Here is a 144,179-nt window from a genome sequence, read left to right as displayed (position 1 = left end):
AACAAAACGAGGACGACATCAGACTTACACGATAGGACACCCCCTTAAGACTCTATGACATAGCCAAGTACCTCGGTGTCTTTCTGGACAGACACTTTAAATGGAAGACCAACCTGACGTACTTCCTGAACAAAACCCGAGTATGACAGAACCTAATCCGCTAGATACAAAGTCGCATCCATGGCTGCAGCACACAAACTGCAGCACACACGTACAACACCTTAGTACGACCGGAACTGGAGTACGCAGCAGCCCCCACCCCCCAGCCCCTCCTGGGAGGCATGCGTGCCCAAAAAACTAGCAGAATATAAAGTATAGAGAGGAGACTCCCGCGCAGCATTGCTAAACTCCCCTACATCACACCAAGCAATGCCAAGGTACAGCCACTCCAAACCAGAATGGTCAAGCTACGAGCACGACACCGCAGACAAACATTTAACAAAAGGCCTGATGTGGAAGAACTCATCTCCACCAACCTCAGGATCCGACGAAAACTCAAATTCAACTACATCACCCCTTCCAGCACAATGGCCCAAAACACTGCCAAATCTTACCCAGACCTGACCCCATCTTGGAACCACTCATAGCTAACACCACAACCAAATTCACCTAGACGAGAGAACGGATAATGGTGCTCAAACTAGCCCCAAGTAACTGAACATTGTAAATAGTAATTAAGACTCTGTCACTCCTCATCCACTAGGCATAAGCTTACCCCACCCTACTCTCCTCCTTTTTTCTCTCATCTCTCCATACTATAATTTAACATATTATTTATAATGTAACATTATTGTATTGGAATCATAATAAATATATATTATGTTAAAAGGAACAATACGTTTAATTAACATTATGGAATTATGATTACGGAAAACTTATATTGGAAGGAACAATATCAGTGTAGCCATAAAAGAATGTATAACACAAATCGAAGTATCAAAATGAAAGACACAATTGTAATAGCAAAATGAAATATGGGCTGAATTGCTTGAAAAATAAATAAGCGTAATAAAAATAAACTGTAAAATCCTACGGCTGGAAAGGGTATACAGCAAGCCCTAGAAAAGCCTGCCCTCCATTAGACGAGGGAGTGAGAAAAAAAGGTACAAAAAGCCTGCCAATAGTACTGGTTCGAACAAAAAATCGGTTTGCGAGGCCCCACATGGGTGTGAACAAAGAGGAACTCCTCATTTCCACATGCTACCGTGAACACGCTCTGCTTGGGTGAGTCGAACTATTTGGTATAGTAATAAGGAGCAGCAGAAATCAGAATAGCGATAAATTTTAAATTTGGGAACGACCTAGCACACGAAGGAATTCCCGTACGTCCTAAGCTGATCAGTGCGTCATGGATGAAGTAAGAGTAATATATGCAATTGCTGTGGCAGAGCAGTAGAACAGAATCGAGGAATTTGTAGGAATGTGTTACGGAAGAATGCTGGAAATTGACTGATAAAAAATAAGGAGGTCCACCGGAGAATCAGTGATACAGGAATATTTGCTAAATACTGATTAAAAGGAGGACAGGATGATAGGACATGTTTTAAAACATCAGCGAACAACTTTCGTGATAATGGACTGAAGCTTAGAGGGCAAAAATGTGCGCTGGCAGAGAATTCAGTTGGCAACTGCTGTCTCGGCTCAGCGCAACTACCTCATAAAGGCGAGGTCGTAGGTTTGAGTGTCCCTTCAGGTTTAAGTGTTGGTTTTGTTTGTGATACGTCAGGTGGTATCAGTAACAGCAGTAGCAAGTTGCCCTTTTATATTTAGCTGTACAAATGACTCTGGGTTTGGATTACGTGTCATCTAAGATTTTTTTAATGAGTTGACTGTATGGGTATAGAGTGAAAGGGTATTAAAATTATTTTGCACGCTATGTGTATTTTTTTCATTAATTTTAAGCATCTTCAAAACATGCAGAAAAACGTTACGAAATGTGTTCTCCTCCTGTACAATAAATTATCATCTTCAGTTTGACAATGGAACATCCAGAAAGTTTACTTATTAACTGCATCATAAACTGTGAAGAATATGGATGTGTAAGAAAAATGCTTAGGGAAAAACGGAAATCCTTGGAAGAAAACCTGCACTCGAAGGAAACTGAGCTACCGTTATGCTACCAACACCCGATGTATCATGTAGGAATCATGGGAATAAGACGAGAGAATCAGGCACGAACAGAAGTAAATATACGGTCATTATATCCTAGCTCACTACGAGGAAAGACATTTATAGTATCAATACAACGTACACTCCGCCAGTGACTTGCGGTATATATATGTAAACCAGCGGAAAACTTCTACCTTTAAAGCACAAAAAAGGTGATTATGTTAGTGTTTCAGTTTCACAGAAGTAATGCAAAACTCATTTTACGCCTCAGACCAAATATTACGTACACAAATGTTTTGCATGTGCTTCAGAACTACAATGTCGGGTATCCAGAACCCTTCTAATGATAACAGGGTCACTTTGCAAAATATTCAACATTTTTCTCCACGCTCCGTCACTTTATGAACTAGGTTTCCACCTGACAGTCGACTTTGTGTATTTTAAATGTAAAACCATTGTAGCTCGGAAATAGATAAAGACGTCAAGAAAATTTTCAAGTTCTTTATTGATCGGGATCTTGGGAATGTAACGCTAAGATACTTGCTTTGCATAGCCGTCTTTCAATCCGGGGCTACATTTTGGTACGCAGATATTCCATTTTTGGAATGTTTCTCAGTAACGGACAAATATTATTGAGAAGGATGACACTTTTAGGTAAACGCCTAGAGGATATACCGTGAAAATTTGAGAAATTTGCTGCGGTTAGTTGTCTAGATATCCGCTGCTGACGGTGAAAAAATAGGGAGGGACACTATTTGCAGATTTTCTCAGGAACAGCCCACGAACTAATGGCGCTTCCATAGACCCTTTAAGGCACGCCGTAGATCACATCTAACGCAAAAAGAATCAACCGATATGCTCCAGTTTTCTAAACAGGAAGAAGTGTTTAATATTCATACTTTGACCCTGTATTGTAGGATAGTAACACTAAGATGATCCTTCTGTTGGGTATACAAATAGTTGCTAACCCGAGGGCTAACTTGGTCCCACCTTTCTATAACAGATACAACCCGAGGTATGAGTCCCAGAAAAATCCCGTTTTTGCGCCCAGCGTTTTGGAATATATTGGTAGTGCATGCTGTCGCATGGGTGCCGATATACACTACTGGCCATTAAAATTGCTACACCAAGAAGAAATGCAGATGATAAACGGATATTCATTGGACAAATATATTATACTAGAACTGACACGTGATTACATTTTCATGCAATCTGGGTGCATAGATCCTGAGAAATCAGTACCCAGAACAACCACCTCTGGCCGTAATAACGGCCTTGATACGCCTGGGCAATGAGTCAAACAGAGCTTGGATGGCGTGTACAGGTACAGCTGCCCATTCAGCTTCAACACGATACCACAGTTCATCAAAAGTAGCGCCTGGCTTATTGTGACGAGCCAGTTGCTCGGCCACCATTGACCAGACGTTTTCAGTTGGTGAGAGACCTGGAGAATGTGCTGGCCAGGGCAGCAGTCGAACATTTTCTGTATCCAGAAAGGCCCGTAAAGGGCCCGCAAAATGCGGTCGCGCATTAACCTGGTGAAATGTAGGGTTTCGCAGGGATCGAATGAAGGGCAGAGCCACGGGTCGTAACACATCTGAAATGTAGCGTCCACTGTTCAAAGTGCCGTCAATGAGAACAAGAGGTGACCGAGAAGTATAACCAATGGCATCCCATACCATCACGCCGGGTGATATGCCAGTATGGCGATGACGAATACACGCCTCCAATGTGCGTTCACCACGATGTCGCCAAACACGGATGCGACCATCATGATGCTGTAAACAGAACCTGGATTCATCCGAAAAAATGACGTTTTGCCATTCGTGCACCCAGGTTCGCCGTTGAGCACACCATCGCAGGCGCTCCTATCTGTGATGCAGCGTCAAGGGTAACCGCACCCATGGTCTCCGAGCTGATAGTCCATGCTGATGCGAAAGTCGTCGAACTGTTCGTGCAGATGGTTGTTGTCTTGCAAACGTCCCCATCTGTTGACTCAGGGATCGAGAAGTGGCTCTACGAACCGTTACAGCCATGCGGATAAGATGCCTGTCATCTCGACCGCTAGTGATACGAGGCCGTTGGGATCCAGCACGGCGTTCCGTATTACCCTCCTGAACCCACCGATTCCATATTCCGCTAACAGTCCAAGGCGAGCAGCAATGTCGCGATACGATAAACCGCAATCGCGATAGGCTACATTCCGACCTTTATAAAAGTCGGAAACGTGGTGGTACGCATTTGTCCTCCTTACACGAGGCATCACAGCAACGTTTCACCAGGCAACGCCGGTCAACTGCTGTTTGTGTATGAGAAATCGGTTGGAAACTTTCTTCGTGTCACCACGTTGCAGGTGTCGCCACCGGCGCCAACCTTGTGTGAATGCTCTGAAAAGCTAATCGTTTGGATATCACAGCATCTTCTTCCTGTCGGTTAAATTTCGCCTCTGTAGCACGTCGTCTTCGTGGTGTAGCAATTTTAGTGGCCGGTAGTGTAGCCGGCCGGAGTAGCCCAGCGGTTCTAGGCGCAACAGTCTGGAACCGAGCGACTGCTGCGGTCGCAGGTTCGAATCCCGCCTCGGGCATGGATGTTTGTGATGTCCTTAGGTTAGTTAGGTTTACGTAGTTCTAAGTTCTAGGAGACTGATGACCTCAGCAGTTAAGTCCCATAGTGCTCAGAGCCATTTGAACCAGTAGTGTAGAATGCGTTTCGTCTCATTTTGCACCTTAACTTCTTATTAATTTCGTTTTCTCTCTTCCTATATTGTATCAGCTCGTAATCTGTACCACTATCATAAAATTCGTACGTCTTGGACTATGCCATGTTTAGTGAAATACTTGCTTCTTACAGCCATATCGTCTGCTATAAGTTCTGTGCGTCGAGGAACAGACTGAAGGCAACGTCGAGTTTCTGTAGTTTTCATCTAAGAAACAAGGAAATTTTAGACACTGGCAGGTAGCAGGCATTGACTGAAATCAACGGGAAAAGTCGAACATTTGTGGGGGACCTGTATTCGAATCCGGGACCCCTGCTCACTAGTCAGACGCTCAGACCACTAAGCCATAGGGCCACAGTGGTCATTACAACTACACGGACTACTCTAGCAGGCCTCCGTTTAAATGATTCAAATTGCTCTGAGCAATATGGGACTTAACATCTGAGGTCATCAGTCCCCCACGCTTAGAACTACTTAAACCTAACCAACCTAAGGACGTCACACACGTCCATGCTCGAGGCAGGATTCGAACCTGCAACCGTGGCAGCAGCTCGGTTCAGGACTGAAGCGCCTAGAACTGCTCGGCCACAGCGGCTGGCGCCTCCCGTCAGACCCAAATTCTCAATCTATCCACACACTACTAACGTAGTGCCTCTCGCCCACTATCCTTATTACTCGCCGAATTGCGTCGATTCCCGTAAGTGTTCGAAACTGGTGCGCATCTACACTGAAGGGATGATGACCGAAAGAACAAACAGCAATTTGATCCAGCAGCTATTACGAATTAAGAAACAAAGGAATTTCAGACATTGGCTGTTGCTTCTTAAATCACAATGGCTGCTGGATCTAAATGGTGTCCGTTCTTTCGGGCGGACTTTCGGACTTGTCGTCTTCAGACTTTTCATCTAACTTATTGCGTGAATGGAGAGGAGAATTACTGTTATGAGATAGGTAGCAAAATAATGTTCTATTTATGGGTGAATATAAATGAAATAATCTTGGTTTTCAATAATGAATCTGTATCGATGTGGTTCGTTTCTACAAAACAGGAAAAGAAAGGTTGGCAGCCACGCTCCAGACAAGACGTCTGAGTTGTTGAGCATAATTTATTTAGATTGTAATTAATCATTAAATACGTGTGTTATTGAATCTTTAAGCTTTTGTTTGCGTAATGGTCCACATAACTCGAAAAGATGGTAAGGTCCAGTCGTAGGGTTCCAATCGTTTTTCTTTATGTTTTAGTTTCGAAAATCCAGTTAATTGTTCTGTTTTTCTTTCCAACAATTTTAGTAGAGCATGTCCATTCATTATTAAGCTCATATTTTCACATTGTTACGTAAACCTGAAGTTGTTTGCTTTAGAGACTTTCGCACTAGTAGTTCGTTTACGTACAGTTTTGTGTACATTGAAGTTACATTAAAAGTTACATTCTCGTAAATAACGAAAATTAGTGTAGTGTAAAGTGTATTAAGAGATTTAATTCTATTTTTAAGCGTGTAATCTCTGTTGTAATGCGTGATAAGTGCGGATATTGCCGCGGGGTAGTCAAAGATCGAATGGCGTTTGTAGACTGTGTAGTGGTGAACCTAATGGGGAAATGATCGAGGTTTCCCTTGGAACTGTAGGCTCTATAAAAAGAACAGCTGAGCAGGAGGGGAAGATTTGTGTCCTACAGGCTAATTTAGAAGAAACCAAATTTCAGACAGCTAGGCTGCAACAAGGGGGGGGGGGGGGCGGGTTGGGAACTGGGTAAACGTAACAGGCAATGGGCGAAAGGGGAAGAGCTCTTCAACTTCGTTTACGTTTGTGCTTACAGTATCAGGTGTTACCTGAAGTTGGAGGACAAGAGCCTCATCCAGCTGCAGGTCATAGCAGGGTGCAGCAAAGGAAGGAAAGAGCCTTGTTCAAATGTGTGTGAATTCCTAAGGGACCAAACTGCTGAGGTCATCGGTCCCTCATGCAAAGGAAAGAGTCTTGCTGATAGGCAGTAGCCATAGGAGGGGTGTAGTTCAGATGGTACAAGACAAATCAGGAACGGGGTACCAAGTCACAAGTATCATGAAGCCAAGTGATAGCCCTAGCCAGGTGTCAAGGACAAAGGGAATTTGTACAAAGGTTTTGGCAAGAAGGATCAGGTGACTGTAGGTGCTGAACCAGGGAACTGCCTCGCTAAGGACTGTAATCACATCATTAGGGGTGATCTGGATGAAGTAGGAGTAGGAACTACATACACAAACGTAATATTTTGCAGGTCTTGCAGCGCCATGACAAGCCTGAGTTAAAAGTGCTGTGAGCCGTGTGAACACTGAGTTGATCGGGCTACTGCCGATTGAAATGACATCTCACATCGTTGTACTTACCGTTGCTTCAATTGTCAGATTGTGATATACTAGATGTGGCCTACACCTGAATAGGAGAGGGAGAGAGAGGGGTTGGCTGAGCTTCTTGCATGTAATACATGGAGCTCCACCAGTACACAAAGCAAGATCCCTGTGTTAGGTTAGAATCAAGTTTCAGGCACTCTGTTTTGAAAGAAGTCAAAATAACAGAAGAGCACCACAAAATGCTTAAGAATGGACGGAAAAGTAAGGTTAGTTTATTGCATCAGAGTATTAGAGGACTGAGTAATAAAGCAGGAGAGCTTATTGTCTGTTTGGAAAATTCAGAGAACTTTGAAGAGATAGGCATCCTGTTCCTATCTGAGAACCACGTAACCACAAGGTTAGATAAGTTACTCGTAAAAGATTACACTTCAGCAGCTTACTCGCGCAGAACTAATGTTTGAAAAGGAGGAGATTTTATATACGAGGGGTGTTCAGTAAGTAATGCAACATATATTTTATCTCTCGGCCAATTTCGGTTGAAAAAACGCCGAATCTGCTGTGGGACATCGTGGAATATTCCCGCTTCAGCCCTTGTAGTTTCATGAAGCTCCTGTAGACGGCGGCACTACGGCACTGTACGCAGCTCAAAATGGCGTTCCAAGCACAGAGCAAAAAAAAAAAAAAAAAAAAGCAACTGCAGAATGTCCACGGAGACCTGGCAGTGATCAAAAACTCGGTGAGTCGTTGGGCAAAGCGTCTATAATTAAAGCAACAAGGTCGCACAAACCGGTCCGATCTTGCACGTATTGGCGGTCGCACAAGCTGTGACTCATGCTACCCGTATGTTGGACTTCAGCGTGTTCGTCACCACAACGAACTTCTCCAACGCAAGGTCTCGCACAAGTCTGCACACTCAAGAGGAGCTCACAAAACTTCATCCGACTGTTCTTCCTCGTTCACGAAGCGGTACATGGATGATGGGGATGTTACTGAGTCAGCTCCGACGTCCACAAGTAGAGTGGTGCCATGTGGGCACACAGGTGCTCCCAGTAAGATGGTTTAAGGCAGTCGCATTTGATTGGAAATTATGTTTAAAGCCCAAAGGGTGCTGGACAGTATGGTATACTGAATAAAACCAACCCACTTTCAGGGAAAAAAAGTGTGTTACATTATTTACTGGACGCCCCTCATATATTAAAATAGAACACAAGTTGGAAAACATTGAGACAAGTAGATTTTGTACTAATTAGTACATAGTGGTGTATACTTGTGAATTAATACCGAAAAATAATTCTCTGCATACAGATCGCCACTGAGAAATTTTGAACTGTTTTGTGAGAAATATTGTTTCCTTACTGTCCCATCTGTCAGACAGAAGCTAACAGACAATAGTCTGTGGTGACTTCGTGCAGATTTTCTAAGGGATTCTGGTAGGATAAAATGATTTGGAAACCTTATTTGGATCCTTCAACTTGATCTTAGTAATTAACTTTCCAACACAGGTGACTAAAGAGAGTAGGACACCAACTGATGTTTCCTTTGGTGAAGCTCACTGTAAGAAAATAACTGTTTACCCAGTAATAAATGCTCTCTCTGATCATGATGCACTGTTAGTTACAATAAATAACATAGTGCCTTACAATATGAATACCCCACAGCTGCATTCACTCACTATAATTAATGTATCCAGGATAAATATTTTTAAGAATAGTTTATAAGAGATGACCTGGGATGATGTATATAATGAACCACATGCTAATATAATAAATTCATACCCTTATTTCAAAATAGTTTTCTATCGAAGCTAATCTGAAACGACATTAAACAGACATATGAAGAAACATGTATCGCTAGAAGGATAAAAATATCTTGTGAAAGGAAAAAGGAAATGCATCTTTTGGCAAGAACAATAAGAGATCTTGCGGTAGTTACACACTATAAAAACTACTCAAAATTAATAAGAAAGGATATTTAAAAAATCAATAACATGCACATAACGTGAGATCAGTAATTCCGACAACAGACTTTAGGCCACAAGGATGTAGTGAAACGAGAGATGGGACAACCAGCCACATAAGAGGTTAACATCACTATTCAACTGAATGGAGGGGCTATAATTGATGAGCCAGAGATAGCAAATGTATTTAATAAACCTTTCTTAAATATGGTACAAAACATGGCGACAAACAGACCAAGAGAAAAATCACAGCAGTAGGTTGAAAATGTACCTCATAACCAGCTTCTCCTTCCAAATTTAAGAGAATTATACAATCTCTGAAAAAATAAAAGTTCATCTGATTTTGATGTTGTTTCCAATACACTTCTAAAGATTTGTTCCCATATAATAAGCCCCTGTCTTATCTGACATATGTAATGTATCACTAACTCAAGACATTTTTCCAGAGAGACTGAAATATGCTGTTGTTAAACCCCCTTTTTAATCAATATTATAAGGGAGACGTCAATAACTACCAACTCCGCAAGCCACCCAACGGTGTGTGGGAGAGGGCACTTTACGTGCCACTGTCATTGCCTCCCTTTGCTGTTCCAGTCGCGTATGGTTCACGGGAAGAACGACTGCCGGAAAGCCTCCGTGCGTGCTCGAATCTCTCTAATTTTACAGTCGTGGCCCCCTCGGGAGGTTTAAGTAGGGGGAAGCAATATATTCGATACCTCATCCAGAAACGCACCCTCTCGAAACCTGGCGAGCAAGCTACACCGCGATGCAGAGCGCCTCTCTTGCAGAGTCTGCCACTTGGGTTTGCTAAACATCTCGGTAACGCTATCACGCTTACCTACTAACCCTGTGACGAAACGCGCCGCTCTTCTTTGGATCTTCTCTATCTCCTCCGTCAACCCGATCTGGTACGGATCCCACACTGATGAGTAATACTCAAGTATAGGTCTCAACCTGGCACTCGCCTTACCAACAATTAATTTTATAGGATCATTCCACTTCAAATCGTTCCGTACGCATATACCCAGATATTTTACAGAAGTAACTGCTACCGTTGTTTGTTCCTCTATCATATAATCATATAATAAAGGATCCTTCTTTCTATGTATTCGCAATACATTACATTTGTAACTTGACCAGTTTACTTCTAATTTTACATTGTATTCTAACAAACAGTACGGGAATGTAGGCTACATATTTCAATACGAGTAAAATAGCACCGGTTGCTATTACCTGTGAGCTATAAGAAATGGCAAACAATGTTCTTAAAAATACCGTTGATTGTTTTTCTGCGAATGGTTTCACCCTCAATTTTAAAAAGACACAACACATTCAGTTCTGCACATCTATGGGTATTACATCAATGACAAGCGTGACAAATGGTGAGGAAATAAACAGATTGGAAAGTTCATAATTTTTACGTGTCCATATTCATGAGAATCTAAACTGAAAAAAAGAAAACGTTTTGGAACTCCTAAAACAATTTATTTCAACCACATTTGCATTGCAAATCTTGCGGAGAGACAAATCAGTAAGCTGACATACGCTGCATATTTTCATTCAATAATGTTACATGGAATAATGTTCTGTGGTAATTCATCTTTAAGAAAGAAAGTCTTCGTTGCTCAGAAACTTGCTGGAAAAATAATATATGATGTTCACACACGAACATCTTGCAAACATCTGTTTAAGAAATTGGCCATTCCGACTACTTCTTCGTAGTATATTTAATCCCTCATGACGTTTATAGCAAATAAGCACTACAGCTCAAAAAAAAAACAATGATGTATGTAATAATAATACCAGAAAGAAAAATGGCGTTCATTACTCCACATTACACTCATAATTAGCACAAAGAGGGATGCATAAAGCTGCAACAAAAATTTTTGATCACCCGGTGATATAAAATGTGTTACAGACAACGAAGTAAATTTGAAAACAACCTGAAAAAGTTTCTACTTGAAAATTCTTATTCTGTAGAAGAATTTCTGTTGTTGTAGAGTATAAAAGATGGTGGGTAGGAGTTATTAACTCTCATTTGGATATACAAAAAATAAAAATAGAAACCCCTTATAAATGTTTAGCGTGTAGCCATACATACAAATTAATTTGCGATGTGAATGTAAAATTACTTGCTCCACAGCATTACCATTTATCGTACAAATTGATCCATGGAACATGAAACTAACTGAAATTAAAACTACTCAAAACCTGCAAACACTGATGTAAGAAATAAAATGTGGTACATTACTTTAAACGTATTTTAGGACGTTCTTTTAACCTCAGAGACATAAATTATAATGGTGGTACAATTTATGCACATAGTGATACATATTATAAAACCAGATTCCTAAATTTCTATCACTTTCACACGTTTATGTAGTAATTGTAGCTTTGTTTATTTTTCTTATAATTTCCATTCTTAGAATCAGACACCAAGAACAACACACCGCAGTTGTCGATGTCATTGATTAACTAATTTGGTGACTTACTTTCTAGCCTATAATAAATAAAACATCAAAAGTGGTAGAATTTAGGCAACTCTCCCCTAGCTTCCATAATTTCTGCTGTCTTTGGGCAGCGGCGATTGTACATCTAACATGTTTAGAGAATATGAATGAGACACTGTAATATAAAAGTCATCACACGTTGCAGTTTTTCCGGTGCCTCAACTCGTTGGACATTACCGTGGATCGTCCACAACATATGCGCTGAGTAACTGCCCTCTCCAACCGATCCGCACTTACAGCGATACATATGCGCACAAATTAAAGAATGACTTCATTAAACCAGCAGCAGCTGCTTTCATTAACATTTACTCATAGACGTTTCGGTCAAGCGACATGTTCAGGTCACACACGAATATCACATAACGTTTAAAGAATGTCCTTTGGCATCAGATATATTGTTGTATGTCATTGGGGCATCAGTCACATAAGACAGATGCGTCTGTTATTTCATGCATTTTCCAGAGGTCAGTAACCGCTACAATGGACAGTCCACTACAGTGATAAACCAAAATGATGCTATAAACTGACCGACTGACAGTTTATGATACGACTTTGAACAGACAGATTCTACAATTAGAAACAGTAGCGTAATTGACGCCAAGAAGCCTTCCTTAAACTAGATGTAGCATTAATACGTGACCTGAAGAGTGGCTTGACCGAAACTGTCTGCCAGTAAATATTCATTACAGCAGCCTTTTGTGGCTCCGTGATGCTGTTCCGTAAAGACACTGAAGGTGTGCGGGCCTATTCACAGAAAATGTTTTCAGCAGCCTACTGTTTGCGCTATTCTATGGCAGCCATGGTGATCGGCGACGCGACGTACCTTACGTGTGTCTCGCGGAACCCGCCCGGAGGAACTGTCTGAACACTTGCGGCGGCGGCGATGGCGGCTGCTGCTGCAGTAACACCGACAGCCAAGGCCGACACGGCTGCCGTCCTCGACCTGTGATCGGACCGTCGCGAACTGCCCCACTGCCTCAAGTTCGCCAAACTCGCTACCGCCGTCAACATCCCATGCCCCACCTTCTGTACGATCTCATCTGCTCTGTTCTCCGTACTCAAACCAAGTTCCACAACTGATCCAGCAAGTGGCACGTTGACGATCTGTACTTTCCCTCAACCACTGTAGATTAACTGGGGCTGTGTTTGAACACGACTCGAACTGTTGGAACAGTTTATATCACAGTTCGGGAAATATCGCGTTCTGTTCGACCTTTCCAATGGCCCGTGGTTTAGCAACCGTTGTTGGTGCTTTTTCCACGACCTATCTTAGCGTTTTTAATGCAATATGGATTTTAATAATAAAAATAACTGAAACACGGACCAAAATATCTTCTAGGGTGTAGGTCACATGCAACAACAACAGCTATTAAATAAAGATGGTATTGCAAAGAAAAAAAAATGGTTCTGAGCACTACGGGACTTAACATCTGTGGTCATCAGTCCCTTAGAACTTAGAACTACTTAAACCTAACTAACCTAAGGACATCACACACATCCATGCCCGAGGCAGGATTCGAACCTGCGACCGTAGCGGTCACGCGGTTCCAGACTGAAGCACCTAGAACCACACGGCCACACCGGCCGGCTTGCAAAGAAAGAAACATTGATTAAACTTTACAAAGTAATATCGTTACCTTCGCTACTGCATAGTCTCGAATGTTGGAGCCTAACATCTGATCCGTTTCGACCAATCGAATCATCAGAAATGAAATTCCTCCTCTATGTTGCGGGATTTTCATTGTTGGGTCATGAAATGAATACCGACGTTAGACAAGAAATAAATGCTGAAGATATTATAAATATAATTGAAAACGCCGATTGAACTGGAAAGATCATGTGCAATGTATGTCTAATCATAGAACAACTAAAGCGACGGTACAACATAACGCAATCGGCAAGAGGAACGTCGGACGTCCATTCGTCGCTTATACGCTTGGTGTGAACAATTCTGAAGCAGAACAGGCCAAAAGTCCTAATCCTTGAAGACGATGATAATGATGATGATACTGCACTCGTGATTAAGTCTAATTCTCGCGTTTTCACTTATCCGACGATCTAGTAACATCTATGGTGTAATTTAGTCCTGAGATAGCAATTAGATCCAGTTTATCACGATGTATTTGGTTAGTTAGAAAGTTAATTCTTGATTAAATTTCTTTTGTATTTCATCTGTATGTTGACATCTTGTTTCCAAACTGATTATAATCTAGTAACTTATTCCAATACTGAAGCAGGGATTGAAATGCTATTTTCCAATCCACTTTGTAAATTATTATTCTCTCACAACAAAATAAAAAATTCTAATGGGTTCAGCAATGTAATTTTTCGCCGTTGCCTGTTACCTTTATCTTAAAACTGGCATAAATGTTTGTATATTCATGCATACCAATGCTGTATAAGAACTCTCATCGCAAATTTGTTCAAAACAATGTGAGTTCGCGCGATGGCAATATTTAATACTATTTCCTTATGAGTTTCACGACATGGTCAGATTTTATGTAAAGCCTTAACTTATTGTGACTAGTTCGTAGTTTCTCGCAAATCCCTTTCCCTCGTACCGCCCGAGTCAAATGCCAAGTGATTGTTCGAACAGGCTCGATACTTAACGAGAGCTGTGGCGTATCAGGGAATCTGTAGCTCCGTCCATTTATCCCCAGGTTGTAGTCTTCAATGTCAGCAGTTACCCCAGTGTTGATGCGGTAGAAAAATCATATTAAAAAGAGTGGCAGTGTTCGAAATACCGTTGGTATAAACATCCTGTGAATACATGGCGTAACTCCACAAACCAGTTTATTATCTCTTATGGTTACAGAATATCATGACTTTTGTCGAATGTTCGCGAACATTTAACACGTTCCGTCCAGTAACTTTCAGACAGTCCAAGGCTCGCTCTGAGAGAAGAAGTAACAAGTTAGAATATAGGACAGGTAGTGCGTACGTACATCTACCCGCCACTTTTTTTTTAGGTACTTGTCTTCAGATTGGTTTGAACCGGCCCATCACAAATTCCCGTCCCGCGCTAACCTCTTCATTCCAGAGTAGCACTTGAATCCTACATCTTAATTTATTTGTTGGATGTATTCCAATGTCCGTTTTCCCCTACAGCTTTTAGCCTCTACTGCTTCCTCTAGTACTATGGAAGTTATTCCCCGATGTCTTAAAATGTATCACATCATCCTATCCTGTCTGTTCGTCACTGTTTTCTATATCCTCCTTTCTTCCCCGATTCTGCGGAGATCCTCCACATTCCTTATGAGTCTACTTTATTTTCACGATTCTCCTTTGGTTCGCCGCTACCGCTTCGATTCTCTTCTGTTCCAATTTCCCCACTGTCCATGATTCGCAGCCACACAATGCTGTTCTTCAACGTGGGTTCTCAGAAATTTATTCATCAGATTAAGACTTTTGTTTGATACTAGTCGACTTGTCTTTTTATGTTAACCTTCATCGGTTATTTTGCTTCCAAGGAAGCATTATTCGCCGGCCGCTGTGGCCAAGCGGTGCTAGGCGCTTCAGTACGGAACCGCGCTGCTGCTACGGTCGCAGGTTCGAATCCTGCCTCAGGCATGGATGCGTGTGATGTCCTTAGGTTAGGTTTAAGTAGTTCTAAGTCTAGGGGACTGATAACCTCAGTGCCATGTTTTAGCACTATTCCTTAACATCGTGTGCTTCGTCATTATCAATTTTGATGTTAAACTTCTCGCAATTTTCATTTCTGCTGCTTCTCATTACTTTTCTCTTTTTCCGGTTTACTATCAATACATTGTCTGCGCTTATTAGACTGTTCATTCCATTCAACAAATCTTATAATTCTTCTTCACATTCACTCAGAGCAGCAACGACATCAGCGAAATTTATTCTTGCAGCATTTCACGACAAATTTTAATCCCACTCTTGAACCCAGCTAATTCTCCATTTCCCAGCAAGGCGGTAGCGATGAAAATCCACAACTTTTCTACAATCGTTACAGCACCAAGCATATTACCTTTGAGTATACGCTTCGGTGATGTGATGGTTTACCAAATAAGTGTTCAAATGGCTCTGAGCACTATGGGACTCAACTGCTGAGGTCATTAGTCCCCTAGAACTTAGAACTAGTTAAACCTAACTAACCTAAGGACATCACAAACATCCATGCCCGAGGCAGGATTCGAACCTGCGACCGTAGCGGTCTTGCGGTTCCAGACTGCAGCGCCTTTAACCGCACGGCCACTTCGGCCGGCCCAAATAAGTGTCTTTTGTGAGCAGATTGGACGCCCAGACAGCATCAGTCACAGATGCAGAATTAAAATTTGGGATCTAAAACGTGTGAAAACTCTTTGTAGATGTTGTAATCTTCAGCCCGAAAGTTGGTTTGATGCTCTCTCCACGCCAGTCTATTTTCTGCAAGCGTCTTAATCTCTGCATTACTAATGCAGCCAACGTCCTATCTACGAGTATTTATACAGTGATTTTGGTAGGACACGGAGAAGTGTAGGTAGTACCAAAACGTGTTACAAAAAATTTGGATGAGTGACTCTCAAAATATACGACATGCGTTATGCATTCAATTAATTACTTGCACATTACTGGCTGTAGATCCAATATTACCGAGTGACAGATTCTTGTCGCTACAGACAGTGGTTGTCTCTAACGTTATTTAAACTATGTGTAAAATACAAAACGTTTGCACGTGTCTTTGCTGCGGCGGTGCTACACGGCGACCGCGTAATCACCAGGAGGAAAGTTTCCCACTCGTCAGGTGGGATAACACCTCGCAGGTCGACCGTAACCTTCAGCGTGCAAACACATTAAGAGGTGTCAACCTCCGCGGCGGCACCACTGACCAGTGATGGCTGACATACTGATATGGATGCACATTTCAGTTTCGACACCAGTGTTTTCCTGTTCTGCGGGCGGATTTTTTTCTGATGCATAGGCATCTTTTCAATTTAATTTTGCGGGTTATTAACTTCTCAAACGTATTTTCCTAGGCATGTCATATCTTTGAGGTGGATTCCAAAGTAAACAGAAGTGTATTCCAAATTACGAGCAGGGATATTTTCATTTCTAATAGTCATGAGTTGAAAACAGGTTAGGCGTACAGACTTCTTTTGTTGTTTAAGTTTTATTTGTCATGAGCGTTTGTTGCTACTTGAATTATTCTTCTTTTTTCTTCGATTTCGGCCTCTATGGACCACATGAAGTAACTTCCTACTTATGTTGTCGTCTTTCCTGATTTTCCATCTTCCCCGTATTTCTTGATTCTCCACTGAGTTAGTCTTTTCCTTCACCTGTCCATACACTGATGCGTTTTCCGACCCTTTCCTGAAAACTCCCGAACTTCACAATATTATTTCGAAAAGTTAGTCCGCTTAGGATTTGTGCTTTCGTAACGGCGATTTCTGAAAAAACTTTTTTTTCACTTCCATGAACCAGCTGATGCTCATTTTGAGATTTTTGTCGTAACAGCCAAGTGCCTTTTTAAAAGACTTTTTGGGTTATTAGATCAATGCAACGAAATTCGCCTTTTAGCCCAGCCAACGAAGATAAAAAAATGTCGAATCGTGGGAAGAAACAGCGAATTTATTTTGCCTACTCACGTCACACAAATGGTCAAGAAGTACAGGAGAGATGTAGTGTGTCTGCAAAACAAAAAGCGAGGAGCCCTTCTTGTGGAGGAAGTTGTCTTTCCCGAAATAACGCTTCAGCTACCGTAAAAAATCACTAAGATGTCATAAGCGTTTTGTGGGCTAGTATTATTAGAAACTCGTATCTCTATTTCATGCAATCTCAATTCAATTCATGGAAAATAATTACCTCTCCGCATTTCTGCCCACTTTTGCCAGTGATTCAGAAGACGCATTGCGAAGATTTGGTATAACTTTAAGAAACACCCTATAGTTGCTTCTTGTGACGTAGTGGGGTAGAGTGGGGAATCACCTATTCCCTCTTCAGTTTGCAGACCTATACAGGAGGGAATCACATGCCCACAACCCGGTGACTTACCTTCTCACACGCTTCTACCTTCAACCCCTGTCTCTCCACCCTGATATGCTACCAGAACACAATTTATCCCTTAATACCGCTCTACTACACTTAAACGTGTTACCTGCATTTTACATTTGTTCGTAACTCACTTCATTTGAAGGTAAACATCAATTTTACACCATTTAAAAAGTATTTTTAATAATCTGTGGTTTTCCCATTCCCTGCGAGGAGGAAATTATTAGTCCCAGAGAAAAAATTAGTAGGACATTTTTTGCAGTAAACTTAATGTAGTTTAATTTTGTACTGGGAAAAATTTTCACTTTTCCAGTTATTCAAGAGAAACATAATGTAGCGATCTTTGAGAGCACCACGCTCACATCCCATCGGTGGGGATTTTTTAGTTTGTTGTTCATGATAAGCTCCGGTACCACTGTACAAAAATTTGTTACTACACAATTTTACTCCTAATTTCCCTCAGTTCACTGGACTATTTTCCTGAGAACATCACGTAGCTTTTCAGTCTAGGAGTATATTTCTTCGTTACTACTTATTGCCAACTTTTCTTGGATCGAGTTTCATGACAGTGTTGTATCAGTGAATTTTTGTTTTCAGTGAGACAGAATTTTTTATTGGAAACGTCCTTCGTTAATTGATAAGTCACTTCCACTTTACGGGCTGTCTTTTATTTATTTATTTATTTATTGCTTCTTTATCTGCACTGCCCGGATGTATTATTTTCCCTAAGTATATAAATCTATCCATTTTACTGGTTGTACCATATCTCCTAATTAGGGATTTTAGAGCATCATCATTGCTCGTTACAAATTCTATTATTCTCGAAAGAAACTCGTAATCCAGTCTCTTCCGCCATCTCTTTCAAAAGGTTGGTTTGTTCAAATGCTGTATCGATGTTTGCGGAAAATATTGCTAAATCGACTGCAAAGGGTAGCCAGTTGCTTGACATTCGACATTTTACAACTCAGTTCGATCTCCTAGATTCCTTTTTATTGAAGGTTAAGATACCATTCTCTTATTATATTTTCCAAAATGCAGTTGAAGAGCAATGACATCACCTTACACCTGTTTTTATTTCAAATGGTTTCTAAATTACATCGTCAGTTACCAGCTGTTCTCTTAAATAGACATTCCTCTGGAAGAAGCCTCCGCCCATTTTAGTTGCTGTTCTCTTTGTCTTTGTGTGACCGTTCGTCTATTCTGTAATGTTGGAATTCTTTATGTAACGCCTCACTTGTTTTTTACTGTTCTCTGTGTGCGTGGGTTTGGCTGGAGGAGTGTGTGTGTGTTGGGGGGGGGGGGGGGGGCAGAGGGCTCAGTACGGGATGAGACAGATACGTTTGAGATCGGAATCGTGTGATATTTCTTAATTGTGAAAACAGCTTCCTGGCAGAACAAAAGCTCGTTTTCAGCTAACTTAATTAGAGACGAAATATAAGTCTATTTAAAGAAGGAGTGGAGCAAAAAGATGGTGAGGGAATTTGCTGTTTTGGGACGGTCGGACGTGAATCAGAACCAGGCTGTTTGTGAATGGTTGAAATGGGTCAAATGGGTCTGAGCACTATGGCACTTAACATCTGAGGTCATCAATCCTCTAGACCTTAGAACTACTTAAACCTAACTAACCTAAGGACATCACACACTTCCATGCCCGAGGCAGGATTCGAACCAGGGACCCCAGCAGTCACGCGGACTGAAGTGCCTAGAGCCACGGCGGCCGGCTGTTTTGAATGATTTCCCACTCCGTCAATCTTGCAACTTCAAAACTTCCCAGAAGTAGTTGTTAGTAACACTTATATAATTGGAACAGAAACCAATGGGAGGGTTTGAGATGTAAATGTAAATCGGTTTTCGGACTTTAAGTATAGTCTAGAAACATGTCATAATAGCTGTATGTGGCCGATCTCAAGTCATTTAGCGCCTGTGTTGACCTCCAGGAGAAAAGTGGTCTACCTTGACTTGACGTATGTGTCGGCTCCAAACATTAGCTTGATACTGTCGGATTTTTTTTTTTAATTTTTAATTCCTGTTGCTGAGTTCGTTCAGCAGTTATGTATATAGCGGACCAGTAAGTTGTTGGATTTCCAATATTTTTGTGCACTCAGAGTCATACCGTGTGAGGTGGTGCAGCGGTTAGCACACTGGACTCATATTCGCCAGGGCAATGGTTCAAATCCACGTCCGATCATCCTGATTTAGATTTACTGCAATTGCTCTAATTGTTTCAGGAAACTGCTGGATGGTCCCCTTTGAAAGGGTACGGCCGATTTACTTCTCTATACTCGAAATAATCCGAGCTTGTGTTCTGTCTCAGATGACACAAGTTGGAGGGACATTAAGCCCTAATTTTCCTGACTTCTTCTTTTTTGTATTCAAAATTATGAGACGCACTATAGTAAAATAGAGACGGAAGAAGTGCTTCTCAACTATCGGTGTTTGTGTAACGATTACAAATATCGTTGAATACGTATTAAAAAAATGAAAACTCTTCGTTTGTCTCATATTTCGATTTTATTGTATGAAAACCAAATTGTAGTACCATTTTAACACCATGGTACTTTGTAAACGAGCTTTCTATTACATCAATCTGTTAATATGTAGTGGTCCTTACACTTATCGTTATAATACACTAATGCTCATAAATTAAGGATAATTGCAGAATGTGGTGCCACATAACGTGGCACTACACAAAACTGGCGCTTATAGCATAGGCACATAGCGAACACTAACACGACACAGATCTGTAAGTCCACGGTATTGGTGATAAGTTGAGAAACCCGTCCCGAAACAGATGTCCTACAAAACGCCTCTGTTTCCTGCGCACGTACCCCGACTTCAGTATGGGATATGATCACCATGCACCTGTACACAGGCCGCAAAACGGGTTGACATACTCTGGATCAGGTGATCAAGCAGCTGCTGGGGTATAGCCTCCCATTCTTGCGCCAGTGCCTGTCGGGGCTCCTGAAGTGTCGTAGGGGTTTGAAGACGTGCAGCGATACGTCAACCGAGAGCATCCAACACGTGCTCGATGGGGTTTAGGTCTGGAGAACAGGCAGGCCACTCCATTCGCCTGATATCTTCTGTTCTACGGTACTCCTCAACGATGGTAGTTCGGTGGGGCCGTGCGTTATCATCCATCAGGAGGAAGGTGGGACCCACTGCACCCCTGAAAAGGCGGACATACTGGTGCAAAATGACGTCCCGATACACCTGACCTGTTACAGTTCCCCTGTCAAAGACATGCAGGGGTGTACGTGCACCAGTCATAATCCCACCCCACACCATCAGACCACGACCTCCATACAGGTCCCTTTCAAGGACATTATGGGGTTGGTATCTGGTTCCTAGTTCACGCCAGATGAAAACCCGGCGAGAATTACTGTTTAGACTATACCTGGACTGGTCCATAAACATAACCTGGGATGGCTGATGGCTCTGAGCACTATGGGACTTAACATCTATGGTCATCAGTCCCCTAGACTATACCTGGACTCGTCCGTAAACATAACCTGGGATGGCTGATGGCTCTGAGCACTATGGGACTTAACATCTATGGTCATCAGTCCCCTAGAACTTAGAACTACTGAAACCTAACTACCCCAAGGACATCACACAACACCCAGTCATCACGAGGCAGAGAAACATAACCTGGGGCCACTGTTCCAATGATCATGTACTGTGTTCTTGACACCAGGCTTTACGAGCTCTCCTCTGTCCAGGAGTCAGTGGAATGCATCTTGCAGGTCTCTGGGCCAATAAACCATGTCTGTTAATTTGTCTGTAGACTGTGCGTCTGGAGACAACTGTTCCAGTGGCTGCGGTAAGGTCACGAGCAAGGCTACCTGCAGTACTCCGTGGCCGTCTGCAGGCACTGACGATGAGATATCGGTCTTCTTGTGATGTAGTACACTGTGGACGTCCCGTACTGCAGCGCCTGGACACGTTTCCTGTCTGCTGGAATCATTTCCATAATCGTGAGACACACTTTGTGGCACACGGAGGGCCCATGCTACGACCTGATGTGTTTGACCAGCCTCCAGTCGCCCTAGTATTCTACCCCTCATAACTTCATCAATATGTGTTCTTTGAGCCATTTTCAACCCACAGTTTCTATTAGCACGTCTGAAAGCGTCTTCACGCTTACCCGCTGCACCGTACACTGACATGCACCAACACACCTCTGCGTATGAGGACTGCTGCCAGCGCCACCGTACGACGACCGCAGGTCAAATGCACCGCTTGGTCATACCCCGAGGTGATTTAAACCCGCAAACCACCAACCAGAGCATTTTTTCACCATGTATCAGCATTATCCTTAATTTATTAGTTTCAGCTCAGTTCTTATCTTGATGTGTATAATTACCATAAAAATTATTTTAATCATTGTTGCGTTTGATCTTCAGCAATTGTTAGGCTGTCTCTATTGGATGCTAATGATACTTTGTCATTATTACCGCAATTTTATTCACATGTCGTCCACTCGTGGATTGCTGTAGGTATCGATATAGCGTGTCTGTGACAACTCTGGGCGTCTTATTAGTATACTTCTTTGATGTACAGCAGCCATTTGGGTTACCAAACGCCAACGGCGTCTCCTCTAATACGTATCAGTACCACTAGGGGTATTATATGACAGTTATATATCCATCTTCTAATATCTTTTCCCTTAGAACTTCGTTTGCTTTACATTTAGCACGATGTAACATCGATGTTTTGTAGTTTTGATATATGTATCTGCTATTAAGACAAAGATGGCGTATTTTTATTAACATTAGACTGTCTGTCAATATTTATTATTTACTAACTATACGCCGTCTTATGGTAACATCGTACACAAGCTGGTTTAGTTTCCTAGCTACCCATATTGCTAGGAAACTAGCAAAGTTCTTTAAATATATCAACTATTTATTCATAGTTACCATGGTCACAGTCGGCGACCTCATATTCATCTCCCTTATTTCCTAGCTACCATTTTGGTCAGGATGGCAACAGCGTCTACTCTAGTATTTACTAGTATAGCTAGAAGGTACTGTGTAATACATACACATCCATCTTTTAATATCTTTTTGCTTTTTTTAGTACTTGGTCTGTCATTGTAATGAAATGCCAGTACCTAAAGACATTCTGCTTATATCTACTATTTAACAGCTATACATCGCCACCACGTGATAACGATGTTTTTCAGTTTTCCAGCAGCCTGTCTCATGGGTCTTCCACGTAAAGGTGCTGAAACTCATCGACTCGTACCGTTACCACGACTACAGTCGGCGTCACTATGTGTACTTCTGTGATTTCTTAGCTGCTATCTTGGTGTCTACATTACTGTGACAACGGCGTCACTTCGAGTACATACTAGAGCGTTTTGCTTAGCAGTTACCCGGCGATACTTATAGTTTTTATATTTTTCATCACTTAAGGCAGTTAATTGTTTTTGGTTGTCACGTTATGCCAGCACGTACATAAAAAACAAATATTTCTGTTTTGTTCTTTTGGTTATCGACTTGAAATCAATATGAACGACGTCTTTGTAATTCGCACCATTGCCACTAGGTCCCACTTTATCTTCTCTCAGGCTGTAAGCTCACTTATTTTAACATAAAAGAGGCTAAGTGTCTGATGATAAGTAGCTATTATCTCTTATGTATCCGCATTTACGCTAATTTCTTTAGTAAATTTCAGATAACGTCGATATCTCACATTTTTGAGGCATTTACCATTGGAAGTGGCTGACGTAATCCGTTTTCGGAGCGAAATTTGCTCACAATTTAACCCTTAGCCCTGCAGCCATCGCCGCGCGGGGTAGCCGCGCGGTCTCAGGCGCCTCGTCACGGTCCGTGCAGCTCCCTCCATCAGAGGTTCGAGTCCTCCCTCGGGCATGGGTGGGTTTATTGTCCATAGCGTAAGTTAGTGTAAGTTAGATTAAGTAGTGTATAGGCTTAGGGACCGATGACGTCAGCAGTTTGGTCCCATAAGACCTTACCACAAATTTCCAAAGTTTCTGCAGCCATCATCATCAGTTAACGATCGTGCTGCCGCGTGATCATCCGAGATACTTTCCTCTGCCGCCATACTCATGAAACTTTCTGTAACTCTGCTGTTCTTGTTCTCACAGTGCTCATTTTCTGAAGATGACTTCAACATGAAGTTGAAATCGATCATTAATAACATATTATTGCGATGTCTTAACCCGATATAAAAGAAAACTTGGGCAAGGCACTGATAGTTAAAAGGAGAAATGCGATCATGTTTGCGTTGTAAGTAGGCTGTTTATGTTTTCTTATTGGCAACGTTACGTAGCGCTCTGTATGAAAATCACTGGCTGTGCTGTGTGCAGTCTGTGGCTAGTTTGCATTGTTGTCTGTCATTGTAGTGTTGGGCAGCGGCAGCTGGATGTGAACAGCGCGTAGCGTTGCGCAGTTGGAGGTGAGCCGCCAGCAGTGGTGGATGTGGGGAGAGAAATGGCGGAGTTTTGAAATTTGTGAGACTGGATGTCATGAACTGCTATATATATTATGACTATTAAGGTAAATACATCATTTGTTCTCTATCAAAATCTTTCATTTGCTAACTATGCCTATCAGTAGTTAGTGCCTTCCGTAGTTTGAATCTTTTATTTAGCTGGCAGTAGTGGCGCTCGCTGTATTGCAGTAGTTCGAGTAACCAAGATGTTTGTGAGGTAAGCGATTTGTGACACGCATAGGTTAATGTTAGTCAGGGCCATTTTTTTTAGGGATTTTTGAAAGTCAGATTGAGTTGCGCTAAAAATATTGTGTGTCAGTTTAAGCACAGTCATGTATATTTGTTCAAAGGGGACGTTTCATATGTCGACCCTTAGCCGAGGATACCTCACTGGAATCTTCTGATTTTTTTTCCTTGTAGTTTGTGTAATTAGTGTAGCTATTGTTTCTTGCTAGCGCGTAATTGTAGAGAGAATATCCTTTGTAGTTGCGTTTAGTTGTGGCATGCATGTAGATTTGCAACAAGTATTTCGCAGCTGCGCTTGCAATTAACTAGATATTATTTTCAGTGCTATGTTAATGTGTTCTCTTATTTTTGCTCTTCAAATTGTGTTTTTCTGTGTTATCGCGTGAAATATTGTGACAATAATTGCGTGTGAAAAACGTAATACTAGGCTCCAAAGTAAACTGAGAAATGACAGTGAAGACGAAAGCAGTGTGTTGGCGCCACCATGTAATGAATTAACTAATATTCAAAGTAGTAATTTGGTAACTCTGCATAGGGAAATGGAGCGGGCGTCAAATAATGGTGTAGACAGTGAAACAGGTAGCGAACAGGGTAGCATTATCGATCGATCGGTCGGCAACAGCTCGCCTCAGGAATCGGGAATGACAGAACACAATATTGCAAATACTGTAGACCCAGGTTTTGGGTTCTCACCGTTTTCTCAAATGAGTCCAGACACATTTTCCGCCTGTCAAAATGTGAAAGTTGCCGGTGCAAATTCACTGCCGAAAAGCACTGAGGAACATATTTCAGACACCAGTGCATTGTTATTACAATTAATGCAACAAATGGGACAAAAGCTTCAAAAGTTAGACACAATGGAAAAAAAATCAGAGACAAACACAGCAAAAGCTTCAAAAGTTAGACATAATGGAACAAAATCTTCAAAAGTTAGACACAATGGAACTAAATCTTCAAAAGTTAGACACAATGGAACAACACAAGAGACAAACACAGCAACAGTTAGACGCAATGGAACAAAATCTTCACACCACACTTTAACAAACACGTGAAGATTTAACTACTGAGTTACATAAAATCGAATCGAAATGTCAAAAAGTCTGTAACGACCTATTTTTTCGTGGCATGAAAATGCATTACAGAATCACGAAGCAGCCATAAAAGAACTGCAAACTATTGTTCATGAAAATCATGAGACCTTGCAAGCTAAAATGGACTCAGTTGCATCTACCGATTCGGTTACGCAACTTGCAAAAACTCAGGAAAACTTAAAGGACACAGTAGATAGACACATGGAGGAAATAAGTTCATTATCAGAGAAAGTAGTTGAACTTTCTGATCAGCTAAATAATTTATCTACGAAGGTAGATGATAATCTGAATGACACAAAATCAGTAGTCTTTAATGACACGAAAGAGTGCGAACAAATTAGGAAATTCAAACAAAATCAGAATCAAATTAATACGCAACACCAAAGAGAAATCCGGGAAGTACAAGATCAGCTGACACAGGTAATACAAGAATTACGTATTTCAGAGGCCACTCGCGCTCCAATACGGGAAGAGGGGCATAGAAATACGGAACAGCCACAAAATAATAACTCAGGGCACTTCGGAAATTATGAACGAAATTGGCAAGGTACATCGATTTTGAAATGGAACCGCCGAAACGACGTAACAATGACCGACATGCGACTCGCCGACATGATGATTTTGACCATAAGCTGTTCATTACTACACGTAAATTCAAAACATTTAAGAATTCTGGCAACGACATTCATCCACAAGCATGGCTCCATCAATTCGCTCATCGTTTTCCTCCCAACTGGTCATTAGAGCACAGATTAGAATTTATGTGTGGTTATTTAGAGAATGAACCACCTGTAAGAATGCGATCGGTCATTCACGATTGCCACAGTGAAGGAGAATTTTACCATGCCTTCCTCTTAGCATATTGGTCTCAAGCTACACAAGACCGAGTAAAACATAGCATCATAATGATGAAACATTTCGAACAATCTGATTTTTCCAGTCTTGTGAAATATTTTGAAGACATGTTGTACAAGAATCAGTACCTGTCAAACCCATACAGCCCCTCAGAACTTATCCGCATTTGCTTAATCAAATTACCTGAACCTTTACGACATATTATTTTGGCAGGACGTTGCAAAGACGACGTTGAAGCTTTTCAGGGACTCTTACAAGAATTAGAAATTGACACTGATAATCGCGGAACGCGAAAACAGGAACACAAGAATTACAGGTCACATCCGTCGCACTTCTGCGATGAAAGAAATAATAACTGGACACGACAAGGCTATTCTCACAACACAAATCGTGACCAAAACAGACACCACCCGTATGACAACCGTTGGCAGAGTAGTAATAATTACAGGGAAAGATCACCTCTCCGCGGTAGTGACTATCACAGAGACAATCAGAGAAAAAGACAATTTGGGAACCAAAATAATTATTATCAAGGGCGACACAATAACTTTAGACGCAACGGTCCAGCGCACAGTTACGATTCAGGGAGAAAATCTCCACCACGTGACAGACAAGAAAGAAACTATGGAATCTACCGACATGACGACAGACGATATTATCGTAACGACAGAGTTGAATAGCATCAGAACTGGCGGGATTTAAACAGAGCAGGGCCCTCTCGACAAGGTGAATTTGTAGAAGTTAGGTCTCCAAATCCCAATAACGACGCGCGCCAACAAAGACACAATAGGCAATGACTCATACCGCTGGCAGCCACAAAACGTACTAATGAAACTGACGACGCAGCGGCCGTAGCTAGTAATTACGTAAAATTGGAAGACATTAGGGACATCTTACTCCAGGAGCACGATGTAAAACATAACAACATTGCATATCATGTGATTCACATTACAGTAAATGACTTAAAATTTACGGCAGTACTTGACTCTGGCAGTCCCGTTTCAGTAATTAGTGAAACAGCCTTTAGCAAATGCAACAAATCGAACGATTGTCCCACACTTCCGTTACGTAAGGTTAAATTACAAGGTGCAATCTTTGAAAAAAGTGTAGATGTATGCCAACAAACCAACTTAGAATTCTTTTGTCAAAGCCACAGCTTCTCTATGAACTTTCTCATTGTTCCATTATTGTCGACGGAAATTATATTGGGAGTAGACTTTTTGAATGAATACAAAGCAATCTTAAACTTTCACGATGCTGAAATAAGTTTAGAGAAAGAAAGTAAGTCAATTGCTTTGAAATTTGAAGATTGGCTCTCAAACCATGACGAGGAAATTAACCGGCTTTACCTTCTGCTAGACAACAGTTCGGAATTTTCGACGAAACTTGACTCTAATAATCACTCTGCAAGTACTGACAGGGATGATATCGACGACATATTTGACACTGATGAGTTAATTCAGAGTAAAATTCAAACAATTGAGAATTGTAATGACACTGATAGGCAAGACCTTTTTGAGATTTTACAAGCACATTCCACAGTTTTTACTCACAAAACAGGAACAATCAAGGGATTTCAATACCAATTTCGTGTTCGTGAGTATACTAAATTTTGTGTTAGACCATATGTAATTCCAGCACATTATAGGGACCGTGTTAGAACAGAAATACAATCTATGCTTGACGAGGCCATTATTGAGCCTGGAATAAGCTCATACAACAATCCATTACATGTTGTTGAGAAGAAAAATGGATCGATCAGACTTGTCTTAGATTCGAGACAAATCACTACTATCATCATTCCTGAAACAGACAGGCCGCAAACGATGGAAGAACTTCTTCAAAATTTTAATGGTGTAAAAGTGTTGTCTTCTGCTGATCTCAGATCCAGCTTTTATCAGATCGAACTTCATCCAGAATGTAGAAAATACACAGCTTTCCTTTGTTTCGGCGTTTGTTATCAGTTCCGGAAACTACCTTTTGGTTTGAACATTTCTTCGGCAGCATTCATTCGCGGGTTAAATTCCATATTACCTGAGTTCTTAAAACGTCACATCACTTTATATGTGGACGATATTCTGATAGCAGAAGCCTCATGGGAACAACACAATCGCATCCTCAACAGCGTGTTACATATTTTTGCAGAATCTGGAATTACAGTTAACTTGGAAAAGTCTGAATTTGGTAGGAGAAAGGTGAAGTTTTTGGGACATATTATTTCTTCTGAAGGTATCCAACCGGAACCTGAAAAGTTAGAAGCAGTAAGAGCCATTCCAGTTCCATCCACAAAAAAACAAGTCCGCAGTTTTCTAGGTCTTGTAAATTTTTACCGTTGTTTTCTGAATATGCAAATTCTAGTTACACCAAAACTTTGTTCTCTCACTGGAAAAAATATATTTGGAACTGGGACGAATAAGCACAGTTGGAATTCAATTCTTTGAAAGAATCGCTACTTAACGCGCCAATACTAGCTCATCCAGATCTGTCACAAGATTTCTGCCTTAGCAAGGATTCTTCTAAAGTCGGTCTTGGTGCCCATGTATTTCAAGAAGCCATAGAAAATGACACTACTGTTCAGAAAACCATTGCTTTTGCTAGCCGAGTGCTTTCCGTTACTGAATTAGAAGCTTTAGCTATCGTTTGGGCATTTAACAAATTCCGTTTCTTTCTTTCTGGTAAGCACGTAAAAGTATATAGTGATCATCGTGCATTATGTCTTCAAAATTAAATCATGACAGGTTAAAACGTTGGGCATTGTTTCTGCAAGAATTCCGCTTCACAATAGTCTACATTCCCGGCAAGGAGAACATTGTTGTGGACGCACTGTCACGCGCACACGGCTGGGCTTGAGAAAAGTAACACAGAAGGCAAATTTCAGTATTCTTTACATTCTGAAAGTCGCCTTTGAAAACTTCATCACCACATCTTTAAAGGACATTGCTCATGAACAAGATAAAGATCCGATTTGGAAAGACATCAAGAGCAAATGACATGAAAAGACACACGCACAGATTCGGCATTATTTCCTGGTTAGAAACAACATACTCTTCAAACGCTGCACTGTTGATGACAAGCTATGGGTACTTTGCATTCCAGACGATTTTGTTAATAAGCTCATTTGGTAAATTCATTTCAGCTACGCACATTTTGGTCCACGAAAATGTTATCATATTCTTCGAACCACTTGTTATTTTAACAATATGGAAAAGAGAATTCGAAGAGTCTTGTCTATTTGTAAACTTTGTCAAAAGGCGAAACCATCTACTGTCTCACATCATGCTCTGTTGTTTCCTATTATTCCTTCTAAATTAAAAGAATTTGCTGGTGTTGATCTCTTGGGACCGCTTGTCAGAACATTTAATGGATTTTCGTACGTTCTAGTCGCTGTTGAACTTACTTCAAAATTTGTTTCTTTCACTCCGTTACGTAAAGCCACTGGACGGTCTGTATCCAAAGTCTTTGTTAAAAATTTCTTACGTGAAGTTGGACACGTTAGTAAAGTCATTTCTGATAACGGACTGCAATTCAGATCTGCTGTTTGGTCATGCATGCTTCGGAATCATAAAATCAAACCTGTTTTTATTTCATTGTACTCACCACATTGTAACCCTTCTGAACGGATTATGAAAGAAATCAATAAGCTTTGCAGACTTTATTGTCACAGAAAGCATCAGCATTGGGACAGATATTTACACTTATTTCAAAATGTGCTGAATGAAATGCCTCACGACTCCACTGCTTTACCACCTACTCTTGTACTAAAGAATGAAGAACCACCGAACAGAATCAGAGAGCTTGTACCTTTCCCGAATACACGTAAACTTCGACACAAAGACATAATTGATTTGGCTATTATAAATATAAAATCTGCAGCAGACAAAAGGAGAAAACTACACGGTAAAGCAAATGCAGAGAAATTATATATTGATCAGAAAGTTCTCATTAAAGCTCATTCATTGTCACATAAGAAGAAACATTTGAGTCACAAATTCTTTCTATTTTACAATGGACCTTACAGAATCCGACGTATACCACATGATAATTGCGTTGAAGTTGAAACTCTGTGTACTAGGGAGAGTAAAGGTTTACACACATTTCAGATGTAAAACCGTTTATTGAAAAAATAATCTGCTTTTTAACTTTGTCTTTGCCATAAAACTTTTCACTTCACATTTCTAGTATGCTTTGTCAGACTTAAGAAACTTTTAACATGCAACAATGTTTGAAGTTAAATATCCAGTCTAGAACCTGTGGAACATTTTTAAACAGAAATTACGAATGCATTGTTATAGTGAACAGCCGACGCAGTGTTGTATTTGTACATTCTTGCTTGTTAGTTGCACGATTACGTAACGATTATCAGGCTTACATACTTAGGACATATACTGGTACTGCTAATGAGATTTTAATGCAACATTTTGGTTTACTTGAAAATACATTCTGGATTTAAAGTACTTTCTGTGAGAAACCAGATGACGCAGTGGTTAGTTTATGTGACAACTACATGGTTTTATCACGACGCTACTAATGAGTGACAATTTACAATGTTGTTTTTGCGGTGTATCTGTTTTATATCTGCACAGTTTTTCTGTATTATTCTGGAAAGTGAAACATGTTTTAGTAGTAACTTTTGTGGTATAGCTACAATGAGACTGCCTTTTCCGTAGCAGAACAATACATTACAGCACAGTACTTTCTTCATCACGCCAATAAGCGTAATAACTAAGATATCTATACGCAAAGCATTTCACTTTCGTTTATGATGAGGTAAGTACATTGACTTCAGCAGAACTTTGCTCACAGAGGACGATAACTACGACAGTTCCACAGAATTATCTTACAGCAAGATGCACATTTAGCATTACAGGACACTTATGTGAGTGATTAATTTTATACTTAAAACATTTATTTTTAAAGATTTTTGAATTACAAAGAAGGTTTTCCGTGATACATTTCATTCCCTTGCTGTAATCTGTAACACCTGAGGGTATAATTAAATTAATCCACAGGGGGGGTACACGCTTACTTTGTGTACCATGTGTTTGGCAAGCACAAGGAGCCCTAGCTAATATGGTATTTGCTTATACAACTTTACACATTGGTACCATTTTTCTCTAACACACAAATTACACAGCTATCTGATCATTTAACTGAGAGATAAACTTTTTTTACTACATCAGTGACACATGTTTACGCAATTACACAGTTGGGTAACTTCACACTTATGTAATTGTACTTTGTCTGTACTTTGAGAACTGTTCATATTTTTTCAGCACCATTGTGATACTATGAGAGCTTTGAATGATGTATTTGGTATGAGATCATGATTTTTAATGTATGTTTGAGGTAGATGACACTATTGAAATGAGCAGAGAATTTTCTTTTAGGTTTTGAAATTATTGGAGGAAGCTACGACAATTTTGAGAGTTGACTGAGGTGTTATGATGTTATTATTACGATGACTATGTGTATTATGCTGTTGCGGTATGTTTATGATCAATAAGCTGATGCTATATGAGTTATTTGAGTATGCTACGTATCTGTTATGATGAAATATTGAAGAAGTGTCGACGAATAAGGTAAGGAATAATGAGTAGTGGTTAGGGACTCTGGTTTGTGAAAAAGGTTTTTGGAAACCAAGAATCGTACTTTAAGAGTTATGAAATGTATGTAAATGCGTGAATGTATTACAATGCCGACGAAAATTTTTTGGACTCTGTTATATCAATAGGATTTTGTTTCTACAGATTTGTAACGCAAATTCTTGACCTGTGAAATATTTTTATATGAGACTGTCACTGTAGTGTATACTGGTGTCGTAAATATTTCGGTAAGAAAGCCAAGTGACCTTGACGTAATGCGTCTTGAGCAGCCAGCTGTGTCAGACGCCTGGAGAAAAAAGCCATTAGTGTGTGTCTTTCAGAGGCACAGGTAGAGAAGAAAAAAAAAGAGGCCATTATCCACGCTATTGACATTCCTTTGTAGAAAGCATCGCAAATACGACACGCTCAAACTTGAAAACGTATGATTATACTGTGGAGCTCTTAATTTATGATATTTACTAAAATGCCTAATGAAACGATGAGAAACATTTCACGGCTATTGTCTTGCTAGTTGAGAGAAATGCCATATGGCTTGCTTTATGTATTTATTTACTCATTTTGTTTAATATCTAGTTTCTAGCTGCACTGCAGCATTGGTTAAAATAGAATTTTATAGATGTACTAATATAAACGTTTTCTGTCTACAGATCCAGTAAATACTAATTTTGTAATACACTTCGCAAAAAATGAGGGAGCACAAAGACATTTCCCTTCACAGGAACTGCATACATAATTTACTTTTGTAGTACTTGGTAATTTTTATGGTAGAATAAGTTGTGGTGCACCACTTTAATTACATAGGCATTAAGATGTGATTATACATTTCCCTTATCTGCATTGTTGCCTTTAGTGTACTATTTTTACTGCTTGAGCTATGTCATGTTTAGATATAAGTTATTGCATTTGCTGCTGCTGTTTGCCAAGCATAATGTTACTGAATTTGACTTTGTATTACGCCGTTAAGCCAGTTTTACTATGGATTTATTTTTCTTGTTTGCTGCACAGTGCCTTATATTAGTTGTAATATTGCAATTGCTTTGCCAATTTGAATTTTTTTGTCATTGCTGTTTGTGTTAATTGTTTTGTGCGGCTGCATTGCCTCGTCCCTTAGTTTAGCATCTGAGCTCAGTAGATTTAAGTTAGCTTAAGATGGGGTAGGCTATATAAGAGAACGAGTTGTGATGAATTGGAAGAAATACATTGAAAAGCTATAAGAAATGGGTTTGGCCAAAAAAGTATTTTTGAAAGAGGATATGAACAAAAAAAGTAGGGTTTCAGGACAACAGGTTTAGGTAGGATTTTCTTGGAACTAAATGATGAGGTAAGATAATGGAAAATAAATAATGAGGTAAGAAATGTGTGAACATATACATACAGAAAGCATGCTTAGATAGAATTTTTTTGGTGGAAACAAATGTTGAAATAACAGGAAAGATATATAGAATGAAGTTTTGGTGTGGACTGCAGTACTAAATGTCACACTGAAAATAAACCCTGTCCTGTATTTTTGTGTTATTACACTATGTGAATTTGTGTTTTACCTGCCTGTATGTGTTTAGCTAATAAGATTTATGTTGTAGAATTTTTCTGATAATATGTTATTTACTTTGAAAAGATGTTTAGACATTATTTATTCTGTTTTGTTGCTCATATGTGAAGGTGATGTTTCAAAAGTTATTCTGATCTTTTATGTATGTCCTTATGTCATAATTCCTGTAACACTGATATATATGTTATTTCGATTCTTTTGTAAAGCCCGTATTACTACAAATGTTATCTGTATTGTTATGCTCTTTAATGATGTATTTTGTACCTTTGTAATTGTATTCTTATGTTATAAAATTGTAATTGACACCAGTTCATCAAATTAAGTAACTTGTAAGTTCCATTTCACTGCACACGTTTCTGTTGGTCATAGTATAAGAACAATATGTGAGAAGTAGTGACTGTTAGTGTTTGCACATGTGTTCATAATTCAGTAAGGGACTGGATAACAGCATTGCTGGTTCTGAGGACAATTCCAAAAACTTTGTGAGTGCACAAGTGGTGGTTGATGGACTTGCTATATTCTCCGCAAGATTCTTTGATGGTGATTGTGCACCTGCACAGTCGCAACAGATGGCTTCTGGCCGTCTCTTCAAGGACTACAGTGGGTCTGCACCTTTGATGACCCACCAGTACCATTATTTCTACAAGGACTGCAGTGGGTCTGCACCTTTCATGACCCACCAATACCATTATTTCTACAAAGACTGCAGTGGGTCTGCACCTCTGGTGGCCCACCAATACCATACTCTCTACCAGGACTACAGTGGGTCTGCTCTGTGATGACCTACCTACCAATATTCTTCAAAATGTTGAATGATCTGCTGTTGGTTTGCTCTGTTGTGGCCCATTACCTGTCAGCATGTCAAGAGTCAGCACTGTCTTTCCGTTGGAAGGACAACACTACTTCTTCAAGACTGCATGGAAATCCACTACTTCCTTGTGCATTGTCTTTTACTGCTCAGACTTTGAGAAAAGAAACGGCAGTTTTACTGTGATGAATGATCAGGACTGTCTTTATGGACTGTGAGAAAATTTTAGCTTTTGACCAACATTGTATTAATAAGTGTGTGCATTTGATATCTTTCTTACTGTAATTATGAAAAAATTTTTCAAATCTGTATTGGCCAGTGCCCAAAACAATTTGTAAAATTTTTTGTGGGGAGCATGGGTGCTATGTAAGTAGGCTGTTTATGTTTTCTTATTGGCAACGTTACGTAGCGCTCTGTATGAAAATCACTGGCTGCGCTGTGTGGAGTCTGTGGCTAGTTTGCATTGTTGTCTGCCATTGTAGTATTGGGCAGCGGCAGCTGGATGTGAACAGCGCGTAGCGTTTCGCAGTTGGAGGTGAGCCACCAGCAGTGGTGGATGTGGGGAGAGAAATGGCGGAGTTTTGAAATTTGTAAGACTGGATGTCATGAACTGCTATATATATTATGACTATTAAGGTAAATGATGGTCGAAGTAGAGAGGATATAAAATGTAGGCTGGCAATGGCAAGGAAAGCGTTTCTGAAGAAGAGAAATTTGTTAACATCCAGTATTGATTTAAGTGTCAGGAAGTCATTTATGAAAGTATTCGTATGGAGTGTAGCCATGTATGGAAGTGAAACATGGACGATAAATAGTTTGGACAAGAAGAGAATAGAAGCTTTCGAAATGTGGTGCTACAGAAGAATGCTGAAGATTAGATGGGTAGATCACATCACTAATGAGGAAGTATTGAATAGGATTGGGGAGAAGAGAAGTTTGTGGCACAACTTGACCAGAAGAAGGGATCGGTTGGTAGGACATGTTCTGAGGCATCAAGGGATCACCAATTTAGTATTGGAGGGCAGCGTGGAGGGTAAAAATCGTAGGGGGAGACCAAGAGATGAATACACTAAGCAGATTCAGAAGGATGTAGGTTGCAGTAGGTACTGGGAGATGAAAAAGCTTGCACAGGATAGAGTAGCATGGAGAGCTGCATCAAACCAGTCTCAGGACTGAAGACCACAACAACAACAACAAGGTAAATACATCATTTGTTCTCTATCAAAATCTTTCATTTACTAACTATGCCTATCAGTAGTTAGTGCCTTCCGTAGTTTGAATCTTTTATTTAGCTGGCAGTAGTGGCGCTCGCTGTATTGCAGTAGTTCGAGTAACCTAGATTTTTGTGAGGTAAGCGATTTGTGAAACGCATAGGTTAATGTTAGTCAGGGCCATTTTTTTTGTAGCGATTTTTGAAAGTCGGTTTGCGTTGCGCTAAAAATATTGTGTGTTAGTTTAAGCACAGTCATGTATATTTGTTCAAAGGGGACGTTTCAGCGTGCCCAACACCACACTGAGCCATCACACCAGATGTTGGTCTCTTATGACGACGGCAAACGCAGCGTGGTAACCTCACTTTTCCTCAGAGCCTCCACCATGCACCATGATGTTAAATGTCAAACCAGGACACATACGGAAAGATGACATAGTTGCCTCTCCTGTGTCCAGAATTTTCGTTGGGCGCAACACTGTCTTCACACTTCTCTCTTTCCCCGTGTCAAGGGAAGTGGTAACACTTGTAGTCGGTGTGCTGATAGTCTGCGGTGCTCCATACATTATCGCTCACCGAGCGAAGTGGCGCAAGTATTAGTACACTGAAGTAGCTTTCGGGAGTCCGCCGGTTTAAGCCCGAGTCCGGCCATCCTGATTTAGGTTTTTCGCGATGTCCGTAAATCACTTCAGGCAAATGCGGGTGTTGTTCCTTTGCAAAGGCATGGCGACTTCCTTCCCCTTCCTTCCCTAATCTGATGGGACCGATGGCCTCTCCAAAATCAATCAACTATTGTCTTACTGTGCATGTGGACACACGTCTTTCTTAAACAAGCCCATTTCCTGGTAAGGCAGGGGAGACAGGAGATAATTGTTAGAATTTTGTCAATATTTTCTGTACAGTAAGGTTTTAGGGGTATTTTTATGCAAAATCCATATATATTATAAAAATGGCTCAATGTGTGCGAGTGTATAGTGGTATGTTGCACATCTCCTCCTAAACCACTAGACTTATTTCAAACAAACTTGGTACATGTATCCCTAACCATCAGACAACAGTACTTGTGAGGGTAAGAACTACCTACCTATCATAATTCAGGAGATACCGTATCATAAACAATGAGATGCGTGAAAATTGCTGCATACTATATAACGTTTAAATTTATTACTCGTTGATACTATCTTCGCAACAGGTATTGCAGACAGTATCCACATATGCCACTCAACGCATCTACTAAAGTACATCATAGTACTACACATATTTCAGGAGATGTGACGTCATAAACACTGAGACGCTTGAAAAACTGCCGCATTGTACATGACTTTTAAATTTACTACTTCCTTGCTGCTAACTCAATTCGCAACATATATCACAGGCAGTACCCATATATGCATCTGAGCGTTGCCATTGCAGGATTTTCTACACAATGTGTCCCCTCGCTTATGTCCCACAAATGTTCGATGGTGTTCATATCGGGCCACCTGGGTCGCTAAACCATTCACTCAAATTTTCCAGAATGTTCTTCAGACCAGTCGCGAACAATTGTGGCCCGGTGATAGGACGCATTGCCAGCCATAAAATTACTGCATTGTTTGGGAACATGAATCCGTGAATGGCTGCAAATGGTCCACAAGTAGCGGAACATAACCATTTCCATCAGAGGACCCAGTCCATTCCATGTAAACACGATCCACACCATTTTGAAGCTACCATCAGTTTGCACAGTGCCTTCTTGACAACTTGAGTCCATGGTTTCTTAGGGTCTACGCCACACTCGAATCCTACCACCAGCTCTCACCAGCTGAAATCGGAAATCATCTGACCAGGCCACGGTTTTCCAGTCGTCTAGGGTCGAACCGATGCTGTCATGAGCCCAGGAGAGGCGCTGCAGGCGATTTCGTGCTGTTGTCTAAGACACTCGTGTCGGTCGTCTCCTGCCATAGCCCAATAACGCCAAAGTTCGCCATACCGTCTTAATGGATACGTTCGTCGTACGTTCTACGTTGATTTCTGCGGTTTTTTTCATGCAGTGTTGGTTATCTGTTAGAGCTGACAAGTCTAACCAAACGCCGCTGTTCTCGGTCGTTAAGTGAAGTCCATCGGCCACTGCGTCGTCCTTGGTGAGAGGTAATGCCTGATATCTGGTACTCTCAACATGCTCTCGACTCTGTGGATCTCTGAATATTGAATTCCCTAACGATATCCCAAATGAAATGTCCGATGCATCCAGCTCCAGCCACCATTCCGCGTTCAAAGTCTGTTAACTTCCGTCGTGCGACCATGATCACATCGGAAACCTTTCACATGAATTACCTGACAACAAATGACAGTTTCGCCAATGAACTGCCTTTTTAACCTTGTGGATGCGATACTATCGCTATCTGTATAAGTGCATATCGTTATCCCAAGTCTTGTCACCTCAGTGTTTATCATTGTATGAGACACAGTTCAAGAAATGTGACGTCATGTACGCTGAGAAGCGTGAAAAAAATGCCGCATCATAGGTAAGCTTTTAATACATTTATTCTTTACTACTAGGAAATTCCTAGAGTCGAGTCATCTGGCAGCGCTTGTGACAGCTTTGAAATTCAAAGCGCAAATGGCTGCAGGCAAAAAGAGTAGGCATTGTCATAGAGACATTTAGAAAATTGCAATGTACACACGTGAAGCAGCTGGACATATACATTTCTGTACATTATGCATATTTCTTTGTACGACTACTTCGTAATTTCAAAGATGTTTTCACGAATACATGGAAATGAAATTTATTCTATCTTAAACTACAAATACTGTTCATTTTTTTGTTTTCATTTCAGATAGAAAACTAGCAAACTGAATGTGTGGGAAATGCTGGGTTTCTTACTTAGTACCTTATAATGTAGCACTATTACAGATTCAATGTGGATTTCTAACTTTATATTCAGCTAGTGTAAATATAATTGACTTGACGTTATTTACAGTCACACAAATTGTAATAATTTAATAATTTACCACATAAGGGGCTATGTTGTTACACAAATAGTGGGCTACAACGCATTGATCAAAAATGCTATAAATTTGTAATACTTATTGTTGCTTTTCTGTTACAAGTAATTTCTTATCAATATTATACAAAAGTTTTCTAATTTTACAAATTACTGGTAATCTGACATTCTCAAGAATCCCTCGTCTGATACACGTATTTCTACTTCTTATCAGAAATGCAGTTTCAATAATCATGAGCTTAACTCTGCATGTAGTACACCGAAACCGCGCCCTCCTTCTGTGTTAGTGCGCTCCCTCCTACTTTGTCTTCCCTCTTCATCTCCTGCCCCACCCGTATCCTGCCTCTCGGTGCGCCCCGTGCCCCCCCTTTCTCCTCTTCCTCCCCCCGTCGCCCCCCCCCCCCCACCGTCTACACTTTCCTCCCCTCTTTTTCCCTCCTCTCAGGCCTCCCGTCCCTCAGCAGGTTCCTACCAGCAGTTTTCATTCTAGTGCGTCGTTTCCACTGGTTTTTTAAGTGTCTCTCGCTCTGTGTGTTTTTATATTGTGGCAGACTTAACTTTTGTGTGACTTCAGTGTATTTTAAGTGCCCCAAAAATAGCCAGCTGTGTTCTTTTAATTTTATGTCGACTTTTTTAAATGCCCCCCCCCCCCCCCCCCCCAGTGAATGCTCCTGTGTTAGTGTATATTTTAACTTACATTCTCTGTATACTCTGGCTTTTCATCCCCTTTTTAGCCCTTTTTATGTACGAGTTCCTTTTTTTATATTTTTTGCAAAGCCACTCGACTGAAGGCCGGCAGACTGTGCTGCTGCCAGCTCTCTCCTGAGGAAAAAAGCCTGGCGTCAGTTCTCAGCGGGATTCATCAGAAGAAGAAGCATTCTCCTGAATATGGTGAAGAGTTGGATCGCTGAATATCGAATCGAGTTGATTTTAGGATCCGGCAGCAAACCAGAAGAGACTTTCAATACTTATTACGCTGGGAAATCCTATGAAGTCACTCCAAACAGAGTGTTTTCAGAAGCTTTACTTTATTTACACGGTGAGTTTCAGTATCTCATTAGGAGCCCTGCAGCTTAAAAACAACGAGTATACGTGTATACATGTAGCGTGTGCCAAGGTATACCATAAGTTGACATTACAGAAAATGAAGCCTAATAATAACAGTTCTTAAAACCTATAAAATGCAACATCCAGCTTCATTCGTTTGTGTGTCCGATTTATCATATTGTCTATTTATTTACTTTCAATGTTAGGAATGTTCTGTATTATGTAGAAATATTTAGTTTCGATGGTAACTAGTACGTGTAGATATTCTGCATTGTTGTGATTTGTGTGCACAGGTACTCCTCTTACTGCTGCACGTTGGATTTTGTAGTATTTTAAGGACTTTTATTATTACGCTTCCTTCTCTATACTGTCAGTTAGTGGTATACCTGGATATGCCCTGCATGTATATTGGTTGTTTTTAACATGCAGAAGCCATGGTCGGACATTTTAGCCAAATCCCTCAACTCCCCGGACCCAAATACCGATTCTATGCACTGAAGAAGGGGAGGCTACAGTAGCTGCTAAAAATGTCTTTCGCCCTGCAGGACGTCGGACATGAAGCGTTGCCATTTGTGTTAAAAGTAAGTAAAGTAGTCGTCAATCTTAAGATTGTTTTTAACACGACAGTGCTTTATTAGGCAAGGTCCTGTCGGATGTGGTATGCCAATGCCTTCCTCCGACCTCTGAATTGACTTACCCAGCCAGTTGCAGAACGGACCTACAGTTGTACGTGGATTCAGAACCGTGGTGTTACTCGGCAACAGACACTGACAGATGTGCAAGAAGTGATAAGTGGCAGAAAAATATCCCGTCGTTGACTGGGGATCGAACCCAAGACCTTTAGATTTGAAGTCTGGTACTTCACCATTGTTTCTTTAAATCAGTTTTATTTATTATTCGGTATAGCTTACATAATTCTTACACATTCTGTATAACTTACATAAGTACTATCTAACATAAAGGATATTGACATTACCATTGTTGTTAATAAAATTTATTCTTAAGATAATGAGTAGAAAATTACCAAATTATTCTCTGTACGAGGGGCGTTCAAAAGGTAATGCAACACTTTTCGTTGTCCGATAAATTTGGTCTAAAAATGCCAAATTTGCTGTGGGAAATCGTGAATATTCCCGCTTCAATCGTTATAGTTTTATGAAACTCCGATAGGTGGCAGCTCTATACCTAGCCTTCAAAACTGCGTCTGTTACGGAGGCGCGTTCCTAGCAGAGAGCTGTCATTAAGTTTCTTTTGGTGGAAGAAATGTAAATGTCGTGTGACTAGGTCCTCCCGTCGGGTAGACCGTTCGCCGGGTGCAAGTCTTTCGATTTGACGCTACTTCGGCGACTTGCGCGTCGAAGGGGATGAAATGATGATGATTAGGAAAACACAACACCCAGTCCCTGAGAGGAGGAAATCTCCGACCAGCCGGGAATCGAACCTGGGCCCTTAGGATTGACAGTCTGCCACGTTGACCACTCAGCTACAGGGAGCGAATCTTTTGGCGAAAAAGCAGTGCATCGCAGATATTCATAGGCGCTTGCAGAATGTCTATGGAAACCTGGCAGTGAACAAAAGCACGGTGAGTCGTTGGACGAGATCATCACCGCGTAAGTCTTGCAAACCTGTCTGATCTCTCGCTTGCCGGCCGGCCACACACAGCTGTAACTCCTACAATGTTGGAACGTGAGGCCACTCTCACTCAGGGTGATCGATGGTTCACTATCAAACACACCGCTGCTCAACTGGAGGTCTCCGTTGGTAGTGCGACACACTCGTCCACCAGTTGGGGTACACAAAGGTGTGTTCCCGGGACTTAGACCTTTCGGCTTCCATCTGTTTGGCCCCTTCAAGATGCACTTCGCGGGAAGCAGTACGTGGATGATGCGGAGGTCATTGATACAGCAAGACGTTGGCTCCCACGTCGGATAGTAGAGTAGTACCATGTGGGCATACAGGTCTTCTCAGGAAGCTGGGGTAAGGCCGTCGCACTGAACAGAGAGTACGCTGAAAAATAGTGTTTTATAACCAAAGATTAGGAAACGATGTGGAGTATTGGAATCCTGAATAAAGGCTACCTGCTTTCAGGAAAAAAAGTGTTGTCTTACTTATGGAACACTCCTCGTAGTTTCTGATCTGTTGAAATTCATGTTGCTCTCACGTTAGGTACGCCCACAGGTCCTGTTCACTCTTTTCTTCATTTGCCAATATGAATTTGTCACCGTGCCGCACAATCTACCAACGCAGAGGTATTTGGTCATCGATAGCTTCAATGTTTGTGCAGAGCTCACCGTCAGTTAAAGTTTGTTCGTGTCAGTACATGGCCTTCAAAACAAAGATGAACTGTAACAAGAACAATACTCGGTGAAAGAAATTTGATAAATTGTCACAGGATTGAAACTTCCTGACAGATTAAAACTGTGTACCGGGCCGAGACTCGAACTCGGAATCTTTGCCCTTCGCGGACAAGCAAAGCTGTGAGGACGGGCCGTGAGTTGTGCTTGGGTAGCTCAGACGGCGCCAGCACAGTAGCTCAGCGTGTTCGGTCAGAGAGCTGCCTGGCCTCTGTAATAAAAAAAACTGAGTGAAGGTGTCAACAACGAACTTAAACGGATGTTATCTGACGTCCGCTCCGACCACATACAACGAACAATTACGAACAAAATAGGAAAAAAACGAGACAGAGAGAGATGGTACAGCACTTGCCCGCGAAAGGCAAAGCTCCCGTGTTCGAGTCTCGGTGCGGAACACAGTTTTAATCCGCCAGGAAGTTTCACATCAGCGCACACTCCGCTGCAGAGTGAATATTTTATTCTGTCACAGAATTCATCGTGTGAGACTACGTCACAAATCTCCTTAGTCTGGCAGAATTTAGAGTACAGCAATAGGCATTACGAAAACACTTGTACCTCTAAACGGAGACAGAAAATAAAGGAGACATATCTACTCATTTTTCCACTGCCTGTTCAGTAAATAACAGTACCCCTGAGTCTTCCCAGTGAATATGCCTCGCGCCGTACGTGAGCAAATGTTCGCGGTCTCCACCAGTTTTCAAGTGATACCGGCTCCTGGATCGCGTCCAGTTGTCACACAGGTAACACTGGCCAAAACGCCTTGGCGTGGTTCCTCCCCGCCGGAGCCGCCTGCGCTGACAAGTGAAGCGATATGGCCTCGGTGCTCGTTCGCAGGTGTACGAGAAAAACATGCAAGCCGCGGCCGTGACCGATTTTCCGTGCAAAGCATGCGAACTAGATTCCTGTCTGTGCCTCTCGCGCTCTGCGCCTTGTGGGGAGCCGGGGACCATTCGTCATCGCGCTACTTCACAGTACACAAACTTATCAGAAAATATTGTTAAGTATTACATTTTTTGCTAAGTACTGTGTTATATCACATCGACTGGTATTAAATACACAACTGGCCATTAAAATTGCTACACCAAGAAGAAATGCAGATGATACTAGAACTGACATGTGATTACATTTTCACACAATAATGGGTGTATAGATCCTGAGAAATCAGTACCCACAACAACCACCTCTGGCAGTAATAACGGCCTTGATACGCCTGGGCATTGAGTCAAACAGAGCTTGGATGCCGTGTACAGTTACAGCTGCCCATGCAGCTTCAACACGATACCACAGTTCATCAAGAGTAGTGACTGGCGCATTGTGATGAGCCAGTTGCTCGGCCACCATTGACCAGACGTTTTTAATTGGTAAGAGATCTGGAGAATGTGCTGGCCAGGGCAGCAATCAAACATTTTTTGTATCCAGAAAGGCCCATACAGGACCTGCAACATGCGGTCGTGCATTATCCTGCTGAAATTTAGGGTTTCGCAGGGATCGAATGAAGGGTAGAGCCACGGGTCGTAACACACCGATTCCATATTCTGCTAACAGTCATTGGATCTCGACCAACGCGAGCAGCAATGTCGCGATACGACAAACCGCAATCGTGATAGGCTACAATCCGACCTTTATCGAAGTCGGAAACGTGATGGTACGCATTTCTCCTCCTTACACGAGGCATCACAACTACGTTTCTCCAGGCAACGCCGGTCAACTGCTGTTTGTGTATGAGAAATCGGTTGGAAACTTCCCTCATGTCAGCACGCTGTACGTGTCGCCACCGGCGCCAACCTTGTGTGAATGCTCTGAAAAGCTAATAATTTGCATATCACAGCAACTTCTTCCTATTGGTTAAATTTCACGTCTGTAGCACGTCACCTTCGTGGTGTAGGAATGTTAATGGCCAGAACTGCAGAAAACAGCCTGTCTGTGGGTGCAACGACCGAATTAAATGTGAATGCTAGCGAAACAGTATGACGGTCACTCTGTGTTGCGGACCAGAGTTATTTTCACCTTGGAGCGGGAGTAATTACTCTGTGCAACACTAGTTACTCTTTGCTGCCGTGCGACTCTGGATTATGATAAGCGGTGGAGTGAGGGAGACAAATGTAAAAACTATTGTTGTGGTTCAGCCACCTTTCTTTTTTGTGAATATAAGGACCGGCATTGTAAACGATAGCCAGAAGTAAAACTAGATGTAAAGAGAAATGTAAGTAAAACGCTGTAGTTAAAATGGAAAGTATATTCAGCAGCAGTTCAAACTACGAGCTATGTTTGGTGAACATTATTTTGATTAACACCTGAAGCTTATACAGGATTTTCCCGTAAGAGCGTACAAAAATGTAACAGGACATACAGAATGCTCCAGTGAAGAATTTGAGGTAGGGAATCTGGGGTCGGAGATGCCAGCTTAAGGAGATACGGAAGTAAACTTGTTTACGTCTTTATCTAACATTACTGTTTTCCAACTTATTCACAACTAACAGGCCTACTAATTTACTCATATTGTGCTATTTATTTACATTTACAATTTTTATTTCCTGCAAGGATGCAAGGAGGAAGAGCCTGATTACTAGGAAGTCTAGCTGGCCGTCTGAATGGCCACTTGTTCTTGAGGTTCGTGCAAAGAGTTCTACCTGAGTTGTTGGAGAACGTACGCTTGGCTGTTTGTGGGTAAATATGGATACGACATGACGGTGCACGGCCTCACTTCAGTGTGGATGTCCGCAACCATCTCAGGGCTGTATTTCCTGCTCGCTGGATCGGAAGGGAAGGTCCTGTTCCATGCCTTGTGAGTCACCTGACATGAATCCCCTTGATTATTTCCTATGGGGATATCTGCAGTCGCTTGTATATGAGACCCCAATGGATACGAAGATTAGTTGCCAAAATTGTAGCTGCCTGTGATGTGGTTCGAAATACATCATGGATATTTGTCAGAGTGCGTCAGAAACTTGTTCACCGATGTCATTCTTGCATTGAGGTTGATGGCCGTCAGTTTCAGAACATTTTGTAAGACACAGTACAAATGGTAAGTTCATTGTATCAGTGATGGTATTAGCAGTTAGCTGTAAGTAATGTAAATAGAAAAGTGCACAATAATGTGATTTTATACCTATTGTCTCCTTAAGCTGTCTTCTCCAACCCCAGGTTCATTGTTTCAAACTGTTCAGTGGAGTGCGCTCTATGTCCTGTTAAATTTTTACACGCTCTTACGGAAAAACCCTGTACCTTCAGAGTTTGGGCTTTTGCATGACTGAAGCGGATGTGAATTGAGTATAAGGATACGAACTTTCAAACTTTACACGTTCAATCACTTGTTAAAGGAACTTTCGACGATAAGAAGATAATGTGTACTTTACTTGGAGAAATCTGGTCCCTTGTACCAACAGGCATCGGAAAACTATTATTTCAATGAAATAGTATCAGAGTAGTTTATGACTGACTGCATATTTCAAGTTTCAGCGGAAGAACCTCCGATGCCGTGAACGAGATATCGCCGTGCAGAATATGCCGACGATTATACAGACCTTCAAAAATTTAAAGCAAGAACGTTTCTGTCTACCGATTCTTTACTTACTTTCATTGAAAAAGTATCAAATAGAAAATCAACAACAGTTATAGAAAGAACTTGAACCATGTTTATCATAAGAAATTCGAAGACTAATATAGACAGTTTTCGTAGGCTCCTTCTCTTCTGCAACGACTGGAAAAAGACAAGGTTAAATTCAAGTGCAAAGCTTAAATTCAGTCGCGGATTCGTTAATGCTTTTCTCTCATTAATTTTCACATTTGGTGCAGGTATTTAAGTACAACATTTTAGGAGCAAAAGAAAATTAAAGAGATTTGTTCAATTTGTCTCGTTTCGTATCATCAAAAATATATTAGAAGTGGCTTCCTTTAGTCAGAACCATAGATTTCCCAAGATAAGATAGAATAGAGTTTCAAATGGTTAAAAAGAATATTGTATTTTTCAATGCAATTTAGTTTTTTATTGTAGTATGTTAATTCATTACTGGTAAATTATGTTTCATGTGCACAAATTTTGGACCGAAAGAACGAGTGTTGTGCCCAGTGGTCCATGACAAATGAATTTCAGTGGCGGCGATCAAAGACAAGGCGGCCACACAAAAATTTTATTAAAGTGTGCAGTCTGTAGGCCAGTTGTACGTAGACATTCAACAGAAGCATAAAGTAGATCCTTTAACTAATTATTTGTGGCACTGCTATTTCATGTTGTAGTACTGATATGTCATGCAAACAAAATTGGAAATGAATGACAAGCTATTGACGAAGCAGAATTGAGCGAATTCTACTCCTGCCACTAGTCAAGCTGCAGCAGATCCACTAGCTGATATTTAATAGCAACTATCGCTGATATCAACCAAAGTTAATGATATGGCTGCTAATCAAGAAAACACGACCACCTTGCAAGATTTTTTTATAAATATCGGGACCAATTTCAGAAGTAGTTAAAAGTCATGAAGAGTTATGTAGGGAGCTAAATGAACTTGAAATATTGCAAGAGAGTTCCTCTCACGAGTTAAAAAAAGTGAACCAATGGATAACAGACGTTAATTTTAGACAGCAGGGTGTAGAATCCACCAAGGAAATATCAATGAGACTATAAACCATTTATCTAAGGGTAGTGAAAAGCTAATAGAACAAAAGTTTAACAAGCACAAACACAATTCGTCGTCTGAAATCGACGAGAGTGTTAATACGAAGGAGAAGCAATGCAGGAAAATTTCGTCAGTATTAATTCTTTTGTTGACTAAATATCTATCACTTATTTGGAACAACTTGATGGATGTCTTAATTATTGTTAACTACAATCAAATTTACGGATGATACACGTCTTATTTTTTCGCATTTGCAGAACTTATTTGATGTTGAGTATCACCCTGTGAAACACAAAATATGTTTCCGCTGCGGCTCTAAGATATATTTCGGTTCATACCTCTCGTATCTATTGTGGGTCTCTGTATTCGAAAGGAAAAGCCTGTGTTGTTAGCTCTTTCTGATGCTTCTTACCTTAATGCATTTCTTAATTGTATTAGTTTGCGCAGCTATGTCCATCGCAGCTAACCTACGTAACACTTGTTCGCCTAGACCGCTTTCGACTGCATCTTGGCCTTCCGACAGCGTTGCAACATGCTCGGCAGGCTGAACTTGGCCTCATCTGTAGGGTCTGCAAACTGAGGATTGAAATGTGTCATTATATCTTTAATCGGAAACAACCTGCAGAACCGAACACAAAGAAGATGGTGAGAAAGCTAAACGCATGAAGAAGAGAAAATTTGTGTGTATAAAGGTTCGGTCAACTTAGAAGCAAGAGCGGTAACATTAAGAATGCAACGGGAATTCCACTGTCAAATGCAGAGCAGAGGGTGGATAGTTGTAAAGAGTATATTGAAAGCCTCTGTGAAGCGGAGGACTTGTCCGATGACTGAGGGAAGAAGAAACCGGAGTCGACAGAGAAGAGACAGGAGTTCGAGTGTTAGAAACAGAATCAGAAAGAGGTTTGGACGTCTTAAGATGAAATAAAACACAAGGGATATATAACATTCCACTAGAATCCCTAAAATCATTGGGGCTGACTTTCGGAAAAACATCATCCACACAGTTCCGAAGACTGCAAGAGCCGACAAGCGCTAGAATTATCACACAATCAGCGTAACAGCTCGTGCATCCAAGTTGCTGGCAAGAATAATACACTGAAGAATGGGAAACAAAACTGAGGATCTATAAGAAGACGACCAGTTTGGCTTTAGAAAAGATAAAGGCACCAGAGAGGCAATTCTAATGCTGTGGTTGATAATGGAAGCAAGACAAAAAAAATCAAGACACGTTCAGTGGATTCGTGGAGATGGTAAAACCATCCGACCGTCTAAAACAGTGCAAGATGTTCGAAATTCTGAGAAAAATAGAGGTAAGCTATAGGGAAAATCGGGTGCTATCCAATATGTACAAGAACCGAGAGGGGACAACAAGAATGGAAGACCAGATCGAAGTGCTCGATTTAAAAAGTGTTTAAGGGAATGGTGTAGTCTTTCACACCTATTGTTCGATCTACACATCGAAGAAGCAATTATGAAAATAAAAGAAAGGTTCAAGAGTGGGATTAAAATTCAAGGTGAAATGATGTCAATGGTAAAATACGCTGATGACATTGCTGTCCTCAGTTAAAGTGAAGAAGCATTACATGGCCTGCCAAATGGAATGAACAGTCAGATGAGTATAGAATATGGATTGAAAGTAAATCGAAGAAAGACTAATGAGAAGTAGCAAATACGAGGAGAACGAGAAACTTAACATGAGAACTGGGGATCACGAAGTAGACGAAATTAAGGAATTATGCTACCTTGGAAACAAAATAACCCGTTACAGAAGGACCAAAAAAAAGAAAGCCACTGTAATGGACGCTGCGACTTTTCGAGCCCTGGTTCCTAGGGAGCAGCGGTGATCATCTTCACTAATTTCTAATACATTTCTTGTTCTTCTTGTCACCAAATTACATCAACTGACACATTACCATTAATTTTTGTAAGAAAAGTAAATCATTTGTCAGTACAATCATTTACTGTAAGAATAATGAAATCAAGAATACCCAAACCAGTAGATTTGACAGCAGACAGGATTCTTACAAATCTGAAACATGGGCATAACAAACTAATTTCTCTAATTTCTATTGGAAAATAGTATGAGCAAAAACCAGTCATAACAGCATTGATCAGGATTCGAGGCAGCCTGTGGATGAATGTAAAAGTTGGTCGAAGAAAAGAGGGAAATAAATCAAACTGTCCAACAGTAATTGACCGCTACAGTAAAATTATGGGTGGGATAGACCTGAGTGACTGTAAAATGTGTATTTGCAGGATCTGCACCAGAACCAGAAAATGGATTGTAAAAATTAGTTTTCACTTCACAAATCTCGCAATTGCAAATAGTTGGGTTGAGTTAAGGATTGACTGATTTAAGAATAATGCCCAAAAACGACTATTCTGTAGTATATTGATTTCAAACTAAGAACTCTAGAGCATTCGATAAGATGCCTAGAGAAACAACATTCTGAAGAAGAAGGCGAGTCCTCAACTGCTAAAAAGATCACTCATGCTCACTTGCTGTCCACATTTGTCAGAAACGACTGAGTTGAAAAATAACGTGAAGTGTAAGAACACTGGGTCCATGGAGAGGACCAAAATTAAGTGCTAAGGATGTTTTCATTTCCTCTAACAATATAAAACAACTATTTCATTGTGCATTATCAGAAATAAAACTGTCACAATTTAAGTACTTTTTTAAATATTTTAGTAAGTCTCTAATACAAGTGACATCTCCCAAATACGGCTGTATTATATAAAGCAAACTAGAAACAAACTACTAGTACTTTTATCTTTACATCTTTTCTTTCTTTCTTACGCTTACTTATGTGTCACTCAGACTTGATGTCCATTGTAATGGACACTCCTGAAGATCATATTTTTTTAATTCCGAAATTTTTGTGAATTTCCTTTCACTATCTTTTGTCTAACAGGTACATAATATCTGTTTCAAATAATCTAATGAAAATTGCCGCTAGGTCTCAGGAGGATAATGTCCCTTCAATTTCTTTTTTAATGTCTTCAGTCATGATTTTAGATTTTGTGAATGAAAAGTGTATATTGTTGTAATGCATTGTTCTTGGGTAAAATAACACTGGAATACCGAAATTAAAAAAATTGGTGTACCTCATAAAAGTTTTAGAACATGTTCAAAGTTAATACCATTTATATTAGAAACTACTGAAAATATGTGCAATATGCAGAAAATTTAATATTAAAGACCTAAAAGTTATGAAAACAACGTCGCTGGAATGTGAAAATATAAGGACTTGTGGAATGTACTCCGACTGCTACATCGAAAACAGTACCTCGCTATATTGTGATGAAATACGATCACTTATTCGATAGCGTAGTGTCTATTAGTATAGTACAGCAGGGTCTAAACGCATTCTGGTCCAAAATTACTAAAAACAAACAGATATTACCTTTATTTTCCGATGACGTGCTGACACTGCGATGAACACCTTTTTTTAAGCATGTAGTGCAATCTTATGGGAACATTCAGGCACCTAAAACAAATGATGCACTGAAAGTACATGATGTGCAGAGCACCTCACAATTAGGCACAGCAGGTTTGGTTATTCTCTGTGTTATAAAAAATAAAATTTCGATGTAGTATATGTGCTACATGGGGACTGGTGAGGATAAACGAAACCGAAATATTCATACAACTGTTATGCGAGGTTCAGAGCAACCAATGTTATTAACCTTAAAATGCTGCTGCTCTATTCCTAACACGACGAGTACGAATGTAATTTCTAGTTGACGGCGAGAGAAAGTGGTCTAAGGCACTGCAATTGCTTCAGTAGGCACTTTTCTCTCATTTTAACCGTGTGTTCGGTAAAAGTTGTTAGGGAACTAACGTTTATCGTCTTAATTTCTCTTCCCCTGGATTGATTTCTCTATTCGTCTGATAATAGCATGTTATTGTACTTCATTTTAGTATATCATGCCAAAATCTATTCTTTTTTTTCGTAATTGTCGATCAATACTGTTTCACTACTGCTGATTTGCACACCTTGCATCCTTTTAATTCGGCATGAATATTGTTCTGGATCTCAAAAGGCAGAAGAGCCATGTTACTTCCCTTCTCCACTGTTTTATTTATCGGGGTCAGGGATATTCAGCTGCCTCGAGATGACTGGGTGTTTGTGTTGTCCTCATCGTTTCATCATCAGCCATGAAAGTGGCGAGATTGGACTGAGCAAAAGGTTGGGAATTTGTACGGGCGCTGATAACCGCGCAGTTGAGCGCCCCACAAATCAAACATCATCATCATCACGTTTTACTTGTTCTGTATAACTGTACGTATATGTACTACTGTGACATTTTATGGTGCAACAGACATGCTTCTACTGGCCTCACCGATGCTGTTGGCCTTTCCGTGCATCGTTAGCAATACGAACGGATGAAGGTAATGATGCTGATGGCACACTAACCACAAGACTGTGGGGAAGTCGCGAAACCAGACTCTCGAAGCGTTTGAGATTTGGTATTATATAAGGTTGCTGAAAATTAAAAATTTGGTGAGAAAATAATGGATGAGAATCACTAATAAGGAGAGAGAATAGGACGATAGAACATTTTTAAATAATCAAGTGATATGTGGAGTCGTAGAGAGAAAAAGCCAGTTTGACAATATAGAGAAGGGAAAATAAACAACGATTTGTGATCGACGTTGGGTGTATTAGCAACTCTTAAACGAAGAGACTGACCAAAAATAAAAATAAAAACCATAGGAGATTTCGTTATTTCGTTAAGAAACAATGAGCAAGTTGTAGTCGATGCAACTTTCATCCATTTTTATGTCTTTCTGTGGTATTTTCTTTTTAGTTTCATTTGTCTAGTAGCTGCAATAATGGGCGAAAACCAAAATTTTAAACTATCAAGTTACGACAGTTGTTTGGTAAAGAAGAAAACTGCTGTCAAGCGATTTGGGGTTGACATGCTTCTACTGGCTGAACTTGAAATATCTAAAAAAGTTTCGCATTTTGAATATGTTACAAGATCAATGTCAGCTACAGGAAAACGAGCAATGCTGTGTATAACTGAATTATTAGGCGATGGAGAAAATATTAGATTAGGAAATGAAACACTAAAAATAGCCTATGAGCTTTGTTATTTCGGCAGCAGAATAACAGGTGATGGTAGACGTATAGGACGTATAAAATTCAGACTGCTATAGCAAGAATCTCGTTTCTTTAAAACAGAAATTTGCTGACATCGAATAAATAAGTGTTATAAACATTTTCTGAAGGTATTTGCTTGGACTGTAGCATTATATTTAGATGTATATAGAAGCAAAACATAGGCGATAGACAGTTCTGACAACAAGAGAATATGTTTTGAAATGTGGTCTTATAGCAGAAGTACGCTGCACTTAGATTAGTAGATCAATAGATCAATTCACTACCGAAAAGGTACTGCATCAAGTACTGGATGAGGGAAATTTATGAACCAACCTGTCGAAAAAAAAGGGCGTGTGGGATCAATTCGTAGGAAGAGTCAAGCAGTTGTCAAATTGGTAAAAAGTACGGCGTTTAAAACTGTAGATGGATACCAGCGCTTGACTACAGTACGTAGTTTCATATGGATGTGAGCTGTAGTGGTGCAGAGATGGAGGGACTTGGACGGGATAGATTGGCGTGAAGAGTTGCTTCAAACCAGCCTGCGGAGTGAGGACCGCAACAAAGTTTCTGCGTAGCGCAGTCACAGAACCCATGTCACCTGTGGGCAATTCACGATGTACAGCCACCCATACATTAAATGCTTGTCTGCTCTTGGGCTGCATATATTAGAGCCTTAGCAGAACTAAACCTACTGTTTAAAATAGCATCCGGACAAGCGTTCCACTCGATGTAGCTGCGATACACAATGTCGTCTCAAATGCAAGCTATCTCCATTGACAGAGAAATGATTAGCACCTACATTAACATTATAAATAAAATTAACAAATACTCGGTGCCCAACAGGCCACACCTGACCACCAACAAATCCAGATACCTCAAGCGGTAAGTGCGTCTATTAGGGTATGAACACGACGGTTCAGCTTTTATCTCAGGTGTTCCTTTGAAACAGTATGTCCTTTGTGTCAACACTCGATTGAGGATATATAGTGATCCGTCAGTCCCGCATCTGTCCATCAGAGAGAGCGGGCACTCCAACTATAACTAATAAAGTTGGCATAAATTAAGGCGTAAAATGCTCGAAGAAAACTGATCTATGTTAAAACAGCTATAGTCGCTTCTTTTTAGTTATATTTTTGTAGCGTAAGCGGTTCTGAAGACACAATAATTTACACACGGTATTAGTCTACTTGCTAATAAAATAGTTTTGGTTCTTTGAAGATCGGGTTTTTGTTCATCAGTCCTTGTGGTTCCGATGCCCTTGTTCAGATGACAGCGTTAGCAGCGTCGATGAAGTAGTGAGTTACGTATGGCATCATTCATTGCGTGAAGTAAATAACATAGACCGTTTAAAGAACAGTTTTCTTGAATTCGTCGCTATAATTTCTCAGACACTAAGTGTAAAAATGGCTCTGAGCACTATTGGACTTAACATCTGAGGTCATCAGTCCCCTAGAACTTAGAACTAATTATACCTAACTAACCTAAGGACATCACACACATCCATGCCCGAGGCTGGATTCGAACCTGCGGCCGTAGCGGTCGCGCGGTTCCAGACTGGAGCGCCTAGAACCGCTCGGCCATATCGGCCGGCCACTAAGTGTAAAATTAAATTATTTGACTACTACGCCTTCATCACTATCACCAATACCGAGACTATTAAGTGCATCCCATTTGTCTTGATCACCGGAAGCTTCCAGGGAGACATTAACAAGTCTAGCAGCCTTTCCTCTAACTTTTTAAATAACACTCAGTATTTTTTTACTTAATAATACACTTCCCCTCCTCAACACCTGATTAAAAGTGTACCCAGTATTCACGTAAACATGGCAGTAGGAAAGCACAGTAAATCTCTGTATCAGATCCAGCAGTGCCATAAAGGGCTCTCCGCTGCTTCCACTTCCCTCCTCTTCTTCCCAACCTTCCCCTCCTCTAAGCAAGGCTCCTTTCTAGGAAACAGCTCAGTAAGAGAGTTTGTAAGCCAACACACAAATATTCAGATATCTCAATCACGACACAGTATTTTATCGACATAAAAACTTTAACAGCCAGTCAGTATGTACTTGCAGACTATGTTTTCCTACTCGCGACATTATTAAAAGCCTAACAGCAAATTTACTATGACTCCCCTGCACTAACACAAAGAGCGGGTGTGCCTGGGTTGTAAATTGTCCAATTTATGGAGTTGCCAGTAAACAAATGGAAAAAAAAACAAAAAAAGTGCTCGCTGGTCATTCAGTGAACTGTTCTCAGTTGTAGGTCTATGTAAGTAAAATGTACATAAACGAAGAGAAGGAAGAAATGCACGTTAGGAGTGCAGGAACTGCAGTAAAATTATTTACTATATGGTTTTATGTAGTACATAACTATAGCAGTTTTAAACGATATATTGTTTACAGTAAAGGAAGTCCTTGATTAAAAACTGCTTGCTCATAAATTTTCTTTTATTTTGGTTGAAGGTGGGCGTAATGATACTCAAACAGAGGAACTCTGCAGGGAGCGATATCCTAACAATTACCCACCCTCCTGACGGTTGTTACCTCCTCTTGTTGCGCCACTTCAGGCAACGGAAAGTTTCAACAAGAAACAATGCAGTCGTGGTAGAACTTACACTGACGAAACAACCGAAAATAGTGTCCCCGCTTCCATTGCAGTGAATCTCCACATGAACACGGGGCGGCTTTAATAGGAGATTGGCATTCCTAAACCTAGTGTACATCACATTCTAACACGTCACCAGATACATCATTAGCAATTACACTTACACCAGGAATTGCATGTGAATGATTTCCGGAATCGTGTACAGTTCTGTCAGTGAACACAGCAGAAAATCCCCACCAACCACAGCGTCTTCGATGCGGTTTGAAACACCAGCTCTACATAACACTTCCTTCTCAACCGGTTTCAGTTTTAGCAGTCATCATCACGGAGGGCTGTAAAATAAAGATACAGAAAAACATATATAGTATATATAGACAGGCTATTAAAATAAGGAAACACGTGTATGACGAAAAATCATCTGGAAAGTACTTAAAAAGCTGTACATCCATGGAACAAAAATACATTAAATTCAAACAGAATACAACTGCTCAATAAAAAAGTACATAAGCTCAATATCCTTCAAAACACTATCTACCATAAGAATACGGTAGTGTGTAGTATTTGACTCTTAGCTATTAACAACTAGTAACTTCAGACTTACAGAGGCATATATTACAGACTAACTGTCAAAGACAACATTGTCGAAGATTACAAAAACATTTGCATCTTTCAAAATATTGTCTCTGACGTTTCGTTCGTAATATATGCCTCTGTAAGCCTGAACCTACCATTTGTCAGCAGCTAAGAATCAAGTACTACACACTACTGTATTCTTATGGCACATAGAGATTTGAAGCTTATTGAGCGTATGTATATTTTTTGGAGCAAGTTCCATACTAGACACCCAGCTGTGTTCTGTTTGAATTTAATGTATTTTTGTTTAATTGGTGTACTGGTTTGTAAGTAATCCAGATGATTTCGTCAAACATGTGTTTCCTTATTTTAAAACCTTCTCCATGTAACTACGAATTTTTTTCTGTTTTTTTTTTTTTTTTTTTTTTTTTTTTTTTTTTTTTTTTTTATAACCCTGCGTGATGGTCACTGCTAAAACTGAAACCTGTTAGGATAAACGTGTATATGTATATCTGGCGGTTCAAAATTCGTTTCTTGAAATACTTGACAGCCTAAACCGTTATCTACAAAATGCTTTAATACTTCGATATTCTTTTTCAGAGAAATGTTCCTTCTCAAAGAACAGGCAGGTAAATACACAGATTGTGCATTATGCTCCTCGAAAACTCACGATGTCTTAGACTGGTGGAGCATCAGCGTCAATAAGGAGTTGATGTTTGGTGTGGGATGCTTGGTACTACAATTATCAACCCTAATTTCATCACCGAGCGAGGTGGCGCAGTGGTTAGCGCACTGGACTCGCATTCGGGAGGACGACGATTCAATCCCGCGTCAAGCCATCCTGATTTAGATTTTCCGCGATTTCCCTAAATCGCTCCAGGCAAATTCCGGGATGGTTCCGTTGAAAGGGCACGGCAGACTTCCTCCCCCATCCTTCCCTAATCCGATGAGACCGATGACATCGCTGTCTGGTCTCCCCCCTCAAACAACTCATCCACCCTTATTTCATCAATTATAAGCTAAACGACAGGGATATGCCAACTTTCTCATGCGAACTCTTCCTCGTCTCCTGGATGAAGTGACGCTAAGAACCAGAATGCTTATGTGGCACTACCATGGTGGATGTCCATCACATAACGCCTCATGTGCACATCGCGCTCTGAACTGAAGGTGGAGAAACACTGGACTAGCCTGCTCCGTCACCTGAATTAACCTCTCTGGATTTTTTTCTTTTAGAATATTTAAAATACGATGTCTGTCACGATATTTCAACAAACAGCTAAACAGAACATGCAGGAAGGTATCGTGCTTGCTTGTAATTCACTTCAGCAGGTAACCTTAGAAGCAGTGATTAACGCCTTCAACCAATGCATCAACCGGTATATCAATGTCCGTGGACATCGGTCTGAGTACCATTGATTGTATTATCTAGTTTTTGGCCCACAATTGACTGTAATATTATTAGGATTAAAAATACCAGTAACTGTGTCCCACTGTTACATAGAAATTTGAAATCAGGTCTATCGATGCCTAAAGTGTTCCTCTGTAACGGTGCAAAAGCGTCAATTTTGCATTGATTCTAATGCCATTTTGACGGTGTCGTCGAATCCATTTCAATACGTCATCTTCTACTTTTGGCCAGTTTGCATTCAGTCCTCGATCTGCACATTTAGTCTTCCTCTTTTTTTCAGTTGTTCTTTGCTAGCCCGCAAATCGCGAATGGTTTTTTTCTCATGGTGGAGGACCGAAGTGCCGTTCATGTGCTCTGTTTCCTTGTTCTTCTCCGTATGCTATTACTTTCAATTTATAGACCACATCATACGAATAGATTTGGTTTTTTTCCATTACGGAACTAGCTACTAACAAAAATTTTGCACTGTTGCCAATAACACAAATTACTTTCAATTCAAGTTCTTGGCGCTATAGGCTGCAATGACGCATCATTGGCTAGACAGCGTTCTGGTGTTGTGATGGCAGAGCGGAGAGTTTACTTTCAGAGGACGTCATGTTTCCAGGTAGAGAAGGAATTAGCATATTTCATCACAGTGTAAGAGGTATTAGAGATAAAGTTAGTGAGCTGCTTATAGATGTTGACTCTAAAATTATTGGTATGTCGGAGCACCACTTAAATAATTTGACAATTCAGAGGCTTGCTTTAGCAGGATACAGATTAGCTGACTGTTTTTCAAGAAGTTCCCTGTGGGGAGGGGGAGTGGCTATGTACGTAAAAACCAATATTCCATTTGAGTCCATAGACTTCTCACGGCACTGCGCTGAACAGATATCTGAATGTTGTGCAGAGGCAGTCGAATATAGTGAAACTAAACTTCTAATTGTTGTTGTTTATAGATCCCCTAACTCTGACTTCAGAGAATTTCTGCTAAAGCTAGAGAGTGTTCTTGATTTACTTTGTAGAAGTACTAGAAATTAGTTACATGTGATGAAGTCAGTATAAATTTTGCATATGATGGTGCAAGAAAGAGGACGTTCGTAGATCTCCTAAATTCATATGACTTGATGCAGACTGTATTTTTTTCTAAGTAGGGTGCAGGGGTACAGCAGCACAGCCATAGACAATATGTTTATTCTTTCTTCATTACTAGTTGCACAATCTGTTAGTAAAAGGGTGAATGGCTTTCAGACCATGATGCATATATTTTAACACTAAAAGGCTTTCGTAGTCAAACAAATGTCACATATAATTCAAACTATGTAGGAAGTTAATCCAACAGCAATAGAGAGTTTTTTAAACCTTGTCAAGGAACAAGAGTGGCAGGTTGTTTATAGTGCTGATAACATACGCTTTCCTTAACACATTTCTCATGCTCCTTGAGAGTTGCTTTCCATTAGAAAGTTCTAAACGGGTTACTAACAGTAATATGCAGCGCGGCTGGCTGACTAGTGGGATAAGGATATCATGTAGAACAAAACGGGAATTACATCAAATGTTAGAAGTAGTCACAATCAAGCTACAGTAGCCCATTACAAACAGTATTGTGAGATGCTTAGAAATTTTATTAGAAAAGCAAAGAGTACGTGGCATGCAAATAGAATAGATAATTCACAGGATACAATTAAAACCATGTGGTCAATTGTGAAGGAAGTGTTTGGTCAGCAGCAAAAGGTCTACGATATAAAGTCAGTTCGTAGTAAAAATATTTCTGTTACTGATAAATCAGATATATGTACAGTATTTAAAAATCATTTTCTGAGAAATGCTGGTGAATTAAATAAAAATTTAGTTTCTACAGGGAATCATTTAATTTTCTTGGCAAATGCGTTTCCAAGATTGATGTCTGAAATATTCCTCTGTGATTCCGACAAGGGAGAGATTGAGTCAATAATTAAATCACTGAAAACTAACGACTCTCATGGTTATGATGGAGTGCCTACCAGAATATTAAAGTACTGTGGCATATTTGAAATTTTTCCTTAAAGAGTGGTCAGTTTCCTGAACGATTAAAGTACTCAGTAGTAAAGCCGCTTTATAAAAACGGATAAACGGATAATGTAGAGACTTTTAGACCTATTTCTATGCCATCAGTGTTTGCTAAAGTTATTGACAAATCTATGTATGTAATGATAATTGATCATTTTATATCACGTGATTTGCTATCAAATGTACAGTTCCGCTTTAAAAGTCGTTTAAAAACTGAAAATGATATATTCTCTTTACTCTGTGAGATTCTAGATGCGTTAAACAAAATGTTTCGAACACTGGACATATTTTTTGATTTAACTAAGGGATTTGATTGTATTGTGTGGTGTCACCGCCAGACACTACACTTGCTAGGTGGTAGCTTTTAAATCGGCCGCGGTCCAGTAGTAAAGTCGGACCCGCGTGTCGCCACTGTCAGTGATCGCAGACCGAGCGCCACCACACGGAAGGTCTAGAGAGACGTACTGGCACTCGCCCCAGTTGTACAGCCGACTTTGCTAGCGACGCCACACTGACAAATACGCTCTCATTAGCCGAGACGATAGTTAGCATAGCCTTCAGCTAAGTCATTTGCTACGACCTAGCAAGGCGCCGTTATCCTTTGTTATATTGCTATTACACTTCTGTATCATCAAGAGCGATGCTCTACAATTATGGGTTAAAGTTAAGTATTCCAGAAGCTACGTACTTTTCTATATAGCATTCATTACGTATCCTGTTTCAGACCTCACGCCAGCCTGCGTGAGTTTAAGCACGTGCCTTTCGGCTTCCTCTCATTGTGTCTAGGCTGTCTTGTCTAGACACAACATATTGATCACAAAATATTGCTGCAGACGTTGGACCATTACAGAATGCAAGGAGTAGCTCACAATTGGTTCACCTCTTACTTTAGCAACAGACAGCAAAAGGACATTATTCACAAAGTTGAGAATGGCTGTGATGTCGGGTGTGAGTTCGGTATGGTCAAGTGAGGGGGAGTGCTCCAGGGATCAGTGTTGGGGCCACTCCTGTTCCTTATTTATATAAATGATAAGCCCTCTAGTATTACGGGTAACTCTAAAATATTTCTATTTGTTGATGACACTAACTGGGTAGTAAAGGATGATGTGTGCAGCATTGGCTCAGTTTCAAATAGTGCAGTTCATGACATAAGTTCATGGCTTGCAGAAAATAAACATAGCTAAATCGCAGAAAGACTCAGTTTTTAAAGTTTCTTACACACAGTTCAACAAAACTTGTCGTTTTGATTTCACAGAACGGGCATATGATTAATGAAAAATGAACATTTCAAATTTCTAGGTGTTAAGGTAGGTAGTAAGCTGTCGTGGAAAGCCCATGTTCGGAATCTTGTTCAAACACTTAATGCTGCCATTTTTATTATTCGAACGGTACCTGAAGTGAGTGATCGTTCGGCACGAAAATTAGTCTACGTTTGCTTATTTTCATTCGCTTACGTAGTATGGTATTATATTTTGGGGTAACTCTTCCCATTCTGAAAGGATATTTTTAGCCCAGAAACGGACGGTTCAGGCAATAAGTGGTGTTACTCCCCGAACGTCTTTTGGACCCCCGTTCACGAGTCTGGGTATTTTGACATTGGTCTCTCAATATATATATTCCTTATTGTCATTTCTCATTAACAATATTAGCTTATTCCCAAGAATAAGTAGGTCTCACTGAGCCAACACTTGGCAGAAAACAAAGCTGCATTTGGATCAGACTTCCTTAAATCTTGTGCTGAAAAGTGTGCAGTATACTGCTGCATCCATTTTCAATAAGCTACCACTCGAATTCAAAAATCTTAGCAGTAATCCACGCGCTTTCAAATCGAAACTGAAGAGTTTCCTCATGGGTCACTCCTTCCATTCTGTCGAGGAATTCCTTGAAAAATTAAGTTGATTCTTGTTGTATTGTTGATTGACTTTACTTAAACTTATTAATTGACTTTTTTCGGGTTCATAAACATTTTATTTCTATCTGTCATTACTTTTATGTTGTAAATTCATGTACTGACACGTTCCATGACCTTGGAGATTTGCTCCTCAATTTCGTCCTACGGAACTTGACGTGTAAATAAATAAATAAAAACGTTAGCAAGCTTGTGAATCCCTGCAAGTCAGGTTCACCACTTCGGTGCACTGGTGCTGCCAGTTGAATCCAGTGCTGCCAGAAAGAAGTAGGTTTCCCACGACATTGAATATACGAGCATTTTTCGTTAAAAAAAAAAAGGCCACAGGATATTATTATATTAATTTCGAGTATAAGACGCACCTGAATTTTTCAGGCAATTTTTCGAAGGAAAAAGTGCATCTTATAGTCAGTAAAATACGGTATGGTATTGTATAAGGAAACAACGACATCAGATTGCGAGACAAGGAAAGAAAATAAAGTTGTCCAACAGTTGAAAAGTACTGTAATTATTATAACAGCATATTTGGCACAGTCATATAAAACACCAAATTTCTGTCTATTTCGTGAAGACAGATTTTGAAATATGTTGCTTTCAGTACAGGTAGGAGTTTATACATTTTTACATCACACAACTCTGCTCTGTGTGTCGAAATCACTCATGCCAAGAAAGACGACCGGAATTACCGGAAAATTTACCGCCTATAAAAAAAATATAAATTACACTTCCTACATCGGAGTCTGCGTGAGACTCGGTCAGTAGCACTACGTCACGTGTCCAAACAAACCAGCGTTCGGCTGCGTCCATCACCGCAGTCACCGGCCGCGCTGCCGCCGCCGCCGACGACGACTGCTCGCCCCCCGCCTGCTGTTCTCGTTGGTGTAGATGTAGGGGCTCTCCTGCGTGGGGCACAAGAAGCGCGAGAACGTCTCCTGCCACTCTACAGACTTGTTGCCCACAGGCTCCATCAGGTTGTTCCACAGGGCGTTTGCAGCTGCCAACACAATCAAGAAACTTTACAGTTTGGGGTGACAGTGAACTAAAACGTAGTCCGTAGCCGTTGAATCTGCTGTTTAATAGGAGTACATCCATTAAGTAAGTGAAGTGACTCGCCCCTCCCCCTTGGTGAGATTTGGTGACACGTGGTGGGAGCCCCCACCCCCAACCCCACCCCCACCCCCATCCTGAAGTTAGGTTTACCCGGTAGTCGGGTAGAATACATAAAAATGATTTTTTTGAACACTGATGAAATCACTTTAGTAAACCCACCTTTTATTTATTATGTGTATTGAACTATGTTTTTAACACATAATTAAAAACATTATTTTAAACACGCCAGTCTTGAATAGTATTGGGACAGACAGACAGGCTGAAACAGACGGACAAAAACGCTCCCGAAAATAGTATTAACTGGTTCGATAACTAACATTTTACTGGTATATAATATATTCACTAAACGTCGCTGAATCTTTATATAGTTCGCAGATGGAAAACAATATTGTTTGTACCTTCCTTTGAACTGCACCATTACGTAGCTATGCAATCCCTTGAGTTATATCATCACTAAGAGAATACTTGTCGGTGAACTTCGGCTTATCTTCCTCCCACCAACGATTAAATTCTTGCTCAGACGTATGTTTCAACTCGTCGTCATACTTACGGATTTAAAACATTTGATACAAATTCATGTTGAACACAGTAACATCTGTTTCATATGCGTTACAGATTATCACGACTGACTCACTGAATAATGCTCAGTGATTTTAACCAGTGCGACAGAGAACTCCCTGAATGAAATCTGACACTTGCGTGGCACTTATTTCAAATCGAGGAATTCCGGCCATGCACATATGCAACGCATTCAGTTTATTTCACAGAATCCATAAAGATTGCTGAGTACTTTAATATTGTCTACACTCAGCATTACTTATGCAAAGTGAAATGTTGTCCATTTTAATAATGTATATTCTCTCAGTTAACAAGTTGACGTGAGATTTTCATTGCCTCTTTTAAATGAGATTAGGTGAGATTTGCCGGATCCCGCACGTCACCATTCACATTTTGAGGTCACATAATTAATGGACGTCGCCTAAGGAGCCAATTTTTTTGGTCCTGAGTCTGTTATATTACAGCTTGGCTGAGAGACTTCTTTCACTACACAGTGTCCTTTGTCATTGTTTTGGCCCTATATGTGTAGTTGCCGTAATTTGCTCTCGTACCCTACGTTTTTAATTACGGCACTTCTGACGCTTTCCACGTTCATCTTATGGTGTATACTTGCGAGTTTAGTCAGTCTATCATCACCTTTTAAGAAGTTACGTAGTTAATCAGTTAACTGCTTGATCCTGGGACATCGTAAGATTCTCTCTGGTATTGTGAAGTGGGAAGTTCTGAGTAAAAACCTGTTCCTCCTTTCTCCCCATCGTATACTATGTATTAACAGCACTTTACAAAAACATGTTTTGCATTAAGTACGGAGTATCACCTAAAGATGCACCTACAATGGTGTTAAACCGGTTGTTTTGCCGAACCAAAGAACCTCTATACAGCTGATCTGGCCTTGAAGAGTTTTCATTCATTAAAAAAAATTACCTTGGAGATTTTTCTGGTATTTCTTTACAGTAACAACTAGAGAAATATTAAAGAACTTCATTCATCACGTATGACTGCTGGATTAGTTATCAGTCCGAAGACAAGGTCGTTGTAGCTCTCCATGCCACTGCATACAAAAACTTCAAGACCGGCGAAGTGTTACAGAAGTTGGAAATTTACTAATGACCTCAGCGCGAGATACTCTTGCTAGTTACAACAAAAGTCTGTCTCGAAAGCTATCAGAAAATCCGAAGACATTTCTGTAGTATGTAAAGTACCACCAGTAACATAGCTCAAGCAGGCTGAATATCAAATTGCGAATATCGTCATACATTCTGACAAATATTAGAGACAATTTAGATACAGAATATCGTGCCACTTGGAGGGTATACAGTCACGTTTCTGGATCAGATGGGGTGCGTTAATAATAATATGTGTGTGTGTGTGTGTGTGTGTGTGTGTGTGTGTGTGTGTGTGTGTGTGTATGTGTGTGTAAGCGAGTGAGTGTTATATTTTTGACATAAATTGCAGACGTGGAAAAACTCTTTAGGTAGCCATTGCTCCGATTGAAAAATGTTGCAGCTTTCCATGAAAGTGGAATTTGACCTCAACAAGGCCAACAATCGAAACTAATAAATAGCTACATCAGAGAGTCAGTAATTTCGAATTTATTTTTATAATGTAAAATAAAATGCATTAACCTCATCTTCACAAAATTGTTGCTCGGTGAGATAACGCTTTACTAAGACGCTTTTAAAAATGTCAGGTGATTTTAATTTGATCTGCGGCAGGTGCGTAATGACTTCAAATTTCCTGGCAGATTAAAATCATGAAGCCTCCAACCTGGGACCTTCACCTTTCTTGGGTAAGTGCTCTACCGACTGAGGTATCCAAGCACGACTCACAGCTTCATGTCTTCCAATACTTCTCCTACCTTCGAAGCTTCACAGAAATTTTCCTGCATACCTTGCATTAGCTTCCGGAATAAATTTTCAGTGTGCAGCAGTTTGTGCGCTGATTTCAAACCTATTAGCTGATTAAAACTGTGTGCTGGACTGGGATTCGAAGCTGGGACCTTTGCCTTTTGAAGAAAAGAGTTCTACCAGCAGAGCTATTAAAAAGCATGACTCGCGACCCGTCCTCACCGCTTTACTTCCGCCAGTATCTCATCTTCTATCATCAAGACTTCACAGAAGTTCTCCTGCATACCTTGCAGTGCTAACACTAAGGGAAGAAGGAATATTTCCAAGACTTTGTTTCGCAAAAACCTAAAAGATTGCTTCCAGAAAGAATCTTCATTTTGTAGCAGTGTGCACACTTCCTGGCAGATTAAACCTGTGTGCCGGCCCTGTAGTTCGAAATAGAACCTTCGCCTTGCACAGGCAAGAGCTCTATGGACTGAGCTACCACTGCAAGGACATTACCCCCCCCCCCCCCCTTTGCAGCGGAGTGTATGCTGATTTGACACTTCCTGAGAGCTTAATACTATATGCCGGACCGTGACTGGAACTCAGAAAGGCGAAGGTCTACAGTCATGTTTTAGGCATCTGCTGAAATATGTTAATAACATTTCACGTTTGACATAAATGGGATGATGATGATGTTTGATTTGTGAGGCGCTCAACTGCTCGGTCATCAGCGCTCGTACAAAGTCCCATTGTTTACACAGTCCATTTTTTTCACAATCCAGTCTAGTCACTGACACAAATGATGATGATGATAAAATGAGGACAACACAAACACCCAGTCCCCGGACAGATAAAATCCCCAACCCGGCCGGGAATCGATTCCGGGACCCCGTGATCCAGAGGCAGCAACGTCAGACACTAGAGCACGAGCTGCGCACTGACATAAATGTGCTTTCTCTTGCTGAAGTATTTTTGACATATGTCTTACACATGTAAATGTTGTCAGTTACACATTTTACGTATTTTGTTTACAACTTTAACTATTATCATTGTAATACATTACTTTCTTATTGTGTATTGTTAACTTGCTGATATGCATACGAATATTCTCATTTTGGCCTAGGACGTATTAGGATGTAATGTCAGCCCCGTTTTAGCATGTGACTTTAGCAGAGCACATGTGTTTCATACAGTAACAGGTCAGATTAGATGTGCAAATACTGCAAGCTACACCCATTGTGTATTTTGCCAGATATTTCAGACCTGAAAACAATATCGTGACACACGGCGTTAACATTGCGCTGCTGAATTATTTTTTGCATAGATTTTAGACGTGAGATTTCTTTAATTTATGCTGTTCACATGTTTTAGACATGGAAATAAATTGTGTGTGGGGGTGTGTGTGTTGTTGATGGTTTCCTTTAGACGGGGAATTTCTTTAATTTATGCTGTTCATATTTTTTAGACATGGAAATAAATTGTGTGTGTGTGTGTGTGTGTGTGTGTGTCTGTGTGTGTGTGTGTGTGTGTGTGTGTGTGTGTGTGTTTGTGTGTTTGTGTGTGTGTGTGTGTGTGTGTGTGTGTTGTTGATTGTTTTTTTTGTAAATAAATTTTAGATGTGGAATTAACACTACATTTATAACCTCTGAAAGTGTGTTTGTAGTGGCACAGAGTTGGGGGCAGGAGCTTTATTTCTGATAAATGATTCAGGATATCCTGATATTTTTAAACACGGCCAATAACATTCATGTCGTTCAGACGTTTTTAAATCTCATGCCAAAATACTCTGTTCCGGTGAAGCTTACCTACTTTCACACATAATACAAGTCATTTGGGTACCTTTGAACATGGTGAAAGAAACCTTCAGGTCGTTCAGAAATTTTTGAAATGTCCGGCTGCATATTGGTTGGCTGGATCTTATTTTGAAGTTCCTGCGAATGTAATGTCATTGAAATAGGGTTTGGCTTGTAACGTCACGATTATTGCGTCATGAAAAAAGGGTCCTGGATTGTCACATCATGATAATGACGTCATAGAAGGGGGCATGGTTTATGATGTCGTGGGTAGGGCACTGACCTGCGCAAGTGACGACACAAATATTATGAAATGCGCCAGGTTCTCTACAACCACTCTACTAACGTGTGTTATAACTTCAGTGGGTACACACGTCCTCAAGAAATAAATTAACTAACGGCTTAAATTTCTAATCATTGGTACCTCAACTTTTACTTTTGACTGTATGGTAAGCCACAATCATAAAACAGTTACTGGAAGTAGTAGATGAGTACTCTCCCTCTTGTTCTTCCATCTCAATTTAGCTATTATAATATAAATGGGCTTTATATTGTCATATATTGCTGTTAAACGGTGTCCTGGCATATACTTTGTAAAATACACGGTGATTCAGCTAAGCTGTTTCCACCCAGATGAACTGTGACAAAACCCTCATTAGACAACGTCCCACACCATTAGAGAGCCTCCATATGCTTTAACGTATTGTTGTTCTTGCGGTCCTGAGACTGGTTTGTTGCAGCTCTCCATGCTACTCTATCCTGTGCAAGCCTCTTCATCTCCCAGTACCTACTGCAGCCTACATCCTTCTGAATCTGCTTAGTGTATTCATCTCTTGGTCTCCCTCTACGATTTTTACCCTCCACGCTGCCCTCCAGTACTAAATTGGTGATCCCTTGATGCCTCAGAACATGTCCTACCAACCGATCCCTTCTTCTAGACAAGTTGTGCCACAAACTCCTCTTCTCCCCAATTCTGTTCAATACCTCCTCATTAGTAATGTGATCTACCCATCTAATCCTCATCATTCTTCTGTAGCACCACATTTCGAAAGCTTCTATTCTCTTCTTGTCGAAACTATTTATCGTCCATGTTTCACTTCCATACATGGCTACACTCCATACAAATACTTTCAGAAACGACTTCCTGACACTTAAATCAATACTCGATGTTAACAAATTTCTCTTCTTCAGAAACGCTTTCCTTGCCATTGCCAGTCTACATTTTATATCCTCTCTACTTCGACCATCATCAGTTATTTTGCTCCCTAAATAGCAAAACTCCCTTACTATTTTAAGTGTCTCATTTCCTAATCTAATTCCCTCAGCATCACCCGACTTAATTCGACTACATTCCATTATCCTCGTTTTGCTTTTGTTAATGTTCATCTTATACCCTCCTTTCAAGACACTGTCCATTCCGCTCAACTGCTCTTCCAAGTTCTTTGCTGTCTCTGACAGAACTACAATGTCATCGGCGAACCTCAAAGTATTTATTTCTTCTCCATGGATTTTAATACCAACTCCGAACTTTTCTTTCGTTTCCTTTACTGCTTGCTCAATATACAGATCGAATAGCATCGGGGAGAGGCTACAACCCTGTCTCACTCCCTTCCCAACCACTGCTTCCCTTTCATGTCCCTCGACTCATAACTGCCATCTGATTTCTGTACAAATTGTAAATAGCCTTTCGCTCCCTGTATTTTACCCCTGCCACCTTCAGAATTTGAAAGAGAGTATTCCAATCAACATTGTCAAAAGCTTTCTCTAAGTCTACAAATGCTAGAAACGTAGGTTTGCCTTTCCTTAATCTTTCTTCTAAGATAAGTCGTAGGGTCAGTATTGCCTCACGTGTTCCAACATTTCTACGGAATCCAAACTGATCTTCCTCGAGGTCGGCTTCTACTAGTTTTTCCATTCGTCTGTAAAGAATTCGCGTTAGTATTTTGCAGCTGTGACTTATGAAACTGATAGTTCGGTAATTTTCACGTCTGTCACCACCTGGGATTGGAATTATTATATTCTTCTTGAAGTCAGAGGGAATTTCGCCTGCCTCATACATCTTGCTCACCAGATGGTAGAGTTTTGTCAGTACCGGCTCTCCCAAGGAGATGGTGTGCCCCATCGCTCGTGCACCGACTGTAACACCACGTTCGAATGCACTTAAATTATCATAGCCATTGTAGCAGCAGCAACCGATCTAACAACTGCTCCAGACACTTGTCCAGACACTTGTCAGGATTTATCTGGCCTGAACATGAAACAGATTGTTGTTTGGTGTGGATCTCCGTGATTTCATACCTGAATAAGGAATTAAGTCACTTCGGATTGTACGCAAACGCAGTGTTGCTGCGCCGATACACCAGTATGAAAGGAGCACAGAAGTAAGTTACCCTTCAAACTGTGTCGTCCGCCTACGCTGAGTGCTGGTTAATTTGAAAACAATAAATTTGTACCAAAAACCAAGAGAAACTAAGTATGCCACTTCTTTATGGAGGATGCAGAAGGAATGCTAAGAGAATAGCTGAGCTGTACGCACAAAGATATCCCGACAGACGGTAACCGACAATAATGACAATTCAGCGAATGTCCAAAAAATTGTTATTGTAATTGCACTTGTATACTACACAGAGAGTAAGGAGAACCCTTCCAAGGATTAGAGAGAATGAAATATATGTTGTCGAAGCTATTGCACAAAATGAGCATGTTCACTTCTGAGAAATTGGGAGTGCCTCTGGAATAAGTCAGCTCAGCATTCCTTGCATTTTACACACGAACAGCTTTCATCCGTATAATGCGTCACTTCAGCAGCATATTTACCAGCGGGATTGCCAAAGGCGTTTACCATTCCATCTCTCGGTTCTGATGCGACATCAAGTAAGCACGTTCTTTCTTCAGAGAATTCTCTTTACCGATGAAGCTCAAGTCATGGGAAGTTTAATATAAGAGATAGGCATTATTGCGTCACAGAATCCACATGGCTGAGGCAGGTTGAACTTCCAACGCAATGGTGTCCGAGCATTTGGTGCTGTACTACTGGAGATTATGTGGGTGGTCCTAACTTCATTGCAGAAACTTACATGCAGTGGTTCCCATCCTGGGCTTAATTACCACCCTGAGGTGCAAAATGGAATTTTGTTATGGCTAAGAACAACAGGTTTGGATTGTTTTCAGCTGTGAAACTAAATTACACTCAAAGACAGGAAAAAGACGACACACTACGAAAGAGTTATGTAAATTGGTCACAAACTCATATTTATAGAGGTGTCGACAGTAAATGCAAAATTGTAAACTCTGGCCGCCAATAGTTGAATGTGTGAAGCTTCATCACAGTTTCACCGCGCAGCTGGCAAGGATAGAAAAAAGGGGATGTGTCGATACCACGACGGCAGGTCTTTGCAAATTTAATTCAGTTGGGCGGTAACTATGCTTTTCAGAAGGGTGTGTGAACAATATAAGCAGACGTTAGCACTTCAGAGAGGACATGTAGTTGGGCGCAAATGCGCCGGTTGGAGTAATTACGACTCACTCGACATTTGAACAGAAGCGGTGTCACTGTTTTATGATGTTGGCAGGAATGGGTGAACCATAGCCGAACACAGCGTCGAGAAGGAAGCGGTCGACCTAGAGAGGGCAGTCGCCAGGGTCCGGATTCATCATTATCTGGCGTGTCCGCCCCGATAGCTGAGTGATCAGCGTGACGGATTGCCGTCCTACGGGCCCGGGTTCGATTCCCGACTGGGTCGGGGATTTTCTCCGCTCAGGGACTGGATGTTGTGTTGTCTTCATCATCATTTCATCCCCGTCCGGCGCGCAGGTCTCCCAATCTGGCGTCGAATGTAATAAGGCCTGCACCAAGGCGGCCGGACCTGCCCCGCAAGGGGCCTCCCGGCCAATGACGCCAAACGCTCATTTCCACAATCAGATGTGCAACTGGTGCTTCGGTGACCACACGAATCGTTACTACTTGGCTCACAGAAATGGGGCTGAGCTCGCAGCGCCCCTTGTGTACACTAAAAAGCCCATTTGCAATTGTGTCTGGCATATTCGGCCAGGAATCTCGTTGACTGAATTAGAATTGTCTTCCGTGATGAGTCCCGCTTCGAAGTGAGACCCCATGACCACCGAAGCGTATCTGAAGACCCGCCGAAGAGTGGTGTGATAGCAACCTGACTGCTGTCTGCCATACTGTCTAAAAACAAGGTGTGGTGGTCTGGGATGTTGTTTCATTTCACATCAGGACCCGTTTGGTTGTCATTCGCGACACTCTTACTGCAAAGCAGTACGTCGACGATATTCTACGGTCCCGTTTTGTAGCGCTTCATGGTAAGCCATCATGGGCTTATATTTCAGCAAGATAATGCCCGACCGCACACGCCTTGTCTTCGTGTTTGCCAAACCATACCTTGGCCAGCAAGGTCGCCGGATCCCTCACCAACTGCGAACGTTTGGATCTCTACGGGCAGGACCCTTTAACCAGCTTGGAATTTTCACAATTGAACAGAATTTGATACGGTATCCCTCAGGAAGACATCCACCAACTTCATAAATCAATGCCAAGCCGAATAACTGCTTGGATAAGGGCCAGAGGTGGACTAACGCGTTATTGATTTGTTCCATTTGTGGGACTCTTTCTCGTGAATAGATGATCCAAGTTTTCTGAAAGTGTAGTCGTTTGTGTGTCTCTACATGTACATCACACGTACAGATTTCCATTACATTCGGATAATTCCATTGCTGTGCGGCATTTTTTTCCTTGGAGTGTATTTTTAAAATACATTAAGGAATCACCAATTTAGTATTGGAGGGCAGCGTGGAGGGTAAAAATCGTAGAGGGAGACCAAGAGATGAATACACTAAGCAGACTCAGAAGGATGTAGGTTGCAGTAGGTACTGGGAGATGATGAAGCTTGCACAGGATAGAGTAGCATGGAGAGCTGCATCAAACCAGTCTCAGGACTGAAGACCACAACAACAACAACAACAACATTTTTAAAATATCACTATTGTCATCATTATTTCGTAAGAATGTATTACTAATTACGTAAATTACCAAGAATTTCATTTTTTTCTAATACTAGCATTAATGTCTGGGGCAATGTGATGAAGGTAACAGCTGGTGAAATGAAGTTATAAACATTCCCGCAACAGCAGAGAAACTGCTTCATGATTCACGTCGCAACAGTAACCGAACAAATTGGCAATACAACACAACAGTAGCTATATAACAGCTACTTCGCTTCTGTAGAGTATAAAAAGCGCTGTTGTTGTCAGTAGAGTGATTAGACACAAAGTATTGGCAGCGTTCCATTTCCATCGTGACAGTTTCGCATAATTACACGAACTTCCGCAAAAGAGAGCAACCAGTTTCAAGTTCAAAACAGACAAATCCCAAGATCTAAGTACTGTAAATCCTCTGAAACTACTAACCGGATTTTGAAGAGTGAAACGTACCTGAATTCACCTCTATTATAACTACAAATAATAACACCAGAATTTATCGTAGTGCTATTTGAAAAAGCGACGCTGATACTGGTGTCTCTATAAGTAACGTAGTTACTAATCGAAATTGTAACTCACTTAATTAGAACATTTTCACAATTCATTTGTGTGACAGAAGAATTATTACGTCAATTTTTGCTGGTGGGACATCCGCAGCAGTTTTACAGGGTGTTTGGGGAGGAAAGGTCAATATTTTACAGAGTGATAATACAAGGAATTATGAGAAAAAAATGTGATATGAACATAGGTCCGCAAATGCTCCGTTATGGAGGTATGGATACTGAAAGGAACTTAAATTCTGCAAAATTGATGTGCACTACGTGAACATATACGCAATACAACTGAACTGTAAAGTGATTTTCTTGAAAACAATGGTACAGAGAATACAGTTGCGTTAGGCATTATACAGTTACGTTAGGCATTTCTACATAATGTTTATTTACTTTGCATTTAGTACATAATGCATTTATTCAGTTCAAAAAGATGTACCACGTCTTTTACAAACGGCTTTAGCTCTTATCGGACAGATGTTGTACAGTTCACAGAACAGCCTCGAATATCCCACCATGAACGTGAATGCACTTTTGCACTCTAGCGATAACACGTTGTATTGCTCGTTCAATTGCCTGTGGTTAGTTGCTAATCAATTCAGCAGCGTCCATGATGCGACGAGGCAGTTCATCTCGTGTATTTACTTAGTGCACCTCTGATTTCATCCAACCCTATAAGCAGAAATCTAAAGGTGTAAGGTCAGGTGATCTTGGAGGCCAGTTAATAGCACCGCCTCGGCCAATCCAGCGATTAGGGTAGGTGCGGTTGAGATGGTCCCTCACACGTAAGGTAACATGTGGAGGGACACCGTCAAGTTGAAAGTACATTCCAGTTCGCTTGGCTAAAGGACCGTCTTCCAATACCTCCGCAAATGAATTTTACAAAAAATGCAGGTACCTCTCGCCCGGACCTATCAGAAGGTTACCGATCACGCCGCACCAAACATTTATAGCAAAACGAACTTGGAAATTGCTATCCAAGGAAGAGCGTGTATTTTCCCGTGATGATTATTGCGTGTGTTGTTTATTCCATGTCGTGGAAACTGGGCTTCGTCAGTGAATAGTAAGTCTCAATTACCCAGTGACAGATTTGAAGTCGTTGGGCATCGTCGCCAACGTGGAGATTTTCGTCACGCTCTATGTGAAACGGATACAGGTTTCCCGCATGCAATGTTTCCCACACACGTGTCTGTGGGACTTGCATATGCAGGGACATTCGTCGTAAACTCGTACTAGGACTTCGCTCAACACTTGCGATTATTTCTTCCTGTTCTTGCAAAGTTTGTTGACGTAAACGATCGGACGAAAAATGTCTGCTTGGAAGAGAGCCTGTTGCACGCAAAGTGGTAAACACTTTGGTAAACAACCTGCGATCAGGTAATCCTCGAGTCGGAAAGCGCCTGTGGTATTCTCCTCTTGCAGCGGTAGCACTACCGTCGCAGAAGCCATAAACATACACCATATCTGCTTATTCCTCATTACTGTAGGCGTGTGGCTTTGTTAGCATCGCTTGTACGAACACAGCTAACACCATACACGACACAGCTAACCGATCCGTCGCCGGTACACTTTACAATGCGGCTTACACGGCACAACTGCGCAAACAACGGGTGATTGTACCACGTACTACGTACGTCACATGACCATCATGCGTGGTAGGTTGCATAGCGTAAAAATGACATGTACCCGTGCATTTTCTGGAAGAAAATCACATTACGGACCAGTCGTATTACGTATACGTTCGCGTTGTGCACATCAATTTTGCAGAATTAAAGTTTCTTTCAGTACCCATATCCCCATAACGAAACATTTGCGGACCCTGGCGAGACGTCAGGTATGAGAAAAAGCATTGCACTACACCTGACGAGAAATTTAAGATGCTAAGGTTGGGAAGTAAGATGTCGAACTCGACATTTTCAAAGGCTTTTCTGGAATCTAATAATAGTATTTTATCCATCTTCAGAAACTGTACTATTACATAATGAAACAAGAAGCAACCAGTTGCATATAACAAATTTAATTTCTTGATCGGTTTCGGGCATTTAGTGCCCTTCTTCAGAAGGCACTAACCTTAAGAAGGGCACTAAGTGCTCGAAACCGGTCGAGAAATTGAATTTTTTATATGCAACTGGTGGCTAATTATTTCACTATGGAATCTAAGGAGCACATGCATCTTGTGCAACCCAGGCACTCTTCATTTCATCTGTTACCTTTATTGAGGCAGATGTTGTGCTGCGATGTTTACGGAAACCTGACTGGTATTCGTCTAGTAGTTTTCTTGTAGTTAGGTTTACAGTACCAGGTTTCTTATGCCCTGTTTACCACAGTGTGGCCTTTAGCGCCACTGCTCGGTTCTCCTTCGGCTGGCAGACGGGCCGTTTTGGCGCAATGTGCAAGTATTTGGTAAGTTGGTAAGTTAACTGCAGAGCGGTAGCGTCGTCTTTCAGGTGTAGTTTCTCTATTTATGATACTTGAGCAGCGGTTCCATTGTTGCAGCTGGATGTTGTTTGCGTGGTGTCCCACAAAAACATTTCGATCGGTTGGTCCTTTCGTAAGTGTAGTTACAAATGCCTCTGAGCACTATGGGACTTAACTTCTGAGGTCATCAGTCCCCTAGAACTTCGAACTACATAAATCTAACTAAGCTAAGGACTTCACACACATCCATGCCCGAGGCAGGATTCGAACCCGCGACCGTAGCGGTCGCGCGGTTCCAGACTGTAGCGCCTAGAACCGCTCGGCCACTCCGACCGGCTGTAGTTACACGATACATAGTTTTTAGCCTACTGTTTGCAGCTTTCTGCCTCCCATACAGTGGTTAATCTGGCTTTATTCGGTATATTTAGACTCCGTGATCTTTTTCCGGCACTTTCAGGAAGAGGGTGACTTAACGTCAGTTAGATTTGAAAGATGCTTGTTGCGCGGACACATTGGGTATCAGTCTGAGGAGCCATGTACGACAGAGGTGTTGCCTTCTAAGTTGACATAGACACTTCGACCTATTACTTGTAAGTATGGTCAATGGAGTGATGAGACTTAAATCTTACATCGTGCCTGTTGACAGCGCTGAACAGGCGTGAAGTATAGGTCAAGTGCAGGACAGGTGGCGCCAGATACCCGAGTGTGTGTAGTTCCTATGCGATCTGGTAGAGGTCACTACCTGATGGACACTGAGCTGCAGTCAAAATTCTTTCTTTATTATTTGCAGTTCTTTTTATTTAATTTTCTAATTGTTTATTAATTATTGTTATAATTGTGCTTAGTGATGAGAATGAATGAAGGTGCGAATATGAAATACCGTTTTATGTAAAGCTTTTACACTACACATTGAAGTAACTGGTCTCTAAGGAATGTTCGAGAATAACGTGTGTGTTAGTCATTTGAATCGGGGAATTTATTATAAACTATATCATCAGTTTGTGGCACTGAGGAAATGAGATCATGATTTCCGTGAAGTAGAATTTTTAAGATGAGGTTAATTTTATATTTATGGATTTTAAAAATTTATTTATGTTAATTTACTGTTTAGATTCAGTGACAAACGTTGATTGGTTCCGTATATACGCATAGGATCGAGCGGGTTTGATGCTGCTTTCCGATTGGCTCTAGTGTTTCTCTGTCAATCAGAAATTACAATATTTGCGCGTATTTTGAAAACTAGAAACTTCTTTTGTGTAGAGACACGAGTAGAATCGGGGCTTGGAACTCATAGTGATCAGATCTATTGATAGGTGCTCCGATGACAATTATTAATATTGTCATATTTAGATAGCAATATGTCCGATAAGTGCCATGAAGTATGGAAGAGAATTCGATTTAATGATGCACGGTATGAAATTTACAATTTTTGTTGGCATTTTAAATAACTACATTCAATGTGGCGTGTTGCTTACTAGCGAACATGAATATTTTGTTACGTGAGTTTGATTATAGCAATATTTGAGCGAGATATTCTTAAAGGTTCTATCCATTTTAAACTTTCTGCGAAGGATAACTAAAGGCTTGGTAGTAACTGGTGTACGAAATCTTACAGTAATAGAAGGAAATTTTACGCATATAAATACTGTCATGTAACTATTACTATCCTTTCACACGCAAAACAGTTTTTAGTTCGACTGTTTGTTTCGAGGTGTATAGCTGTTTTTTTTTCGATAACTTTTTCCGGCTAAGAACACCATTTCAGTAACTTCAAGGAGGCGTGCGTGTGAGAAGACATTCACCACAAGGTGAGTGGAATTTAATTCGCAGCAGCTCCGCACCGCTCCGCCGCAGTGGGTTTATGGACCGCAATTATCGTTTTTCTCTGTCACTGTTAGTTTGTTTATGGTCTTGCAGTTTGGAGATATTGTTTTATGTTAAGTCACTGATACACCTACTGAGGGAGCTGATTCCCTGAAATCTTGTAGCATAAAGACTTCAATCAACGAATACTTGTACAGCTGTAGTGGACGTTTCACCCATGAACTGTTTAGGAGGTATGTGAGGTGAACAGCTCAGCGGGTCCATCGTCTGTAGTTGGTCCGATGAAAGAGAGCCTTTGTAAAGATCTAGTCGGGGCAAGGTGAGTAACTGAGTAAGTAAACTAAAAGACATATTTTCAAAAAGGTACTCCATTCTATTCACTAGCCCATTTAACAGAAATTTACATTGTACCCATTCTCCGTCCATAGGATGATGAATGCAAGCCAACTCACCTAGAGCGTCACCTTTCTGGCTCAAGTGGAAACAGTCCTGCGACAAAAAGGTGAAGTCGGTTCGAGGACCGCTGGAGGTGTTCACCGTCAGGAAAGAAGCGTTCAGCAGGAACGGCTGCGCTACGACAGTGAAATCTTCCAGTCCCGCGTACCTTTTATCTATTGCCTGTTAACAACAAGAGAGAGAGACATTAAACTGCACACATCTTAGCTCGGTAGTTCATCCTAGGACACGTACATAGAGCATTGTGGCTTCAACTACAGTTTCTTACCCAGCTTACCGAATATTCCACTGCTTTCCATATCCTACTGAGGGGAATCTCTCATTGGTTGCTTCTGTCCCATACATCAACTCAGCTTAGAATTAAACTCAACTATCAACATGGTAACACTTTTGATAAGATACCAGAGAGAGAAGTTTACAACATGTCGAAAACTTATTATGCCCAATAGTTCACGGACAGAAAAGCTTTCCATTGTAATACTCAACTGTTTCATTTTATGTCAAATAAATGTGATGCACGATTATAAAATGATCGTCTTGACTCCCACCGAACGTTGACGCAAGTCAGTTGTCTCGCAGCTATCATCGTCAGTGGTTTACGTATGTGGAAAAACACTCAAAACCCGTTTTTAATTTGAACGCGTTCTTACTATTTAAAACTAGTTTTTAATGAGCCACTTCGTCAAAACGCGTTTTGCCTAGTTAAAACTAGTTTTAACTCACTTTCGCTTTTGACCAGCAGTAAACTGTAGTTGTAACTAAGGCTATCAGTATCAACTAGTTTCAACGAGAAAAAGAATTAAGGTGGCTTCAGATTCAATGCACGCCACTGTAGAAATCAGTGACAATATAATTATACCGATTCCTGTTATTGACAGAGCAAAAGCAGATCTCCCCTATATTATTAGAGTTGTTCTTCAGAAACATGAACACGGCTTGCACAAGATTGGAACGAAATATGGGATACGCGACAAATTGTATTGCAGGTATGTATTTCTGAATTGATTTCAATAATTAAGGACCAATATCAGACATATTCATTACTTCATTGATTTAATGCTCTGAAAGTGCTGCTAACTATTCAATTAATTAATTAATATTTTAAGTTTTAATACATAAATTGTAATATATTGTATAATATGTATTAAGTACCTAATTGCCTTTAAAACAAGCTAATTAAATGTTCTCTTCGAGATCCGAATTCGACGTGCCCAAAGAGAAATTCTTGCTGCTGGAGGACGTGCCACAGACAAAGGTATCATTAAGAACTGCTGCCAAGATGGCAGCCTTAGGATCAGGACAAGGATTTGTTCGCTGTGTGTGTAAATAGGCATGTATTTGAGAAAGGTGCTTTTGTAGGAAAAAAGAAAACCTTTGTAACTCAAAATTTCATGAAAATTTGCCTTGCAATAAGAAATAATCGAAATATAATTGTTAATTTTTTTCGTACGTTCCTCTTTCATTAAGGCTGTAGCAACTTTTGTCAAATGTATGAGTAATTAATATATTTTTATTGTATGATTATTTTGTTTCCACTTCCGTAACTAATACTGTTAATATGGCTTTGTAATATTCCTTCAGTGTATGGTTATTTTTTATTGCTGTAGATATGTTAATGACTTAGATGTATGATCAATATTCTCAATAAATATTGCATTACACAATACAAAGATGCTATTTTTCATTGCAATCAATATGCACTTGCTCTTAATTTTAACATTTGCCGCTAAATAATTTATTGAAAACTATTTCTGTCAAGTTTAGTTAGAACGCGTTCTTACTAGTTGATACTGATAGCCTTAGTTACAACTAGAACTTACTGCTGGCCAAAAGCGAAAGTCAGTTAAAACTAGTTTTAACTAGCCAAAACGCATTTGGACCAAGTGGCTCAGTATAAACTAGTTTTAAGTAGTAAGAATGCGTTCTAACTAAAAACGGGAAAACGGGTTTTGGCTGTAGAGCGTTCATCTTGATCATAACATCAATCAGAATGATAGCAGCAAATTGAGGGAATCGTCTCAAACTGCATTCTTCCTCGGGTATAACATCGTCCGATTGTAACACTCGATACGAATACTACTCTACAAAACACAATGAACGTGTTCTTCGCTAATGAGCTCCCAGTAGGTGTGTCATCAACCAAATTTGTCGCCTTTTTTAAGGACAGCATGGAGCTGATAATATTAAAGATAAGGTTAAGAGAAAACTGGAGCGGGATCATAGCGCAAGAGTTGGTCAGTAATTCAATGTAGAATAAAAATGTTTAATTTTCCATTTAAACAGTTGATTTTATGTTAGGAGATGTTGGAATATTTCTGGCAAATAGCAGCGATCTTGACTGCTACGTTAACCCGTTGTTCCAAAAGCTCCACATAATTTCTATTCGATTACGATCGCATAATGTAGCGGGCCATTCAAGGTGAGATAAGGTACCAGAGCGTTCTCCAAACTAGGAACATTGCTTGCAACCCAGTGAACATAGCTGTTGGCACCTTGGAATACAGGGGTGTCCACTGCTTACTCATCACGAAGTCATATAAGAAACGGCAATGCTTGCTCATCACGAATACTGTATTTATATAAACACCGCAGCCCGAATAAGTGGGCCTAAGACATTACACAAAAATGCCCCCGCAACAATAAGAGCCACCTCCGTCCTGAACTGCACTCTCCATTGGCTCAACGCCTCATTGATCATGGAAATGGCGGGAACCATCTCAACGCTAACTCAAGAGAGGTCTAGACGTGTACATACTGTCTACGTATAGGGGAGAACATACGCTGTGATATATTTGTACTGGATGTCAGTTTTTAGTAATAAGCACGATTGTTTTAGCCACACTAGGGCTTTCAGGTCCACTCTTACATCTCACTAGTCACCCGTATTGATCTGACATCACAACATATATACGAGGATGGTGCCATAAGTACCCGGCCTGACCGAGAGATGGCAGAATTGTTGAAAAATATCTCCGTATTAGAAAGTATACGATCTATGAAGCATATGTTTCAAGGTGGAAGACGCCACATTGTTTAGTACTTTTTGGCAGCCATCGATAGTGAACGTAGTCAGTGAACTTGTGAAAAATGGAGAAAATTGGTGATCGTTATGTGATACTTTTTTTTTTTGAAAGGCCTTAGCGCAACCAATATTAAAACTGAGCTAGTTTCTACTTTGGGAGAGTCTGCTCCTTCGTTGACTACAGCAAAATATTGGGTAGATAAGATTAAACGAGGCAGTATGAGGTGCCAAAATGAGATCGCAGTGGTTGACCAACTAATGTGACGACTCCAGAAATGGTGAAGAAAACCCACAAAGCGGTACTGGATGATCGTCAACTGAAAGAGCGCAAGCTAGCAAACATAGTGGGCATTTGGAAAAGTGCGGAACATCGCATATTATCTGAAAATTTGGACATGAGAAAACTGTGTGCAAGGTTTGTGCCGCGTCTGCCCACACTCGAGCAAAAATATTGTCGTGAAGATGTTCCAATTGAGTGTTTGGCGAAGTTTCGCAGCAACAAAGCTGATTTTTTACGCCGCTTCATAACCATTGATGAAACATAGGTCCATCACTTCACTCCAGTGACAAAAGAACAATCAAAGCAATGGACACAAATTGGAGAACCGACTCCACAGAAGGCGAAGGCCGTTTCATCTGCAGGCAAGATCATGGCGTCGGTTTCTTGGGATGCACGTGGAATAATTTTCATTACCATCTTGAAAAAGGAAAAACTACACTCCTGGAAATTGAAATAAGAACACCGTGAATTCATTGTCCCAGGAAGGGGAAACTTTATTGACACATTCCTGGGGTCAGATACATCACATGATCGCACTGACAGAACCACAGGCTCATAGACACAGGCAACAGAGCATGCACAATGTCGGCACTAGTACAGTGTATATCCACCTTTCGCAGCAATGCAGGCTGCTATTCTCCCATGGAGACAATCGTAGAGATGCTGGATGTAGTCCTGTGGAACGGCTTGCCATGCCATTTCCACCTGGCGCCTCAGTTGGACCAGCGTTCGTGCTGGACGTGCAGACCGCGTGAGACGACGCTTCATCCAGTCCCAAACATGCTCAATGGGGGACAGATCCGGAGATCTTGCTGGCCAGGGTAGTTGACTTACACCTTCTAGAGCACGTTGGGTGGCACGGGATACATGCGGACGTGCATTGTCCTGTTGGGACAGCAAGTTCCCTTGCCGGTCTAGGAATGGTAGAACGATGGGTTCGATGACGGTTTGGATGTACCGTGCACTATTCAGTGTCCCCTCGACGATCACCAGTGGTGTACGGCCAGTGTAGGAGATCGCTCCCCACACCATGATGCCGGGTGTTGGCCCTGTGTGCCTCGGTCGTATGCAGTCCTGATTGTGGCGCTCATCTGCACGGCGCCAAACACGCATACGACCATCATTGGCACCAAGGCAGAAGCGACTCTCATCGCTGAAGACGACACGTCTCCATTCGTCCCTCCATTCACGCCTGTCGCGACACCACTGGAGGCGGGCTGCACGATGTTGGGGCGTGAGCGGAAGACGGCCTAACGGTGTGCGGGACCGTAGCCCAGCTTCATGGAGACGGTTGCGAATGGTCCTCGTCGATACCCCAGGAGCAACAGTGTCCCTAATTTGCTGGGAAGTGGCGGTGCGGTCCCCTACGGCACTGCGTAGGACCCTACGGTCTTGGCGTGCATCCGTGCGTCGCTGCGGTCCGGTCCCAGGTCGACGGGCACGTGCACCTTCCGCCGACCACTGGCGACAACATCGATGTACTGTGGAGACCTCACGCCCCACGTGTTGAGCAATTCGGCGGTACGTCCACCCGGCCTCCCGCATGCCCACTATACGCCCTCGCTCAAAGTCCGTCAACTGCACATACGGTTCACGTCCACGCTGTCGCGGCATGCTACCAGTGTTAAAGACTGCGATGGAGCTCCGTATGCCACGGCAAATTGGCTGACACTGACGGCGGCGGTGCACAAATGCTGCGCAGCTAGCGCCATTCGACGGCCAACACCGCGGTTCCTGGTGTGTCGGCTGTGCCGTGCGTGTGATCATTGCTTGTACAGCCCTCTCGCAGTGTCCGGAGCAAGTATGGTGGGTCTGACACACCGGTGTCAATGTGTTCTTTTTTCCATTTCCAGGAGTGCATCATCGGTGAGTATTGTAACGTTTGGGCGAAGAAATCAAGCACAAACGGCCGCATTTGGCCAAGAAGAAAGCTTTGTTTCTGCAGGTCAATGCACCAGCTCACATGTCCGTGCTTGCAATGGCCAAAACTAATGCATTAAAGTTTGAATTGTACCTCATGCACACTTTTCGCCAGATTTAGCCCTCTCGGGTTATTTTCTGTTTCAAACTTGAAAAAATAACTCGGTGGTCGAAGATTTTCAACGAATGAAGACATTATGTCGGCACTTAATGGCTATTTTGAGGAGTTACACAGTTCTCATTACAAAAAGGGCATCGAAGTTGTTGAATGTCGCAGGAAAAAGTCTATAGAGCTGAAAGGAGATTATGTTGAAAAGTAAATACATTTCTTCCAAAATTTTTGTGTTTTCTTTGTTGGGTCGGGTACTTATGTGACCACCCTCGTAGTACATGAGCAGTAGAGGAAAAGGGGTAAATATGGGCACTTAAAGGTACCTTCTTTTGTAAAAATTCTAATCTTACACTTCTATTAACAACTATATCAAGTTTAAGAAATGATGAGAGGTGAAACAATTGTTAGTATCCATTACTTCTGTTCGAAAACAAAGATTTACATAAAGCTTGTAAAATGGAACTTAAAATAAGAGGGTGCAAATACGGGCATCTACAAAAAAGGTGCAAGAAATCTTTTGAAATATCTTAATAAAATGGTTTAAAACAGTACAGAATGGTAGATTAATGTACAAAAAGCAACTTCCATACATTTATGCATGAAATCTGGAATTATTTACAGCAATCGCAAAAGTAGCTCCTTCAGCGCCAGCACAATCTACGTGTACCCACATTTGCACATAACACATTTAATCCACACCTCTCTTCTCCTGTCTCCCCATCGTTCAAATAAAGGTCATTATCGCTGTCCACAAAGTGAGGGCTGCAGGAGCCTGAAGAGTCCGATGATGAATCAGAGAGTCTTGTGGAACAAATTTCCTTTTTTTGAAGGCCTTTGGATTTTGCACCTCTGTTCGCATGGCGGCCTCTAACCCCAGAAAAACTCAACGACTTCTTCTTGACAGCACTTTTGTCAAGCGACTTTATGAACTGGTCTTTGTACGGCGTTCCAGTGACGTGGCAGGCGGTTGCTGCTTTTCGTCCCGGCGTTGTGGTTCTCTTCTTGGGGACAGGAGATATGTCGAATGGTGAAACTGCATTTGTTGAAGTCCATGGAGAGCTTCCCGGTGTTTCACTGGCTTCATCAACTGGCATAGCTAGATCTTGATGTACTGTACATCAGGATAACCCGAAGAAAAAGCAGATGATGTCGATGGTCCAGAGAGGAGCAAGTAGACGAACACGTGAATCAGAAACATTAGTCTATGTTCCACTGTGGAGCAAGATTTTCCTGCAACCAACTCAGCAGCTATGAAATCAGGATCGGTGAAGAAGTAACGGTTCATAGGGATTACCCAGTTACTTTGAATCTGTTTATTGCTATGTCAGCTGATTGAGTACGAAGGTAAGCTTGGCCAATAACCTCCATAACGTCGTAAGATGTGAGAGGACGCCCATTGTGATGCAACCATACTCTCACTGCCTCGCTGTAGTACGTTTTCAGAGGTCCCATGAACATCTTATCTAGAGGCTGCAGTTTGTGAGTGCAATGTGGAGGAAGTGAGATGATAGTCAAGTGGTGTTCTTTCGCTAAGTCACTCACATCTGGATTTCGAACGTGGCTATAATGACCATCCAAGATGAGGATAACAGGCCTTTGTTCAATGAAGTGGACGAACCATTCGGTGAACAAATTGTTTTGAACCCATCCTGAACGACGGGTTCTACGAATTGCACCAGGGGCAGCCTCTCATTAGAGCTGTTGGTTCTAGGGAAAATTATCATTGGCGGGACATAATGTCCTGAAGCGCTCATACATGCGATAACTGTGATTGTAGCCCCTCTTTCTGCAGACGTTAGAGCTGCCATTTGTTTCTTCCCTTTCATCTCTATCACTTTTGGAATTTTGCTCTGGGCAATGGGCAGGCTTGTCTCGTCATTGTTATACACTCGGCCTGCTGGACATGATGTTTGTTGAAAGTATCTGCCAATAAATCAAAGAAAACCATCACATTCTCTTTATTGAAGCCTAAGGCTCTGGCACAAGATTTGCGAATTGACAGCTGATCCTTCAGTCTCTCAAGAAAAAGGTCAGCTCAAGCTCGTCCTGCTTCTCCTCCTTTGAAAGGGGTTGTCGAACTATTTCCCTGGTCAAGTAAAAATGCCATTCTTCTCAGATCCGCCAAAGTGCACCCAAAGAATTTTTGCTCCCTCTCAGTGAGATAAGAAACTAGCTGTTTTTTGAGGTCTGATTTATAATCGGTTTCCTTTGTCTCTTGGACCGCTTGCTCAGGGATTTTATCAAGTTTAAGAAATCTCTGCAAAGTGGTACGAGGCACTCCAAATGTTTTAGCAGCACCTTTCACAGAAGCCTCCTTGCTTTCACAGCTGCTATGGCACGTACCATCTGAGAGTCATTCCACTGATGCCTCTGGTTCTTACATTCATAGCGCTTCTTCGTCCTAGGCATTCTGCAAGGACGAACAAAAGCACTAGGGTCCGTTATCGCAATTTCAAAATTCTATTTGTTTGTTTGTTACTGTGTGAGCTGTATATATGAACTTTAAACAAAATTCGACTAACCGTATCCCCGTAAAATTATTTAAATTATTTTACATAGTTTAAGAGAAAAGGTGGAGTAATTACGGGCCCTGCTTAAATATGGGGCCAATTTTTACACCAGCCCAATGGGTCCATTTTCACACCAACCGTTCTTAAGCAACAGGGCCACCATCCCGTCTAACCTAAAAGCGTGTGTAACGCAAAACGTGCTTCTAAATGTAGCTTAGGATTCCGTTATTCCGGATATTACTGAGAAATTCTTATAAACTGATCAGAAGGACATAAAAAGAAGACGATTTCATATACCTGCCAAACGTTTACAGTCCTGAACAAACACCGATTCACACAATAACCGACGCTGTAACTACACTGTTTGAAACAATGCTTCCAACTGTTCACTGCTACCTTCTATCGACAACAAGCACCGTTTTCAGTCCTGGTCGCCAGACTGCAGCACTTCCCGTACCCTCTTAGTGAGGTGTGCCCATAATTACACCTGCGCCCATTTTTACAGCTTTTCCTCGACATGATTCCAATAACAACAATAATAAAAATAGTAGGTACAGTATTATATATCATAATATGTGTAGTTCATGAGCAGTACACAACTATAATTTCGTTATTACATTTCTGTCGAATGTGAGTTCTAGTGGAAATGAGTGGAAGTAGTAGATAAGGAAGCGAATCATGAGAGGAAGCTGCTCTTGGGGACAGAAGGGAAAAATAGTAGGATAAGATCAATAGAAGAAAGAAAATAGAAGTGAATAGGGTTGAGGAAAACACAGACAGTGTTGAAGATGTAGCAGAAATACTGGTTCGCTATTGGACAGCTGCCAAGAGGAGAACTACAGTCGTTCTCTTAATTGCCTCGAAAAAATAAAGTCACGTAATTAATTTTCCTTTTTGTTTGCAAGTAAATGTCTACAGTCTTGCCACAAACTGAAAACCCAGTACCACAGTACCTAAGCACAAAACAAAATAGCGCAGCCCGTTGACAAAATGTATCGTGAAGTGATGCGTTTTCTGCATTTAGCGCGGAATATAATTGCAACAGGATGCTGACTTGATGGAACAGATAACAACAGGTAAATCTTTAAACCGTTAAACAACAGAGAGGGTTTGTATTACACACAGGTTACTGCTTAAGTTGCGCAATAGTTATATAGCTGAAATGGACAAGGAGGTAGAGATAGAATGTTTTGGATAGGTACAGCCTAGTCCTTCTTCTTCCATACTGAATAATGATGGGAATTTAATATGCTGTAACAGATGATAGCCTGTGAAAACCACGTCTGATAGCATCGACACTACATGAGCTTAGGAAGGGATGACATGAGGAAAGAAGGGAGTTTTTTGAAGATATGCCGCCTGTTAAATACCACCCGGACACGCTATGTAGCTCTGAATCGACCACTAGATATCACAAGCAGAGGATCCGCTAGCATAAAAGGAGGCAGCAAGTATTGTGATGTCAGTAGAGAAGAAGAAACAGGAGAATGGCTCGTTCAGGAGAATTCAGTGATTTCGAACTTGGACTACTCATTGGATGTCACTTGGGTGACATATATATCAAGGATATTTTATTCCATCTAACCCTGCCTAAGGTGAAAAAACAACCACGGCTAAAACAACTTCAGACATACCTCATGTACTAGACGAACAGGGACCGTCGAGCATTGTGGATACTGGCTGTAAAATGTCGCGTGAAGCCAGCTGAAGAGGTCACTTGTGAGTTTCAAAGTGCTGCCAGCAATCCAACTAGTGCACTAACTGTAAGTTGGCAGTTAAAAATATTGGGGTACAATAGTCAAGCAGCTCCTCATTAACCTGGTATTCCTGTAGTCAATTCTAAGCGATGCTTGAGGCTATGAAAAAAGCGACGACAATGGACTGATTTGAAGCGATGAATGACGCTATACTCTCTGACGGTCCGATCGAAGGGTTTGAGTTTGATGAATCCTTGGAGAATGTTACCTGACAAAATGTGCAACAGTGATGTACGAAGGAGACGGTGTTGCAGTGTGAGGATGTTTCTCGTAGCTAGGGTGTGGTGCCGTTATTGCTCTTAAGAAAACGGTGAACGCGATAGAATATGAACACATTTTACGGAATTGTGTATAGGATCAGTTTCTTATACGATGACTGAATCAGCATGACAAGGCATTCTGTCATCTAGCAACATCTTTGAGGCAATGGTTTGTGGGCAATAACATTCCCTAAAACGGAGGACTTTGAGCGGAATCCCGGACTGAGCCCATTGGAATGCCTTTTGGATGAGTTACAGCGCCGACTTTGCTCCAAACCCCAGCGTCCAATATCACTACCTTCTTTGGTTTCGGCGCTTGACGAAAGATGGTCTGCCCTTCCTCCAAAGACATTCAAAAGCCTCATTCAGAGTGTCCCCAGCAGAATTTAAACCATCATAAAAATGAGGGGTAGACACACCCCATATGTACGACTACTAATAGGTGTCTTTGAACGTATACTGTACTCCATGTAAGTGTAAATGGCTATATCGCGTCAACTGTAGTTTTAGGCTGTAGTTACCACATTTTTGTCGTGTCGAAGTACAGCAGTACAGATTCAGTAATAAAAATTTGGGATGCGTGGAAGTAAGTTCTAGCTTTGGCCATTCAAGTTTTCTGTAGATCAGATCAGTGCCAGGAAATGTCCCTCTGAAACTGTTGCGGCCGATTTCTTTCCCCATCTTTGTCCTATTCGAGCAGCTACCGCCTTCGCTTGAAGCGACAGTTCTCGAAAGACATTTCCTGCCATACACACTACTGGCCATTAAAATTGTTACACCACGAAGATGACATGCTACAGACGTGAAATTTAACCGACAGGAAGAAGATGCTGTGACATGCAAATGATTAGCTTTTCAGAGCATTAACATAAGGATGGCGCCGGTGGCGACACCTACAACGTGCTGACATGAGGAAAGTTTCCAACCGATTTGTCATACACAAACAGCAGTTGACCGGCGTTGCCTGGTGAAACGTTGTTGTGATACCACGTGTAAGGAGGAGAAATGCATATCATCACGTTTCCGACTTTCATAAAGGTCGGATTGTAGCCTATCGCGATTACGGTTTATCGTATCGCGACATTGCTGCTCGCGTTGTTCGAGATCCAATGACTGTTAGCAGAATATGGAATCGGTGGGTTCAGGAGGGTAATACGGAACGCCGTACTGGATCCCAACGGCCTCGTATCACTAGCAGTTGAGATGACAGGCATCTTATCCGCATGGCTGTAACGTTTGGACTATCAGCTCGGAGACCATGGCTGCGGTTACCCTTGACGCTGCATCATAGACAGGAGCGCCTGCGATGGTGTACTCAACGACGAACCTGGGTGCACGAGTGGCGAAACGTCATTTTTACAGGTGAATCTAGGTTCTGTTTACAGAATCATGATGGTCGCATCCGTGTATGGCGACATCGCGGTGAACGCACATTGGAAGCGTGTATTCTTCATCGCCATACTGGCGTATCACCCGGCGTGATTGAATGGGGTGCCATTGGTTATACTTCTCGGTCACCTCTTGTTCGCATTGACGGCACTTTGAACAGTGGACGTCACATTTCAGATGTGTTACGACCCGTGGCTCTACCCTTCATTCGATCCCTGCTAAACCCTACATTTCAGCAGGATAATGCACGACTGCATGCTGCAGGTCCTGTACGGGCCTTTCTGGATACAGTAATTGTTCGACTGCTGCCCTGGCCAGCACGTTCTCCAGATATCTCACCAATTGAAAACGTCTGGTCAATGGTGACCGAGCAACTGGCTCGTCACAATACGCCAGTCACTACTCTTGATGAACTGTGGTATCGTGTTGAAGCTGCATGGGCAGCTGTACCTGTACACGCCATCCAAGCTCTGACTCAATGTCCAGGCGTATCAAGGCCGTTATTACGGCCAGAGGTGGTTGTTCTGGGTACTGATTTCTCATTATCTATGCACCTAAATTGCGTGAAAATGTAATCACTTGTCAGTTCTAGTATAATATACTTGTCAAATGAATACCCGTTTATCATCTGTATTTCTTCTTGCTGTAGCAATTTTAATGGCCAGTAGTGTATCTGAAGTGATTTAGAGAATCTGTGGAAACGTTAGGATGGCTAAACAAGGATTTAAATCCTGCATGTAACAGCAATATCGATATTCTCCACACTTATGTAACTTATTTGTCTGTTCTTATTTAATGTGACCTCTCTATAATCATGATCTTTTATGTAACAATTATGTAAATGTTTTATTAATTATTTATGACCAATTATGTCAATGTTACTAATCTATGGATGTAATTTTAAAAGGAAGTTCTGTTGAGACTCTACTTGCAATACCGGTTCATGCATAGGATACTTGGGTTTATAGTCACGTAAAACATGGACGAAACTCCCTCTGCACCGAAACTGACTTGGAGGGAATAGGAAACGTGAATCTGGCTGTCAAACTGCAAAGTTCTTTCGTGCCAACAGTCAGTCGGTGGCTGGCACGAAAAGTGCCCGCATCTACTGTGCTGGACAAGGCAAGAGCAGCAACAAGGTTATATAATATAGTCTCGGATATGGAAGCAGTTTGCCTTATTATTCATGGCTCACATTGTTTAGGACCGTGCTATGAAAGTCCGACTCTCATAAAAAAATTTTCATAGCTTGCTACATAGCAAGGGCCGTGGGTACTTCTGCCGCCTTCTTGAGTTGCCACAGGCAATCGCCACACCACCTTCGCCTCAAATAATCAGTTGAGTACTGTATTATTGCATGGGCCCGTTAATTGGTTTCTTATCGAAACAGTAAGGCTATTTTGTTTAAGCTTTGTGTCAAACATCCATTTTTAAACGTTGGTCGTTTACCTAAGCAAGGTGCTTTTCCAAGTGCTGCAATGTTTCCGAGTATCCTGTTTTACTGAACTGATAAGTAGTTGCTGCCTTTAACTACATTTAATAAGCTTTTCGGAGTACTAAACTTCGTAACTATTCAGTTAGCCTTGTTTCTGAAGTACTCCAAGTGGTTTTTTTGTTTTTTGTTTTTTGTTTTTTTTTTTGTTTTTTTTTTTTTTTTTGTAAAAGGATAGTTAGATTTTCACTAAAGTACAATTCTAAGGAAGTGATCTGAAATGGTATCCTTAGACGTCAGTATAGCATTTAAATTATTCGCATAAAACTATGATCAGTCAAAGTAGTATTGTCTAGTAAACTTGAAGGGCCAGCTTAAGGAGTAGTTAACGTAAAGGTTTCTAGTAATAATTATACTTCATGTGCCTGTAGTTAGTCATTTGGTAAAACTAGTCAGCCTTGATCTGAATCTACTGGGAGATTAGTTTTGGGCCCTCTTGCTACTTGTTGAGCCAGTTTTGGAATCTATACTCAATAACAGTACTAATGAAGTGCATTATTCGTTTTATAACATACGTATGCTATAATAAGTAACTGGTTACAGCCATTCAGTCTATGCCAGATTTATGGTCCATCTGTTTAAATTGAGGTATATAACACAAAGAAGTGAATGATCCTTAAGAAAATAAATAGTAATCAAAATGGAGAATACAGTTGACAGTAAACGATTTCAATGAGAGTATTCAAGAAATGGCTTTAAGCACTATGGGACTTAACATCTGAGGCCATCAGTCCTCTAGACTTAGAACTACTTAAACCTAACTAACCTAAGGACATCACACAACACCCAGGCAGAGAAAAGCCCGAGGAAGGATTCGAACCTGCGACCGTAGCAACAACACAGTTCCGGACTGATGCGACTAGAACCGCTCGGCCACAACGGCCGGCCTGAGAGTATTCTACAGGGCTATTACAAATGATTGAAGCGATTTCATAAATTCACTGTAGCTCCATTCATTGACATATGGTCACGACACAATACAGATACGTAGAAAAACTCATAAAGTTTTGTTCGGCTAAAGTCGCACTTCAGGTTTCTGCCGCCAGAGCACTCGAGAGCGCAGTGAGACAAAATGGCGATAGGAGCCGAGAAAGCGTATGTCGTGCTTGAAATGCACTCACATCAGTCAGTCATAACAGTGCAACGACACTTCAGGACGAAGTTCAACAAAGATCCACTAACTGCTAACTCCATTCGGCGATGGTATGCGCAGTTTAAAGCTTCTGGATGCCTCTGTAAGGGGAAATCAACGGGTCGGCCTGCAGTGAGCGAAGAAAAGGTTGAACGCGTGCGGCCAAGTTTCACGCGTAGCCCGCGGAAATCGACGAATAAAGCAAGCAGGGAGCTAAACGTACCACAGGATGGTGCTCCACCGCACTTCCATCATGATGTTCGGCATTTCTTAAACAGGAGATTGGAAAACCGATGGATTGGTCGTGGTGGAGATCATGATCAGCAATTCATGTCATGGCCTCCGCGCTCTGCCGACTTAACCCCATGCGGTTTCTTTCTGTGGGGTTATGTGAAAGAGTCAGTGTTTAAACCTCCTCTACCAAGAAACGTGCCAGAACTGCGAGCTCGCATCAACGATGCTTTCGAACTCATTGATGGGGACATGCTGAGCCGAGTGTGGGAGGAACTTGATTATCGGCTTGATGTCTGCCGAATCACTAAAGGGGCACATATCGAACATTTGTGAATGCCTAAAAAAACTTTTTGAGTTTTTGTATGTGTGTGCAAAGCATTGTGAAAATATCTCAAATAATAAACTTATTGTAGAGCTGTGAAATCGCTTCAATCATTTGTAATAACCCTGTATAATAATAAAGCTGATAAAAGAACTTCTTGTCCACTTAAGTATTGCTCCACCGTTAGTAATATTTTGCCTGCAATGGTCATTGGCTTCCTACTATAGTTTAAGAGACAGTAAGTGCTTTTGAGAACCAGTTGTTGCCAAAACATTTAATATCACTTCTTTGTTGTTCTTGTCAAAGCACTGGTACAATGCTTGGTAAAGTATACTACTGTCTCGTGTCCTATAATCAAAAATAGAATTTCAATATCTAGTAAAGTGAATACCATTCGTTAACCTTTTTTATGAACCAAGCTATCACGGTACAACTTTGCCTAATCGGGCTGGCGATCGTTTCTTTTCATGCACTTACAGAACCTTGGTTCGATTCCCATTTGTTTTGCTACTAACTTAACCATCAGTACACAGTCATGGCCATATCTAATTCCTTTCACAGGTGTAACACTATCGGTGCACTGCTAATTTCGTAGTAGCCAGTAGTATTACATGCTCTCCCCAACCACCAAGCGAGGTGGCGCAGTGGCTAGCACACTGGACACGCATTCGGGAGGACGACGACGGTTCAATCCCGCGTCCGGCCAACCTGATTTAGGTTTTCCGTGATTTCCCTAAATCACTCCAGGCATATGCCGGGATGGTTCCTTTGAAAGGACACGGGCGACTTCCTTCCCCGACCTTCCCTAATCCGATGAGACCGATGGCCTCGCTGTTTGGTCTCTTCCCCCAAACAACCCAATCCATGCTCTTCCCAAATACATTTTCAGTTTGTTTCATTACTGTAGCAGCTAGTTTATCTTCAAATGAAGTGAACTACAAGGTGTAATCGTTTTGTAAATAATTACACAATTCCTCTGGTCCTTGAATACAGGTGTCTGGTGTACGAGAGCGTTTAGACTCGACAACCTGAGCTTCAACTTCGAAAGATATAAAAGTTGGAACTTCCAGCGCGACTACTTTTCGCTGTTGTCGTCGCGCTCGGCGAGGGCACTCACCACGTCCAGGTCGACCTGCTGCCAGCGGGACATGATGTCGAAGAACTGCTGCCGCTGCGCCTGGAAGCGCGACCCCATCAGGCAGGGGCACTCCACGTGGTGCGTCAGCCAGCACCTCCCGGGCATGTCTTCGGCTTCCACCAGGATCCGCAGGTCTGTCAACACGCAGAAACTTCCATTCTATACTCTGCTCTCCCAATTTTAGTTCACCAGTTACTGTCAACATTCGGAAAAGTGAAAAAAATACGCCACTTTCATTATTCCACTATCTTTTCATTGACTATGGACTTGAACACCATGATAATACGTAACCGCTAACAATTTGGTTATAGGGAACCTCAAAGAATTGACGGAGATCCGAAATGTGAAATAGTTTGGGTGAAGGTCACGGTTAAAGCAGGCTCAGACACGGTAACTGGATGTCTCTATAGGAAGTTCACTGAGGCTTTTTGCTGATGATGCTGTAGTATATCGAGAGGTTTTAACAATGGAAAATTGTACTGAAATGCAGGAGGATCTGCAGCGAATTGACGCATGGTGCAGGGAATGGCAATTGAATCTCAATGTAGACAAGTGTAATGTGCTGCGAATGCATAGAAAGAAAGATCCTTTACCATTCAGCTACAATATAGCAGATCAGCAACTGGAAGCAGTTAATTCTAGAAATTATCTGGAAGTAGGCATTAGGAGTGATTTAAAATGGAGTGACCATATAAAATTAATCGTCGGTAAGGCAGATGCCAGACTGAGATTCATTGGAATAATCCTAATGAAATGCAGTCCAAAAACAAAGGAAGTAGGTTACAGTACACTTGTGCGCCCACTGATTGAATACTGCTCACAGGTGTGGGATCCGAACCAGATAGGGTTGATAGAAGAGACAGAGGAGATCCAACGGAGAACAGCGCGCTTCCTTACAGGATAATTTAGTAATCGCGAAAGCGTTACGGAGATGATAGATAAACTCCAGTGGAAGACGCTCAGTAGCTCGGTACGGGCTTTTGTTGAAGTTTCGGGAATATACCTTCACCGAAGAGTGAAGCAGTATATTGCTCCCTCCTACGTATATCTCGCGAAGACACCATGAGGATAAAATCAGAGAGATTAGAGACCACACAGAGGCATACCGACAATCCTTCTTTCCACGAACAATACGAGACTGGAATAGAAGGGAGAACCGATAGAGGTACTCAAGGTACCCTCCGCCACACACCGTTAGGTGGCTTGCGGAGTATGGATGTAGATGTAGAATTAAAAGGAGAAATGCTGGGCTTCGTTTCTAAATGTCCTTTACAACGAAAGATTGATAGTACTGCCCTAGTTTAATTTTAGCACCACTGAAAAGTTTACTAATACAGATATTAGTGTCAGTGGCGTTTAGAAACAGCTTGTATCTCTAAAATTATGTCTTATGGGTCCCCTGTACAGAAACGCAGCTGAGTTAATCCTTCTCTTAACTATCGGGTGGTTATGATTAAAGTGCAGCTACTCACAGAGGTCCAGTGAGCGCTGTAATTACCATAAGGCAGCAAAACTTGACAGATATTCTACGGCGTTAATGCGGAACCGATTTACTCTGGAAAGAGAATAGTTAGAATTATGGACACCAGGTGTGAATCCGGCGCTGTGAATGCAAGAACCAAAGGTCAAACAGTTGAGAGCAAATGTTGATTTTATTATTAACCGCTGCTTACGCAATTTGTTCAGTATGAGCAGTCGGATACATACAACCTACAGGAATTCTACACCTGGTACTCGATTATGTCATACATAATGCTCCTGCAGGTGAAGCAGCAAATATCGACCATCGGTGCATATTGTCGACGTCCTCGTCTCAACATTCCACATTCCGCACAGCGCTTAAAAATTTTCATAACTGTGAATAACAAAAAAAAAGGCCGCTCCGTCAGTTGACTACTTCTGTCTAACTTGTCTTCAGTTTGTCACCTTTTCGCTGCAGTTCGTCCTGTAAATTATGATTAGATGGTATTCTACGACTGCGGTTATCCAGTAAGGAGTGCTCAAATGAAAAAGTACGGAACTTCGTAACAACCAAACTGGCTTAAATTTGCATATGCCACTTTGGTACAACGCTGTGAGACACGAATGTATTGCCGCCATCTCCCCCTAAAAAATTCAGAGCTGTGCCCTCAGCAGGCAGGTGATACTGTCTTCTTTGACGTCCGAGGTATCGTACTCGTCGAATTCCTCGAGCACGGAAAAACCATTAAAAGTGACGTGTATTCTGAGACGCTACGTAGCCTACGAAAGTCCATCAAGAGCAAACTATCTGGGCTGCTCATGGAGGGAGTGATAATGTGCGTCTACATGTCTCCAAGGCCAAACAAAATGTAATGGCAAAGTTCAAGCGGGAACAGCTTCAGTACAGCTCTACAGCGTTGATATGTCGCCCTGCAATTCCATGTGTTTTATCTGCTCAAAAAAGCTCTCAGAGGGAAGCGCTTCAACACAGAGAACGAACTAGAGGGCAAAGTGCAGGACTGACTCCTGTCAGAGCGACAGAAATTCTGGGAACAGGGAATCCTTCGGCTCGACAAATAGTGGAACAGTTCTGCTCAGACTTCTGGTGATTAATTTTGAATAAGTACTTCAATTATACCCACAGTGTTGTTTCGTACCTTTCGCTTTTGGACACCTCTTTTATAGGTGTACTCTCACTCTTTGTAAGTACAGATGCCGTCTTCTAGTTGTCTGTTGCATATAAAGGACGCAAGCAGATTCCACTGCCGATGGCTTAAAGGTGGTAGAATCTGTAGCATTACTATGATCAGGAATTACTCGTCTCTTGCGTCTGTTGCTTTAGATCTTCTCCAATAAGTTACATATAACGTGTTTGTGCTATCGTGTATCGATGCCACCCCACGAGTGTCTAAGTTGGTAATGGAATTGAAAGTTTCCATCAGATGCCAACAGCAGTCCTGTGGGATCCAACAGATCCAATGGCGCGTGTCCGCTGAGCCACGCCTCCAGTGGCTCTGTGTCATGAGCGCTCTCTGTTACTGCGATACGGGACTGCCAGTGGCAGCCGGACGCCCAGTCGTGCTCGGACTCACTTCACCACGTGATGCAACGCAGACGCCACATAGTCGCGGCTCCAACACCATCGTTCATGCTATAATTCAGAGAGCCTCATCCTTGTTGACACTGAGAAAGCTGGATTCTATTTCTTGCTACATTACTTGTAATGAGTCTTCATACGCTTTCTAAAATTATTTCCTTGTCGTTTATCAAGTTGCCGTTCTTATCTCTAATGAAAAAAGTTAGGGTCTGAAATCCACGTTTCCGATTTTTTTTTGTATTGGTAGAATTGCCTTGAGTTCTTGCTTTGGCTCTCTGCCTCAACTTTTTCTAGCAAACTGGTTAGATATATTCTCTTCTCTGCTCTTAGGATTCGCTTTCTCCCTTCTGATATCGATAAAATGTTCCCTTTCCTGCTCATTCTTTCTGTCAGCTAGCCAGTTCTCTCTCATCTTCCTTCTCTTTTATGTAGCCTTCTGGCACGTCTCGTTGAACCATTTCCTCTTCTTCATTATCTTCTTTCTTCCCAATATATCCTCCGCTACACTTAGTACCGTGGACTTTCTTTCTTTCCACCTTTCCTCCACGTTCTCTCTTGGTTCTAGGGTCTCTAGGACCTCAAAACGGTTTTTGATTTCTATAGCATGTTGTTCTTTAATGGCTCTTTCTCTTAGTTTCTCAACATTCAAAGCAGGTTCTAGTGTCCCATTCTTCTTATGCATGTAGGTGAACATGAGTTTAAGCCTGCACACAATAAGGAAGTGGTCTGACGCACAGTCGGCTCCTCTATACGACCTGACATTCTTGACTCTATGGCTTTAACGCTGTCCATAGAACTGTAGAAAGATGGAAAGAATGCTTCTCAGAACTGTTGAATCGCCCATACCAAGACGGGATTTTACTTGCAAGCACTACGGAGGAATGGAAAGATGAAGAAGAATGGAAAGTTAGTGAAGAAGATGTGAAAATCGCAATCAAAGGACTCAGAAGCAACGAAGCCTCAGGGGAGGACGGAATAACATCAAAATTAATCAAGGAGGGAAGTGAGAGCTTACACGTTGAAATATATAAACTGTTCAAGTTGATTTGGGAGGAGACACTGCCAGAAGAATGGAAATTGGATATAATATGCCCAATATACAAGAAGGGAAGCAAAATGGAATGCGGTAACTACGGAGGAATCAGCTTGTTGAGTGTAACGTATAAGGTGCTGTCCATAATTATCCTCAGAAAATTGCAACCATTTATAGAGAACAACATACAGAAGTACCAAGCTGGCTTTCGACCAAACCGATCAGAAACAGATCACATTTTCACACTAAGACAATTGTTTGAAAAACATTGGGAATATGATGAAGATATCTACAGCCTGTTCGTCAATTTTCATCGTGCATATAACAGCATCCACAGGAATAGCCTATACAATGCAATGCGGGACTTCAGAATCCCTGAGAAGCTAGTGAGAATGGTGCAAGCTTGTATGGAAGGGTCAAAGGCAGCAGTACGTTTCCGAGGAGCCACATCAGAAACATGCGAGATTGAGACAGCCGTCAGACAAGGGGATGCTCTCTCATCTGTTCTGTTCAATGTCACCTTAGAGAAAGTAATGAAAGAATGTAGGCAACAGGAGAGGGCTGGAGTAGAGATGGACGGCAACTTCAATTGTCTCGCATATGCAGATGACATAATACTGTAAAGTGAATCAAAGCACAAGTTGAAAGACACGTACCAGAAAATAGACAATAATGCACAGAAGGTAGGGCTCAAAGTGAATCGAGACAAAACAGAGTTCATGCAATTGGGAAGAAGACAAGAGCAGGTAGAATTTCTTGAGATAGATGGCAAGAGCTTCAAGACAGTAGACCAGTTCAAATACTTGGGATCTTGGTTTACCACAGACAACAACATAAAAATGGACATCAAGAAAAGATTAGCAGTGGGAACGAAATGCATGCATCCCTCAGAGAGACGCTTGGCTCTAAATCGATCTCAGTGAACACTAAGATGAAAATCTACAACACAGTGATATGCCCAGCAGTAATTTACGGTTTAGAAACATGGAGCATGACTGAGAAAGGAAAAATCTATTAACATTTGAAAGAAGAGTAATGAGGAAGATATGGGGACCAGTTTTAGATAACGAAGAATGGAGGAGGAGGAGAAACGAGGAAATCTACCTTCTGATGCGACAACCAACTATCCTCCAGAAGATAAAGTGCAAAAGAATACAATGGGTGGGCCATGCAGCCCGTATGCCAAATGGAAGACAGGCGAAGATGGCACCAGAGGGGAAATCAAACACCAAACGCCCAATTGGACGACCAAGGCAGCGCTGGGTGGACGACCTGGCGAAGGACCTAGCAGCCCTGGGAACTGAAGACACCTGGAGGAACCGGGCACAAAACATAAAGGAATGGAGGCAGTTTGTGGAAGCAGCGCGTGTTGTGCAGGTCCTGTGATCACTGAATATCTATCTATCTTCATACGCTTGGAGAAATACAAGTTAAATAAATCTTCTGTTTACTGTCCTGCTGTCATGCGACAATAGTTGCTGCACCGCTCTGTTGCCCACCTCTCCTTACCATTATGCACGAAGTCTTACACAACAGTATTGCTTTCAATGGCGTGTTAAGACACTGTCTGATCAAAAGTATCCAGACACTTGCAACTAAGGCAAAACTGACCACTAGATGTCGAGAAAGGCTGTCCCGCCAGTATGAAAGGACTCTAGGAGTATTCTGCTGTCAACAGCGAAGCAATAACAGCAGAATGGGCTGGCAAAGAGAGCCAGTGACTTCGAAAGTCAACCTGTGATTGGATGTTACCTGAGTAACAAATCCATCACGGACGTCTCAGAGCTTCTAAATCTGCCCAAATCGGGTGTTTGCGATTTGCTTGTGAAGTGGAAACACGATCACAGCTAAACCACGACAAGGTAGACCTCATGCTGACAGACGGGGACTGCCGAGAATTACACGTGGTGATCGTAAAAAACAACGTCGTATAAGCGGAAGGAATCACTCGTCAGTTCGAAAGTGCTACCAGCAGTCTATTTAGCACAATGATAGTGCATAGGGGGATAAGAAGACTGCAGTACAGTGGTCGAGCAGTTCGTTATATGCCATACATTTCTGTAACAAATGCTAAGCGATTCTTGAGGTGTTGTGAAGATCGACGCAATCGGACGTGTGTTTTATGGTGGTTAATCACGCTACCTTGGCAATACGATAGAAGGGTTTGGATTTAGCGACTGCCAAGGGAACGTCACGTTCGATCATGTGTGGTGCCAAAAGTGAAGACAGGGAGGCGTTTGTATAGTAAGGAGGTGCTTTGTGTGATTGGTGTGCGGTTCTCTTATTGCACTTAAGGAAACGCCAAATGCACAGGCAAGGGATGTCATTTTGCAGCACTGTATACTGAGTACTGTTGAGGAACAGTAGGAAGGCGTGCGTTGTTATCACGACAATCCCACCTGTCATAAGCAGCATCTGTGAGGCATTGGCTGGGGACAATAACATTCCTAAAATGAACGCACCTGCCCTGAGTCCCAATACGAAACCTGTGTACACTGAGGTGACAAGTCGTCGGATACGTCCTAATATCGTGTCGGACGTCCTTTTGGCTGGTGTAGAGCAGAAACTCGACGTGCTGAGGACTCAACAACTCGTTGGAAGTCCCCTGCAAAAATATTGAGCCGCGCTACCCCTATTACCGTCCATAGTTGAGGAAGTGTTGCTGGTGTAGGAGTCTGTGCACAGCCTGACGTCTCGATTATGTTCCACAAATCGATAGGATTCATGTCGGGGTTCTGGGTGGCCAGTTCATACGCTCGGATTGTCCAGAGTGTTCCTCAGACTAATCGCGGTAATTATTCCCCGATCAATTAGCGCATTGTAATTTATAACAATTCGATACTTGTTTGGGAACATGAAGTTCATGAATACCTGCAAATGGGGTTCAAGTAGTCAGACATAACCATTTCTAGTCAATAATCGGTTCAGTTGGACCAGAGCACTCAGTCCATTCCACGTAAACACATCCTACAGCACCCTCTGCCAGGCACTTTATTTTGAATACCAGAGTAATCACGTAAATGTTAAAGAGCCTCCACCAGCTTACATAGAGCCTTGTTGACAACTTGGGTCCTCGGCTTCGTGAGCTCTGCGCCACACTAGAACCCTACTATCAGCTCTTATCTACTGAAGTCGGGATTCATCTGACCAGACCACGCGTTTTTAATCGTCTAGGGTTTGCTAGCAAAGGCACTCGCGTCGTTCGCGGTCCCCTGGAACATAGCCCATTAACGCCACATTTCGCCACATTGTCCTAACGGATACGTTCGTCGTACATCTCACATCGATTTGTGTGGTTGTTCCACGCAGTGTTGCTTGTCGGTTAGCATGACAACTCTACGCAAAGGCTGCTGCTCTCTGTCGTTATGGGGAGACCATCGGCCACTGCGTTGTCCGTGGTGAGAGGTAATGCCTGAAATTTGGTATTTTTGGAATACGTTTGCCGCAGTGGATCTCGGAACATTGAATTCCCTAACGATTTCCGACCTAGAGCGAAATACTCGTATTAAAAAGGGTGCAAGATAGGGATCTGATCTTTCGCTCCTACTGTTCGACCTATACATCGAAGAAGCAATGATGGAAATAACAGAACGGTTCAGGAGTGGAATTAATATTCAAGGTGAAAGGATATCAATGAGACAATTCGCTGATGACATTGCTGTCCTCAGTGAAAGTGGAGAAGAATTACATGACCTGTTGAAAGTAATGAACAGTATAACGAGTAGAGAATATGGACTGAAAGTAAATCGAAGCTAAACGAAAGTAATGAGGAGTAGCAAAATGAGAACAGCGAGCAACTTAACATCAGGACTGATGATCACGAAGCAGAAGAAGATAAGGAATTCTGCTACCTACGATGCAAAATAATCAACGATGGATGGAGCAACGAGGATATCGCAAGCAGACGAGCTCTGGCAAAAAGGGCATTCCTGGCCAAGAGAAGTCTACTAGTATCAATCATAGGCTTATGGTAGTGAAACATGGGCTATGGGAAAACCGGGACAGAGAAGAATCGAAACGTTTGAGACGAGGTACTGCAGACGACTGTTGAACATTAGGTGGACTGATAAGGAATGAGGAGGTTCTGCGGAGAATTGGAGAGGAAATCAGTATGTGGAAAACACTGACAAGGAGAAGGTACAGGATGACAGGACATCTGCTAAGACATCAGGGAATAACATCCATGGTACTAGAGTGAGCTGCAGAGGGTAAGAACTGTAGAGGAAGACGGGGACTGAAATACATCCAGCAAATAATTGAGGACATAGGTTGCTGTTATGAGATGAAGATCTTGGTACAGGAGAGGAGTTAGTGGCGGGCCGCATTGACCCAGTCAGAGAGGAAGAGAAAAACAATTTTCGAAATGAAATTTCCCATGCGACTAGCCCCAGCTACGATTCCACCTCCAAAGTCTGTTAATTCCCGTCATCCGGCCATAATCAGATCGGAAACCTTTTCACACCGCTATTTGTACTTGTGCGTATCCATATCCGATAACTTTTGTCACCTCAGTATGATACCTATAGGTTGATGATGATGGCGGTTTTGGTTTGTGGGCACTCAACAGCGTGATTATCAGCGTCCGTACAAATTCGCAATTTTCTCACTTTCCAGTTTCGCCATTTTCCCGAATGATGATGAAATGAAGAGGACAACACAAACATCCAGTACCCGGGAGCTGAAAATCTCCGCTGTGGGTTGAGAGAACGCCTCTCCCATCAACCTTCTATTCCCATCTACACCTCTACCTTCGCTGGTTTCAGCTCCTGAGGATGAATGTGCTGCCTTTCCTCCAAAGGCATCCAGTTATTTCACTGGTAGCGTACCCAGCAGAGCTCAAGCCGTCATAAAGGCGTAAGGTGGGCATATCCCATGCAAAAATCCTCTAATAGGATCAAATAGCGCATAATTATTTGCATGCTGCTTCCTGACGTTACAATTTTCGCAGACAGTACTGGCTGTAAAATGGGCACTAAGCATAACGAAGAACCAGAAACCAAAATTAAGAAAGGTACAGCAAAACAACTTCATTCCAGTCGTGTTTATGAAAGTTACTGATATTGACAATAAAAACTGCTGAGACTTACAGCATTTATAACCAAGATCATCCGCTTGTGCCAGACTTCATCTTTTACATAAATGGAGATGAACTTTAACTTACTCACAGAACTACAAAGTTTTTTTTAAATAACCACCAAATTTTAAGCGGATATACGTATTACATACATTTACATAGAGTCATGTGGTTTATTTTAAGCTTAGAGTCATTGTTTTCATTTATCTCTCACGAATGATCAACGGGCCCTCAACCGAGCGCTCGACAAACATCCAGGAGGTAGTTAAGCTCATTTCATATTTACGGGAAAATAATGAGAGTTACTGCATTAAGTGCTGTTACTTTGCGACTTCGTAGTTCGCCAAAATGCTTGGAATTTTTCATAGATTCCCATAAAAAATCACATTCCATGAGATCAGTCAACTGTGGATGCAACTTGGCATTACGAGATGTGTACGTATCATCGTCGAATTATTCGAGCTATATGAGTTGGGATAGTGTACTCTCTGCCAAAATCGCGCTGCACACTTCTAACTAAATTGTAACATTTGAAAAGAGGACGCTAAATGTTTTTATTTCTTTTTTGCTGTGGTTATTGCCATTTCGACTCGTCACACATCAGGTAACGAGCGGATGAGCAAGCGAGCAAAAAAATGGTTCAAATGGCTCTGAGCACTATGGGACTTAAACATCTGAGGTCATCAGTCCCCTAGACTTAGAACTACCTACACTTAACTAACCTAAGGACAACACACACATCCATGCCCGAGGCAGGTTTCGAACCTGCGACCGCAGCAGCAGCGCGCTTCCGGACTGAAGCGCCTAGAACCGCTCATCCACAGTGGCCGGCTAGCTAGCGAGCAGCCAAGCGCTCCAGCTGCATCAGGTAGCCATCTACCGGCAGCCAAGTGAACCAGCTACCCACAACTGGCGCAAGGTGAACTAGCTACGATCCGTAACCCAAAACTCACACAAGTTTCTAACGTCATTCATGCGGGACATTGGTTTCCAACTTTTCTGAAAATATTTCCTGTGAGTGAAGCCAGACATTGGCTAATACTCATCCCCTCCCTCCATCATCAACAACATTGACGCCCAACTGAACTTCATAATGAAAAAAGAATTTTCTTTGAACGCTTTTATTTTGTAAAATGATGGAAAATAAATATTATTTAGTTTTCGTAAGTGCATTATTAAATTCCGAAACAATGAGTCGATGAGAGAGTTGGTACCGCTTAATTCTAACAACATTATATTTGCATTTATAGAAAGATCTTAATCTAATTTTCAGGGCATCGCGACTGTTACCTAAAACTGCTCTGCAGAAAAAAAAGCTAATTATCCACATTGACTGTAGGTACTTACAAAACGTGCTTCCCCTGCACCACTGCTCTCGCTAGTAACAATTGCTTTACTCACACTCTGCAACCCCATTATAAAATCAACCAAGTTAATGAATGTACACTATGTCTACTGCTTGTGTACCACTAGATTCTTGGACTCCTTTCCCCTGAAATGGTAGAAACTGGAAGGCTTCAGGCTGCCAATACTTTACGTAGCAGCCGTTACGTAATTACTGCTGTATTGTGATCTCAATTAGATCGTTTATTGTAATGAAGTAAATAATGAAGAAGTTTCTGGTCCATTGTGGGAACTACATACAACTCCGAAAAGGCATTTTTATGAGAAACTTGAGCATATATGTATCAATTTTAGTGTCACAGTGGATGATACAAATTATATGTGCAGTAGGTGGACTGTGTGAGGAAGAAGGAAGATGAATTTCCAACATTCGTTTCACAGGCTTTAACCTCTGCCACATTGTCTCATAGTGTCTGAAATAAAAATATAGTTGTTGGTAACTTATTTCATAAGTATTACAGTTTTACGAAACCCTGATGATAATCTGCCAGGATGTTTCATATCAGCGCACACTCCACAGCAGAGTGAAAATCTCGTTCTGGAGACTAATGATAATAATAATAATGATATTTTGAAAATAGTTCAGTTTCGAGACCAAAAACTTACTGACCCCTTTTTTTACCCTTTAGAAAAATTCATTTTACCACTCAGGGGATGGTTTTTGAAACAGCCTATTGTTCGTCTCCTAATTTAGCAGCTTGCAGAGCGTCACGTAGTTAATCGAGGTAAACCTCGCTGTAATCTGTAAGTACAAAACTGGAGCAAAAGTTACAGAATGAAAGTACAGGAATTTTGTGAAGCAACAAATACAATATGATCAGTCCAGCGTTTAAGCACGACTGCCCAATGATCCCACTCTTTCCACTGTTGATAATGACTATATCGTTTGTAAATGGTTGATTATATGAAAGCAAGAACTTGTGAGGATACGGTATCGTCACACGGCAAGATATTTGAAATCACTTGTTAATTTAAACGGTAAAGTTAGCGATCCGCCGCGCCACAGGTTGTGTGTTACAGCTACCTCCAGTTTAGCTGAGGGCATAGATAAAAAAATAATTTGTGATCGTAGGCAATGCTTTTCACTGTTGTCGCTTGACACGAGCACGAGTGTGGTCTCTGCAGCGAAAAAAAAATCTGGGAGCTGAGCTGAAATAGTGCACTAGCTGGCACTGTTAGGCTGGCCGCGCTCGGTTACCGCGTAAGTTTCAGTGTGAACGCGATCGGCAACATATGGTGGCACGTGGAATGTGGCTTAGCTTTGTCTAGTTACAAGTGCTCGTAATTCTTTAGTATCCGCAATTAAACATACAGTTCGTGATCTCTTAACAATCATTGTTGTCAATCGATGGTGTCATCATCCGCTTCCCTAAATGATCAGCACTTGCAGTCAGTTGATTACTAAATTCATGGAGAAAAGTGAAGCCGAAATCCTCGTAGTATAACAGCCCAGTTAAACTTTCTGATCTCTCAACAATAATTGTTGTCAATCGATTCTGTCATCACCCGCTTCCCTAAATGATCGGCACTTGCAGTCAATTGATTATTAAATTCATGGAGAAAAGTGAAGCAGAAATCGTCGTAATGTAACAGCACAGTTACACTGTCCCTCCTTCCTTTTCGTTGTTTATAATAACGATATAATTTTTAAATCGTTGTCTATATTAAAGCGAGGACGTAATAGGTGATAATTTTAATCATGATACTACTAGTTGCTTATGATATAGTTGTAATAGAAAGAACTGAATAAATGGTTGAAATTGCAGTACATAACTTGAGTCAAATTGTCCCTAAACTTGGGACTGAGCGAGGTGGCGCAGTGGTCAGCCCACTGGATTCGCATTCACGAGGAGGGTGGTTCCAATCTGCTTCTGGCCATCCTGATTTAGGTTTTCCGTGATTTCCCTAAATCCTTCCAAACAAATTTCGAGATGATTCCTTTGAAAGGGCACTGCTCACTTTCATCCCCATCCTTAACTCGTGCTTCGTCTCTAATGGCCTTGTAGTCGAAGTAACGCTAAACTCAAATGGCTCTGAGCACTATGGGACTCAACATCTGTGGTCATCAGTCCCCTAGAACTCAGAACTACTAAAACCTAACGAACCTAAGGACATCACACACATCCATGCTCGAGGCAGGATTCGAACATGCGACCGTAGCAGTCGCGCGGTTCCGGACTGAGCGCCTAGAACCGCTCGGCCACCACGGCCGGCCGCTAATCTCAGATCTCCTTTTTTATGTGCAAAATGTGGAAAGACAATATCGACACATAAAATAAAAGTGATGACATTTCAATGTTAGAACCCATTAGACTCAAAATTGTTATGGGTGGACAAATATCTAGGAAGCCACTTTAAATTTCCCACGTCAGATAATGCAGAGATAAAATTGGCCAAATTAAGATATTTATGGGGTACCATACAATGAGCATTAAAACATTACGTACAGAATGAACCGTTAATAATTTTAGTTTGCTGCTGTGTGGTAGCGAATGGCGGGACAATAACATAGCAGCAGTTACAACAAAAGGATAATCAGGGTTGAAGTTCGTCCGCCTTGCAGCAGGATGATCTTTACTGGATGACAGAATAAACACTATATGTATAACCTTTAAAAACGAAATGTACAACCTTTTACAACTATAGTTGAAAATAAAGTCTGCAATGGAAAGACCATGTCCAACGTATACCTAACAATACGATAAAGAAAGCTCCAATATTATATAACCTAACAGCAAAGAGAAACGTTGGACGTCCCTTAAAGAGATGGTGTGAACAATTCTGAGGCGGAACAGGCCAAAAAGACTGATGGTTGAAGACAATGATGACGATGATGATAAAGCAGTATCATTTATTATAAAGACATTAAAAGCAGAAATAATAGAATAAACAATATTTCTAATTTATCCCGTTTTTACATCACTTATGAAAGCACCTTAGAATACAAATAAATCGCTCTCGTTTCCTTCAAACGGCAATTCGAACCTTTTGCAAAGCTGAAATCTTCCTACAATTGAAATACGTACTCAGTTAAATTCTGTGGAATAACAATCTTGCAATGTTGAGATCAAGGGACAAACATAAACAGTATTCCAGAATGAGATTTTCACTCTGCAGCGGAGTGTGCGCTGATATGAAACTTCCTGGCAGATTAAAACTGTGTGCCGGACCGAGACTCGAACTCGGGACGAGATACTGTCAGAAGTAAAGCTTTGAGGACGGGGCGTGAGTCGTCCTCGGGTAGCTCAGTTGGTAGAGCAATTGCCCGTGAAAGGCAAAGGTCGCGAGTTCGAGTCTCGGTCCGGCACACAGTTTTAATCTGCCAGGAAGTTTCATATCAGCGCACACTCCGCTGCAGAGTGAATATCTCATTCTGGAAACATCCCCCAGGCTGTGGCTAAGCCATGTCTCCGCAATATCCTTTCTTTCAGCGTTGTTAGTTCTGCAGGGTTCGCAGGAGAGCTTCTGTAAAGTTTGGAAGGTAGGGGACGAGATACTGGCAGAAGTAAAGCTGTGAGGACAGGGCGTGAGTCGTGCTTGGGTAGCTCAGTTGGTAGAGCAATTGCCCGCGAAAGGCAAAGGTCCCGAGTTCGAGTCTCGGTCCGGCACACAGTTTTTATCTGCGAGGAAGTTTCATAAAGAGTATTGCCGTAAGGTACATATAATTATGTAGATACAACTAGAGTTTTAATGTACATGTGTATCCATACCTGACTTGTTATTGAATACTACTTGTATTTCCAAGTACGCTGTTAAATGCTGTTTCCAACAAGCCGGCACATTAGGGAAGACCTGAGCCAGCAGTTCGCACAGTAGCGTTCCGTCGCAGCAGGTGGGTAGTGGGATTACTGATCTGTATTCTGGAGGCCGTACAGTTACGCGGCGAACGGCGGACGTCGTGCCAAGATAGCACTTGGTAACCAGCATCGCGACCTTGGTACTACATACGGTTTACGGTCACGTCGGCTCACGTAACTCGTGAGACTGGTACGGCACAAAAATGACTCCTGTGATGGAGTATAAAAATATTGTGTGCCATAGTTTTCAGTACTATCATCGTGCAGTTTCGAAGCTTAACATACAAACTGTTATCACACAAGCAACATTTACAGTTTTTCTAATGCTTAAAAAATTAACTGTTGGAAGAATTCAAAAATGGATCTAGTATTCTTTATCTCTGTCTGGTATGCAAGTACTCTCAGTTTCTAACTTGCAGACTTTCTTGATCTGTCAAGACTGTGACAGATGGAGCCGTGTGACAGTGACAGTCTCAATGAGGGAGCTCATTCAAAGTCTCCGACACCCTAGCCCACAGCTATCTCTTCTTTACTGTGGTTACACCACTCATTAAAATCCCATTAACTTCACATTTACCTAAGATATATATGAAAATGGTGGACGGGGACCAAGGAGCTCTCGGGGTGTTATACCAATTCCCCTAATGAACGGGTTCGAGGTGCTGTCCTTCACTGAAACTGAAACCAAGCCACGAAGCCAGTGCCTGTTTTGGCGAAATCTATTTTGTCCATTGTCAAGAGGAGGCAAACACAAAAGGGTGGGGGTCTATGAACCGTCGCCAGTTCAAATGTACGGTGAGTGATCGTACCCTTTATGGCAATGGCAACCAGGAACAGGAAAGGACACTAGGTGCACTCGGTGTGTACGCCTGGGACCTCATTCAACATGTCGAAGAGGCCATTCCGGCAGCCATTGAGGGAACAGGTGCAACCAAATACAGATTGTGGCTAACAAAGAAACAAATGATGCCTGTCGTCTGGGTTCCGAGTTCACACTTGGATCATTCCAGAGATTGGCAGAGAGGGTTGAGAAGACCAGCCTTGGACACGGAGTTTCAAAGATCTCACACATTTGTCCCCAGAACCGATAGTGCCACCTTGGTTCTGAGTCGTATGGAAGGTCTGAATGAGAGACTTCGAGGGTTCTGTGACAAGCTAGTCTGCAACTTCCTGGACTTTTGTCATATTGTTGAGAACTGTAGGGTCTCCCAAATGGGTCATGTGTGCACTACATGTCAGAGGCTGTTACCCAGGTAGCTGACTTTGTGTGGGGTGCACACAGTGCCTTTTTTTAGATTAAAAGATTTCCCGTCCAGATAACGATAGCTGTTGGAAATCCAAAATTATCAGAGTAAATCCAAAGTAATGCCTCCCACAAGTAACAGTATTAAAATCCTAGTGGTTAACTGCCGAAGCATTCGGAACAAAGAGCCAGAGTTCGAGGTATTTCTGGGAAGCAGTAAAGATCAGGTAGTACCAAGTACAGAAAGCTCATTGAAACCTAAAATTGATAACAGTGAAATTTCTGGTCAAAATTTAACTGTATATCGAAAGGATATCATAACGGGAAATGGAGGTGGTGTATTTGTCGCAGTAGACAAGAAAGTTAAATCCACCGAGATAGAAACTGAAAATGCATGTGAGATTGTTTGGGCTTGACTCAGTATCGGAGGTGGGCACAAAATTATAACTGGATCCTTCTATCGCCCACCACACTCATCTCATGATCTAACCGAAAACCTTATAGAAAACCTCAGTTCGCTAGTACGTGAGTTCCCCAATCATACTGTAATCATTGTGGAGACTTTAATCGTCCAACAATCAATTGGAAAAATTACAGTTTTGTTACTGGCGGGCGTGATAAGATATCCTCTGAAACGTCACTAAATGCCATCTCTGATAACTACCGTACCTAAGGCAGATAGTTCGGAACCCTACTCACGATGGAAATATATTGGATCTAATAGCAACAAATAGATCTGACATCTTCAACGATGTCTGGTTGAAAATAGTACAGTGACAATGACATGCTTGTGGCAAGCCGGCCGTTGTGGCCGAGCGGTTCTAGGCGCATCAGTCCGGAACCACGAGGCTGCTACGATCGAAGGTTCGAATCCTGCCTCGGGCATAGATGTATGTGATGTCTTTAGGTTAGTTAGGTTTAAGTAGTTCTAAGTTCTAAGGGACTGATGACCTAAGATGTTAAGTCCCATAGTGCTCAGAGCCATTTGAACAAACCAAACTCACACTTTTGTCAGACGACATATTGAAAAATTCGGACGAAGGAGGTCAGGTAGATGAAGCATTTCTTGATTTCTGAGCAGCATTTGACTCAGTACCACCCTTACACTTATTGCCAAAAGTACTATCATGTGGTGTATCAAGTGAAATTTGAGACTGTATTGAGGATTTTTTGATAGGGAGGACCCAGTATGTTATCTCGCATCGTGTAACGAGCAAGCATCGACACGCCCATGCAACCGTCTATTGCACACATTATGCTGGCATAGATGCCTGTTACCCCAGAGAGTCCACGAAAAACTAGGGAGGAAATGGTACGTGACAGCTTCGTGGGTAATCTTCGTGCAGTTTGCAGGAGTTATATCGTAACCGTTGCTCATATGCAATTGGTAGCAGGGTACTAATGAATCCCGAAAGGAAATCGACTCTTCAGGCGATGAAATGAAAGGATGGCATTGCATTTTTGCCAAGACACTCCGTCTTGGGTTGTTCGGTCGCCTAGTGTAAGGCTTTTTATTTGACGCCACTTTAGCGAGTTGCGCATCGACTCTCAGACGATGGCTCTGGTCGAATTACCCCGACGCCTCAACCAGTGCCGCTTATTCAGGATATTCAGCGACATCTCCTGACTGCGGGTGGCTCCCCCTGATGTGTAACGCAACAACGGGCTGAGCTTAATTTTTGCCTGTGTTGTAACAAACTAGAAAAGACGTTCATCTTACCTTGGTGCAAGCGTTTAGATGTTTCGCCACTTCAGTGGGAAATACACTACTGGCCTTTAAAATTGCTACACCAAGAAGAAATGCTGATGATAAACGGGTATTCTTTGGACAAATATAGTATACTAGAACTGACATGTGCTTACATTTTCACGCAATTGAGAAATCAGTACCCAGAACAACCACCTCTGGCCGTAATAACGGCCTTGATACGCCTGGGCATTGAGTCAAACAGAGCTTGGTTGGCGTGTACAGGTACAGCTGCCCATGCAGCTTCATCACGGTACCACAGTTCATCAAGAGTAGAGACTGGCGTATTGTGACGAGTCAGTTGCTCGGTCAGCATTGACCAGATGTTTTCAATTGGTGAGATATCTGGAGAATGTGCTGGCCAGGGCAGCAGTCGAACATTTTCTGTATCCAGAAAGGCCCGTGCAGGAACTGCAACATGCGGTTGTGGATTAGCCTGCTGAAATGTTGGGCTTCGCAGGGATCGAATGCGAGGTAGAGCTACGGGTCGTAACACATCTGAAATGTAACGTCCACGGTTCAAAGTGCCGTCAATGCGAACAAGAGGTGACCGAGACGTCTAACCAATGGCACCCCATACCATCACGCCGGGTAATACGCCAGTATGGCGATGACGAATACACGCTTCCAATGTGCGTTCACCGCGATGTCGCCAAACACAGATGCGACTGTCATGATGCTGTAAAAAGAACCTGGATTCATCCGAAAAAAAATGACGTTTTGCCATTCGTATACCCAGGTTCGTCGTCGAGCACACCATCGCAGGCGCTCCTGTCTGTGATGCAGCGTCAAGGGTAACCGCAGCCACAGTCTCCGAGCGATAGTCCATGCTGCTGCAAACATCGCCGAACTGTTCGTGCAGATGGTTGTTGTCTTGCAAACGTCCCCATCTGTTGACTCAGGGATCGAGACGTGGCTGCACGATCCGTTACAGCCATGCGGATAAGAGGCCTGTCATCTCGACTGCTAGTGATACGAGGGCGTTGGGATACAGCACGCGGTTCCGTATTGCCCACCTGAACCCACCGATTCCATTTTCTGCGAACAGTCATTGGATCTCGGCCAACGCGAGCAGCAATGTCGCGATACGATAAACCGCAATCGTGATAGGCTACAATCTGACCTTTATAAAAGTCGGAAACGTGATGACATGCATTTCTCCTCCTTACACGAGGCATCACAACATCGTTTCACCAGGCAACGCTGGTCAAATGCTGTTTGTGTATGAGAAAACGGTTGGAAACTTTCCTCATGTCAGCACGTTGTAGGTGTTGGCACCGGCGCCATCCTTGTGTGAGCGCTCTGAAAAGCTTATCATTTGCGTAACACAGCATCTTCTTCCTGTCTGTTAAATTTCGCGTCTGTAGCACGTCATCTTCGTGGTGTAGCAATTTTAATGGCCAGTAGTGTACGACGGCGTGCTGAAAAGTAAAGCTTCCGAATTCCTTATATGATAATTCTCAAGTATTATTAAATAAAACAAACGTTATTAACATTCTAAATCTTTGTACGTCACGTCTACATATTTGCAGCCCTCTGCCGCTAGAGCGTATAACATGGCGGTGTATAACATAACTATGTCGCTGCGTGTGAAACAGAGAGCTGTAACCGACTTTCGAATTCGAAGAGTTCGTTCACACACGGAGCACCCTCTCCTTCAGCACGAAAATGCCAGACCACACGCGAAGGCTGCGACTTCCGCAACAATCTACATCTATATTTATACTCCGCAAGCCACCCTACGGTGTGTGTCGGAGGGCACTTTACGTGCCACTGTCATTACCTCCCTTTTCTGTTCCAGTCGCGTACGGTTCGCGGGGAGAACGACGGCCGGAAAGCCTCCGTGCGCGCTCGAATCTCTCTAATTTTACATTCGGGAGGTATATGTAGGGGGAAGCAATATATTCGATACCTCATCCAGAAACGCACGCTCTCGAAACCTGGATAGCAAGCTACACCGCGATGCAGAGCGCCTCTCTTGCAGAGTCTGCCACTTGAGTTTGCTAAACATCTCCGTAACGCTATCACGGTTACCAAATAACTCTGTGACGAAACACGCCGCTCTTCTTTGGATCTTCTCTATCTCCTCCGTCAACCCGATCTGGTACGGATCCCACACTGATGAGCAATACTCAAGTATAGGTCGAACGAGTGTTTTGTAAGCCACCTCCTTTGTTGATGGACTACATTTTCTAAGGACTCTCCCAATGAATCTCAATCTGGCACCCGAGCTACCAACAATTAAATTTATATGATCATTCCACTTCAAATCGTTCCGCACGCATACTCCCAGATATTTTACTGAAGTCACTGCCACCAGTGTTTGTTCCGCTATCATATAATCATACAATAAAGTATCCTTCTTTCTATGTATTCGCAATACATTACATTTGTCTATGTAATCCGACGTCATGGCTTCACAATCATCTATCATCCTACATACAGCCCCTATGCGATCCTATACGATTTTTATCTGTTTCTAAAATTTGAAGAACACCTTCGACGACTTCCCTTTGATAGTGATGAAGCGGTAGAAGCAGAGATGAAGTTGTGGTTCTGTGAACATTGTCAAAAATTCTACAGTAACTGCATCAAAAACCTGGTCTCTCGTTTAGAGAAATGTGTTCATCGGCAGAGTGACTATGCTGAGAAATAAATATGTAGACATGGAGAAAAGGATGTAGAATGTTAATAACGTTCGTTTCATTTAAAAAGCTTTAAGATTTTTCACATAAAATTTCTGATACATTGCATTTCAGCACGCCCTCATGTGTCATCGTCGTGTGTCTTTTTGTTGCCATGTGAGAGGTAGGGATTCATGAATCAACCGAAGGCATGTGTTACGTGACATCTTAAAGAGAAGCAAAGTCGGATACTTGCGAGGAGCGACCACCAGGTTGACGATGGTACGCGGCAGGTTGGCCCGCAGGTAGTCCAGAGTCTCCATCAACTCACGGCGGTGGTTCTCGACCGCGCCGGCCGCCTTCCCCTCGTAGCACATGTCGATGCAGAAGTCGTTGCCGCCGATCAGTATCGTTACCATCTGTAACAAAACATTTCAATGTGTTTCGTGTCTGTCTCCACATTTGTTCGACGGTGTAACTACTGAACACTCTTTTGGAATATACTGGATCTGTATGCAGGAGCACCATTCCTTTTGTTTCATTGTTACAGCTACTCATTACACTTGTAGATGGAACGTGCTTGATCTGAACTCGCAATGACTCCTCCTTTTTTTGCAATGGTCTATATTGTTTGTAAAATCAGTATCACCTTAATGCTGCTGTAGGAAAATACTTTCGGTTCTTTGTATAATAACTTCAACATCAGGATACCAAATAGTTTTTTTTACATTAGCGCTATAATTAAAATAATATTGTCCTCTTACCGAGTGAGGTGGCGCAGTGGTTAGCACACTGGACTCGCATTCGGGAGGATGACGGTTCAATCCCGCGTCCAGCCATCCTGATTTAGGTTTTCCGTGATTTCCCTAAATCGCTTCAGGCAAATGCCGGGATGGTTCCTTAGAAAGGGCACGGCCGATTTCCTTCCCCATCCTTACCTAATCCGAGCTTGTGTCCGTCTCTAATGACCTCGTTGTCGACGGGACGTTAAACAGTAATCTCCTCCTCCTCCTCCGATACTGTCCTCTCACACCTTCTGAAGATCTAGCCCATACAAACATTAAAAAATACGAGAGTTGGAACTTTAATAGCGGCAACTATTTATTTACAGCTCGTACAAAATATATATGTGTTCCAAAGTTTTACTAATCTTCAGAGTAATCATCAGACAGAAGTGATGACACTTTCTGCAGGACCTGACCATCATTTTGCAGCACAATGCTCAAGCACGTACAGGGCAAGCTATTACTGATTTGTTTGATTGATGGGACTGATAAGTGCTATACTACTTACTGCACTCCCCAGACTCAAGCCCCCGTAAGTTCAACTAGATTTCTAAACTGAAGGAAACACTTCACGGCATTCGCTTCAGAACTGCTACAAATTCGTGGGGCAACAGACCTCGCCGCTCGAACTGTCAACACAACTGGCTAAGAGTATCCTACGACTTCCACGCTGCTGGCAACGGATTATACACAATGCTGGTGACTACTTTAAAGGTCAATAAAACTTTGAAACATGTTTCTATTTTTTACGAGCTGCAATAAATAGTTGCCATTATTAAAGTTCCACCCCTCGTATATGGAATCTATAAAACTTATTATTTCAAGAAGTACAGCAACCAGAGAATTTTTTGTTGTTTAATTATGCCGACTGCAACATGGCGGATAGTGCACTGTTCTGGTACACGATACAAATCAAAAAGTGTTTGTGGCGCATCTGTAAATACGAAAATTGGATTAACAAGAAGCAGTAGAAAGCCAGCAACTAAACTGCTATCGATGTTTTAACGATGTACTTACTGACAATTCAAATATGCATTACGCCAATTGAAGAAGGGTGAAAGACCGGGACGCATATTGGTATAAATAAAAATTCACAAATCGGGCTGGTTGCTGCATTTCTTAAAATAATGTAATCCACAGAAATAATATAATCCACAACCGCGGAGCTCAACAACCAGCAGAATGAATTTATTATTGTTGAATACACAAAACCTTGCCTCATCCTCCGCTATATCTTCTTTTGTTATGCAGTTATCCAAATCTTCTACAGGACGACAATGAAACAAGCAAATAATCCTAATGAACACAGGTCCTAAGACCAACGGTTTCTCCGATGTGATGAGTTACCACTGGGTATATGAAACCTTATACCAGAGTCCTCGACCATACCTGCTGCAGATATGCACTTAAGGACAAGCACATTACAATAAGGGTTCCACACGGCCATCGTTCACATGAAGGCTGGCATCAACAGATCTCTTCGTCGATGCCTGTACACTTTCAAATATCCCAGACACGTTTTGAATGAATTGACAACTATAAGTAATGCGTTTACACGGCCCATCGACACTACGAAAAGGGTAGTAATGCTCCAAAACCTTTAAATATCCTCACAAACAAAAATCCAGTGGGCTGAAATTGGGCGTGGCACGACCGATACACTTGTCGAAGATTCGTGCTAGATTTTTCCGAGTAGCCACACGAAAACGTGCCGGCTCAACGTCGCATATGTACCACATACCAATCCTTTAATCATAAAAAATGCCATCCAAATAGTCTATTAGCTTTATGTTGCAGGAAGTCAACGTACACACGGCCAGTACGTCGACCAGGTAGAACGGCCAGTACGTCGACCAGGTAGAAAATGTGGCCCTATCGAGGAAACCACTGCTTTTCCGGACCTCCGCTATACATCTTTTGTTAAAAATAGATATAACGTTTTCCTTGTTGAAGGATGATAACTGAGTATTATTGTATTGGCCCACGGGGGACTCCTGGGACTCCATAAAAACTATGGAATAGTACCGCATATTGTAATATCATGTTTATTAAAAACTCATACCACGAGAAAGTAGTTTAAAACCTGCTCACCCATAACTTGTAATTGATGTTTGTTATTTGGAGATGATAATTACGATAAGGTTTTGATAATCACGATAATGTATTGAAACACGACCGAATGCAATCACCAACAGTGTACACTACCATCACAGTTTTTAAATAATAATGAAGACATACTCGCTGGTGAAACAACAGGACGTTATTTCACAGAGACAGCAATAATCTACTTCTAAGAGCAACTTTTATTTAAACCCAGAAAAGGATGTTCTAGTAAGCCATGAATTACATTACTTATAGAATGGCACATTTCAACTCCAGTTACTTTTACTGCCTAATATTTATTAGCACAACACATTTCGGCAACCTGGCGTCTTCATCAAGTGGCTATCTTAGTCATACATCTATTCATATATTAACATTCCTGTGAAAAGTGAAAGCTATTTTGTAAGTTAGGCCAGCGATGCTATGTCCCGAAAAAGTGTTGTCCGCATCAGGAACAAACATCAAAGTAACAAGAATAAAAAAAAATAGAAAATAATGTATGTAGTGTACGTAGCACATTATATGGTTGTTCAACAACACAACAGCTGTATGAAACGTGTGAATTGATGAAGCTGTTTCTTGTACTGTAATACAATCACTACAATTACAATCAAAATTTATCTCGTTTATTCTCCGTATTTCCACCAGAAAATAGTTTTTCCCAGGTTCGTTTTAGTTACTCGCCGATTTTTTCTTAGTTAAATGAAATGATTCCACGTCTTTAATGCTGTATTTCAGGATTTTTGTAAAATTATGCTAGTCATTGATTCTCATTAAGCCAATATACTTCTCGCCCTTGAAGTAAGCTTGTCTTCGACAATCCAGAGAGTAAATGTTTCCTGTTTGTTAAATATACTGCCTTTAATTCAAATGTACTTTATCTCCGTATCTGATTAATTCATTGCAGCTTTACTCTCATTGCATAGCGCTTATTTCTTGTACATAATGATGTTCTGAATCTAGAGTGTGGAACTACATGATCTTCACAACGAATCATCATTTAACCTCCTAGTTGGTGGCTAGAAGACAATTTGGTCAGTACATAATGAGTGCACATCATTTGTGGAAAAAATAATTTCTGTTATTTGATCACAGGGTCTCCTATGGCTGTATCCTAGGAGCTCACAAATGACTACAGCGTCAAATATCTGACTGTTGATGCAGTTGGAGTTCAACGAAGGGATGCTACTAGAGACGACCGTCGATTCAGTAACTGTTAGGTCCAGACAGTCGCAACGTTACGGAGTAGTTGGAAGTCCAATCCCAAAGACGTCAGTCTGACGTCATACCCCAAGATAACTGTCACACACTCAAACACCAACAGCTCACACGACTTAATCGTGTAGTTCATCACCGAAATTAATAATTTAGAACTTCTAACGAGGGCTTTAAGGCTCATGAGATGATATATTTGATCATTCAAAAACAATGAGACGTTAAGATTGTCGCTTAACACTAAATTACACGAGGGCTATGTTTTTTAACCATCCGATCGGTCGAGAAATGGAAATCACAGTGAAATCCAAAAGTGTTTTATTTGCAACATTTAGCCACACCGTCCAGTTACTTCTCTACATAGTCGCCACTGCAACTTGGACACTTATCCTAGCGTGGTATCAACTTTCCAGTACCCTCGTCAGACAACGCAGTCACTTGATTTCCGCCAATTTCCTACGTTGGTCTGCGCCAAAATACCGTCATCATAGCCAGCGGTTGACGCGCCGAATAAATGAAAATCACAGGGAGGCATCTCTCAGCTGTATGGTTGGTACCTTTCCCACCGAAAACGCTTCAGGAGAATCTTCATTGCCCCTGAAGTATGCATCAGAATGAAATGCAAGACAGTTACAGTATGTAAGTTGCATGAAATCAGGCGAAATGCCTCATCAGAAATTCACGTCTGGCAGGAGATAATATTTTCTAGGCACCTTTACGTGCTCTTTGTGATCTCAGAACTGGAAAGTGCGACGGTACGCGATAATTGTGCATACCAGAAACATTTCACAACACATCTGCGCAAAGCTTCAGTGGATTCTCACTGTGATTTTAATTTTCCTACCGATCAGAGTTTGAAGAAAAAAAAGAAATGGCTTTCGTATGAGGTGAATGAGTGGTGAGCACACAGAGGTTGGGGAAGCGGAGCCGGTGACGCACCTTCCAGTGCCTGCTGACGTCGACCTGGGGGTGCGCGCGCATGCGCCGGACGAGCAGGTTCGCCTGCCATGGCAGGTCGCGGCTCATGGCGCCGCCCTCGGCCACGTTGAACTGCGACGCGTGCTGGTGCGACAGGGAGTCGTTGAGCGAGTAGCCCACTAGCCGCGGGTTGAACTCCTTCAGGATGTTAGGCAGCGTCAGGAACTGCCGCCAGCTGCCCTCGCCTCCTGGCACAACAAATCATGGCTTGATTAAAAAATAAATAAAAAAGCGCCTGCTGTGCCTCTTGAGCAATATGGGGTGTCACAAATTTTTAGGGTCAAAATTGCACAGACACTAAACGATCCAAAACTGACCAGGATCGCCTTGAGTGCGAGTTCGCAGGTTCAGTCTTTAGTAAGACCCATTTGAAAGTGTTGTGTTAACAATTATGACATGAAATATATTAGCTGCTAATAACTCACCATGTGCATCAAAAGGGTGACAGAAGATGATTGTTCTGGAGGTGCAGTGATCAAGCTTCTGTGGCAAGCTGGACAAAATGAACATCGTCGATAGTCAAGAAATGTTTAAAACAAACCATTAACTTGCACCATAAACAACGAATGAGAAACGGTGCGCCACAGTGGCCACAAAGGTTTGCACCATCGAGGTCCAGGGCGACCTCCTCAGGAGTTACAAACCGTGCAGGACGATTGAAGGTATTCAATCTTAAAAATGCATATAGAATCATACTGGTGCAACAGGGTGATGAGAACTGATTGAACGTTATGGTAAGCAACCAAATACGAAACAGTTTGTCGTGGAGCTTATCGTGAAACTAGTTATCCTTTAAGGCACAGCTACAAATAGTGCGATAAAATGTGTTATAGGCATGAAAAAAAAAATATCCAGAGGCCAGATTTGTCCAGTTGTTCCAAGTTTATTCAGAAGTTATTGGTCAAAAGAAATGCTCCTACCATAGCTGTATTTCTCTTATGTCCATTTTCCCACTTTCACTTGCTGTGCGTAAATACCCTCTACTCCTCTTGCAAGATCACACACATGAACTTTACAGGCAACTTTTTTTTTCATCAGTCTTCTGACTGATTTGATGTGGCCCGCCGCAATTTCCTCTCCTGTGACAACCTTTTCATCTCAGAATAGCACTTACAACCTACGTCCTCAATTATTTGCTGGATTTTTCCCATCTCTGTCTTCCTCTACTATTTTTACCCTCTACAGCTCCATCTTGTACCATGGAAGTTACTCCCTGATGTCTTAACTGATGTACTACCACCGGTCGAAGTGGCCGAGCGGTTCTAAGCACTACAGTCTGGTGTGTGATGTCCTTAGGTTAGTTAGGTTTAAGTAGTTCTAAGTTCTAGGGGACTGATGACCTCAGAAGTTAAGTCCCATAGTGCTCAGAGCATTTGAACCATTTGCTGTACTACTATTCTTGTTGCCGGCCAGGGTGGCGGGCTGGTTCTAGGCGCTACAGTCTGCAACCGTGTGACCGCTACGGTGGCAGGTTCGAATCCTGCCTCGGGCATGGATGTGTGTGATGTCCTTAGGTTAGTTAGGTTTAAGTAGTTCTAAGTTCTAGGGCACTGATGACCTCAGCTGTCCCATAGTGCTCAGAGCCATTCTTCTTGTTGTCAGTGTTTTCCACATATTCTTCTCCTCGCCGGTTCTGAAGAGAGCCTCCTCATTCTTTACCTTAAGAGTCCACCTAATTTTCAACTTTATTCTGTATCACTACATTTCAAATCACATGCGTGTGACATCGCTCTCTAAGTTTTTATATATTTTTAGGTTTCAGATACATATTTAACCGGTTTTTGTAATATTATTTGCTATATAAGTGACTTATTGGTGGTTTCTTCATTCACCTCTGCCTTTCTTGTGTTGTGACCTGATATTTGTGAGTGTTTCGTATCGAGCAACTTAACCTCTTACCTGTGTTTACATTCCGCGCTGACCAGTTGCAGCTGTAGCGGCGCATAGAAAACTAAGTACAAATTAATTGTGTGTGTATAGTGGTTTTATTTAAGAACTTTAGTAGTCTTCAACCGGTGTTCTTGGTGTTTTCTGGTGAAAGAATTTCAATAGAACCTTTTGGGGACTGTTTTCAGTTTCGTTACTGTGTCAGTAGACGTTTGATTCTCTTTCTGTATTAGTCTTTTGTTATATTCTCATTTGTTGTTCGCTAATACTGTTAATAATAGTAGTTACTTCCCTTGTAGAGTAAATCTGTGATTATTGTCGTCAGGTTTTTAAATCTTCTTATTGTAGTAGCGGAACTTAGATAAGCAGTTTTCTTGTTTCAATAAGTGTAAAATTTTACCATGAGTGAGAAGTGTGGGCTTTGCCGTAGGTTCGTGAGTAGTGGATTGCGGTGCGAGACTTGTTCGAAGTATTTTCACTGTGGGGAACGCAGTGGGGAAACCAGTGCGCATTCTGGTGAGATTCTCTCCTGGAACTGCAGATTATGTAGCAAGAGTAAGTTGATAGAGGAGCAGGAGCGTAAGATCTGTGCCCTTCAGGTGCAGTTGAAAAACGCACAGGAGGGGCTAGATAGGATGAGGTGGGAGAAGGGGGTTTGGGAATGGGAGCCAGCTGTTGGCAAGAGATCTGCTAGGAGAAGAAGATTTTCAGATAGTTTTACTATTGGTGTTTGCAATAGATATGACCAACTGTCAGAGTCTAGTGGAGAGGAATCTCTAGTAGCTGTAGATGTAGGAAGTATGCAGCAGACCTCATCAGTTACGGTGGCTAGGGCAGTTGCAAAGTCGAAGAGGAAGAAGAAGGTTCTGCTGTTAGGTAGTTCTCATGGCAGAGGTGTAGGCCAGCAGTTGCAGGAAGTGTTGGGAAGTGAGTACCAGGTCACCAGCATTGTGAAGCCTAATGCAGGATTGGCTCAGGTGAGTGTTAACATAGGGGGGTTATGTAGGGATTCTACTAAAGAGGATCAGGTAGTGATTGTGGGTGGGGCTGGTAATAGTATGACATAGATGGCGACTTGGAAAAGATAGCCATTCAGACTGGCAACACGAATGTGCATTTCGTGGAACTGTTTCAGCGTCAGGATCGGCCTCACCTTAATACAGCAGTCAGGCGTAATAACATGAGACTTGGGGGTGCGCTGATGACAGAAAGCATGAGTCACATTTCAGTGGTGTCGGTGGAGTCTATCAGCAGGACGGGTTTCACTAGACATGGCCTGCACCTCAACAGGTATGGGAAGGGGAGGTTGGCAAAGCTTATAGGTGACAGCATAGGTGGGGGTGGTGGGATCACTCATGGGAAAATTCCTGCAGTAGTGGGTGTTAGAGCTGCACCTTTTTTAGATTGAAATCTGCTGATAGGTATTCCTGCTTAAGGGAAGTCTCTCTAACAAAGGAACCACGTTTGACAAAGCTTAGGTATCCGAGTAATGAGAGAATTAGTATATTTCATCAAAATATACAAGGTATTAGAGATAAACTTAGTGAACTGCTTATAGATGTTGACTCTGAAATTACTGGTATATCTGAACACTTCTTAAATAAGGAGATAATTCAGAGGCTTACTTTACCAGGATACAGGTTGGCTGGTAGCTTTTCTAGGAGCTCTTTGCGGTGTGGAAGAGTAGCCATGTATGTGAAAAACGGCATCCCATTTGAGTCAATTGATGTTTCAAAGTACTGCACTGAAACGGTGTTTTAATGTTGTGCAGGTGTGGTTAAATTTAACGGAGCTAAACTTCTAACTGTTGTTATTTATAGATCCCCAGACTCCGACTTCACAACATTTTTGCTAAAGCTAGAGGAGGTCCTTGGTTCACTTTATAGGAAATACAAAAAGTTAGTTATATGTGGGGACTTCAACATTAATTGTATAAGTGATTGTGCAAGGAAAAGGATGCTGGTAGACCACCTCAATTCATATAATCTTATGCAAACCATATTCTTTCCAACGAGAGTGCAAGGGAACAGTAGAACAACCATAGACAACATTTTTGTTCATTCCTCATTACTAGAAGGGCATTCTGTTAGCAAAAAGGTGAATGGCCTTTCAGACTATGATTCACAAATTTTAACTCTAAAAGATTTTTGTGCTGCAACACATGTTAAATATAGTTATCAACTGTTTAGGAAAGCTGATCCAGTTGCTGTAGAGACCTCTGTAAATCAGATCAAGGAACAAGAGTGGCAAGATGTTTATTGCGCTGATACAGTATACGATAAATATAATGCTTTTCTCAAGACTTTTCTCGTGCTCTTTGAAAGTTGCTTTCCGTTAGAACGTTCAAAACAGGGTATTAGCACAAACAGGCAGCCTGGGTGGCTGACTAGAGGGATAAGAATATCTTGTAGAAAAAAGTGACAATATTATCAAAACGTTAGAAACAGGCAAAATCTAAATGCAGCAGCCCATTACAAACAGTATTGTAGGGTGCTTAAAAATGTTATTAGGAAGGCAAAAAGTATGTGGTATGCAGATAGAATAGCTAAGTCTCAGGATAAAATTAAAACCATATGGTCAGTCGTAAAGGAAGTGGCTGGTCTGCAGAGACAGGTCGAGGATATAGAATCAGTGCGTACTGGAAATGTCCGTGTTAATGATAAGTCGCATATATGTACAGTATTTAATAATCACTTTCTGAATATAGGAGGTGAACTAAATAGAAACCTAATCCCAACAGGGAATCACATAGCGCTCTTAGAAAAAAGTGTTCCGAGACTGTTACCTGAAATGCTCCTCCATGATACTGACAAGAGGGAGATTGAGTTAATAATTAAATCACTAAAGACCAAGAACTCTCATGGATATGACGGGGTACCTAGCAGAATACTGAAGTATTGTTCTATGTATGTTAGCCCAGTACTTAGCCATATCTGTAACTTTTCCTTTAGGAGTGGTCGGTTTCCTGACCTATTAAAGTACTCGGAAGTGAATCCACTTTATAAAAAGGGAGGCAGGGATAATGTTGACAATTTTAGACCTATTTCGATGCCATCGGCGTTTGCTAAAGTTATCGAGAAGGTTGTATATACAAGGTTACTGGAGCATTTAAATTCACATAATTTGCTGTCACATGTACAGTTTGGTTTTAGAAATGGTTTAACAACTGAAAATGCTATATTCTCTTTTCTCTGTGAGATTTTGTACGGATTAAATAAAAGGTTGCGAACGCTAGGTGTTTTCTTTGATTTAACAAAAGCTTTTGACTGTGTTGACCACAAAATATTACTGCAGAAGTTGGACCATTATGGAGTAAGGGGAGTAGCTTACAATTGGTTCGCCTCTTACTTTAAGAACAGAAAGCAGAAGGTAATTCTCCGCAATACTGAGAGTGGTAGCGATGTTCAGTCCCAATGGGGCACTGTTAAGTGGGGCGTTCCCCAAAGGTCGGTGCTGGGGCCACTGCTGTTTCTTATTTATATAAATGATATGCCTTCTAGTATTACAGGTGATTCAAAGATATTTCTGTTTGCTGATGACACCAGCTTGGTAGCGAAGGATCTTGTGTGTAATATTGAAACATATCAAAAAATGTAGTTCATGAAATAAGTTCGTGGCTTGTGGAAAATAATCTGATGCTAAATCACAGTAAGACTCACTTTTTACAGTTTCTAACTCACAATTCAACAAGAACCGATATTTTGATCAGACGGAATGGGCATATTATAAGCGAGACGGAACAGTTCAAGTTCCTAGGCGTTCGGATAGACAGTAAGCTGTTGTGGGAAGCCCACGTCCAGGATCTTGTTCAGAAACTAAATGCTGCTTTATGTACCATTAGAACAGTAACTGAAATAAGTGACAGTTCAACACGAAAAGTAGTCTACTTCGCGTATTTTCATACGCTTATGTCATATGGTATTATTTTTTGGGGTAATTCTTCTGATTCAAAAAGGGTATTTTTGACTCAAAAACGGTCTGTTCGAGCTATATGTGGTGTAAGTTCGAGAACCTCTTGTCGACCCCTATTCAATAGTCTGGGAATTCTGACATTGCCCTCACAGTATATATTTTCTTTAATGTCGTTTGTTGTTAGCAATATTAGCCTATTCCCAAGAGTTAGCAGCTTTCACTCAGTTAATACTAGGCAGAAATCAAATCTGCATGTGGGATGCACGTCCTTGACTTCTGTGCAGAAAGGAGTGCAGTATTCTGCTGCATCCATATTCAATAAGCTACCACAAGAACTCAAAAATCTTAGCAGTAGCACAAACTCTTTTAAGTCTAAACTGAAGAGTTTCCTCATGGCTCACTCCTTCTATTCTGTTGAGGAGCTCCTGGAAGAGCTAAAAAATTAAGCAAATTCCAGTGTTACATTGTTGATTTTCTTTATTTAAACTTATGGCTTATCGCCTGAATATGTTTTTTATATTTCATTTTATCTGTTTCTACTATCGTGTTATAATTCCATGTATTGACTCGTTCCATGACCATGGAGACTTGTCCTTAATTTGGTTCCACGGAACAATAAATAAATAAATAAAATAAATAAATTGTAGAGTGCAGCAATCATTCGCCTTTTTCTAGATTTTATTCCGCAAATCCAGTTCTTCGAGAACTGTGACTGATGTCCGAACGACAGGGACTTACATGCATTGAGAATTTGAAACAGTGCATTGAGAATGGCTAGCTGCTAGCCGAAATCTGGAATTGCGGGATAAAATCTAAAAAAAGGACGACTGATTGCTGCACCCTATAATTTACAACTCACGTAACAGTCGCTGAGTGCACCCACTTTCCGAATGGAAGGTAACCTGCTGACATATCAAATGCTTCGAGTCTCTTCTTTTCTGGCTTTCCCACAATCCATTTTTCACTTCCATACAGTACAGTGCTCCAAACGTACATTCTCAGAAATTTTTTCCTCAAATACAGATCTACGTTTGATACTAGTAGCCTTCTCTTGGCCAGGAACGCCTTTTTGCCAGTGTCCTCCTTGCTCCATCCATCATGAGTTATTTTGCTGCCTAGGTAACAGTATTCCTTACCTTCATCTACTTCGTAATCACCTGTCCTGATGTTAAGCTTCTCACTGTTCTCATTTCTGCTACTTCTCATTTCTTCCGTCTTTCTTCGGTTTACTCTCAATCCTTATTTTGTATTCATCAGACTGTTCATTCCATTCAGCAGATCACGTAATTCTTCTTCACTTTCACTCCGGATACCAATGTCATCAGCGGATCTTATCACTGGTACCCCTTCACCTTGAATTTTAATTCCTCTCTTCAATCTTTCTTTTACTTCCGTCTTTGCCTCTTCGATGTATAGATTAAACAGTAGGGGCGAAAGACTACATCCCTGTCTTACACCCTGTTTAATTCAAGCACTCTTATTTTCCCCATTTGGTTCTTGTACGTATTGTATATTACCCGTCTTTCCCTGTAGCTTAACTCCAATTTTTCTCAGAATTTTGAACATCCTGCATCATTTTACATTGTCGGACGGTTTTTTTCAGGTTGACGGATCCTGTGAACGAGTCTTGATTTTTCTTCAGTTTTCCTTCCATTATCGATCGCGTCAGAATTACCTCGCTGATGCCTTTACCTTTCCTAAAGCCAAACTGATTGTCATCTAACACAATCTCAGTTCTTTTTTCCCTTTTTCTGTTCATTATTGTTGTCAGTAACTTGGATGCATGAACGTTTAAGCTGATTGTGCAATAATTCTTGCACTTGTCGGCTCTTTGAATCTTCGGAATCGTGTGGATGCTGTTTTTAGGAAAGTCAGATGGTATATCGCCGATTCATACATTCTACACATCAATTCGAATAGTCATTTCGTGTCCACTTCCCGCAGTGATTTTAGAAATGCTGATTGAATCCCGTCCCTTCTGTCATATTTAATTTTAAGTCTTCCAGAGCACTTTTAAATTCTAATTCTAATAGTAGATCCCCTATCCCTTCTGTATCGACTCCTGCTTCTTCTTCTATCAAGTCACCAGAGAAGTTCTCCTCCTCACAGAGACTTTCAGTGTATTCTTTCCACCTATCCGCTCTCCCCTCTGCAGTTAACAATGGTACTCCCATTGTGCTGCCCATTGGGCTGTTAATGTTACCGTCCTTGCTTTTAGTTTCAGAGAGAGTTGTTTTTATTTCCCTATATGCTGAGTCAGTCCCTCCGAGAATCATTTCCTTTTCGATTTCTTCACATCTTTCATGCAGCCTTAGCTTCCCTGCTCTTCCTACTTATTTCATTCCTAAGTGACATGTATTTCTGTATTCCTGGGTTTTCTTGAACATTTTTGTTTGTACTTCCTTCTTTCATCGATCAACTGAATTATTTCTTCTGCTACCTTTGGTTTCTTCGCAGATACCTTCTTTGTACCCAATGTTTCCTTTCCAACTTCTGTGAATGCCATTTTTAGAGATACCCATTCCTCTTAACACTGAGCTGCCTACTGATCTATTCCTTATCGCAGTATCTATAGCGTCAGAGAACTTCAAACGCACCTCTTTATTCCTTACTACTAACGTATCCCATTTTTTTGGGCTCTGATTGTTTCTGACTAGTCTCTTAAACTTCAGCCTACTCTTGTCACTAGTAAATTGTCATCTGAGTTTACATCTGTTCCTGGATACGTCTTCCAATCCAATATCTGATTTTGGGATCTCTGCCTGAAAATCTAACTGAAATCTTCCCGTATCCCCCAGCGTTTAACAAGCATACCTCCTCCTCTTGTGTTTCTTGAACAGAGTATTCGCTACTACCTGCTGAAATTTTTCGCGAGTATTTCTTAACAACGAGGTGACTCAGTGACGGATAGAAAACAACTGGCATACGGATCTCGGATTGCACCTTTAAGCCTCGGCCAGATGGTATATGCACTTTTTTTTTTGGTACATTGAGTGACTTGGTGTATGTGCCTACCCTTCAGTCAGCGTTGAATCAGCTGTGGCGCAGCATAGAAGAAGCAATGAGTACAGCAAACCCTCCGTACACTTGCAAAAGTATCGGAAGAGATTGACTATCGCCTGGGTACTTTGCTCTGACTCATTGACTTCTAACGCCACGTGAGCTCGCGGCATGTGAACTTTTTGCAGGTGATTTATGAAAGAGCCCACCTATGTGTCACCTCTTTCAACAACTTTAGATGCACTGAGACGCAACCTAGCAACTGCAGAGAAAGCAGTAAGTCAGGACATGCTCGCAAAAGTAAAGGATGTTTGTCGTAAGTCCGGTGGAGAGCACTCTGGACATTTTCGAAATATAAATTAAAGCTTTGGTCCTAGAAGAATTGAATGAAGGGTGTTTAACGGGTAATGCAACACATATAGTTCTGAATGCAGGTTGGTTTTATTCAGAATTCCACTACATAAAAATATTCACCACTATTTTGGCTATGAGACCCTGTTTACCAAAACAATCTGCGTTCAATGCGACGGCCTTACGCCACCTTCCTGGGAGGGCCTGTGTGCTCACATGGTACTACTTCACCGGTCGACGTCGAAGCAAAAGTCTTCCTGCATCAGAAACCTCCCCATCTCCACGTACTGCTTCCCGCGGAGTGCATTCTTCATTGGGTGAAACACATGGAAGTCGGAAGGTGCTGCATCCAAGCTGTAGAGTTCATGATTCAATAATTTACCGACAGCCGTACGTATTGTAGAAATTTATTTTATTTTATGAACTTCTATGTGCTACAAGTTTCGGCATTGTATTGATGCCATCCTCAGGCCCCACTCGTCATAGTTGTAAAATCGTTATACACGGAAGGAGCCATATAACTGTGTCCGTGAATCAAATCGTCCTGCAACAGCTCTTGGTGGCCAGGCGACACAGTCTGAGACCTTAAAGACTATGACGAGTGGGGTCTGAAGATAACATCAATATAATGCCGAAACTGGTAGCACATAGAAGTTCACAAAATAAAATAAATTTCTGCAATACATAAGGCTGTTGGTAAATTATTGCATCAAGACGTTCATGCCAGTCGTCGTCCCACGATCCATAATGGATCGACGAGGATTAAGCTGTAGGGTCGATGAGACAGAACAATCAAATGACATTCTGTGAGCATGCAGACTTATGTGAGTTCTTGCGTTGTCATGGAGAAGGAGAAGCTCGTTTGCATTTCAGTGAGGGTAGCACAAAATATTTCAGAGATGATCGTTCACCATGAGGGAAGATATCAAACAGAATAGCCTCTTGAGCCTCAAAAGACAGTCGCCATGCAGGCCGTGGTGGCCGTGCGGTTCTAGGCGCTACAGTCCGGAACCGCGGGACTGCTACGGTCGCAGGTTCGAATCCTGCCTCGAGCATGGATGTGTGTGATGTCCTTAGGTTGGTTAGGTCTAAGTAGTTCTAAGTTCTAGGGGACTGATGACCTCAGATGTTAAGTCCCATAGAGCTCAGAGCCAACCAGACCGTCGCCATGACTTCACCCGCTGAGGGTGCGGCCTTGTACTTTTTCTTAAGAGGAGAGATAGTGTAGCGCCACTCCATGGATTGCCGTTTCGTTTCCGGTTCGGAATGGTGAACCCATGTTTCACGGTCTGTAATGATATTCGACAAGTCTTTCACGGTCAGCCTAGTAACAGGCAAGCAATTCTACATAGTTAGTCCTCCGTTGCTCTTTATGGTCTTCTGTAAGGCGGCAAGGACTCCAGAGAGCACACACCTTTGAGTACCCCAGCTGGTGGATGAGTGTGTCAGCACTACCAACAGAGATGTCCAGCCGAGCAGCGAGGTGTTTGTGCTCCGTCGATCACCTCGAATGACAGTATCCACGCACTCCAAAATTGAACGAGACACAACAGTGTGCGGTCGGCTGGGATGTAGGGGATTGGAGAGGTTTGCGTTACCTTATTCCGATGACGACAGACGCCTCGCCCAATCGTTCATCGCGTTTTTGCTCACTGCCGGGTTTGTGTACACATTCTGCAAGCGCCTTTGAATATCCGCTCCGGTTCGCCGCCAAACCTAACTCAGTGAGAGCTTTCAGATTGGAACTCACGTCCATTGCAGACGCTATTTTGAAAGCTACGTATGGCGCTGCCACCAATCGGAGCTTCAATAAACTATAGAGGTTGAAGCGTGAATATTCCATATGTTCCACAACAAGTTTGTGTAGACATTCTGCAAGCGCTCTTGAATATCTGCTCTGGTTTGGCGCCAAACGTAACTCAATAAGAGCTCTCTGATTGGAACGCAACTCCATCGCAGTCGCCATTTTGAAAGCTACGTGTGGCGCTGCCACCAATCGGAGCTTCAAGAAACTATAGAGGTTGAAGAGTGGATATTCCATAATGTTCCACAACAAATTCCGCATTTTTCAACGAAATTGATCGAGGAAAAAGAAGTGTTGCATTACCTATTGAAAAACCCCAGTACAATTAGTTTTTTGTGGCCATTCCACTTCAGATCCCCACATATGTTTAATTTTCGGTATTTTACGGTTCTTATTGTTTCTAGTTGTTTAACACGAATAATGTAACTGAATAGTACATCTACATGGTTACTCTGCAATTCACACTTAACTGCCTGACATAGGGTTGATCGAACCATTTTCATACGACTTCTCTTCCATTCCACTGTCGAATGGCGCGTGGGAAAAAGGTACACTTAAATCTTTCCGTTAGAGCTCTGATTTCTCTGATTTTGTTATGATGATCATTTCTCCCTACGTAGGTGGTTGTCAACAAATTGCTTTCGCATTTGGAAGAGAAAGATGGCGATTGAAATTTCGTAAATAGATCTCGCCGCAAAGAAAACCGCCTTTGTTTCAGTGACTGCCACCCCAACTCGCGTATCATATCACTACACTCTCACCCCTATTGCGCGATAACACGAAACGAGCTACCCTTCTTTGCACTTTTTCGATGTCCTCCGTCAATCCTACCTGGTAAGAATCCCAATATTCCAGCAGAGGACGGACAAGTGTAATGTAGGCTGTCTCTTTAGTGGGTTTGTCGCATCTTCTAAGTGTTCTGCCAACAAAGCGCAGTCTTTGTTTCGCCTTCCCCACAATATTATCTATGTTGTCTTTCCAATTTAAGTTGCTCGTAATCCTAATTACTAGGTATATAGTCTAATTGACAGCCCTTAGATTTGTGCGCTCTATCGAACACCCAAAATTTATCGGATTTCTTTTAGTACCGATGTGGATGACCTCGCACTTTTCTTTGTTTAGTGCCACTTGCCACCTTTCGCACCGTACAGAAATTCTCTCTAGATCATTTTGTAATTGGAATTGATCGTCTGATAATTTTAATTGGCGGTAAATTATCTGCAAACAGTCTAAGGGGGCTGCTCAGATTATCACCTAGATCATTTATGTAAATCAGGAACAGCAGAGGGCCTATAACACCACCTTGCGGAAAGCTAGGTATCACTTCTCTTCTACTCGATGATTTACCGTCTGTGACTACGAACTGTGACCTCTCTGAGAGGAAATCACGAATCAAGTCACACAACTGAGACGATACTCCATATGCACGCACTTTGATTAATAGTCGCTTGTGAGGAACAGTATCAAAAGCCTTCTGGAAATCTAGAAATATGGAATGGATCTGAGACCTCTTGTCGACAGCACTCATTACTTCATGGGAATAAAGAGCCAGCTTTGTTGCACAAGAACGATATTTTCTGAATCCGTGTTGGTTATGTATCAATACGTCATTTTCTTCAAGGTGGTTCATAATTTTCGCGTACAGTATATGCTCCAAAATCCTACTGCAAATTGAGATCAGTGATATGGGTCTGTAATTCAGTGGGTTACTCCTATTTCCCTTCTTGAATATTGGCGTGACCTGTGCTATTTTCCAGTCTTTAGGAACAGACCTTTCGTCAATGGATCTCTTCGGCTTGTTATGAGCAGTATGTCATATTTAGTTACGTTGAGAGTCAATTACCAGTCCCTGCGTCAATTACTGATTCTCTGTAGGTCTTCCTCCATTGCGCTGCAATCTTCTGTTGTTGCACCCTTCGTTTGCGATCAGCCTTTGGAGCTTCGTGCGTTATTGTATCAGTTATATATAATGCAAGCAGGAAGCCGCTACAATATTCCCTTGCTGTACTCCCCAAATTACTTTTCTTATCTGCCGATCTCTACCCGTTAAGAACGACGTGTTTAGTTCTGACTGCAAGGGAGTCTTGGAACCACCTCAAATCTGGTACCATACTCGGTAAGCTCTGTTGTGCTGTCTCCATTATTGACACGAGTTTCGCGATCTGAAATTGCTGCCTAATTATTGCTGAAACACGCGAAGAAACAAATCGATGAGAACCCAGATCCCAAGCCACCAAATCTAGAGTAGATCAAACAGGTAATCAAAGAGCATAAGGATGACAAACACCAGGGGAAGATGGCCTTGTGGCAGGAACATGCAAAATTGGAGCAGAGATCACCGCAGAAGGAATCCAAAACTTTACAGAAGAAATATGTAACACTGGACAGAACCCAAATGACTGTAAATGTGTGCTCGCACACCCGCGTCGTATGAAGACGTAATCGAACAGATTCAATTCAGTTCAATTTATTACTACGCATTTTAGACCTGTTATATGGAAACTCTAAACAGGTCATATATATTCGCTAATCATGGTAACATACAATTTTTTATATTATGTATGTATTATAAATTATGGTAACAGTAACCATTGGTATTATTGATGCAGAAAGAAAAGAGAACATTTGGAAAATATGAAGTGAGGAACTTCCATCTTACATGACTAGATATGTTCTGGCAGCCTCGAAAGAACTCGAGGTTTGCCAGCTAATCACAACCATACCTACTTCTGAACCTATTGTTGCTATATTATTCTACATCACCCAGACTGGTACGTGCGTGTCTCGGTGTCTCGGCAATCATCGAGTGCCTATCATTATCTATAATTGTTGTTGACATTATTTTGATATTTTGAGCTTCCACTTGGCCTTACAGACCGAATGTTAACGAATTGCCTTTCATGTATCCGGTGTGCTATAGTAGTGACTTTAGTCAACAAGTTTTGGTCCCTTACAATTGTTTGCAGATCGCAGTCTGACTGTCTGCAGTCTCTCTCTTCCCGAAAAAGGGGGCATCTGAGAATGACATGATCAGTGGAACCTTCCCTCCACAGTCACAGATTGGCGTGCTACTACATTTCACCCGATGCAGACGTTTGGAATATTAACCGTGACCTGTTACTAGGTGCACCATATCTCGAGTAGAGGCAACGTCGTGCAGTTTGAGCCTATTGCTGATGCTTGGGAATATGCTGTAAACACACCTTGCAGTGCTCCTAGTGTCCCAGTCATGCTGCCATTCCTCTAACTTCCAGGCTCGTAAATGTCTTATCAGGAATATGCATTCCTGTGACCTCGTACACATGACCTTATTGCTCACGCCCCAACCAATACGCCGCTGCCCTGCAACGTACCACGATATCCATCGGACATATCCAGAGAATCTCTAGTAAACCCTCTACAGGTGTAGCCCGAAAGGCATCGGCCATCGTCAGAAGCACCCTCCACTAAATTTGTCGCAGTATTGTTTTGTAGCTGCCTAGACTACGGCGATGCACCCAGATGCTGGCAACGAAGCCCACAATGGCGCTGAAGGTAGCTTCGAGGTGTTACCGCACCGTATGCAATGGTAATTTACAGTCGGCAGTGCTAGCACGGGTCATCTTAAGCATAATTTTTGCCGCTTTCTGAGTAACAGATTTTAGGTGTTCTAGAAACTTTCTCTTCTCTTCTAGACGAATGTCTAAATATTTGTAAACAGTGCTGCGTTTTACACGTATGCCGTAAAGCCTCATGGAAGGATTTCTGGCAAGAAAAAGCCATCCCTTCAGAAGTATGTATGTGGTTTTCTGAACAGCTGTAGTCAGTTTAGTTACTCTTGCACCAATGCTGCACCTGAGCAAGCACATCATTCGCCTTTTCGTCAAGTCTCGCCCTGAAGTCTGCAGACACAACTACCAGGATGTTATCTGCGTACGCAACAACGCCTTCAGGAGCATCTGCCCCGTCTAACAGATGTAATAGGGGTTCAGTACTAAGATTCCAGAACAATGGACCACTTATGGAGCCTTGAGGGCAGCGCTTGGTAACAAAACGAACTCTACAAGTATACTGTAAAGACAACACATACAACGAGGAAGTGGAAGGCCTACGGATACCTACCAAGGATGAATGAATGCACACTGGAAAAAAGGATCGTCAGCTACATCGCGGGTTTAAATTCCATATCTAAATGGGTAGATGAAGTGAAGACGGATGTAGGGCATTTGGAATTACGTCACAGATGGTCTACAATAGAGCAGAGTTAACAGTATAACATCGTTCAAAAAGAAACCACCAAACAGGAGGCCTAAACAGATCAATTCCAAGGAGGAAAGAAGCGGAAGAATGAAGAGGATATGGGAGGAGGTGAGGAAAAAAAGCCAAGAAATCTTATTAAGTTCTTTGTGGTCAACATTTCTCCAAAATAAGAGTTTACAACAACAAAAAAATGTTGTAAGAGTACTTGCTACGTGACAAAACATAGGCGCCCTTACCAATGGACCAGGACATGCCCTTATTCTCGATAGCGACCTGCAGAAGGTTGGCGGCGACGTTGCCGTAGCCGGCGGTGAGGCTGTCGCCCAGTGCGGCGACGACGTCGATGTCTCCGGGCCGCAGGCGGTGCACAGAGTCCGGCGGGGAGGGCGAGCGGCCGACGCGCGTGTCGCACGGGAAGGGCCGGTCCGAAGGGACCTCCGGCTGCAGCATCTGCAGGCACGCCCAACAGCAGTCAGCGCAGCCGCTCATGGAATGTCTGTCTGCTCGAGTTACTTCTAATACCTCAAGTGGCATTCAAGCATTCTACTTGCACAGGACGGAAAAAATTAAATTGGCACCAAAAATATCTAACGCACATTTATATAGGCAATCCAACTTCCACCTACCCCACATGAGGATGATGTTACACTACTGGCCAGTAAAATTGCTACACCAAGAAGAAATGCAGATGACAAACTAGAACTGACATGTGATTACATTTTCACGCAATCTGGGTGCATAGATCCTGAGAAATCATTACCCGGAACAACCACCTCGCGCCCTAATAACGGCCTTGATACGTCTCGGCATTGAGTCAAACAGAGCTAGGATGGCGTGTACAGGTACAGCTTCAACACGATACCACAGTTCATCAAGAGTGTTGACTGGCGTACTGTGACGAGCCAGTTGCTCGGCCACCATTGACCAGACGTCTTCAGTTGGTGAGAGATCTGGAGAATGTGCTGGCCAGGGCAGCAGTCGAACATTTTCTGTATCCAGAAAGGCCCGTACAGGACCTGCAATATGCGGTCGTGCGTTATAATGGTGAAATGTAGGGTTTCGCAGGGAACGAATGAAGGGTAGAGCCACGGGTCGTAGCACATCGGAAATGTAACGTCCACTGTTCAAAGTGTCGTCAATGCGAACAAGAGGTGACCGAGACGTGTAACCAATGGCATCCCATACCATCACGCCGGGTGATACGCCAGTATGGCGATGACGAATACATGCTTCCAATGTGCCTTCACCGCAATGTCGCCAAACACGGATGCGACCATCATGATGCTGTAAACAGAACGTGGATTCCTCCGAAAAAATGACGTTTTGCCATTCGTGCACCTAGGTTCGTCGTTGAGTACACCATCGCAGGTGCTCAAGGGTAACCGCAGCCATGGTCTCCGAGCTTATATTCCATGCTGCTGCAAACGTCGTCGAACTGTTCGTGCAGATGGTTGTTGTCTTATAAACGTCCCCATTTGTTGACTCAGGGATCGAGACGTGGCTGCACGATCCGTTACAGCCATGCGGATAAGATGCCTGTCATCTCCACTGCTAGTGATACTAGGCCGTTGGGATCCAGCACGGCGTTCCGTATTTCCCTCCTGAACCCACCGATTCCATATTCTGCTAACAGTCATTGGATCTCGACCAACGCGAGCAGCAATGTCGCGATACAGCAAACCGCAATCGCGATAGGCTACAATCCGACCTTTATCGAAGTCGGAAACGTGATGGTACGCATTTCTGCTCCTTACACGAGGCATCACAACGACGTTTCGCCAGCAACACCGGTCAACTGCTGTTTGTGTATGAGAAATCGGTTGGAAACTTTCCTCATGTCAGCACGTTGTAGGTGTCACCACCGGCGCCAACCTTGTGTGAATGCTCTGAAAAGCTAATCATCTGCATATCACAGCATCTTCTTCCTGTCGGTTAAATTTCACGTCTGTAGCACGTCATCTTCGTGGTGTAGCAATTTTAATGGCCAGTAGCGTACTTTTGGAGTCAGTTTTGCAATGGACATTCGGAAAAAAATGAGCCGGAGGCTGTAAAATGAAAGACACCAAACTGATCGTCATGCCATTGCCCAAGGAAGAAGATGCTAAAGCCCCGTACTCGCCACTAGAGGGACATGGACACACATACACGTGACGACAGAGTGAATACGTACATGCGTCGACCGCCCATTGCCCTCTTTAGTGCCGAAAACCGAGAAACGAAGGCTTCAAAATAAGAGAAAAGAGGGATGCTGCATTTCCTTACAGCGGAAGGGGTGCAAGGAATGGAAATTCGACGAAGAATGGCACAATTGTATAGAGAGCACTGTAATACCGTTCCAACTCCGACGTTCAATCCCACCTCTGGGGCAATGGCTGAAAACGTAACTCACCGGTCTTCAGTAATGAGAGTATCCTATTGCTAGACGACAGTATAGGAAATATGGCTTAGCTTTTTAGATCTCGCGTCATTAGCCAACAACATCCGTCCTTTGAATCCCTTCTGCCTCGCCTTGAGCCTTGCAAAGGGTATATTTGTGCCACTCTTTGATGGATCTCTGTTCCCCGCATTCTTCCGCTGTCTGGAACACGTTCCACCCCTTTTCTCTTCCTTTAAAGCCTCCATTTTCCAGTTTTCAGCGCGACTGAGTACAGTGGACGATCGACGCGTGCGTTTGCTCACTCTCACGTCACGTAGGCGTGCGCCCATGTCCCACTAGCGGCCTGTTTGGTGCTTCAGCGCTCTGATAGGGACCACACATTCTTCAACAGGCGATGGCCTTACGATCCCTTCAGCGGTTTCCAGTCGTATCACAATATCCTTTTATCGGTCTACTAGCTCAGTACCGGGCATTGCCACGATATGTATCTGTTCTATTACTCCAGACCCTCCTTCTCCTTCTCTCTGTCCATATCCTCCCCCCTCACTCTGTCTGGCGCTTCCTGCGCCTCTGTTTATCTCCTCATACACCCGTTTCTGTTCGTCTAATCCTAGCCCCTCTCTCTGTCCATCTGTCCCTCCCCCTCTGTCTATCCGCTCCTTCCCCCCTTTGTCTAATTTCGTCTCCTCCTCCCCCTGTCTTTCACATCTCCTCCTCACCCCTTCCACTCTTCCTCTGTCCTCCTCTCTCTGACTCCTCCTCTTTCCTTTTTCTGTCCATTTACTAAGACCCTCCATGTTCTTTTGCTCCTTTTCATTTGCTCCTTCCTCCTCTTTCCATCTTATCCTCCCCTCCTCTCTGTCCATCTCCTCCTCTTTCTCTGTCCATTTCCTCCTTCCTCCTCTCTGTCCATCTCCTCCTCCCCCTTTTCTGTCTACCTATTCTCCCCTCCCTGTCTATGTCCATTTTCTCCTCATTACTTTCGCTGTCCATGTCCTCTCCTCTCTGTCCATTTTCTCCTTCCCCCTCTCTGCCCATCTCCTCCTCCTCCTTTCCTGTCTACCTATTCTCTCCTCCCTGCCTCTGTCCATTATCTCCTCATTACTTTCGCTGTTCGTGTCCTCTCCTCTCTGTCCATTTTCTCCTTCCTCCTCTCAGTCCATCTCCTCCTCCTCCTTTTCTGTCTACCTATTCTCCCCTCCCTGTCTCTGTCCATTATCTCCTCCTTACTTTCACTGTCCATGTCCTCTCCTCTCTGCCCATTTTCTCCTTCCCCCTCTCTGTCCATCACCTCCTCCTCCTTATCTGTCCTTCTCCCCTCCCTGTCTCTGTCCATTATTTCCTCATTACTTTCGCTGTCCATGTCCTCTCCTCTCTGTCCATTTTCTCCTTCCCCTCTCTATCCAACTCCTCCTCCTCATTTTCTGCCTACCTCTCCTCCCCTCCCTGTCTCTGTCCATTATCTCCTCATTAATTTCGCTGACCATGTCCTCTCCTCTCTGTCCATTTTGCATTTTCTCCTTCCCCCTCTCTGTCCATCTCCTCCTTTTCGATCTACCTTTTCTCTTCCTTTAAAGCCTCCATTTTCCAGTTTTCAGCGCGACTGAGTACAGTGGACGATCGACGCGTGCGTTTGCTCACTCTCACGTCACGTAGGCGTGCGCCCATGTCCCACTAGCGGCCTGTTTGGTGCTTCAGCGCTCTGATAGGGACCACACATTCTTCAACAGGCGATGGCCTTACGATCCCTTCAGCGGTTCCCATTTCACTGACTCAGACTTGTTTCTTTTTGATTGCGAGTTATATTTTACGACCTGTAATTAATTAATTAGTGTTTTATTGAATTTAGTGTTGGTTGTGTAAGCGGTCACATATCCTTGGAACATCTACCGATTGGCAGTAATATGTTGAATCACTGATAAGATGGGAGTAAATAAATACCATCTAACTCCTTCCGATTTAACTTCTCCAGCATTCTCAAAAATTTAAAAAAAATAAAACACAAGCGCCTTCTTAACAACCTGGCTATAAATAATACATTGCCTAAGACAGTTTGGATTTCTAAAGAGTTCTTATATTGGGAAGGTTACTTAAAAATAGTGCACTTATGTACTTAATTCGTCAGAAAATAAATTACGGGGTACTGAAATAATCTGTGCTTTCCTCCTCTCTCTCTTTTTGCACATTGCCTTCTCACCTCTTCCACTGTTCCTCTGTCCTCCTCTCTCTCAACATCTCCTCCTCTTTCCTTCTTCCGTTCATTTACTCCAACCCCCTATATTAATTTGCCCCTCCCCTTCTCTCTGTCCATCTCTTCCTCTTCTCTTTCTCCAGTCGTATCACAATATCCTTTTATCGGTCTACTAGCTCAGTACCGGGCATTGCCACGATATGTATCTGTTCTATTACTCCAGACCCTCCTTCTCCTTCTCTCTGTCCATATCCTCCCCCCTCACTCTGTCTGGCGCTTCCTGCGCCTCTGTTTATCTCCTCATACACCCGTTTCTGTTCGTCTAATCCTAGCCCCTCTCTCTGTCCATCTGTCCCTCCCCCTCTGTCTATCCGCTCCTTCCCCCCTTTGTCTAATTTCGTCTCCTCCTCCCCCTGTCTTTCACATCTCCTCCTCACCCCTTCTACTCTTCCTCTGTCCTCCTCTCTCTGACAATCTCCTCCTCTTTCCTTTTTCTGTCCATTTACTAAGACCCTCCATGTTCTTTTGCTCCTTTTCATTTGCTCCTTCCTCCTCTTTCCATCTTATCCTCCCCTCCTCTCTGTCCATCTCCTCCTCTTTCTCTGTCCATTTCCTCCTTCCTCCTCTCTGTCCATCTCCTCCTCCTCCTCCTTTTCTGTCTACCTATTCTCCCCTCCCTGTCTATGTCCATTTTCTCCTCATTACTTTCGCTGTCCATGTCCTCTCCTCTCTGTCCATTTTCTCCTTCCCCCTCTCTGCCCATCTCCTCCTCCTCCTTTCCTGTCTACCTATTCTCTCCTCCCTGCCTCTGTCCATTATCTCCTCATTACTTTCGCTGTCCGTGTCCTCTCCTCTCTGTCCATTTTCTCCTTCCTCCTCTCAGTCCATCTCCTCCTCCTCCTTTTCTGTCTACCTATTCTCCCCTCCCTGTCTCTGTCCATTATCTCCTCCTTACTTTCACTGTCCATGTCCTCTCCTCTCTGCCCATTTTCTCCTTCCCCCTCTCTGTCCATCACCTCCTCCTCCTTATCTGTCCTTCTCCCCTCCCTGTCTCTGTCCATTATTTCCTCATTACTTTCGCTGTCCATGTCCTCTCCTCTCTGTCCATTTTCTCCTTGCCCTCTCTATCCATCTCCTCCTCCTCATTTTCTGCCTACCTCTCCTCCCCTCCCTGTCTCTGTCCATTATCTCCTCATTAATTTCGCTGACCATGTCCTCTCCTCTCTGTCCATTTTCCATTTTCTCCTTCCCCCTCTCTGTCCATCTCCTCCTTTTCGATCTACCTTTTCTTCCTCCCCCCCCCCTGTCTCTCACCCTTTTCTCCTTACCACTTTCACGTCCTCTCCTCTCTCTCTGCCAGTTTCCCGCTCCCCCTTTCTATCCATTTCCTCCTTACAGCCCATCTGTGTCTATCTCCTCCTCTCCCTTTTCTTTGCCCATTTCTCCCTCCCTCTCTATCCATTTTTTCCTCATCACCTATCTGTTCTATCTCCTCCATTCCCCACTCTCTATTTCCATCTCCTGCGCCCCTCACCTCTCTCCGCGTTATCACACCCGCTGCAATAGGAGGCTGGTGTTTGTTTCTTACCCCACACTAATACATTCCAGATGGTATCTATTAAGATGGTAACTATTACCACATATGTACCAAATTTTCTTGGCTTTTTACCACTGGCTTTGCCTACGTATGCACATGTCAAATACACTCCTGGAAATTGAAATAAGAACACCGTGAATTAATTGTCCCAGGAAGGGGAAACTTTATTGACACATTCCTGGGGTCAGATACATCACATGATCACACTGACAGAACCACAGGCACATAGACACAGGCAACAGAGCATGCACAATGTCGGCACTAGTACAGTGTATATCCACCTTTCGCAGCAAAGCAGGCTGCTATTCTCCCATGGAGATGATCGTAGAGATGCTGGATGTAGTCCTGTGGAACGGCTTGCCATGCCATTTCCACCTGGCGCCTCAGTTGGACCAGCGTTCGTGCTGGACGTGCAGACCGCGTGAGACGACGCTTCATCCAGTCCCAAACATGCTCAATGGGGGACAGATCCGGAGATCTTGCTGGCCAGGGTAGTTGACTTACACCTTCTAGAGCACGTTGGGTGGCATGGGATACATGCGGACGTGCATTGTCCTGTTGGAACAGCAAGTTCCCTTGCCGGTCTAGGAATGGTAGAACGATGGGTTCGATGACGGTTTGGATGTACCGTGCACTATTCAGTGTCCCCTCGACGATCACCAGTGGTGTACGGCCAGTGTAGGAGATCGCTCCCCACACCATGATGCCGGGTGTTGGCCCTGTGTGCCTCGGTCGTATGCAGTCCTGATTGTGACGCTCACCTGCACGGCGCCAAACACGCATACGACCATCATTGGCACCAAGGCAGAAGCGACTCTCATCGCTGAAGACGACACGTCTCCATTCGTCCCTCCATTCACGCCTGTCGCGACACCACTGGAGGTGGGCTGCACAATGTTGGGGCGTGAGCGGAAGGTGGCCTAACGGTGTGCGGGACCGTAGCCCAGCTTCATGGAGACGGTTGCGAATGGTCCTCTCCGATACCCCAGGAGCAACAGTGTCCCTAATTTGCTGGGAAGTGGCGGTGCGGTCCCCTACGGCACTGCGTAGGATCCTACGGTCTTGGCGTGCCTCCGTGCGTCGCTGCGGTCCGGTCCCAGGTCGACGGGCACGTGCACCTTCCGCCGACCACTGGCGACAACATCGATGTACTGTGGAGACCTCACGCCCCACGTGTTGAGCAATTCGGCGGTACGTCCACCCGGCCTCCCGCATGCCCACTATACGCCCTCGCTCAAAGTCCGTCAACTGCACATACGGTTCGCGTCCACGCTGTCGCGGCATGCTACCAGTGTTAAAGACTGCGATGGAGCTCCGTATGCCACGGCAAACTGGCTGACACTGACGGCGGCGGTGCACAAATGCTGCGCAGCTAGCGCCATTCGACGGCCAACACCGCGGTTCCTGGTGTGTCCGCTGTGCCGTGCGTGTGATCATTGCTTGTACAGCCCTCTCGCAGTGTCCGGAGCAAGTATGGTGGGTCTGACACACCGGTGTCAATGTGTTCTTTTTTCCATTTCCAGGAGTGTACTTTTCGCATATATTTAAAACATTTCATACGCATTTGTACACATATTTCACCCGTATATCTAGCGGATTTCGCCCTCCAGCCTCATTTTCACGCATCTCGATGTTTATGACGTTGAATCTCCTGAACTACGTGTCGTACAGGTATACGTTTTTGTAGGCACATTCAGCGGAATATGTCGATGGTGACTGCGAAATGAGAACAGCGAAAAACATAGTAAGTGATAAACTTTTTTCATTGCATCATTTTGTGGGGGTTGTTAACGAGAAAAACCTTTGTAAATGTTTTAAGTTATGGGTAGAGTTTGTTGCAAACCACTAAGAGCTGACATTCTCAAAAATTGTATGACTAAAATATGAGTATTCATGTGTCATGGGCTACCCTGCTTCTTCACTCCAATTTTCACTCATTTGATAGGTAGGTGGTTCTTATCCCCAGAGTGATTATTTCCAGACAATAAGTGATATTTGTACCAAGTGTGGTTGAAATCGGTGCAGTGGTTTAGGAGGCGATGTGGAACATACATACATGCATATGACGTACATCCGTTTTTATAATACATATATGGCTGACGTGACAGGAACTGCCAGATCGTGGTTCATGTCGTATCAGTTTGACAAGAATCAAAGCTCCCTAATATCGTAACAGATCTGTGGGGCTACCAAAATACAATGTTGTGCAAGGATGAAAGTAACTTTCGGATGATGTGTCATTGTCAAGTAACATCACTTGATGAAACTTGGACCACACACCGGAAGAACTGCTACAGTGTAGGACACAATGAGACGATGAAAAATGACAGTTTCATTCAAAGACAAAAATTACACTGAAGTCACCGCGATTGATGATGGTCTCCTTGGCATTACAAAAGGCAGATCGTGGTTCTTAATAGGATGTGTGGTGACCACGAACAGCAGTGTATGCTCTGCAGCGTGCTCCCATGCTGGCCACGGAATTGATAAGAAGCTCTTGTGGTAAGGTGCTCCACCATCCACCAGCGGGGTTAAAAACTGCTGGATGGACGTTAGTGTATGTGGACGTTCTGTAATACGTCTCCACAGCGCATCCCACTTGTGTTCGAAGGATTGAGCCGGGGAAATGGGCCGGCCTGTCCATTCGCTGGACATTCCCTCGTTCCAAGAGCTCCCCCACCTGCGCTGTCCGATGCGATTGCGCAATGTAATTGACAAAATTGAAGTCACAGGGGCCGGACGCACTCTTGAAATAATGATCATTGGGAAAGAGTACACTGGCAGAACAAATCTGATCAGTCCGTGTACTGTGTTCAAAGATTTCAAGCTCAGTGCACCCAGGCAACATTATGCCTTATCATACCATAACATCTGGACCACCAAATCGATCGCTTTCGACAGTGTTCCTGCGTGCATTAGGAGTTCCCACCTGTCACCCCATCGAGATACGTCTAGAATCAGTACTCAGACTGTATACGCACTCTTCCGAAGAGAGCGTGCCACCACAATCCTATTCACTCCCAATGCTCTTGGCACCATCGTTAACGGAGCCTCCAATGTCCGGATGCCAATGGAAATGGCGTACTGATCGTGGGACAAAGAGACCACCCATATGCAGTCGCCACATTGCATGCTTACAGTGCTCTTAATTCTGCTTTGCAATTGCAAACGCCATTTGTAGAGAGTCCCTTTTTGAGTGTTGCTCAATGTAACGGTCGTCTGCTGCTGCAGTTGACCGTATTACACCACCTCTTCTCATTTGGGCAGCAGTGCCTGTGGTTCGAAACGCTCCCCATGCACGTCAAACATTGCAATGAGCAATACCAAACTCCTGGGCCACAGTCGTCATCACACTTCATCCCGCTGCCAGTTTCTCGATTATTTTCTTTTTGGAGTCGTCCAAATGGTCTTCCCGAACAATGTTGTAATTAAGAACATCACAAAAGGGCACCATAACTGCTCGCCAATACATGGGCACTGTGGGCACAGCCCCATACTGGCGCTATAGTCACGCTGATCTCACGCAAGGGCCCACGAGAAATATAAATCCGGCAACGATCTTATATATCACACTAGTCGCCTTGTCCACCATACTTCGCGAAGCTCAGCCCTGTTCAAGGTTCACGGGAACTCAGAATGTCACCGGAGAGGTACATACTAAAGGTCTTAATTTTGCCGTGTGATTTCGAGAGCTTTCACGCATTTAAAAACGCAATTAAGTATTATTAAACTTGCCTGAAAAAGTTACGCGCTCCCATCCTGCGTCGGCTGCTGGCACTCGTAAGACCTACAGTGTCACCTGCTTTGACGTACACGTCGTGGCCAGTCTATCTTGTGGTCCTCGCCTCGCGTCACGTGACGTCCACTTTTCTGTGCACGACCGGGAGACCCCTGGCAACATGCTCCCGCACTTCCATTCATTCCCACCAAGTTATGTCACTGTATTTATGTCGTCCTTAAGTTATACAGAGCAGCATCTAACAGGTCAAGAAGTTAGGCTGACCTTCCTGGGTGTTTGGTCATGTTAATGCGTCCGCTTCCAGGATGGGAGGTACCCCTAGGTAAAATCTGCGACGAGAGGTCGATGTACCGGCCTGCCAGTTGTGGTTTTTACGTAGTTTGTCACATCCCACTAGGTGAATAACGGCATGGTACCAATGTTCCACCTCAGAAAAGCGGAACACAATAATTTATAATACTTTCTCACACTTGCACACGCCGGCCGAAGTGGCCGTGCGGTTAAAGGCGCTGCAGTCTGGAACCGCAAGACCGCTACGGTCGCAGGTTCGAATCCTGCCTCGGGCATGGATGTTTGTGATGTCCTTAGGTTAGTTAGGTTTAACTAGTTCTAAGTTCTAGGGGACTAATGACCTCAGCAGTTGAGTCCCATAGTGCTCAGAGCCATTTGAACCATTTTTGCACACGTTATTTACTCTGTACGCAAAAAGGTACATTGCTTTTGTACTGGGAAAGGGGAGTGTACTATAACTGATTGATTAAATACTGAGGAAAATTCAGGAGATGCTATGGAAATGAAGAGTCTTAAAGTCCAGTGCATCTTGGAGTTTCTTGCTGTGTATGACAATGACGATTATTTTTCAGCACTTGTGCTTTCCAAAGAGCAGAATTTTGGTCTACAGAGACCGCTGGATTTACGACTTAAGTGTGTAGAGGGAATGGGAAGTCGCCGTTACGGTTTAATTTGTGGGAGGTTAATAAAAAAGGAGTCTGTGGATATACCTGGCTACATTTCCATCCAAGAGCGCTTGAGTTTTCTATGCGCTATTTTAGGTGAGATAACATACAGGCTGCCATAAAAAAGCTGCCATGTTTGTTGAAGTTAATGAACTTCGCAGTTTCTATTGAAACCACTTTTTAAAAATCAAAATCATGTAACATTTCGTCTGTGAAACACCGTGCTATTTTATCCCAGCGAATATATATCTCTGATCTACAAGGCGAGGAACATAATGGCTTTCATTTTGTGCTATTAGCGGGAAGAGCACGGTTGACATCATGTTACAAACCTAGACTTATTTCTGTTGCTTCATTCTCAAGAACATCAAATAAATGTGCTCGGAAAGTGGGCCTTTTTTTAAAGTTGGTAACACAAGCTTGTTATAAACTGCAGATTTTCATAGCTATGGCAGACGTAACTGAACCGTGCTATGCCTCGCGTTGTTGCCGTGTGAAGGTTTCTGCTCGTATCGTTTAGTTGGCATGGTTGCGTTGTTCGTCTGCTTCTCGGGTTCACTGGCGCCACTCGGATTCCTAAGCCTTGCCTGTCCGCTAGTGGCAGGAGCAGCGCTTATCGATATGTAGTTCTGTTGCCCTATCTTTGGAGCGACGTCGTTCCTTTTCCGTGTGGTGTGAATGGGAGTTCGGTTGGGGCCGCAGGAGCAGCGAGGTTTGCGCAGAGCGAGAACACGCCGGGGCCACTGGCGGCGTGTATGGACTGCCAGATCGAAGGGCGGTGGTCACGAGGGTTCACGACCTCGTCCAAACCGGATCCTGCATGTTTAAGTTGATTGCATTGCAATTCGAATAGAGAAACCTCCACGATTGTGAAATCTCACGATTCTCCAGTGACTGGGGTTCGTGTTACTGTTTGTGGTGTTGCCGAGCCGAAAAGCAGCGAGTGGAGTGCCTGGGGAAGTGGGATCTGATTAGCCTTTCTGAACTTCTAATTACTATTTACTATTTTCAGCTTCTTACAGTGTTAAATTCAACCAGCGAAATTTTTCCTGCTTTTTGGCCGCTAGGCCCGCATCTCGTGGTCGTGCGGTTGCGTTCTCGCTTCCCACGACCGGGTTCCCGGGTTCGATTCCCGGCGGGGTCAGGGATTTTCTCTGCCTCGTGATGGCTGGGTGTTGTGTGCTGTCCTTAGGTTAGTTAGGTTTAAGTAGTTCTAAGTTCTACGGGACTGATGACCATAGATGTTAAGTCCCATAGTGTTCAGAGCCATTTGAACCATTTTTGTTTTTGGCCGCTAACGCCCCCTTTGGCTGCCCTGGGGGTTAGTGTGTGTAACGGCAGTGAACGATTCCTGGCCTTGCCTCCACTGTCCGGTGAGGCGTGTAAGTTTGACAGCTTCTTTCTTGACTGTAGGTTGGGTGGCGTTCTTCTACTTTAGTGGCAGTCATTACTTCTTGTTCCGGACTCTCTAAGCACAGTACTCTGCAGGAGGAGCCCAGACCACCGGTTCCGGCTTTGGTGCAATTTCACATCTTGCATTAGTCTATGGTTGGACTACCACTAGTCCGAATTGCCATCTTGTGATCTGAATGCAACTCTTGGCTGCCTTTCTCTTCGCTCGCGAAGAGTCGATTCCTGGAGCACCGTCTGTACCTGTCCCTGGCCCTTGTGTTTCATTTTATTATTGTATTATTAAGTTACCATCATTTGTCTCATCTGTTTGGTGATCTGTTGTTTGTTTTTGTAAAATTAACTTTTTCTATACCATTCGCCGTTTGACAACATATTCTTTAATATTTTTATACACTACTGGCCATTAATATTGCTACATCATGAAAACGACGTGATACAGACGCGAAGTTTAACCGACAGGAAGAAGATGCTGTGATATGCAAATG

The 144,179-nt window shown here is 42.3% G+C and overlaps 1 protein-coding gene and 1 non-coding gene across 2 annotated transcripts; one reads left to right on the top strand and one right to left on the bottom strand.

The window, feature by feature from the left end:
- Nucleotides 1-60,543: 60,543 nt before the first annotated feature.
- LOC124777309 (phospholipase B1, membrane-associated-like) lies at nt 60,544-131,955 on the bottom strand. Its single transcript, XM_047252667.1, has 6 exons — nt 131,658-131,955; nt 116,190-116,416; nt 111,404-111,566; nt 91,147-91,301; nt 75,596-75,761; nt 60,544-61,053 (listed from the first exon to the last, which is right to left on the bottom strand). The coding sequence occupies exons 1-6, from the start codon at nt 131,953-131,955 to the stop codon at nt 60,875-60,877; spliced, it is 1,188 nt and encodes a 395-aa protein (XP_047108623.1). The 3' UTR covers nt 60,544-60,874.
- Trnas-cga lies at nt 105,271-105,345 on the top strand. The gene has a single exon. It is a non-coding gene; the product is annotated as a tRNA-Ser (tRNA).
- Nucleotides 131,956-144,179: the final 12,224 nt, after the last annotated feature.

The sequence above is a fragment of the Schistocerca piceifrons genome, chromosome 1, assembly GCF_021461385.2.
Source record: "Schistocerca piceifrons isolate TAMUIC-IGC-003096 chromosome 1, iqSchPice1.1, whole genome shotgun sequence".
NCBI classification, from domain to species: domain Eukaryota; kingdom Metazoa; phylum Arthropoda; class Insecta; order Orthoptera; family Acrididae; genus Schistocerca; species Schistocerca piceifrons.
The sequence above is the reverse complement of the archived record's forward strand: the minus strand, read 5'-3'. Positions and strand labels throughout refer to the sequence as shown.

What these genes read in the sequence shown, in the direction of transcription:
- LOC124777309 (XM_047252667.1), bottom strand. Translation starts at nt 131,955, where the DNA reads ATGCCACTTGAGGTATTAGAAGTAACTCGAGCAGACAGACATTCCATG. An exon ending in CAACCTGGTGGTCGCTCCTC is followed by an intron (nt 91,302 to 111,403) that starts GCAAGTATCCGA and finishes GCGTGTTGACAG; the next exon opens with ACCTGCGGATCCTGGTGGAA. An exon ending in AGCAGGTCGACCTGGACGTG is followed by an intron (nt 75,762 to 91,146) that starts GTGAGTGCCCTC and finishes TGTTGTTAACAG; the next exon opens with GCAATAGATAAAAGGTACGC.